This window comes from Cucurbita pepo, chromosome 3, assembly GCF_057944985.1.
Source record: "Cucurbita pepo subsp. pepo isolate OVF chromosome 3, ASM5794498v1, whole genome shotgun sequence".
Taxonomy (NCBI): Eukaryota; Viridiplantae; Streptophyta; class Magnoliopsida; order Cucurbitales; family Cucurbitaceae; genus Cucurbita; species Cucurbita pepo.
The window spans coordinates 13840028-13970020 of NC_141800.1; the positions used below are offsets into that span (position 1 = coordinate 13840028).

The 129993-nt window shown below is 35.6% G+C and overlaps 18 protein-coding genes across 35 annotated transcripts; 9 read left to right on the top strand and 9 right to left on the bottom strand.

The window, feature by feature from the left end:
- Window positions 1-7049: 7049 nt before the first annotated feature.
- On the bottom strand, window positions 7050-11608 carry LOC111789879 (Ribonuclease III family protein). Its single transcript, XM_023670597.2, has 7 exons — window positions 11346-11608; window positions 10240-10373; window positions 9961-10050; window positions 8136-8188; window positions 7841-7946; window positions 7643-7748; window positions 7050-7471 (listed from the first exon to the last, which is right to left on the bottom strand). Exons 1-7 carry the CDS (start codon window positions 11572-11574, stop codon window positions 7431-7433), a joined length of 759 nt encoding a protein of 252 aa, XP_023526365.1. The 5' UTR covers window positions 11575-11608; the 3' UTR covers window positions 7050-7430.
- Window positions 11609-12406: 798 nt separating this feature from the next.
- Window positions 12407-19908, top strand: LOC111791150 (DEAD-box ATP-dependent RNA helicase 20). Its single transcript, XM_023672383.2, has 10 exons — window positions 12407-12609; window positions 15175-15440; window positions 15650-15829; window positions 15923-16084; window positions 16321-16475; window positions 17169-17261; window positions 17539-17624; window positions 17741-17967; window positions 19077-19310; window positions 19504-19908. The coding sequence occupies exons 1-10, from the start codon at window positions 12554-12556 to the stop codon at window positions 19551-19553; spliced, it is 1509 nt and encodes a 502-aa protein (XP_023528151.1). The 5' UTR covers window positions 12407-12553; the 3' UTR covers window positions 19554-19908.
- A 4312-nt stretch (window positions 19909-24220) lies between these two features.
- LOC111790258 (3-epi-6-deoxocathasterone 23-monooxygenase CYP90D1) lies at window positions 24221-29502 on the top strand. Its single transcript, XM_023671122.2, has 8 exons — window positions 24221-24452; window positions 24640-24970; window positions 25779-25928; window positions 26058-26318; window positions 26807-26896; window positions 26984-27169; window positions 27273-27394; window positions 29134-29502. The coding sequence occupies exons 1-8, from the start codon at window positions 24244-24246 to the stop codon at window positions 29231-29233; spliced, it is 1449 nt and encodes a 482-aa protein (XP_023526890.2). The 5' UTR covers window positions 24221-24243; the 3' UTR covers window positions 29234-29502.
- A 1678-nt stretch (window positions 29503-31180) lies between these two features.
- LOC111791116 (PRA1 family protein F3) lies at window positions 31181-32048 on the top strand. Its single transcript, XM_023672329.2, has one exon. The coding sequence runs from the start codon at window positions 31296-31298 to the stop codon at window positions 31854-31856; it is 561 nt and encodes a 186-aa protein (XP_023528097.1). The 5' UTR covers window positions 31181-31295; the 3' UTR covers window positions 31857-32048.
- Window positions 32049-32925: 877 nt separating this feature from the next.
- On the bottom strand, window positions 32926-38257 carry LOC111791002 (inactive protein kinase SELMODRAFT_444075). Of its 2 annotated transcripts, none has more exons than XM_023672169.2 (11): window positions 37790-38257; window positions 37438-37661; window positions 37028-37284; window positions 36406-36560; window positions 36232-36326; window positions 35140-36161; window positions 34882-35042; window positions 33963-34039; window positions 33729-33876; window positions 33496-33645; window positions 32926-33408 (listed from the first exon to the last, which is right to left on the bottom strand). In XM_023672169.2, exons 3-11 carry the CDS (start codon window positions 37206-37208, stop codon window positions 33166-33168), a joined length of 2232 nt encoding a protein of 743 aa, XP_023527937.2. In that variant the 5' UTR covers window positions 37209-37284; window positions 37438-37661; window positions 37790-38257; the 3' UTR covers window positions 32926-33165. The 2 variants fall into 2 exon arrangements, with proteins under 2 accessions (XP_023527937.2, XP_023527936.2); XM_023672168.2 differs by having other exon boundaries at window positions 37028-37338.
- Window positions 38258-46548: 8291 nt separating this feature from the next.
- LOC111791053 (serine/threonine protein phosphatase 2A 55 kDa regulatory subunit B beta isoform) lies at window positions 46549-53657 on the top strand. 2 transcript variants are annotated; one of them, XR_002814610.2, is made up of 15 exons: window positions 46549-47070; window positions 47822-47925; window positions 48023-48121; window positions 48222-48341; window positions 49065-49256; window positions 49946-50037; window positions 50242-50360; window positions 51192-51315; window positions 51461-51584; window positions 52184-52252; window positions 52349-52440; window positions 52561-52638; window positions 52734-52804; window positions 52926-53263; window positions 53397-53657. XR_002814610.2 is itself a non-coding variant. In XM_023672238.2 (14 exons), the coding sequence occupies exons 1-14, from the start codon at window positions 46959-46961 to the stop codon at window positions 53063-53065; spliced, it is 1536 nt and encodes a 511-aa protein (XP_023528006.2). In that variant the 5' UTR covers window positions 46549-46958; the 3' UTR covers window positions 53066-53657. The 2 variants fall into 2 exon arrangements, 1 of the variants encoding a protein (XP_023528006.2); XM_023672238.2 differs by having other exon boundaries at window positions 52926-53657.
- A 3298-nt stretch (window positions 53658-56955) lies between these two features.
- On the top strand, window positions 56956-58273 carry LOC111791398 (dof zinc finger protein DOF4.7-like). 2 transcript variants are annotated; one of them, XM_087122101.1, is made up of 2 exons: window positions 56956-57142; window positions 57572-58273. In XM_087122101.1, exons 1-2 carry the CDS (start codon window positions 56972-56974, stop codon window positions 58058-58060), a joined length of 660 nt encoding a protein of 219 aa, XP_086978227.1. In that variant the 5' UTR covers window positions 56956-56971; the 3' UTR covers window positions 58061-58273. The 2 variants fall into 2 exon arrangements, with proteins under 2 accessions (XP_086978227.1, XP_023528487.2); XM_023672719.2 differs by lacking the exon at window positions 56956-57142 and having other exon boundaries at window positions 57272-58273.
- A 3590-nt stretch (window positions 58274-61863) lies between these two features.
- LOC111791016 (uncharacterized) lies at window positions 61864-73417 on the top strand. Of its 2 annotated transcripts, none has more exons than XM_023672187.2 (12): window positions 61864-62366; window positions 64392-64618; window positions 67714-67781; window positions 67997-68068; window positions 68267-68616; window positions 68840-68908; window positions 69220-69308; window positions 69973-71928; window positions 72013-72090; window positions 72416-72527; window positions 72816-72866; window positions 72971-73417. In XM_023672187.2, exons 1-12 carry the CDS (start codon window positions 62001-62003, stop codon window positions 73019-73021), a joined length of 3489 nt encoding a protein of 1162 aa, XP_023527955.2. In that variant the 5' UTR covers window positions 61864-62000; the 3' UTR covers window positions 73022-73417. The 2 variants fall into 2 exon arrangements, with proteins under 2 accessions (XP_023527955.2, XP_023527956.2); XM_023672188.2 differs by having other exon boundaries at window positions 62222-62361.
- Window positions 73418-73978: 561 nt separating this feature from the next.
- LOC111791835 (large ribosomal subunit protein eL28y) lies at window positions 73979-75924 on the bottom strand. The gene is made up of 4 exons (XM_023673330.2): window positions 75786-75924; window positions 75485-75644; window positions 74480-74643; window positions 73979-74355 (listed from the first exon to the last, which is right to left on the bottom strand). The coding sequence occupies exons 2-4, from the start codon at window positions 75630-75632 to the stop codon at window positions 74215-74217; spliced, it is 453 nt and encodes a 150-aa protein (XP_023529098.1). The 5' UTR covers window positions 75633-75644; window positions 75786-75924; the 3' UTR covers window positions 73979-74214.
- A 413-nt stretch (window positions 75925-76337) lies between these two features.
- On the bottom strand, window positions 76338-80733 carry LOC111791356 (uncharacterized protein At1g51745). 2 transcript variants are annotated; one of them, XM_087121901.1, is made up of 4 exons: window positions 80448-80733; window positions 80048-80312; window positions 77689-78701; window positions 76338-77443 (listed from the first exon to the last, which is right to left on the bottom strand). In XM_087121901.1, the coding sequence occupies exons 2-4, from the start codon at window positions 80239-80241 to the stop codon at window positions 76530-76532; spliced, it is 2121 nt and encodes a 706-aa protein (XP_086978027.1). In that variant the 5' UTR covers window positions 80242-80312; window positions 80448-80733; the 3' UTR covers window positions 76338-76529. The 2 variants fall into 2 exon arrangements, with proteins under 2 accessions (XP_086978027.1, XP_023528418.2); XM_023672650.2 differs by having other exon boundaries at window positions 80411-80732.
- Window positions 80734-81575: 842 nt separating this feature from the next.
- On the bottom strand, window positions 81576-89858 carry LOC111791357 (uncharacterized). Of its 4 annotated transcripts, XM_087122412.1 has the most exons (17): window positions 89455-89858; window positions 89165-89281; window positions 88461-89063; window positions 88058-88187; window positions 87772-87973; window positions 86548-86634; window positions 86411-86470; window positions 86221-86307; window positions 85786-85857; window positions 85568-85623; window positions 85273-85358; window positions 84336-84426; window positions 84084-84241; window positions 83888-83979; window positions 82887-82967; window positions 82310-82383; window positions 81576-82025 (listed from the first exon to the last, which is right to left on the bottom strand). In XM_087122412.1, exons 3-17 carry the CDS (start codon window positions 89020-89022, stop codon window positions 81950-81952), a joined length of 1914 nt encoding a protein of 637 aa, XP_086978538.1. In that variant the 5' UTR covers window positions 89023-89063; window positions 89165-89281; window positions 89455-89858; the 3' UTR covers window positions 81576-81949. The 4 variants fall into 4 exon arrangements, 3 of the variants coding, with proteins under 3 accessions (XP_086978538.1, XP_086978540.1, XP_086978539.1); XM_087122414.1 differs by lacking the exon at window positions 89165-89281 and having other exon boundaries at window positions 88461-89064; XM_087122413.1 differs by lacking the exon at window positions 89165-89281 and having other exon boundaries at window positions 88461-89067.
- A 1272-nt stretch (window positions 89859-91130) lies between these two features.
- Window positions 91131-93751, bottom strand: LOC111791359 (uncharacterized). The gene is given in 4 exon segments (XM_023672656.2): window positions 91131-91299; window positions 91301-91531; window positions 92152-92325; window positions 92426-93751. Coding segments are annotated over 4 exon segments (1743 nt in total). The 5' UTR covers window positions 93725-93751; the 3' UTR covers window positions 91131-91260.
- A 3262-nt stretch (window positions 93752-97013) lies between these two features.
- On the top strand, window positions 97014-100509 carry LOC111791360 (IAA-amino acid hydrolase ILR1-like 4). Of its 2 annotated transcripts, XM_087121850.1 has the most exons (6): window positions 97014-97147; window positions 97266-97493; window positions 97716-97841; window positions 97943-98257; window positions 99096-99224; window positions 99860-100509. In XM_087121850.1, exons 2-6 carry the CDS (start codon window positions 97287-97289, stop codon window positions 100265-100267), a joined length of 1185 nt encoding a protein of 394 aa, XP_086977976.1. In that variant the 5' UTR covers window positions 97014-97147; window positions 97266-97286; the 3' UTR covers window positions 100268-100509. The 2 variants fall into 2 exon arrangements, with proteins under 2 accessions (XP_086977976.1, XP_023528427.2); XM_023672659.2 differs by having other exon boundaries at window positions 97027-97493.
- Window positions 100510-104385: 3876 nt separating this feature from the next.
- Window positions 104386-106791, bottom strand: LOC111791361 (glycosyltransferase BC10). Its single transcript, XM_023672660.2, has 3 exons — window positions 106559-106791; window positions 105760-106409; window positions 104386-105116 (listed from the first exon to the last, which is right to left on the bottom strand). Exons 2-3 carry the CDS (start codon window positions 106261-106263, stop codon window positions 104481-104483), a joined length of 1140 nt encoding a protein of 379 aa, XP_023528428.1. The 5' UTR covers window positions 106264-106409; window positions 106559-106791; the 3' UTR covers window positions 104386-104480.
- Window positions 106792-107674: 883 nt separating this feature from the next.
- LOC111790259 (putative F-box/LRR-repeat protein At3g18150) lies at window positions 107675-111491 on the bottom strand. Of its 2 annotated transcripts, none has more exons than XM_087122007.1 (3): window positions 110346-111488; window positions 110059-110250; window positions 107675-108305 (listed from the first exon to the last, which is right to left on the bottom strand). In XM_087122007.1, exons 1-3 carry the CDS (start codon window positions 111486-111488, stop codon window positions 108279-108281), a joined length of 1362 nt encoding a protein of 453 aa, XP_086978133.1. In that variant the 3' UTR covers window positions 107675-108278. The 2 variants fall into 2 exon arrangements, with proteins under 2 accessions (XP_086978133.1, XP_023526891.1); XM_023671123.2 differs by lacking the exon at window positions 107675-108305 and adding an exon at window positions 108326-108713 and having other exon boundaries at window positions 110346-111491.
- A 4064-nt stretch (window positions 111492-115555) lies between these two features.
- LOC111791468 (uncharacterized) lies at window positions 115556-116484 on the top strand. Its single transcript, XM_023672826.2, has 2 exons — window positions 115556-115854; window positions 115945-116484. The coding sequence occupies exons 1-2, from the start codon at window positions 115656-115658 to the stop codon at window positions 116430-116432; spliced, it is 687 nt and encodes a 228-aa protein (XP_023528594.2). The 5' UTR covers window positions 115556-115655; the 3' UTR covers window positions 116433-116484.
- Window positions 116485-117283: 799 nt separating this feature from the next.
- On the top strand, window positions 117284-123094 carry LOC111790696 (PWWP domain-containing protein 5). Of its 7 annotated transcripts, XR_002814538.2 has the most exons (5): window positions 117284-117441; window positions 117786-117857; window positions 118430-120617; window positions 120869-120943; window positions 122955-123094. XR_002814538.2 is itself a non-coding variant. In XM_023671711.2 (4 exons), the coding sequence occupies exon 3, from the start codon at window positions 118776-118778 to the stop codon at window positions 120600-120602; it is 1827 nt and encodes a 608-aa protein (XP_023527479.2). In that variant the 5' UTR covers window positions 117284-117441; window positions 117786-117857; window positions 118430-118775; the 3' UTR covers window positions 120603-120617; window positions 120869-121183. The 7 variants fall into 7 exon arrangements, 6 of the variants coding, with proteins under 6 accessions (XP_023527479.2, XP_023527480.2, XP_086978132.1 ...); XM_023671711.2 differs by lacking the exon at window positions 122955-123094 and having other exon boundaries at window positions 120869-121183; XM_087122006.1 differs by lacking the exons at window positions 120869-120943; window positions 122955-123094 and adding an exon at window positions 117515-117586 and having other exon boundaries at window positions 117301-117441; window positions 118416-120787.
- On the bottom strand, window positions 121256-126779 carry LOC111790260 (putative leucine-rich repeat receptor-like protein kinase At2g19210). 2 transcript variants are annotated; one of them, XM_023671124.2, is made up of 13 exons: window positions 126626-126778; window positions 126013-126553; window positions 124693-125174; window positions 124480-124618; window positions 123486-123557; window positions 123339-123410; window positions 123176-123256; window positions 122937-123100; window positions 122655-122863; window positions 122413-122539; window positions 122271-122333; window positions 122001-122196; window positions 121256-121864 (listed from the first exon to the last, which is right to left on the bottom strand). In XM_023671124.2, exons 1-13 carry the CDS (start codon window positions 126714-126716, stop codon window positions 121462-121464), a joined length of 2640 nt encoding a protein of 879 aa, XP_023526892.2. In that variant the 5' UTR covers window positions 126717-126778; the 3' UTR covers window positions 121256-121461. The 2 variants fall into 2 exon arrangements, with proteins under 2 accessions (XP_023526892.2, XP_086978131.1); XM_087122005.1 differs by lacking the exon at window positions 123486-123557 and having other exon boundaries at window positions 126626-126779.
- Between the last annotated feature and the right edge of the window lie 3214 nt (window positions 126780-129993).

Below are 129993 nucleotides of genomic sequence, written 5' to 3' on the forward strand. Positions count from 1 at the left end.
AAATCAAAAGAAAACTTTTTAAAAGGAAGGGAGTTACTTGCCGTTTGGCACAAGAGATAACACTAAATTTCCATTGCTTTATTAAAGTTCATAATTTATTAATATAATAACAACCTTAATTATAACTAATCTAATTAAATAAATTGTTTTTTTTATTTATCCATTACTCGTGCGTGAAATGGAACTATGTCTTATATCCTCAGACTCAGAATTGACCCGAAACATAAAAATATCAAAATTATAAGAAAATAATAAAATTTTAAAATAAAATAATAAAGTGAAATTATATAATTTAAAGTGTTAGTTGGTATTAACACGAAAAGAAAAAAAAAAAAAAGAAGGCATATCTTTGAAGGAAGATATTTGGTGGTGTCTAGTTTCTTTTCTCAGCTCCAATCATTATGGACAACTCTTCGAATAAGCTAAGCAGTGTCTTTCCCGTTTAGTGAACCCTAATCCCTTTTTTTCTCATAATTTCCTATTTTAATTTTTGTTTATGGGTGAGTATGAGATTTTTTGATCGGGCGGGAGTGGGAGTGGGAGTGGGTCCCAAAGACGAGCTTTCCAAACATACGGTTAAATTTTTTCAATATCAATTTATCGATTAATGATCGGACCAAAATGAGCATAAATAAAATAATTCTATAATTTTTTTGAAGATAAAATTTCAAAAAAAAGAAGACAAAAATCGAAATTGAAAAAATGAGCATAAATAGATAGAAGGACAAAAATGGAATATAAGGTGAAAAACGTGGGGGTATTATAGGAATTTCAGTGGGGGCTTGACAGCTCAGATAATTGATGGCTATTCCCATGTGCAAGTTGCCTGATTTGACTGGGAAGTGGAAAAATGTAGCAGCCCGGCGGTGATTTTTATATTTTTATTATTATTAATTTCAAATTAATTCAATAATTATAATTAATTACCGAAGTTAAACCCTAATCAAACACAAATCCCTGTCTGTTCTTTATAGAATTTCGAACCTATTCAATATATTATTATATTTTAAAATATTTTAAAATCAAAACTATTTTTTTTAAAGGAAAAAAATAATTAATTTTGATTTTGATAATGTAGCTGTTGGAGTGATGTCTTTGTTGGTTGGTGTTTGAGAATGGCAATAGCCATGTGTGCGTGGTCCATTTAAAAGGCTCTAATAGCCCACTAGTACCGAGAAAAAATGAAAATACTCTCCAGGGTCGAACTTATTATCCAATTTCAGTAGCCAGTAGTCTAGACCGATGGATACTTCTGCATTGAGTCTTCTAAACTTCATTATACTTCTCCCGAGACAAACAAACATGCTAGTAGTGAGATGTTCGTTAAGAATTATAATGACAAAACTATGCTAGTAGTGAGATGTAATAATGACACGGTTTGAAAGTGATTAGGGATTGGAATTAACATTCCAAACAAATTTAGAATCATAATTAATTTGATGGGGTCCAACTTTAACTTGGTGTGGAAAAAGTCAATGCCCTTTGATGGAAGTTAGATCTAACTGTCATTCCTACACATTAATTAATTTTTTTACTGCAAATTTTATTCATGAATTACATTATCTAATCTCCCAATCACAATATTTAATTACCATCACTTTCGACATATAACTTCAGTTACCCCGGTGATTTAAACAACTCAAATAGAGTTCACAATCCAACTTAATCCTCTATAGTTGGAATGAGGTGGATTGTTCGGTTATTTTTTTTAATTATTTTAAAAAAATATTACTTATCTACCATACATTAGCCAGAATAATAATAATAATAATAAACTGTCAACCCAAGAACGAAATTTAATTTTGTAACAAATTCAACTAATTCAAACGGAGAAAAAAAAAATCTAACCCAACTCAATACTTTATTTTTTACTCACTTGTATTTTTTTATTGTAATATATATATATTTCTATTTTCCAATTCGATTCGATTCATTCGTTCGTTGAGCTATTTATTCGATCTCAGACGTTTCTGGAACACCTCTAACATAAGGACAAATAGTCAATTTTGAAAAAACTTATTGTCAACTTCTTTTCAGATATAAATCTATGTGATTTAGAGGGGAAGAACTTGCATCAGTATCTCAATTTCAATTCAAACATGGGCATGATCTAACTCAACTGCCCAATCAAAATATATATATATATATATGTATGTATGTATGTATGGATGGATATCATAAATTTTAATATTTTACAAAATTATTCGTATTTTTTTTCATATTTATAGATTAATCATAAATAGGGAGGCAGGGAGTGAATTACAATGGTTTAGGTGGGAGCACGCCCATACGTCAATCCCATCATTATCAAACACCTAATTTTATTTAATATATTTCCAAGCCAGCTCATTTTTTAAATAATTATAAAGAAAGAATTAAAAATAAATGTACTTTATGTGGTCCCCACAAGCCCATGGGCCGTGAAAATTCCTCCATCTTCGTGTCTTGGACTTTTATAGCCTCAATCCATTTCCAAATTGCTCCGTCATCCTCAATTCAATTTATAAATTAATTTCCTTTATTATTTATAGATTATATAAAATTTAAAGTTTAGAAATCAAAATAAAAAATATTACAAAAATAAATTAAGGGATCAAAATGAAATAAATTTAAATTTTAAAAGCTTATGCTAAAAATAATTGTAACAATAATTTTGATACCTAACTTGATTATTAGGCTAGTTCAAAATACCACATCAGCATGGAAAAAGTGGATGGGTGTCACACATCAGCAACAAAAGTGGGGTCCAAAGTGCAATAATGTAAACAGATCAGCATGACACATCAGCAAAAAAAGGCTGATTTAGTGGTGAATCAAGAGAAGAAAGGGCTTATCTTGTTCCTGTTTGGCTATGGATGAGTTTGCCACACACCCAAACTTAAGAGTAGCCATTGCAGTCCCCATCTCATAAATTTACCACTAGGATTGAGTGGGCCCTAGTGGGCCCTCTTTTATGTGGGCTCAGATCTAAGCCCATCTTAGGTATTTCTTAAAGAATAATAATATTATTTAAATATCTACTTATCGTCGACTAAATGTCTTTGTGTCTTGAAATTTTGATAAAGGGACGGTTGAATTATACTTCTAATCATGAGATGACTTATTGTACCGAAATACCGACACGAATACGTAAGAAAGAGAAAGAGCTGATCAGTGAAATATCGATTGTGTACGTAAGCGAGTTTTGGACGATTATGGTAAAGCTATAATAAATTGGTATCTTAACGTTACTTTATTTTTAAAATATTTGTTCTATTCATTATATATAATAATGATGGTTGGATTGTCATAATCAAATTTTATTTTATTTTTGTAAAAAAACAAGAGGGGAGATTTGATTCCAATATCATCTCTAATACAAAATTATGTATATTTCACAAAGGACACAAGTACTTATAATATTAAAAATAAAGGTTATTAATATTTTTATTAAATATAAAATTAAATTTTGTATATAATAAGAAAAACTTTCAATTATTTTTATCTATTATATTTGTAAATATTTAATAGATTAATTACCTAATAAAAACTTTTTAAAAAGTGTACAAATACGAGTGTTATGGTGACCTAATAATTCGAATAATTTGAACAATTCGAACTACTCAACCCGAATCATAAAAATTGGAATGCGTTAAAAAGCCAATATAAGACTGACAACTCAATCCAACACAACTCTATTTTAAAGTTTGTTGTAAAAATTAAGACCATATGAATGATAAGCTGTGACTTGAGAATGTTTTTTTGAATTTTATGAAATTTTAGTTATTAATATGACTGGTATGGTAGATAAGTAAAATTTTGAAACAACTCTTAAAAATGAACAATTTGACGAGTCGAACCTAAACCTAACGAACCCAAAAATAGAGGGTTGAGTTGGGCTGTTTAGGGTTCACCCTATTCGATTTATCGGATAGCCGATTTGACCAACCTAAAATTTTTTATTAGTCTAAAAAATTTTATAACCCAACCTAACTCGTGTACACTCCTTACCCAACTAATGACCAAATCACTATCTCGTGTATTATTTTTTATTTTACTACAAATCACTAACTTTGATAATCTCAACCAACTTCATTGATTAGCCAAAAGAATATAAAAACAAACCAATTAGGAATAGAGGATGAGAAGAAAAAAAAGTTGGTTTAGATGTCAATTAGGAAGGGTCATAATCATAAGTCGTTTTATTTTAAAAAAATTAATGATGAATTAAGAGTGTTTTAATTAAGTTATCCATAACCACAAGTAATCAATGGGTACACGTAAGTTGACTCCTACGTATCCATTTTGAAAATAATCAAATCAATCACTTTAATGATTTTGATGAAATTTAAATAAATAAATAAAGTTTTTTTTTTCTATTTTATTTTTGTTGAATTGACATTTGGTTCTGATAGCAATGTGTAATTGCTGTGAAAGAATCTTATCCAAATTGCTAGAAAGAGATTGGTATTGAAGTTTTTTTATCGAACTTATATGTAATGATTAAAAGTGAAGTAGTTTCGGGTACGTAATGAAAACGAGTTACGTAGTAAGTTCATTGATGTTGATTAGTTAAAATTACTTAATACAGCTCTAGAGCATTCTCGAACATGCCCTTAGTTCATCAGAAAATGAAACTTGATAGATAAAATTCACGAATAATTCTTCAAATCTGAGAGAACTGTAGGGTAGAAAGTCGATATGAATTTGAAGTGCATTTGTTAACTTCGACTAAGTAACTCGATAGATTAAAAGGTAATGCAATCGATCTCAACCAAACCCTACGTTCTTCGAGGGGCCCAAAGCTTTAGCCACTTACAACTATGGCAGACATGGAGTTTGCACTTGCGGCTTCATATTTTTTTGTGTCAAAAAGTGGATTGAAAGTAAGATAAGAGAAGGGTTCACTATTGTAGGGGATGAGGATGACACATAATGCTTATCCATGTTCGAACATAACATGAGTGGCCTCTTTTCAAGCATGCTTAGAGTCCTATAAACGAGACAATGAATTCTGATCTATTTTGTCGTATTAGACAATTTTATTAATCTTGTTCAATGTTTTTGTACTGAAACAAAACAACAAAGCAATCTGGTTATGGATAAAAAGAAGAAATTGTTCTTTTCTTTTTTAAACATGAAACAGAGAATTTACCAAATGAAACACACGGACACATAGCTTGAGGGAGTACGTGCAAGTTAAAGTTGAAAAAGAAACTATCTCCTAATAACCCTGATGTATCAAGAGCCCAAAGGAGCATGAAAAAGGTTTGCACTCAAGTTGTGAGATCCCATATTGATTGCAGAAGGGAACGAAGCATCATTCCTTATAAGGATGTGGAAACCTCTCCTTAGTAGAGATATTTTATAACTGTGAGGCTGATGGTAATACATAACGGACCAAAGCAGACAATATCTGCTAGCGGTGGGTTTCAAATGGTATCAGAGCTAGACACTGGACGGTGTGTCAGCAAGGACATTGGGCCTCAAGGGGTGTGGATTGTGAGATCCCACATTGGTTGGAGAGGGAAACAAAACATTTCTTTTAAGGGTATAGAAACCTCTCCCTATAGACGCATTTTAAAACCGTGAGACTGATGGTGATACGTAACAGACTAAAGTAGACACCGGGTGGTGTGCTAGCGAGGACGTTAGGGTCTCCAAGAGAGGTGGATTGTGAGATCCCACGTGAGCAGGGGAGGGAACAAATCATTTCTTATGAGGGTGTGGAAACCTTTTCCTAATAGATATGTTTTAAAATCGTGAGGCTGAGTATGTAACGGGCCAAAATGAACCATAGAATTGTTACAGAAGTCTAATTGAATTTTGCTATCTCTTTCGTGAGGAAGAGAAACGTATGAATTGGAGGGCTAGGTAAGAGTGTTATCCATGAAACTGGGATGGGAATGCCACACACTCAAGAGAGGAGGCGTTCATCTTTGAATGAAGAAGGCCATATCCATAACTCTTGGTTAGTGTTGGGCCTACTTGACTCATCAGATCAGAGCCACCAGACAAACCGACCTTTTTCCATATCAGTTTCAGTCATCATCTTCCCTTTTATCACTAAAAAGTGTCATCTTCTTTATGATATTGACTTCAGAAACTTCAAGAACTATATCAGATTCCTGAAGAGCTCATCCAAAAGATTTCATGCGGTGGGTTTCTCCCGATTTCATTTGTCGTCTGTTCAGACCAGCTTGGGCTTCTCACTCCTAATACGGCCACTTGGATGGCCTCAATACATTCCAGCCCGAGCCCACCACTAACAGATATAATCTTTTTTAGACTTTTCCTTTCAAACTTCCCGGAAGGTTTTAAAAGGCTTATGTTAGGAAGAGATTTTCACAACCTTATAAAGAATATTTCGCTCCCCTCTCCAATCGATGTGGGATCTCACAATCCACTCATTTCGAGGCCCAACATCATCGCGGGCACACCACCCCGTATCCACCCCCTCGAGGGCTCAGTGTCCTCTCTAGCACACCGCCCATTGTTTGACGTTGATACCAATTGAAACAGCCCAAGCCCACCACATAGATATTGTACTCTTTGGGCTTTCTCTTTTGGGCTTTCCCTCAAGGTTTTAAACGCATCTACTAGGGAGAGGTTTCCACACCCTTATAAAGAATAAAGAAAGCTTCATTCCCCTCTCCAATCGATGTGGGATCTACCATGTATTACTTGAATAAGAATAATAGGAACACCAAAGTTAAAAGGGGAAAAAGGGCTATGAAAAGGAGACTCTGTTTAGTTTAGTATGTGAGTTTTCGAATTCCAAGCTAAAAATTCGTTAATTGTACGAGTAACATGAGCCCAGTCTCACAAACTCACGTCTTATACGACACTAAGTTTTACAAATCATAAATCCACGCTGTAAGATCCCACATCGGTTGGGGAGTAGAACGAAACATCTTTTATAAAGGTATGAAAATCTCTCCCTAGTAGACGTGTTTTAAAAACCTTGAGGGTACGCCCAAAAGGGAAAGCCCAAAGAGGACAATATCTACTAGTGATAGGCTTGGGCCGTTACACATGCGGACCAAACCGAGGGCATCGTGGCCTAAATATACAATCCAAACACAAACAGACCATCTCCCATTGAGCTAAAGATCCTCCTATAAGGTATCTCTATTACAATGCAATGTTACCACAGAGAGCATCATCAGAATACAACATGGTAAGTGGGAAGTGGTAACAGAGTTTCACAGAATAATGTACATAACTCCCACAAAGTACAAGGAAGAGATAACTAAGAACCAAAAATGTCAACTAAACATGCTTATTTGTACAAAACTTTATGTATGGGAAAGAAGGACGTACGATGTACAGAGAGCATGCAGAGCGAGTAGCCACAGAATCCGATTTCTGATCAATTGTGAAGACATCAATTGACTAACCCATTTTGAAGTATCAGCGCGGTAGCAGCACGGTGGCTTACTCAACGATGATCAGGTTTCGTCTTCATCACCTGATTTGCTTGGTTGGTCACCTAGTGGAAAAGATGATGGGAGTTCATATTGGAAAGGATCAAAATGAATGCAAATGAGAACGAATAATGTCTAGAACAAATGATCTCGGATAGCACACGAACATTTTTTATAAGAAACCACGCTTTCGTTGAAAAAAGGAAAGGGATTGCAATTCTTATAACTAAACTTACTATTTGATTCCTCTGGAATCAATTGCAAGGACGAATCAGTCGAGAAGCCGAGCTTTTTCATGATTTCATCCAACCGTTTCACGTTGTTCAGGTAAAGGTAACCGATCTACAGAAAATATAAACAATAAGTTTCGGTCATTTGGTTCGATGAAATGGCGATATCGATTCAAACGTGCAAGAAGTTAAAAGGAAACTGACTAAGGTTTCTAGTGAAGATGCTCTGTTATAAACTGCAGCACCAGCACGTTTTTTTGTACGCGTTTTAGAGGACGAACCAACGTTTTTTCCCCATCGAAGGATGTCCCTACATTAACGTATATCAGATTCAACAAATCAGGATTCGGGGGGGAAACGTTCATGGTTACCACAAACACACGAATGAGGATTAAAGGGGCAATTAAAATCTTCGCTTCTCATCGACAGAGTTCTATGCATATGCATTAAAGTAGGAAATGAAGAAAACATATGAAATGATTAAATACTTATAACTGACCTCTCTGCCTCTGTTAAGAAATTATCATTTAGAAGCTTCTGGAGAAGAACATCCTGAAATATAACAAAATCAACCTGAGTATAAAAGTCTTCTACCTTGTATTAATAAGAGGAAATTGACCGTTTGTGTTCGATTTCACGTCGGTTGGAGAGAGGAATGAAACATTGTTTATAAGGGTGTGAAAACCTCTCCCTAGTGGACGCGTTTTAAAACCTTGAGAGGAAGCCTGAAAGGGAAAGTCCAAAGAGGACAATATCTGCTAGCGGTGGGCTTGGGTTGTTACAAATGGTATCAGAGCCAAACACCGGACGATGTGCCAGCGAGGACGCTAGCCCCCAAGGGGGTTGGATTGTGAGATCCCACATCGGTTGGAGAAGAGAACGAAACATTACTTATAAGGGTGTGGAAACCTCTCCCTAGTGGACACGTTTTAAAACTTTAAGGGGAAAGCTCAAAGAGGACAATATCTGCTAGCGGTGGGTTAGGGTTGTTACAAATGGTATCAGAGTCAGACATAAAAGATGTGTTAGCGAGGACGCTGGAGAGGGAACAAAACATTACTTATAAGGGTGTGGAAACCTCTCCTTAGTGGACGCGTTTTAAAACCTTGAGAGAAAGCCTGAAAGGGAAAGCCCAAAGAGGACAATATCTGCTAGCGGTGGGCTTGGGTTGTTACAAATGGTATCAAAGCCAAACACCGGACGATGTGCCAGCGAGGACGCTGGCCCCCAAGGAGGTTGGATTGTGAGATCCCACATCGGTTGGAGAAGAGAACGAAACATTACTTATAAGGGTGTGGAAACCTCTCCCTAGTGGACACGTTTTAAAACTTTAAGGGGAAAGCTCAAAGAGGACAATATCTGCTAGCGGTGGGTTAGGGTTGTTACAAATGGTATCAGAGTCAGCACCAGATGATGTGCCAGCGAGGACACTGGCCCTCAAGGGGGTTGGATTGTGAGATCCCACATCGGTTGAAGAAGGGAACGAAACATTACTTATAAGAGTGTGAAAACCTCTCCCTAGTGGACACGTTTTAAAACTTTAAGGGGAAAGCTCAAAGAGGACAATATCTGCTAGCGGTGAGTTAGGGTTGTTACAAATGGTATCAGAGTCAGCACCAGACGATGTGCCAGCGAGGACACTGGCCCTCAAGGGGGTTGGATTGTGAGATCCCACATCGGTTGGAGAAGAGAACAAAACATTACTTATAAGGGTGTGGAAACCTCTCCCTAGTGGACGTGTTTTAAAACTTTGAGGGGAAGCCTGAAAGGGAAAGCCCAATGAGGACAATATCTGCTAGCAGTGGGCTTGGGCTGTTACAAATGGTATCAAAGCCAGACACCAGACGATGTGCGAGCGAGGACGCTGGGCCCCCAAGGGGGTGGATTGTGAGACCCACATTGGTTAGAGTGGGGAACGAAACATTCCTTATAAGGGTGTGGAAACCTCTCCGAAGTGGACGCGTTTTAAAACTTTGAGGGGAAGCCCGAAAGGGAAAGCCCAAAGAGGACAATATCCGCTAGCAGTGGGCTTGGGCTATTACAAATGGTATCAAAGCAGACACCAGACGATGTGCCAGCAAGGCCGCTGGGCCCCCAAGGGGGTGGATTGTGAGATCCCACCTCGGTTAGAAAGGGGAACAAAACATTCCTTATAAGGGTGTGGAAACCTCTCCCTAGTGGACGCGTTATAAAATCTTGAGGGGAGGCCCAAAAGGGAAAGCTCAAAGAGGACAATATCTGCTAGAGTGGGCTTGGGCTATTACAGTTTGTTAGGAAACAATTTATTCAATTAAAGCATTAAATTGAGCAAGACTTTGACATACTTGTGCTTCACAACGTACAACAGCCATAACACGGTCATTGTATTCTTCGATACTCAACGTCGGGAATAGAAAGTGCCTGCGAGCATATAGCTGCATATTTCAGAAACAGTCACGGTAAGCCATAAAGGAAAACCAAACTTCACAGTTTCATAAACTAAATCATTATAGGCATGAAAATTGCAACCCATTTGATATCGCGGTTCAAAACTCTGGACATTAGAAACAAATATCACATTCGAAAACAACATCAATACTAAGAAGTTCGAGTCGGAAATGCACCTCATAGATGCAATCACCCATGTATGCTAGTGAAGCTGCATTGAACACGGATCGGGGTTTCTGCACCTTCGGCGGATTTGGCAACCACTGCTCATATCCCAAATAGAGACCATCTGGTTCCACTGATTTGCTGCCTAAAAGTAAAAACAATCGAAAATGATTAACAAATCTCACATTACGTGAAAACATCTCAAAGTTGAAAACAATGAGAGTCCTTTGACTAAAATCTTCTAAGCTCGTTTCCATTGTGCCTTATCTTCCACCAATACTCTTACCAATGTTGATTAGCTTAAGAACGTCTTGAATGTGTTATAAAACATAACACGCCCTCATTAGAAAAATGAAAAGAAATCAAGCGAAGCTCCAACAAATTGAACTTTTCTAATCTCAAACCTGTTAGGAATCACGAACCTTCATACTGGTATGATATTGTCCACTTTGAGCATAAGCACTCATGGCTTTGGGTGTTCCTTACTTATAAACCCATGACCAACCCCTTAATTAGCCACTATGGGACTCCTCTCCTGACAATCCTCAACAATCCTTCCCTCGAATAAAGTACACCATAGAGCCTCCCTTGAGGCCTATGTAGCCCTCGAACAGCCTCCCCTTCATCGAGGCTCGACTCTTTTCTTCGAAGCCCTTGAACAAACTACACCTTTTGTTTGACATTTGAGTCACTTTTGACTACATCTTCTAGGCTCACAATTTCTTTGTTCGACATTTGAGGATTCTATTGACATGGCTAAATTAAAGACATGGCTCCGATACCATGTTAGGAATCACGAACCTCCATAATGGTATCATATTGTCCAATTTGAGCTTGCTCAAATGGCTTTCCTTTTGATTTCTCTATAAACTCATAACCAACCAACGGGCCCTTTTCAATTTTCATCTTTCTCGGTTGCATTACATCCATTTTTCTACAACACCACCAAACAATTCCGCCACCGGACAGACAACGAGTTCAATTACTATTTCACAACGAAACCCAACCTGACTAACAAATTCAAACACTCCCATCAACCAGACAGAAGAAACCTCAAGTTTCCCGACAGAAAATCGAAAAACCACTAAAGAAATCAGAAACCTATGCATGAATTTACCTTCATTTGAGCCGGGACTGCGACGCTTGAGAAGGTCGGAGACAATTTGGTTCGTTCGAATGTTCGTTGCGGTTAAGGTAGCATTTCCAGTGGATTGGGAGGTCGGCGAGACAGATAGAGATTTGGGTTTCTTGTTGGGGTTTCTTGGGGCATTAGGATTGTACGTAAGCCTCTGTTGAGTGTCCCATGAAGCAACAATGCTCGTCGAAGTCGCCGATAAAGTTAGCATTTTTTTATCTCCTTGAGAATCGGAGTGTAGGTTTCAGAGAGGTTTAAGCACCGCTGCTGTTAAAGGGCTTAATGGGTTCAATTACTTGCAAAGTGGGCCTATAGTTAAAGGCCCATATAGATTTATAACTGGGCCTCGGTTAAAGGCCCACATAATTATCTTTTTAAATAAAAAATTCAAATATATTAATTTTTACAAACACAAATATTTTATTCTCGAGCTATTTTAAAATTTCGTGAGAAAATTTACCTTAATGGATCTAAGGCTGTATGTGCATACCAATATTTAAATTATTAAAATAATTAATTTTGTAATGGTCCGATCGCATCGGCTAATTTAGGGAATGATCATGAATTTATAATAAAAAAAATACTCTCTCAAGGTAGGAGGTCAAGCCCAAAACAAAGTCATGAGAGGTTATGCTCAAAGTGGACAATATCATACCATTGTAGAGAGTCGTATTCATCATGGTATCAGAGCCATGCCCTAAACTTAACCCATATTAATAGAATCCTTAAATGTCGAACAAATGACTCCAAAAGAAAACGAGCTGAGTCGGGGACTCCCTCTCTACTTCTTCGTTTAAACCGGGAATCTTTTCTCCATTTGAAACTGATTCCTATGAACATGTCTAATGTACTTCCACGAGGTGTTATGTTTTGAAATTAAAAAATATATAAATTTAAAAGTTTTTTGAGTAAATAGAACTATATGTTACCGTTGATGGATTGTTTTTGGTTTTTTTATTTAATATTAAAACTGAAAATAAAATCTGATTAATACGAGAGACACCGCCATAGTACGTGTCGCCCTTTAATAGGTGCTGTGAGCCGAAAAAGAAAAGTGTAGCCGTACGATTAGCAAGCCTCGATCGAGCGAAGGGCAGATAGAGTCCTCCCCGTTGTTCGTTTTCTCGCCTTTACCGAACAGAGGCAGCTTCTAAAACCCTTCCCACTTCTTTCCGGCGAGTTCCGGCGCCATGAGTCGCTACGACAGCCGCTCCTCCGATCCCACTTCTTACCGCGACCGTAGAAGGTAACTCTAACTTACTCCCTTTACTGTCTACGCATTCGAATGTCGGTTTTGGTTTCTGTTGCTATGGATTTTAAGCTTTTTAATGCACCTAGGTTTTGCGAGCTTGCTTAATTTTGACGACGATGAGGGCTTTCTCATTTTGAGTAATGGTAGCTGGTTGAATAGTATACCGATTTTGGATGCAGTTATTTTTGTTTAGGTTTTTTTTTGTTCCCTAGTGGAAAGAAAAATTGGGTAATCCAGAAACATCCACTGGAATTAATTACAGAAGATGTTTTGTTATTATAAAGGATTCTGGTGATGTACTCCTAGCTGTTGCCAAAAGTTTAGCTAGTGAGTGTAGTGCCAATATTTCTTGCAAATGTTATGTGTCCAAAACAGATTCTACTGTTTCGCTCTACCCAGAACTTCTAAAGGACGGATTAAACCATATTTCAACAAGTCTTTGATTTCGTTCTAAGCCTGTGACTGCCTAATACTCAGTAGTTGAGTTTAAGAGCTGCTTTTGGTTTATAAAACGGAGTTTTCCGCCTCCAGATCTTATTTGGAGTTTGAATGTATTTGGGTAATTATTTATAAATCTTGTTTTCTCTTGTTTTATGTTCATTGATCAGTTGCGTTTCTATTTGTTATTTTTCTAAATTAATAATCTTAGTCATATATTTTCCAAATGTATGGTTTAGTGAATAGGAAGTTTAAGTAATACGAAGGAACTTGATTAATCTTTAGAAGTACGTTTGTAAAAGGATTAAAGAAAAACCGTCATGCCGAAAGCACACTTGGATAAGGTCACGAGAGGTTTTTAATGGGAGGAGGTGGAGGAGAGAAGTGGGACTCATTTAGTGAGTTGGAGCTGTAAAAATTTGTATTGTGGAAGGTGGTTTAAGCACAAGCATTTTGTGCAAAAAAAAAAAAAAAAAAAAATGTAGCATTTCTCTTAAAATAGCTGTGATGATCTCGGTTTAGTTTCTAAGAACACCTTTAGGAGCCCATGGAAAGCAATCTCTTCCTACCTTTAGAGTTTTGTTCTTTTATTACCTTTTATGTAGGAGATCACGGTAGTGTCATGTTCTGAGAGGATCTTTAAACCTGTTTCTTTAACTTTCTTCTTTGTACTCCAACTTTCTCAAGAACTTTCTGGTCTCGTTGGTCTTTTGTTCACAGCGAGGGAGGGTCAAACCTTTTGATATATTGTTTATGGCCTTCCTTAATAGGAGCTAGCTTCTATTTTGTCTTAACTTCAGCCAATTGTTCTGTTCCCCTAGATTTAGAGACCAACGTTAATGACCCTTGAAATCAAAGATATCTCTTGTAACTTGTAAGTCATTGTATCTTTACTTGGTTTTGTCTTCAGCCCCTTCACATTTTTCATTATCTTTTCTTCTCCTTATGTTTTTTTTTTTTTTTTTTTTTTTTTTTTTTTTTGGATCAATAACAAATTTCATTGATGCATAAAAATTTACAAAATTAAGGCATCGGCCCAAACCTTAAGGAGTTACAAAAGAGTCCTTATGAAAATCCAAATTTCGAAGATTTTTTTTTTCTTTGATAGTTGCCTTAGGATATATCAATAGAACTGAATTGGTATTATGTAAAAAACCTTCTCTCATGTTTAGTCTTGAAGTGAAGTGTTTATGTTGGGGGAAACTTTTTTTAATCAAATATTGTGGTTGTGCCTTTTCATTACCTCTTCCCTCCAATCATTCGCTTGCTCATTTAATATTTGTTATTCTTTTCTCACAAACCAAAGATTTGAGTTCGCAACACATGCCCAAAGCTTCTTTGCTTTCCTCTCGAACAGATGACCACAAAGCATATGAAGCACATTATCTTCCAACACATATTGAAGGTTCCTAGATAGACCAAAGATTTGGAAAAGAGAGCGCCATAATTCCTTTTTGTGAGGAAGTGAAGAAGTACGTACCCAAAAATTCACCAACTCCCAAGTTGAGATAACAGATTTTAAGCCATTATTGGACATCTCCTTTGAAGTCTATTTGATGTATTTAGAACTTCAAAAAAGCTGTAGAAACAAATACTTCAATTTTTCTAGAATATTTCCCGTTCCAAAATTTCCTTTGAAAAATTTGGAACAAAGAGACTTCAACCCAAGTTTTATACAGAAACAGGGATTTGACTGTAAAGAAGCTTGAAAAACTAAGATTCCTAGTCTTCTCACCATTTCTTCCCCACCTTGAATATTTTCCAGCAGCTTCAAAAGATCAGTAGACATCTTAACGTCAATCTTCTCCATATTTCTCCTAGCCAGAAAAGGCCACCTCTTTACAAAATCACCTATCTGTTTTGGTTCAACAATTGATAGAGACAGTATGGCCTTTCAACATACAAATCTATGAAGTTATTAAAATATGATTAATCATACTGATCTTTTAAGTTAGCCTTTTTATATGTTTTCTTTTTGTGATTGCAGCTTTGTATTCTTTTGGGAAAAATGATGTTATTGTCTTCCCGATACTTCTTAGGATAAACTGCATTGGTGGTTCTTTATTTGTTTTCTTAAATAATGGGGCTTCCTCTCTCAACATGTTTTTTGGGCTGCTGCAGTGATTCAGGTTTTGGTGGCTCTACAGGCTATAGCAGTTCAGTTCAATCCTCCTCTAGCAAGAGTGACCATTATGCTTCTGAGGCCCCCAGAAAGGTGGATTTGGATGGATTGCCTCATTTTGAGAAGAACTTCTACATTGAGGCACCATCAGTGGCTGCAATGACAGAGAGAGAGGTTGAGGAGTATCGGCAAAGGAGGGAGATTACTGTAGAAGGTCGTGATGTTCCAAAACCAGTCAAGTCTTTCCGTGATGTTGGGTTTCCTGGTACTTTTCTTGAGAACTTTTATCTTTACAAACTAAACTTTGACTTCTCATATTATCGTTCAACAGTTCTGTCACATTCTGCACATTATTGATCATATTTTAAAGTTTAAGCATTATTCTTTTATGAATGGAGTTAGTTAATGCCTAGTTGTTCAATTTTCTTTATAATTAATGCCTAGGAAAAATTTGAACATTTTAATGTGTATCAGATTATGTCATGCAAGAAATTTCCAAAGCTGGCTTCACTGAACCTACTCCTATTCAATCACAAGGATGGCCAATGGCACTCAAAGGTCGAGATCTCATTGGTATTGCTGAAACTGGGTCCGGGAAGACACTTGCATACCTTTTGCCTGCAATTGTACATGTCAATGCACAGCCAATCCTTTGTAAGGAGATAGTGTGCAAAGTATAAAATGTCTAATAGTAGTCATATGTTCAAAGCGACTGATTTCTTATCTTCATTTTATAACATTTCTCAGCTCCTGGAGATGGTCCCATTGTGTTAGTTCTAGCTCCTACTCGTGAACTTGCCGTTCAAATACAACAAGAAGCTACAAAATTTGGTGCATCATCAAAGATTAAGAACACATGCATATATGGTGGCGTTCCCAAGGGGCCCCAAGTGCGTGATCTTCAGAAAGGTAAATGGTAAATTGAGTTCAAGATGTCCATACTCTTATCCTAACCAAGGTTTGAGGTGTCAATTAACAGTTTCTTCTTACGTCCATTGTTGACAAACTGAATATCCTTTCGCACCTTGATTTTTATGATTACTACCTACCTAGTGTGATTATTTCTTCTGTTTTTTTTCCTTCTCTTCAATATTGTTGTTTATGATAGAAAGGCTGACGACACCTCTTAAAATAAAAAAATTCAGGAGTTGAAATTGTAATTGCTACACCAGGAAGGTTGATTGATATGATGGAGTCACATCATACAAACTTGCGAAGGGTTACATACCTTGTACTGGATGAGGCTGATCGGATGCTAGATATGGGATTTGACCCTCAAATTCGAAAAATTGTTTCACAGGTTTAAGTTCTTGTACTCTACATTGTAATTGCATTACTGTCATTATTTTATGTATTTATTATTTTCATAGGTATGGTAGATCTAAAGTTAAAGTTTCAGTTAATATTAAGTAAAAATGGTATCTTTCTGGTAGTGTGGTATCTCTGGTTCCAAAACCTCAGTTTTGAGCTTTTTTTCAACTTGATTTTCTTTTAGTCCTCTGTGTTCTCTTTCAACTTTTTTTTTTTTTTTTGGCTTTTATAGTTCACTGCAATTGTCTGTTGCTTGTTGTTCAATATACATTCTAATGATTTCATCCAGACTGTTGTTTTTTCGTCTTCTTTTCGTTTTGTTTGTTCTAAGAGACGAGGAGATTCATTCAAAAGTGGTAAAGCAAAGATTGGCACTGTTGATATTCATTAAAAAAAATTATTAGTAGTAACGTTTTTCACTTAGCGACATAAGTTGAATGATTTCCTGGAATTAAATTCTGTATGATAAATTTGCTGACTCTAAATCAATCGGCTGTTCAGAAAATTTGTTAAAACTAAATTGTATTTTCTTGGCTTCTGGTGCAGTCTTGGTTGATGGCCAGCTTTTGAGCCAGGCATTTATGTGTTTTTGGTGGCTTTACTTGTGCTCATTTTTTATGAATTTGATTGTCTTGTGCTTAATTGTTAAAATTTCTTAAATGCTATCTTATTTTCAAAACAGATTCGGCCCGATAGACAAACTTTGTACTGGAGTGCTACCTGGCCTAAAGAAGTTGAACAATTGGCCAGGAAGTTTCTCTACAATCCATACAAGGTAAAGACACTTTAACTCATGCATCCTTTTTAAGAGACATAAATGTGGTGTTTGTTGCAAGACTTGCCTTGTACTTTTCTATGAAAGAAATGAGGTTCATTTATTTTTACATCTTTATTACATAAAGAATTCCACCAAGTGGATGTTAATTGCAAGATTTTTTTTCCCGAAATATAGATCTATTAGTTTTTTTTTTCTCTTGTGGGGAGTGTAGGATGTTGTCTTTAGCATTCGTTATTCTGTTATTGACCTTTTTTTTTATAATAAATTTCCACAGGTCATCATCGGTTCTCCAGATCTAAAAGCTAATCATGCCATACGCCAACATGTTGATATTGTCCCTGAAAATCAGAAATATAACAAGTGAGAGTAGTGTGTGTGATCGTTTTTCTTTCACTTTTTCCTCCTTGAGAGTATCATAATTCCCCAGAAGCCCGTCAGGGTATGATGAGAGTAACTGGTACTGACTAGTTTTCCAGATTGGTGAAATTGCTAGAGGATATCATGGATGGGAGTCGAATCCTGATCTTTATGGATACGAAGAAAGGATGTGATCAAATTACCCGACAGCTTCGCATGGATGGTTGGCCTGCACTTTCAATTCATGGTGATAAGAGTCAAGCAGAAAGGGATTGGGTTCTCTCAGAATTTAGGTCTGGCAAGAGTCCTATAATGACGGCTACAGATGTTGCTGCTCGTGGTTTAGGTATGTCTTGTATATGAAAATTGTTAGGTATGACATTTTACAGTAGTCATTGAAGATCTGCTCGTGCATTTATTTTGAGAAGAAACAGAAATTTCATTCGGAACAATAAGAGCTAAAGACAAGGGACTGAACAAAACTACCCTAAATTTACGACAATGATTCCAATTATCTGCAATCAGAAGCTTGTTATATCTCAAAATAACGAAGAAGTTGAAAACCTGAATGGAAGTGTTGAACTACCTAACACTCTGGAATGTGTGCCTTTACCGATCGGACCAAATATCTTGCTGAATATCCATTACGCCCAAATCCCACTATAACGTGGTTTTATGGGTGACTTCGAGAAGATAGAAAATGGTCCAAAAGGAGAGGGGACAGTACAATATTTTAATAATTGGCTATGGCCCTCAACCACATGGATATTAAGTATGAATCATTATGGACTCATCAAGGAAGAGGGCAAATGAAACAAACCTATGGATGAAGCCGATGTGTATTGATTTCCCTAGGAGCTGCTTAGTTAGTACATTTTCTTCACCACCTTCATTTTCACAATCTCGAATAGAAAAAGGAAAAAAAAAAAAAAAAGGCATTTAGATGTAGAAAAAAAAGCAAGAAGAAGGGAGAAGAAAAAGAAGAGCAGGAGAATATCCCAAAAGGGTGTAAAACAAATAGCCAGATGCCAGGACAAGATAGCAGTAGCACGGGAATCTATAAGCCAGATGAAAGTAAGGGTAAGAGAATGAAAAAAAGGAATTTACCCAATCCAATAAATCATCTCAAAAGGTGAAAACACATAAGCAATTCATACCCAACAATGAACTTGATAAAATACGAGAACTTGGGTAGTGGGTAACCTACCAGATGCATCATCTCCCTTCTTGTTTTGTATACATTGTTCATTAAGTTTGCTCTGTATGAATGGAAAAGAATATACTTGCTTATTAGTAAAGGGCTAAAAGCTTCCAACCCTATAGAATTGCATGGACCAGAATGCATTTGAAATAGTATCAGGCACTGGGTTTTGTGTCTCATAAATTTGTAGCTTCAGCCTTTGATGAACTTCTACTGCTTTCTATAGTATTTCTTATAATCTCATTTGATTGCAGATGTGAAGGACGTGAAATATGTTATAAACTATGATTTTCCTGGATCTCTCGAGGATTACGTTCATCGAATTGGTAGAACAGGAAGAGCTGGAGCCAAAGGAACTGCATACACTTTCTTCACCGCTGCTAATGCCAGATTTGCAAAAGAACTTATAGCGATTCTTGAAGAAGCTGGACAGAAGGTAAGTCCTGAACTGGCAGCAATGGGGCGTGGTGCACCTCCTCCTCCCTCAGGTTAGTTTTCTCCAAGGAAGTGAAGTCGTGTTCTAGTTCCTAGTACTGTCAATACTTCCAGAAATCAATACCAAGGATAAAAGAAAAATAATCTAGAAGCTTGGTCCATACTTGTATTCCTCTGGTGCATGCTCGTTGGAGTTCACAATGAATGTTCTTGAGTTTATCAACATTTCATCTATATGTTGATCAGGTCATGGGGGATTCCGAGATCGTGGAAGGGGCTATGGTGGAGGACGATGATGGAGTTGATTTCCTAAACCTGATGACTTCAGACAATTATTACTCTGCAAGCATGTTTGATATCGGCTACATGCACTGTGTTGCCACTGGAAAAGTAGGTATGCTCAATATTACCAGTTAACCCTTTGAACAGATCCATCTACTGCCGCTCTACTAACACATGACAGGAAGAAGGTGAAAGTTCACTGGGATTTTGATGTACAAGAAAGAGTTTCATTTTTTTTTCTCAAAAGAAAAATATTCAAGTCGATGTGTATTAAGTAGACAAAATTTAGACAAAATTTCAAATATGCTGCAGTACTGTACTTACGATATTTCTAGTGTGTTAGAAAGTAAATTTCCTAAGAATTTCTGACCTCTCTATGTGACATTGTCAAAGATCTAACAGGGGATAGTATCTTTTATCATTAAGAAAAAGGCAAGAGCTGCCAAAACTGAGGAAACAGCTTAGCTGTAACCCAACATAATCAGTCTCTTATTTACTCTCAAACACACTTTGAAAGAGAGAAATTATGATAAACGTGAAGAAAGATAAGAGATAGACATGAGAGCAGGGCCTGTCTGATGCGTGAGCTTCTGGTTTCAATGAACTAAAGCTCTGTATTTGGTTGACAAAACATGAATTTGGTCTCCTAAATTCATCATTTTTGTCCGCTTGGAACGGCTGAGGTGAGGTAACATCTCTGTTCACGCCAGTTTCTCCTTGCATATTGTTTTAAATTTTAGTCAGTTCATAAGTTCTCTGCTAGTTACATCGAGGCGTATACCTTTATTACGTATCATGGGATATGATGAATAAAATATAGAAGATTTGACTTGAAAAAGTAGCAGCATCGTGTTTATTGAAGAGAAACCAAAAGCAAAGGAGATATTATGTTTAGGAGGAAACTTAGTCTGCAAGTGTTGCTTTAACTTCCTTGCTTTGCTCCTGTTGCAGATTTAGTTTCAAGTTAAAGGCTCATTGGAAATTGAAATGTTGATAAACCTTTTACAAAGTTATCATTTAATAACCAGCCGATCACTTATGAAAGTTGCTTTGAATGCTTTAGATTCATTTCTCAGACAGTGTGGACAGGACATGTCTTGTTTTTTGTTTGGCTAAGATTGCCTAACACCAAAGAGTAAGACTTGTCTAAATTAATAGGTTTTGTTGGGTGTATTTTGGATGATAATTTTTTAAAAGATCTATCGGGTAAAATGAAGCTTAGTGAGATTTTGCATATGACACCAAAAAGGTCTAGGCTTAAGAACGGTAATGATAGTTCAGTTGTCATAGAAAATGTCCCGATAAACTTTTATTCGCACTTTATGTCGCTAACCCGTGGGAGACAGAGCTAATAGGTGACGGTAAAGGTATCTCCACATTTCTTGTCGTCCTTTAGCATGACTTGTAAACTCTCATTGCCGTCCTTTCTTTTTAGCTTATTCTTTGGATACTTTCTTGAATCAGGAATCCGATGGATGAAGGAAATAGATCTCCATAGTGTTTTTAAGCAAAAGCATGACAACTTTCACTAATAGACAGTCAAATCATAGGGTCTATATCTTTACATATAGACCATACAAAGTTCATCCCAAAGCTCCAGACTCATATTGGAGGGCAATAAAGAACTATTTCCTCTAGCATTCTATGAGATTCTCAAAGATATATAAAGAAACTTTTCAAAAGGAAACAAACAAATAAGAGAGAAAAGAGGAGATTGGGCCCAAGGAGTTTGATGACATAATGATGATATGTGCCAAACACAACATACCATTACATTTGGAGAGTTGCATAAACTAACATATCAGCAAGTTAGGCAGTAGCTAAAGGTGTTGAGATGTAGACACTTATTAAACAAATTGGCAATGAATGAATGTTGGGTCATGAAAGTGAACATAAGTTAAGAAAAGGGTCAAAGGAAAATCTTTGAAAATGTGGAAGAAATGGGTTGGATTCAAAAAGATTTCATGGGCAATGATGAACTCCAAAATTTAAAAATTACCCATTTTTTTAATGTCTCATAGGGTGGCACATGCAGCCTCTTTGTGGAGTGATGATCAATGGAAGTTCATATTTAATATTCTAACATGAAGGCACGAGAAGCCGCCCAAGCTGCCACTACAATGGAGTACTTAACACCAAATGTAACTTTTTTAAGTTTATTTACTCTCTATATCCCTCTTTGGTCCCCCTTTTCAAATGGGTATATGTTAGTTTTTATGTACATAATAATTACGGATTCATTAACGATAATAAAAGACTTGAGCCGATCATTTTGACCATGTTTTATAAAATGAGTGGGGTTTCTCTTTCAGTGGTCTGAGGAGAAGAAAAGTGAACCTAGAGCTATCAGTGACATCAACCTTAGAAAATTGATAAACGAGTCTTGCTTTACTGACTTCGCACCAAGTTTAACCTTTGTATGGCGGTTTATCTCTTAAACTAACCAATTGTAAAAGGTTTTGACCAGTGTCGCTTGAGATTAGTCCAGATATATGCAAGCTGCCTTAAACACACTTGTAAATTAGGGTTTCATTATCAACTAATAAGGATTTTTCTCGAGAGCTCGAGAGAGGGGTTTTTTTGCTTCAAATTATATATGAAGTTGTAAGATTATTGTGTAAGCAACACTAATTAATCAATAATGATAAGATTATCAAAGTTAGATGGTCAAAGATTAATGGAGGGTTAATCAGGTTTTACTTGTTAAACTCATTTTTCTATTGAAACATAAATGCTTAGAGATGTAGGGTTTAATAAATAGTCCTTTATCTTTTATTTGAGCATTGTTATATAAAATAATAATATATTCAAAGAAGTTTTTCATCCATTAAACATGTTCTTCATCAAATATTGATCAATGGCTTACATCATTCCAACTTTGAAATAAGTACATTACTTTATTGGTAGTTAAATTTTGAAAAATATTTAAAATGTGGGAAATTTTTAATTTCGAATTTAATAGATTCATTGGATTTTTTCAACATTTTTTAAAGTTATTAAATAGGTTCTTTTTTTTGTTCGATATGTTATTAAATTTTTTATTTTAAATCTAATTAGGTTGGTTAATTTATGTTTGTTTCCTCGCGTGACACTCAAGTAAAAGAATGGTATGTGAATGAATTAAGACTATATTCGAATGAGAGTGATCTTGATGATAGGATAACTAAGAACGACTTAAAAGAATTGAAGGTCACTACCTATACCGACAAGATACGTACTTTTTGATGGCTCAATCATAAAAATTTCAGAGTTAAAAGCGTGTTTTACTTTGAACATTTAATTATTTAATTTATTTTATTTTATTTCTAAATCCCTTACCAAAACTTTTAATTTATTAAAAAAATTAATCTTTGTTTTATTCGCTTATAATAGGAATGTTTATCACTAAATCCCTCAATTTTCCACTAAATTCCTCGGGGAGATTACATGAGAACATTTAATTATTTATTTTATTTTGATTTTATTCCTATATCCCATCTAAAACTAAAAAAAAATATATTCTTGGTTTTATTAGCATTTTAAGGTTTTAGGATAAAGAAACGAGTAGAAATAGGAATGTTTCTATGAGGCAATAAATGTCTTGCAATATATCCCTCAATTTTCGGGAAGATTACTAAAGAACATTTAATTATTTATTTTATTTTATTCCTAAATTCCTTACTAAAACTTTTAATTTATTAAAAAAAATTATTCTCGATTTTATTCGCATTATAATAGGAATGTTTCTATTAGACAATAAATGTCTGACAGTAAATCCTCGATCTTCGGGAGATTACATAACATTTAATTATTTATTTTATTCTTAAATCCCTTGCTAAAACTTTTAATTTATTAAAAAAAAATATTCTTCGTTTTATTCCATTGGTAAGGTTTTAGGATAAAGAAACGAAATAAGAATGTTTCTATAAGGCATGTCTCGCACTAAATCCCTCGATTTTGTGGGAGATTACATGAGAACATTTAATTATTTATTTTATTTTTATTTGATTTTATTTTATTCATCCCTTCCTAAAACTTTTAATTTATTAAAAAAATTATCCTCGTTTTATTCACATTATAATAGGAATGTTTATACTAGGCAATAAATGACTCTCACTAAATCCCTTGATTTTCGGGAAGATTACATGAAAACATTTAATTATTTATTTTATTCCTAAATCCCTCACTAAAACTTTTAATTTATTAAAAAAATTATTCTTTGTTTTATTCGAAAACAAAAGTTTTTAAAGCTTTGGTTTCAAAACTTAACTTCTAAATATTTTAAGAGAGAGTGGACGATAAAATAAAGAAAATGGTTATAAAAAAAAAATTAATTTGTTAAATACAAAAATAAAAATTTAGAAATTTATTACAAACGTTTTTTAAACCATAATTTATATTTAAACAATTTAATAACAAAAACTTAAAACATAAATGTGTTATTATCTACTCACTCCTCAAATTCCAATTATTGGACGAGGCTATCACAATATAGCTGTCTCTTATTTTACACCGATACAAATAAAGCGTGTATCCCCGCCTCGCTCGGCGTGCTCGAAACCCATGCAAATTCATATTGCAATAACCAAGAAAAAAAAAAGGCAACCAAAAAAAGTTGAAAGAGTGGTAATCATATGAGTCTTCATATTTACATTATAAAAGGTTGAGTATCACTGCAAATCTCAAACAATATACACAGATCAGCAAAAAATTCATAAAAAAAACATGGATTCTTTGTGGATTTTTGTGCAGCTCATCACAGCTGCAGCCTTCATATGTTCCACAATCATAGTAATCTTCAAAGCCTCATCCTCTTCAAAGCCTTCACTTCCTTCTGGCTCGCTTGGCCTCCTCTTCGTCGGTGAAACGCTCCATTTCGTCTCCTCCGCTTACTCTCACCGCCCCGACAGCTTTATGGACACGCGTCGCCGACGGTGAGTTTTATTGAGATATAATTCAAATATTCAAACTACCAAGATTTGATGAGATTGTTAGTATATTTGAATTTATCTTGATTTCCATGATTTACTATTTCGGGCCGGGGCCGATAAAGAACATGAGAACATGAAATCATAGGATGTTTTTTTAATGGGGTTTTGTGTTTTTTTTTTTTTGTTGTAGATATGGGAAGGTTTTCAAATCCCATTTATTTGGAAGTCCAACAATTGTGTCAACTGATGCTGAAGTTAACAGATTTGTTCTACAAAGTGATGCGAAGGCTTTTGTGACATCTTATCCAAAATCTGTGACGGATTTGATGGGAAAAGCTTCTATTTTGCTCATTAATGGCCCTTTGCATAGAAGAATTCATGGTCTTATTGGAGCATTCTTCAAGTCAGCTCATCTTAAAGCTCAATTAACCATTGATATGCAGAAATTTCTTCAAAAATCCATGTCTACTTGGAGTTCTTCTCAACACAATCCTATCCATATACAAGATGAAGCCAAAAATGTACCTCTTTTCTCTCTCGATCTCTACTCAGTTTCTTTGAATTTCTTGTAATCTATCTGTAACCGCCCTAGTCCACCGCTAGTAGATATTGTCCTCTTTCGGGTTTTCCCTTAAGGTTTTTAAAACGCGTCTACTAGAGAGAGGTTTCTATACTCTTATAAAAAATGCTTCGTTTTTTTCCCCAACCAACGTGGGATCTCAAACTATCTGTTTAAGCTTTACGGGCTAGCATTCCCCTCAAGGTTTTTAAAACATGTCTACTAGGAAGAGGTTTCCATGCCCTTGTAAAGAATGCTTCGTTTTCTTCCCCAACCGATGTGAGATCTTACACTATCTGCTTAAGCTTAACGAGCTAGTCGATACTATCCTCTTTGGACTTTCCCTTTCGAACTTTCCCTCAAGGTTTTTAAAACGCGTCTACTAGGGAGAGTTTCTACACCCTTATAAAGAATGCTTTGTTTTCCTCTCCAACCGATGTGGGATCTTACACTATCTGCTTAAGCTTAACGAGCTAGCATATATTGTCTTCCTTGGGCTTTCTCTTTAAGGCTTCCCTTCAAATTTTTTTGAAACGCACCTACTACGGAGAAGTTTACACACCCTTGTAAAGAATACTTCGTTTTCTTCCCCAATTGATGTAGGATCTTACACTATCTGCTTAAGCCTAACGAGCAAAGCAAAATATTAAGAATATGTTTAAGATGGGTGTTGGTAATAATTGTTGTTAGAATCATATTGTCCAAGAACTCACATTCAAAATCATCATGAATCAAATCTTTTTAATTTTTTGTATATTTGATTTCTTCAGATTGCATTTGAAGTACTAGTAAAGACATTGATGAGTTTAGAGGGCGGTGAAGAAATGGAATTTCTGAAGAAACAATTCAACCAATTCATTGCTGGGATTATGGCTTTCCCAATAAACATCCCAGGAACCACACTTTACAGATCATTACAGGCAAGTTTATGTTTTTTTCGACATTTTATGTCTTAAAAATTTGTGTTGTCATATGATGAAAACAACGACAAAAGAGAGAATCAAACAATTGGTGTTTTTGTGTTCTTGTTTTTGTGACAAAATTTTCAGGCCAAAAGGAAAATGGTTAAGTTAGTGGAAGAAATAATAGAAGGTAAAAGAAAGAAGATGAATGAGAATTTGAGTAATAATAGAGTCCCAAATGATGTTGTGGACATCTTGCTGAATGATGGAAGCCACCAAGTCACTGATGAACTGATAGCAGATAATATCATTGATATGATGATTCCCGGCCAAGATTCAGTCCCGATCCTTATCACTTTGGCCATAAAATACCTTTCCGATTGCCCGTTAGCTCTTCAACGATTAGTGGTACGTGTATCATATCCTCCCGTCCTTTATTTTCTTAGCATCTTTCTAGTTAAATATCATTTGGGTCTCTAAATTCTTAAATTTGTTTCATTTTGGTCCCTAGACTTTTAAAATAGATATCTTAAAAGTTTGGAGGTCAAAATAAAATAAAGACATGTTTTTTGTTTTTCTCGAGGTTAACGAGCTTTGAGATGGTAATATCGGTCTTAATAGACGTGTCGTCCTGTCTCTCTTTCACTCTCCAATAATTATAATGATACCCTTTTATTTATTTTTCAAAATATTCTTATTTTCACAAAATATTTTAAAAAAATAATAATAAACATGAGAAAATAATTAAAAGATCATGAAAAACAGAGATATATTCATGAACGTAGAATGTGCCCGACAATTATTTTCTTGTCTTATAAGGATATTTCAATAATAATAATAAAAAAATCCAATAAATTTAAAATATTGGAATATTCTCTAAAACTTTTCATGGGCAGGAAGAAAACATGGAATTGAAAAGACTGAAAACCCAGCTTGGAGAGCCATTGAAGTGGACTGATTACTTGTCATTACCATTTACACAAAATGTAAGGGTACCCGTTAAGCTCGTTTCGTTCAAATTACACATTATCGTATCGAATAAATCGTCATGTTTTAATCTTTGCACTATTTAGGTCATAACGGAGACGTTGAGGATGGGGAATATAATAACCGGAGTGATGAGAAAGGCGGTGAAGGACGTCGAGATAAAAGGGTATCTAATACCTGAAGGATGGTGTGTTCTTGTATATTTTAGGTCAGTTCATGTTGATGAAGAACACTTTGAAAGTCCTTACCATTTTAATCCATGGAGATGGCAAGTAAGTATTGAGAGCCCTAATTATTTGGGTCTTGTTTTTTTTTTTTTTTTTTTTTTTGTGTTTTTCAATGGTTAATGGCAAAATTGAAATTGTGGGTTGTTAGGATAAGGACTCAAACAGCTTGAATTTCACTCCTTTTGGTGGAGGACAAAGATTGTGCCCTGGACTTGAGTTGGCCAGACTAGAGACTTCCATTTTCTTGCATCACTTTGTCACTGAATTCAGGTAACATATTCGTATGCATTTTCAGTCGTTCTATCATCAAAAAATCGTTGTTTGGGTTTTGATTTGAATCATATATATCTTTTTGTGAGGATGTTTGTGAGATCCTACGTTGGTTGGAGAGGAGAACGAAACATTCTTTATAATGGTGTGGAAAACTCTTCATAATATATATGTCTTAAAACTATTTGTTAGTGGTGAGCTTGGGGTATTACAAATGGTATCAGAGCTAGACACTGGGCAGTGTGCCAACGAGGAGGTTGGGCCCTCAAGGAAGGTGGATTATGAGATCTCATGTTGGTTAGAGTGGGAAACGAAGCATTTTTTATAAGGGTGTGGAAACCTCTCCCTAACAAACGTGTTTTAAAACCGTGAGGTTGACGGCGATACGTAATGGGCCAAAGCGGACAATATTTGTTAGCGGTGGGCTTGGGATATTACAAATGGTATCAGAGCCAGACACCAGACAATGTGCTAGCGAGGAGGCTGGGTCCCAAGGAGGGTGGATTGTGAGATCCCACGTTGGTTGGAGAGGGAACGAAACATTCTTTATAAGAGTGTTAGCGGTGGGCTTGAGATATTACAAATGGTATCAGAGCCAGACACCGGACAATGTGCTAGCAAGGAGGCTGGGTCCCAAGGAGGGTGGATTGTGAGATCCCACGTTGGTTGGAGAGGGAACAAAACATTCTTTATAAGAGTGTAGCAACCTCTCCCTAACAAATGTGTTTTGCTTAACGAGTCAAAGTAGTTACATTAGGGCTAAAACATCCCATGAAACAACTTTTCTCCCATACAAATGATATCCATTCATGCATGCTTTCAAATCAAATCAGGCATGTGTGTTCACTAAAATCAGGGCTTTAAGCAAAATCATTAGGGTTTTGAGCAAAATTTCCAAAGTGGGTCAGAAGAAATGAACAAGATGTCTGTAAGTAAGGTGCCAATTGACCAAAAAGACAATGATTCATGAGAGAAAGATAGAAACTTTTTGATGGGTTTTTTAAGGGGAGAATGATTGTGGGTCAGGATTGGGTGAATGAATTGAATGCAAAAATCCAAACAAACAAAATGAACCAAATTTGAGTGATTGATTGGAAAATCCAAAATGTACCAATTAAATTGGTCGGATGTGAATCTTTGATGAATCCTTCTCATCTCTGCTGTCCTTTTTTTCTGTCTCTCTACACACACACACGTGCAATGGGAGACACCTCCTTTTCTTCCATCTCTATTATGAGAGAGAGAGTGAAGACACGGTGGGGCTTGTAGCTTAGAAGACTAGAGCATGTGGCTACAAACCACGGTGCCGGGGTTTGGATCCCTCCTCGCCCACAACTGGCCAAAAAGGGAAGGACTTTTCCTTCTGGGAGAAGGAAAATCATGATCGGGATAGCGGACCCAAAGCTATGGAACTTGAGTGTGAGGGAAATGAAGCATTCTTGGATGTGGAAACCTCTAGCTAGCATACATGTTTTAAAAACCTTGCTCAAAAGCTCGAAGGAGAAAGCCTAGAGAGTACAACATCTGCTAGTGATGGACTTGAGCCATTACATAGGTCGATAATACATGCTAAGTTATGTTCATGTTCGAAAAATTTGACCTAAGATTTGAACACATTTAGCCTCTGAATCCTTGGATTCAACACATAAATCTAAAGTTTTTGAGCTAACACATAACATTCAAACAATATATAGTTATGAGTAATGGAAGATTAATGTTGATGTAATGTGATTAACTAGGTGGGTGGCTGAGGAAGACAACATTATAAACTTCCCAACAGTAAGAATGAAGAAGAGAATGGCAATTTGGGTAAAGAAGAGAGAGGACCAACGTTGTTGAGAGGCACAGAAGACAGCAACAAGTTTGCATAAAACTTGACCATTTTGATCCCTTTCCAACAGACAAATAATTGGGACACACAGACAAAAGAAACGACATAATTTTCTTGGTCAACATGCAAACGTGTGGGTATGCCCACTTTAATGTTCTTACTTGTCACCATGGAAAAAATGTCTCTCTATTGTCCTACAAATCCCATGCTCCATACGATGCTCTTCTTTTCCTTCCCTTTCATTTTTATGCCTTCTTTTTAATATTGTTTAGTAGGGACGTTATAATAACAAGAATAATGCATGAATGATTATAAAAATACTCAGTAAGCAGTCTTTCGAATACCCTATTTTCAGATCTTAGATTCTCAAAAAATTAACCCTAGACTCTACTAGTTCAATCGTACTCATTATAAGATTTTATCTCCTCGGAGTTCTCTAACTCCTGGGAGTTTATTGTCTTTTTGTAGGATAGTTCTAGTCGAGGCTTATAATCTAGCGACTAGAAGCTCCATTTGTTTTTTCTTAGTTTAGTCCCTTAGAGCTCAACATACTCCCTAACCTAGCTTCTTGGAGCCTAATACATTCATTGTTCTCGACCTTACAACTTCTTGGAGCTCATCTATCTTATTAGGGTTACTCGAGGTCTTTAGATAATTAGCTTTTTACTATTTCGATGCGACCATATATCTTAATCTAATCTCTTTGAGGTTCATTGTTTCTTTAGCTCATTGAAGTTCATCATTTCTCTAGCTTCTTAGAGCTCATCGTTAATCATGATCAAGCCCTTTGTGGCTCATCGATCAATTCATTGCCAGATAACAATGTGGACCACATGGTTCACAATTAAGAATAAGCTAACAAACCCTTAATCATCGAATAATTTCATGGACCGCCTTGCGGGTTGTTGGGCTGATTTGCTGGTGGTGGCTGCACGCATGGGCTGGTAACACTTGCTGGGGCTTGGGCTTGGGCTTAATTAATTGGATGACTGGGCTGGAGTTCTGGGTTGCTCCATGGGTTGCTTCCGACCCGGTAGCCCATAAATGTCTCCTCCTCACCCGAAAACGAATTTTTTTAAAAAAAATATATTTGCCGACATGTCGACATTTTTAGAAAACTGCCAACTAATTATTTCTGTACAAATGGCACTTTCGGTCAGCTCTCTTCCATCCACGTGGCTCCTTCTCATTTGTAGTCTAGTGGTTGACGTATTAATGGTCCCTATTAAATATAAAATTAAATTTTGTTTCTCATAACATTTATTTATTAAAGTAAAATTTAAAGTAAAATTCAAATAAAATAATAATAATAATAATTGTTGTTATTATTTACTTTTCCTAATTAATAATTTAATATCGTTTTGATATTAATTAAATAATAGCCACGTTGCCGAAGCCAATTCCCAAGAAATTAAAAATCAATATTTGTTATTAAATAAAATAACAATAATTATATTTGGAATTTCTGAAAAGAAAATTCCAATATTTTAGGGCGAAACATACGATAAGTTTCTTTGACATTTTTAAACCCATTCCTTATTGCTTAAGCCACGTCTCAATGCCACGTAAGTTGTTCACGCCAACTTTTTAAAGCCATTCGTTTTTAGATTATATTCCATAATATCATCAAATTACCTAATTTAATTAGGTACTTAAAATATAAATAAATATTGAGAATTGGTTCGACTCAACTCATTTATATTTTTTTCTGCCCGATACCCAAAATTTGAATTAGACTAGAAATTTGTATTTGATGCTTGTTTTTCCCTTACATGGTTACGTTACTTATTCTTCACTTCTAGACGGACGTGAGTTTTTTTAGTATATTTTGTCTTCACTCACATGCATCATAAAAAAAATTAGGAATTAATCGGAAGCATATTTAATTTCTGATCTTAGATTTTAGATATTTTTTATTTGGTATAATTTAATATTTATTTAAATTTTTTGGGGCAATTTATTGGCCGTCAATGTCTCATTGTTAGATCTCCCAAACATTTTCTTCATTCAATCCCCGATTCCCCCAAAAATCAGTCAAACCACCACCCAGCTCCGGCACCGACGACAAAAATGACCGACTACGGCACGATTCCAACCTCCTACGCCGCTGCCGCTGCCACCGCCGCTAACCTCGAGTACATCTCCCGCGCCAAACAGCGCTTCAAAGACGGGCTCGGGCACCGCCGTCCATGGCGTCTCATGGCCGATTACCGCTCCTTCACTCTCCCTTCCAACCTCCACGACACTCTCGCTCGCATCAAAATCAACCTCGCTTACTTCCGTATGAACTACGCCATCGTCATCCTAATCATCCTCTTCCTCGCCCTCCTCTGGCATCCGATTTCCCTCATCGTCTTCGTGCTCATGATGTCCCTCTGGCTCTTCCTCTACTTCCTCCGCGATCAGCCTCTCGTTATCGCCGGCCGTGTTCTCCAAGATTGGATCATTCTCCTCGTCCTCTCTGTTCTCACCATCGGATTCTTGTTCTTGACCAACGCCTCACTCAATATTCTCATCGCTCTGATCATCGGCGCCGTCGTCGTTTTGGCGCACGCCGCCGTGAGGAAGACCGAGAATCTCTACTTGGATGAAGAAGCTACTGGATTGATGGCGCCTGGATCGTCTTCTTAATTGTAGAGGTTATTGGATCTTCTTTTTGTTCTGATTCCTTATGGTGATCTCTGTTTTTGACGATTGAAAAATTGATGAAATTGTGCGATTCGATTTCTGCTTTCGAATTCTTAATTTATCATTCTTGTGATGCAACAAATTTGTGTTAACATTTGTTTTCATATTTTTAATAATTCAACTTTTTTTTTTTTTTTTTACACCAATTTTGTTTCAATCGATGTATCTTAATTCTTATGAGTTTCAATTGATTTCATTTTTTTTTTTCATTGTTTAACCAAATATTTTATCTCTCAACTTTACAAAAATATGCTTTTTGGGATTTTATTGAAATTTGATTATATGAAAAATAAATAAAATCCTAAATTAGGTGTGGTCGTTCCCATTTTCAATCGACTTGGGATCTCACAATTCACCCCTCCTTCGGAGTGTTCACTGGCACACCGTTCAATATCGACCCTTCGGGGCTCAACATCCTCGCTGGCATACTGCTTAATGTGGGATCTCGCAATCCACTCCCATTTTGGGGTCCATTCAGAGCCCTCGTTTGCACACCACCCAGTGTTCACCCCTTTGGGGCTCAGCGTCCACGAAGCTCAACATCCTCGTTGGCACACCGCTTGGTGTCTAACTATGATACCATTTGTAACAGCCCAAGTCCACCACTAGTCGATATTGTCCTCTTTGAGCTTTCCCTTTCGAGTTTCCCCTCAAGATTTCTTAAACACGTCTATACTAAGGGAGATTTACACACTCTTATAAAGAATGTTTTGTTCTCCTCCCCAACCGATGTGGTATCTCACAATCCACCTATTTTTAAGGGCCAGCATCCTCGCTAGCACTCATTCATCTCTCACATGGAATGTCTGCCTTGATATGTAATTTTTCATACAAATTTGACATTAACGACATTATTGTCCTGTATCGTATACACCAACTTAAGCAACATATACTCAAGGGTCTCATTATCTTCTCACAACTTCTCCGACTTCAACATTCAAAACTTACCAAGTAAAAACCCATCTCAAGTTTGAAAACGTACATTCAGTACAAAACCGACCACAACCGAACAAGCACGAGAATGCAATCTAATTGATTTAAAGTCGAGATCGAGCGAAAAGGGAGAGTTCTATGTCCAAAGAACAGCTTCCTTGATTTACAGGCTTAGCTGCTACACTATTTTCCTACAAAACTTACTACTACAACTACTACTATACACAAACAAAAACTTTCAATGAGCAAAAAGAATTGCCCAAAAAAATTCAGACAAAAAGGTGTATTGTAGTGTGTTCTAAGAATATGCTGAGCCACTTTACAAATTACTGCCACTTGAACTCCTCCTTGTCTTGTCCCTCTCCCAGTAACCACCTGATCTTAAGCTCTCAAGACACACCTTTTCATTGAACCTCTCGAGCGTCTCGTCCGATAACGAGCCACTGTAGTTTTGCTGCTGCTGCTCAGTCCACATCCGACCGCTACGATTACCCACGTCGTAACCGGGTGTCGACAAGTAATTAGCATCCATGATGAGGTCGCCCTCTAGAATCCGTAAAACCTTAACAGATCCAAATAGAAACGAATGGTGTCAAGTTTTGAAAAAGTCCATCATCAATGCTAGATGGTTTTAGACTTGATATCTAACCTGTGACATACGAGGCCTCGCATTCGGATCTCTTCGGATGCATAACGACGCAGCGTGCAGCATACAGTACACTTCGTTCTCGGCAAAGCTATTTCCCAACCTTGGATCAATCAGTTCATCAATGAGGAACTCATCCAACAGGGGGCGTGCCTGCTTTGGAAGAACAAAGTATGAGTAGTTGGTAATAGTATCCTTTCAAGCTTGCTAACTATATGTTCACTCAATCTCCATACCCATTCAGTGAGACACTGTTGACCTTTTGGTCGGTTAAGGTCAACGGCTTTTCTTCCGGTAATTAGCTCCACCAGTACCACGCCGAAGGAATAAACGTCAGCTTTTTCGGTGATTTGACCGCTTTGAGCGTACTCTGGAGCCAAATACCTAGACCAAAGAAAATAAGATACGATATGTGAACGAGGTGTGATCGAGAAAAGGTACAAGGTACAAGAATGTGGTTGGATGCCTACCCAAATGTTCCAATAACTCTCGTCTCGACACCGGTATCTCCGTCGGGCTGCCATCTTGCAAGACCAAAATCTCCAACCTTGTAGACAAAGAACGAAACTTAGACATTGTCCAAGCAAAAATGTTTAAGATTAAAATGCGTTTGCTAGGGAAAGGTTTCCACACCTTTTTACACAATGTTTTGTTCCCCTCTCCAACCGATATGAGATCTCACAATCTTCCCCCTTCAGGGCCCAACGTCCTCGTTGGCACAAATTCCCCTCTCCAATCAATGTGGGATCTCACAATCCACTCCCCCTTGGGGCCAGCGTCCTCGCTGGAACACTGCCTGATGTCCACCCCCCTTCGAGACTCAGCGTCCTCACTGGGACACCGCCTGGTGTCTGACTCTAATACCATTTGTAACAGCCCAAGCCCACCACTAGCAGATATTGTCCTCTTTGGGCTTTCCCTTCCGGGCTTCCCCTCACGGTTTTAAAACACATCTACTTGGGACAGATTTTCATACCCTTATAAAGAATACTCTGTTCCCGTCTCCAACCGATGTGGGATCTCACAATCCACCCCCATTCATGGCCCAGCGTCCTCGCTAGCACATCACACGGTATCTGGTCTGATACCATTTGTACCAGCCTAATCTCACTTCTAGCAAATATTGTCCTCTTCGAGCTTCCCCTCAAGATTTTAAAACGTGTCTACTAGTCAAAGATTTCCACACCCTTATAAAGAATGGTTCGTTCCCCTCTCCAACCGAGGTGGGATCTCACAAGAACCTTGATTAATTCTAGCACCCTAAGGACTATAAGCACACAAATTATCATAGAGTACTGTCTGTTCTGTAATTTGTGATGCAGTGTGTGATGGGAGTACAACTATGAGAAGTAATTCATAAATGCTTTCCAAGATGGAAGATTTTCTTACTAATGGTTCGAAATCATGGGTGATAAGAATGTTGTTCGGCCGCATATCCCGATGAACAATGCAACCGACTCGACATTCTTCATGGAGATAACGTAGCCCCCTTGCAGCTCCCACGGCAACTTTTTGTCGAGCAGACCATTCTAACGGCTCTTGTTGGCGTCCTGAAACAATAACAAACATGGCCACTCCAGTTTATTAGTATTAGATCACTGATTCAACTCTAAAATCATATATGAACTGTTAAAGCCAAAAGGTTACCATATAAATGAGAATCCAATGAGCCATTGCAGATGTATTCATAAACCAACAACCTTCTTTTCTCCTCTATACAAAAGCCGATCAACAAAACGACGTTTCGATGCTGTGCACAGCTAAGAACTTCGACTTCGGAACAAAATTCATGGTCTCCTTGAGAACTAGCCAGTTTGTGCTGCTTGACAGCAACCACCTGTCCGTCCGGGAGTACCCCTCTGTGAACAGATCCATATCCTCCTTCTGCCAAAAAGTTGGCTTGTGAAAATCCACCTGTAGCAAGCTCGAGCTCGGCATAGCTGAACCACCTCGGAGGCTTTCCGAAAACTGGTGCCTTGTGTTGGCATATTGAACATAAGGGAGGAGGGCCGGGCGGCGTGTTCCTGGATAATGAAACTGCATCTCGTACATCGCCATGGAAATCATTGTCGCTTATATGGCTCGACATTCCAATGCTAGATTCTCTGTCGAGTTTTGAAGATTTTCTTGTCGACATTTGATTCCTATCATCACATCTTTGTGGCCTTCCAATGTGTTGAGAGGATTGAAGATGAGAACTTAGAAGTTCTGACATCCATGGTTGGAACCTTAAACTCCTCGAAGAAACAGATAAATTCTCAATATCTGAGTCTGAACTAGCAGCATCAAGTTCTTTATTTTCCTTGATAACAAACAACTCCTCTTTCTTCGTGTCTCCGTTCATTTCCGAGACGAAAAATGGAGAAGTTCCAGGATCTGAGCTCGACACTGATGATGTTCCAGCTTCGGTAGCAGTAAAAGGCGTGTCTAACTCTGGACTGCTATTCGGAGTCACAACTGGTCCTCGAATGAAATCGAGAGGATCGTTTTCTTTTCGATTGCTTTCGGACCCGTCGTCTATATCATAAGGTAACGGAGAAGGCATGTCTGGTTCCTTCTTTGGAGAACCTACCAAGTTCAAACGAAGAACTTTCGGCTGCGATCGCTTCATTACGACAATGTTGCATTGTAACTCTTCCATGCAACATTTCTCCTCGTGTTTGAGATGTCTGAAACAATCAGAAATAATTATATAAACATCATAGGAAGAACTGAGAAGTGAGCAGAAGAGAGACTTACTTGTCTAATACAACCCAGCTAGCTTGAGCTCTCTTGGCCTCAGCGGCCACGGCCCCGTTAGGCGACGCCGAAACGATCTTAATTTTCACATTGATCTGCAAAAGACAAGGTTCCATTTCAAGAAACATGTCATCTAATAGGCGTTTTACTCTTCAAACAGCCAAGGCATTTAACCTTATTTGGATCGTAAACATCATGAAGCTGAAGGATCATCTGTGAACATGAATCAGTGATATCACATTTCAGCTCTGAGCTCGTTCCAGAGTGAGCTTTCTTGTGACCACTCGCACAATCCCCAGCGAATCTCGGAAAACCCCAGAATTTTCTACCTGAAGGATATGATGAACAAATGATTGGAAACTATGTGTAACGAATATTGTCCTCTTTGGGCTTTCTCTTTCGGGTTTTCCTCAAGATTTTTAAAATGCATCTACTAGGAAGACGTTTCCACACGCTTATAAAGGGTGTTTCGTTCTCCTCCCCAATCGACGTGGGATCTCACATTGTAATAATGTAACAGCTCAGACCCACCGCTAGCAGATATTGTCCTCTTTGGGCTTCTCCTCAAGGCTTTAAAACGCATCTGCTAGGGAAAGGTTTCCACGCCCTTATAAAGGGTGTTTCGTGCTCCTTTCCAACCGACGTGGGATCTCACACTATATGATAAAAAGCAGTCTAAGCTGTTATCGGTTCCGAAACATGTTTCCAGACAAGCAAACACTATGTGACAACATTTGGAAGATGAACAAATGATTAACCAATATCAAAATGAGGGAAAGGAAAGGGAGAAATATACCAGAGCTTTGAGAAGGAACAACAACCAGCAAAGTTATGCAATCACCAATTTGAACAACATGAGTCAACGCCCAAACAAGTGCAGTTTTAGGAATTTCTTTGGAAGCCTTCACTGCAACAATCACTTTCTGAGCATCATCAGAACCTTTGTCCTGCTTTCCCCGTTTCGATTCTCGACTCATTACCGCGTCGTTTCGTCGAAAATTTACACTCTTACAAAGTCAATTCTCACACTCCTAGAAGCAGATATTGCCACTGCTGCTCAAAGACATGAATGAGGACCAAACCCAGAAAAACATGTGCATTATCGAACTGTCATCCCACAATGTTGGATTCAAGTTACAATGACAAGACCCTTTTCATTTCATCTTAATCAGTATACAAAATTCACAAAAAGGAAAGCAAACCCACATGCAGAGATGATTTCTCAATTCATTTTGAACTAAGAACCTCCACTGAGCTTTCAAATCACCAAAAATGGCTGTCATTCAACATGGATTTGAGGGAATTCAGTAAAACAAAGATACTTCAGACAACAATATGTTTCACTTCAAATGTCCAACCAAAACAGGAACAAAGGCAGTGACACGACAGAAGCCAGCTAGCTCTTGTTAATCCCTTCACACAGAACCCAGCTGAAAAATAAACTCAATCAGCTCAAATAAAGCTTCATCAAATCTGATAAAAGGGAAAACAAAATCAAGCGAGAAACCAAATAGAGCATTGATTCATCAAAATACACACAGTAAAACTTAGAACTCACCGCCCAAATCCACCAAATCTTCAATCAAAACAGAGCAAAAAAGCTGCTCACAACAGTTAAAAAAACAAAACCCAGAAACAAGTTGTTATCCAAATCTTAGCGAGGGCTTGCTTTTTCACCCTCTTCCCTTTGATGGGTCTCCTTCTTCTTTCACGTCAAGCCAGAAGAGTCACAGAAACAAGCCAAAATGGGTCCGAAAAGAGAGGATAGATTGAACTTTGTAAAGGGAAAAGAAAAACAGAGTAATGAAAACCCAAAACATAAAATTGGGTTATCTTTTTCCCCTCTTCTTCTCTCTTGTTTTCTACAAAAGCTTTTTAGAGAGAGAGAGAGAAGAGAGAGAAACCCTCGAGTGAAAAGAACAATCAATCAGCTTTGTGGGGTGTGTGTGTGTCTGTCCAAGAGAGAGATTTCAAAACAACCTCTTGAAAATCAGTTTCACAATCATAACTTTTCACGAACTTTTATCACATTTGAGGCTAATCTTTCATATGATTCCAACTTTTTGTTCAATTTCCAGTAAGTTTCATAGGTAAAACTTACCTTAATGGCTTAAACAAATGGAATTATGCTTAAATTAGTCGAAAAAAATGAATTTTTGTTAATGGGTTAGGTTAAGAATCATGAATCTCCATCGTGATACCAATAGAGAAGTATTCCTTACTTATAAATCTATGATCATTCCCTAAATTAGCTCACATGATACTCTTTCCCAACCATCCTTAAGAAATTATTCCACTCCACCGTGTTAAAACAAAAGTCAGACCTTTTTAATTCAAAAAGTGAAACTTAGAGGGAAACAAAAGCCTGGGAATTGGTCGAATAGATACAAAGATTAGCTCGCACTGTACAAATGCAACCATGTCTCTGTTCTTCATCAGCCTGCAATTCAAATCAGTTTCCTCTGCAATTTTTGCCCAATGAACCTTTAGTTTGTCAATTTCTTATAAGGCCCTCCAATTTCATTATAATTACAAAACTAACACTCACAATTTCCTTTTGAGGGACCCATTAACTTTAATTTTTAAATTTTTTATTTGAATTGATAAAAAAAAAATGAATAGAATCATCTAATTTGAAAGGAAGCACTTTTTTTGTAGTGACCGTACAATATTTTAATATTATTACTTATATATATATATATATATATATAAGGGTTTTCCTAAATGTTTGAGCCAAAGTGCTTGGGAGTTTTAAAAGAAGAAAAGGTTAAAAGAAAACGGATGGATAATAATTTATATTTTTTATTTAAAAAAAAAAGGAAAAAATAATTTTAAAAAATTTGAAAACCCAAAATCGTAAATAAAGCCAAAACGAGTGGCACTTTCTCCAACACATCCAGCCTTCTCATTAATGCGAAAACGTGAACTCAACCACATTCCCAAGTCCATCATTTATAACAAATAAAAAAAAAAATTAATAAATCTCCACCTCCCGACACTCTCCTAGCCGCAGGTCCCCCACGTGGGGTCCACTCGCCGTTACCCATCACCGTCATTGTCCCCATCCATCTCCATTTCTTCACCTACGTTACCTGACACCGTTTCCTAACGCCGTCAGAAAACGATCACAGATTTCCCTCACGGCTGAGTGATTGTAGCAGCTGTCTCTGCCCCTGCCGCTGTTGTTGACCAGACGACGGCGTTTTGGCGGCTGACGTCCTCGGCTTTGGTGCCACGTATCCCGGATCGTGTCGCAGCTTTCGAACCTCCTAAAGTATTTAGCCTTTTTAACTAAATTTCTTTTTTCGATTTAATAAATTTAAATCAAAAGATTAAAAAATAAACTTCAGCTTTTTTAAATTTAATTTTAAATTACACCAACTTAATTTATATGATAATTATTAATAAAAAATACCTTGTTTATAAAGCTAATGCCCTATCATTTAATTAGGGTTTCCCACTTTCTAAAATTATTAATAATAATAATAATAATAATAATAATAGGGTCTCCCCAATGGGTGACAGAATCACATAATAAATTTTTTAAAAAAAACTAAATCATTTAATTTAAATAATTATGTTATTTAATTGGAAACTTTTTAAAACTTTTAGTTGGAATAATGTAATGTTTTTTTTTTTAATTTTATTCTCTTTTTTTTTTCTTTTAGTTAATATGTTTGTTCATTTTAGATATTTAATTTATAAATTTAAAACTCTTTTAATAATTAGTATTTAAAATTTAATGAAAAGTAATAATGATTTTTTTTTTACTGTTCAACGTGGAGAAGAACAGCGAATTGAAAAACTGTTTGGAAATAATATATTAAATTTAATAAATTGGAGTGGGTTAAAAAATCATAAAATTTAATTTGTCATTTACGTAATATTATATGTGTTAAATTTATTTTTTAATCAACGGTCCAATCAAGTGCTTGTTTTTATTAAATTAAATAATATAGTTTTTTTTTATTCCACGTGCATAAATAGTTTATTTAAATGTCAAAATTACTATGAGACAAAAATGTGGATAAATTAAACTATGTTAACTTGTTAAATATAACTTATTTAAGGATGAGTGGGAATATAATGACAAAGGAATTTGTTATGTTGTAACGATTCGAATAAATGATAAATATATGAATAAACAGAGACTATATCTCATCTTATGATGGAATGATTAAAAATACTTTTAGAAAATTGAAAGTTATTGCATTAACCAATAACGGTGCATTGTCATTTTCATTTTTAGTGTGGGATAATTTTCATTTTTAGAAGCAGTAAGTATAGTGTATAGTCATGTAAGAGGATGCAGGGAGATGTATATATATATTTATATATATTCATGGAAGGGCTCGGTATCCATCTACGTAGATATTTCTCGATCATGAGAAAGAATGTTATTGGGTATTTCTAGATAGATATTTCTCTATTTCTTGAAAGTGAGGGCCACACTCGCCCTCTTTCACACTTTGAATGTAGTTGTTGCATGACTAACATGTGAATTTCTCTAAGAAGTGCCTCAAGAGAGGGGATGGTGGTGCAAAATTTTTGCTAGTGCTGACTTCTTCGCCCGTGCCTCTTGAGCCGCCCCAATTGTTGATTGGGGTTTTGATAGGGGTTGGGCACCCCCAAAAACTAACATGATTCGCGAGCAAAGTTGAAAATTGTTGCAGACTTCTCCAGCGACTATCTTAACCGTAGGATCAAGCATTAGCGTATTTGTTTTCCAATAAAATGGAAGGAGACAAGCCAAAACAATATTATATAAAATAAAGAAAAAAGAAATAAATTATACCTTGAATTGGTCAATGAATGGGCAACAATTTTAAAATCAAATCTGTAAAGCTTGATTGAATGCTGATATCGTGTATCATAATATAACATGATATAACATCGCTAGTTTGCTGCCTGCAAAAGCGCGATTGTGTCACATGGCTCAGAAAACCGACAAACCGTCGGGTTTATATATTAATTGAATAAATAAATTTTAAAATTGACGACACAAAACACACCCATTCGTTGGAAAAGGCCCTCAAATTTTATACAATTATCTTCATTATAATTAAATTGTATGATTAAAATTGGAATAATTTAGATTTATTTTATTTTTAAATGGTTCCAACCGTTAGTTACAATATTTTATTTATGTTATTTTAAGTCATTTTAAATAATTATTTGAAATCAAGATCGATATGGATTAAATTATAAAAGTTGGTGCCTTAGATTTAACCGATCTTAGTGTTGTTGCTCTCACGAATTTTACTGGGATGGGACGTTTTTGTTGTGAAATTTAGATCTTACTTTAAAACTAAATGTTTTGATATTTTTAGAAATTTTCAATCAAGTAAGCGGTTTCACTGTCGACTTGGTTGGAATAATTGATTTATGTATGATAACACGTGTCCCGCGGTCCCTACACACATTATATGTGTGATATGTTGATATGCGATGTTATATCATGTTATATTATGATACACGATACATCAAGTTTATGTTATGGTATGCACCAATATGACAGATATGTCACGATATGGTATGTTATGCTAGTATATGTCATGTTAAGCTATACCAAGATGTTGTCATGCCGCAAAGTATGAAATTGTCATGAAATGGTAATCTTTGATGCACAACCTCCTTATGTCATGTCATGTCACTATGTTATGTACGAAATATATATATTAAATTATGTACGCATAATTTACCGGCTTAATCGATTAGAAAATAATGAAGATTTTTATTATGCCATAATGAAAAGTTATGAGAATTTCATGCATAATTGTGAGTTTACTTACATCGGTATACTTTCTCGTTATAATGAGTTCAGACACATATATTACGAGTATGATTATGACATTTATGTTTATCATGATGTTTAAAATGATAGATCCTTTCATATTGCACGTGTTTGCATTTCCAACCCGATAGTGAAGTCACTTACTGAGTATTTCTTAAAATAGTCAAACAATGTACTACTCTAACACTTCAGGTAAAGGCAATACACATATAACCTATGTTAGGATTGATGCATGTCATATTTCCGTAGTCTTAGGTTAGAATAAGACATTATTTTATTTTCCTGACGTCTATTTCTCATTTTCATTTTAAATGTTTTTATATTGTCTTAAAAGTTTTAGATTGGTGTAACTTAATATTTCTACAATTTAATCGGGTTTAAAATTATAATAAAAAGAAGTAATCGAAAATATTTAAAATAGACTTGAACCAACATCGAACTTAGATCAAATAATTCCAAATATTCAACCCAAATGATCCGTGAAACTATATATTAAAAAAAATATATACATTAAATAAGATAAAAAGAATTAAATAATAATAAAAAGGGGTGAAATTTTGGAATTTGTTGAGTAAGAGAGATATTGGGGGATGTGGAAATTTGTAATTTAGTATGAAATTTGGTATAGTTTAGCTAATAAGTACAAAGGGCATTGTTTGGAAAATTCATGATTTGGGGAATTGGGTTTGCTTCCAATTCTAGTGCCACCCATTGTAATCAAATCTCTGTGCTTTGCGCTCAATTTCTACAACGTTCTTCCACACTTTCCACATTCCCTATATGTTCGTCGTGCCCTACACACTTTTTCGAGTACTATCGCTACTCTGTGCATAGTTTACGTCGATAACGAGATATCACAAATTTGAATCTCCATTTTTTACTATTGTCTGACTAAAAAAAGTCGAGTTTATTTCATTTGATAAGATATTCCTATTTCTGTAAATAGTTTAGGTTTAAATATTCACTCTCGCCTGCGTGTGTGTTTGTGAGGTTAATACTTTAGGCTCTCGAACTAACAGTTTCTACAACAGTATGGTATTGCTTACTTCATATACGAGTTTTTATGGTTTTAGTTTTGGTTTTACCTATTATGTTGGTAATATTTCCGTAATATCAAACAAATTTTTTTGATACAAAACTTGCAGAATGTAACGATTCCCTTCCGGGCTTCCCCTCAAGGCTTTAAAACGCGTCTGTTAGGGAAAGGTTTCCACACCCTTTATAAATGGTGGTTTGTTCTTCTCCCCAATCACAATCCACCCCCTTCGGGGTCCAGTATCCTCGTAGGCACTCTTTCCTTCCTCCAATCGATGTGGGACCGCCCCCAAATCCACCCCCCTTTGGGGCCAGCATCCTTTACTGGCACACCACCTCATGTCTACCCCCTTCGGGGAACAGCGAGAAGGCTGGCACATCGTCCGGTGTCTATCTCTAATACCATTTGTAACGACCCAGATACACCGCTAGCAGATATTGTCCTATTTGAGTTTTCCCTTTCGAGCTTCCCCTCAAGGCTTTAAAACGCGTCTGCTAAGGAAAGGTTTCCACACCCTTATAAATGGTCATTTGTTCTCCTCCCCAACTAATGTGGGACATCACACAGAGTCATAGGTTACTCACAACACAAAGAAACTCACACACTAGTAATTCCAAGAAATTGTTTTTAATATGGAAGATCAAACAGAACTGCAACCACAAACCATATTAAAATTCTAAGAGATTAGACCGTTTACACCAACCTCGCTCTAATATTAAATTGATTAACACAACTCTTTGTGGGACACTCTTTATTCGCAAGACGCCAAGTAGAAACTACTGTATTCTACTGTGCTTGAGACAACTTAAGATTTCTTGAGATGAAAACCTAATAGAGTCTCTGTCTCGTCTTTCTTGCTCTCGGCCTAGCCCCTTTTCCCCTTAGAATGATCATTTATTCGATATTGAATACCTTTTTGACTTTGAGACAGACTACTACTAGCAACTAAGTAGATAATTTATTCCTAAAATATCTAATAATTTTTTCCCAAAATATCTAAATCACTTCTCAAAATATATCTAATAATTTTTGGAAATTCAATATTCATAAAAAAAAAAAAAAAACTAAAAAACTAAAAAAAAATAGGAATCAAACCGACATTTTAACAATATTCATATTATCACGTATTTAAATTCATTCCCCTAAAAAAATGGATTAGTTTTTGTTTGAATCTATTGATTTAATTATTATTTTTTTATTATAAAAAAAAAAAAAAAAAAAAAAAAAAAAAAAAAAAAAAGCCGATTAGATTCCTATGACTGTGCACTACTACACCGAGTACATCAATGCTCATCAACATGTGGTGTTTTCGAGGTGAAATATTTTTAATTATTTCAATAAATATAATATTTGCAAATTAACTTATTTATTTATTTATTGGTTTTTGTTTAAAATACAAAAAGGGGACTGAGATAATTCACCCTATATATTTCTTACTTATTGATATTAAATATTTTATTAAAATATAAAAACAAAATAATAATAATAATAATAATAATAATTAAAATGATAAGGAATTAAAAGAGGGCAATGGCAGCTCACCATACTGAATCATCAAGTGGTTGTGTACCTCTTCAAACAGTTGTCATTTGTCATTGAAGGATTGGTAGATTCCTTCTTTGTGGTCCTTTTTTAGTTTGGCCACCCCCACAATATACTCAACCATAGGGGCATTAATTTAAATTTTACAAAAATGGAGCTCCATTTTCTAATTAATTACGTCACATTCCACCTCATACACACGTTTTAAAACCTTAAACCTAAATAGGACAATATCTGCTAGCTATCGACATCAAGTGTTACAAATTAAATCCTAAAATTGAAAAAAATATAAGGCTTTTCCTCACATCTAATTTGCATGTGAAACCATTCCAGCGTCATTTTCCATACCTACATTGTCAACATGTAGCGTTGTCATTGTCCCTACTCTTCAAATATCTTCAATATTACGTTATCGAGTGGTTCGGTGGACATTCTCAAAAGTTGGAATTTTTCAAAACTTTCAAAAATCATGTGGATGTTTATTTGTGGAGGTATACGGACTTAAATATTTTTTTTATATAATAAATGGATGTAAAATTAAAATTAGTATGAATTTTATATACCGTTTATGTTAGTTAATTAACTAATAAAATATAAATAAATATTTTTACAATAAATAATAAAAAGTAATATTGATAGTTAAACCATTTAATTTAAAATAAGTAATTAATTAAACTGTTAAGATAATATAAAAGATTAATTATAAATGCATTATAGGAAGGGTGTTATATTAAATACTTGTTTGAAAAATCTTCACAAAATTCACAATGTAATTCGCAACAAAATACTTTTTTTTGTATAGCGGTAAAAAAAAAAAAAACATGTGTGTTTAACTGATGTTTCCATTTTTCTATTCGATTCGATCCATTCGTTCGGGAGTACGAGCGGAAGATCGAAAGAGGAAGAAGCTCACAGAGGAGACAGAAGCCAAGCTCCATTGATGTAGGGCATTGACTTAATTGGAATCAGCCCCCAGCTACTCTCTATTCATGTTCGGCAAATAATGCAGCAATAATGGACTTAAATGGGGCCTATACACACTTGTATATAATTTGTTTCAATCAAAAGCGGTATCTAACTTTAGAGAGAAAATCAACCTCGGGATTCATTTACGTGAAATTATTAGAAAGAATCGCTACAGCGTGATCATATTTTTAAACCGTTAAATGTACTGAAAAAAACTAAAATTTTAAACTATTAGAGGTATGAATGATAGCTGATTTGAAGCAATATTAAACTGTCTTAATTTCTGTCTCATACATTTAACGATTTAATGCAATTCTATGACTTAATTTTTTTCGGTTAATTTATTTATTTTTTATATTTTAATTTTAAAAAATGACAAATTATGCATACTATTACAAATTATTGGGGATTTAGGGTTGATTATTATATTTCATAATAAATAATTTAGATATTGTAGATTTGTTATAAAATTAAATTCAAAGCTCAAAAATAAAAATTTAGTGATTAAATAAAAATTAAATTATTAATGGGCTGCAGTCCTAATGCACTCAGCCCATGTAGAAAAACTGATTGAAGGCCCAAAAGGCCCAACAAAACTGGAAAAAGGCCCATGAAGTTTCTACTATAATTCAGACCACTTTCAGCTGTTTTTCTTAAATAATAAAAATAAAAAATGTACTTTAAAATATATATAGGTAAAAAAAGGAAAAAAATTTACTTATATAGTTTTTACTGTTATAAATTATTTTATAAAGAGATAATTTTCTAAACAAAGATTTAATTAAAAAAATGTAAATTATATAAAATTTATATTAAAAAATTAAAAAATAGAGAGATTAAAGTAAATATTTAGAAAATAGTATTGTCCTAAAAAACGAAAAGAATAATTAAAGGAAATATAAAAGAAAATCCGTTCGAAGGCAGGCAGCCGCTTCACACGTGCAAGTCACTTTATCATGACCCTCGAAAATTGTACAGAACAAAAGTTTATTGAAAAGGAAAAACCCGGCATTGAAGAGCTACACACAGGGGAGTGTCTTTCTTCTTTGGTTCTTCAAGCCCAACGAACGGTTTGCCCAGACTCTGTTTCAATCCCATTAATTTTTCATATAACTGCATGTTCTAGATTCTCATCTTCAACGGAGAAGAAATTCAGGAACCGAGTGTTTCAAGTTTCTCACAGGGAGTTTGCGCATTCCCTTGCTCGAATATGGCTTAATCGGGATTCTACCGGATTCTTTTTTCGCCTTTTTTGTTTTCTGGATGAGTGTTTGAGCTGTGGTTATGTGAACTCAGAGCGATCGGTTGATGCTGTGATTGGATTTGGTGAATTCTTTTTTTTTTTTTCCCCTTTTATATCTGGGTTAGTTGGATTAGTATCCTGGAGATATGAAAGGTGGTGATGAAGCTATGGCAGCTCCGGTGGCCTCCTCACAGCCTCTGGAGTGGAAATTCTCGCAGGTGTTTGGCGAACGTACCGCTGGCGAGGAAGTACAGGAAGGTATTTTTCGCATTGTACTGTTGTGGAGCATGCCATTACGGTTTATTTGTTGGATCCAATCGGTATACTGTGCATCAGTTGCAATTAGGGCTTGTTATCTCATCTTCGATCTGTTAATGATTGTTTCCGAGTAATTCATTTTTCATCCGGTGGGTTGTCGAGTTAGTGTAATTTGTTGTGGATTATTTTGGTTCGAAATGGGAGATGAGCGGATTTCAGTTGCAGAATAGTTTAGAGTTATATAGGAGTTTGTACACTTCCATGGTGATACGCAGTATTAGTTCTTTGTCGATCGAGTTAAGTAATATGAAATTCTATACGAAGGTAAGTGACCTTTGCAGCTGCGTTCAAAGTTCGTGTTTATATTGCATGCATTGAAGTATCGGTGTCAGCTCTTCTATTATAAACATAAGTTTATTCACGGGGTGATGGATGGAAGTAATCTTTGTATGTCCCTGCCATCAAGAAAACTAGGATTGGGCCATTTAAAAGAATTTGATTGACATTGCTTGACGAATGGTGCTTGTGAACTCAATACAGATTGCTGAGTTTATGCCTTGTAAATTGTTATAAACAGTCATAAATGATTGAACGAGATTTGGTAAATTTATAATTACACATGATCTTTGATTTAGAGTCTGTTTGAGAGGATAATCATACAGATGCAGCATTGACATAATTCTTGTAGCGTTTTAAGAGCCACCTGGGTCTTAATCTTCTCTACATGGTTGCTTTGCTTGCTTCTATGCAGTTGATATTATTTCAGCAATTGAATTTGATAAGACGGGCGACCATCTGGCTACTGGCGATCGAGGTGGTCGAGTGGTTCTTTTTGAGAGGACGGATAGAAAAGATGTTAGTTATGTTTGTCCTCTGTGGATTTATTTGTGTTCAGTTTAGAGAATTAGTTCTGCTTTGTTGGTTCTGGAATTTACTAATATTGTCTTTGTAGAACGGAGGATCGAGAAAGGACTTGGAGAAAATGGACCATTCAGTTAGTAGGCATCCTGAGTTCCGTTATAAAACAGAGTTCCAGAGCCATGAACCAGAGGTAATCTTTTTTCTTTGCCTATATCTGCACAATTACTTCTCTACTTTTCAGATTAGTTGATATTATTCTGGTACTCACTCTGTGCCTGCACTTTTTTTAGTTTGACTATCTCAAGAGCTTGGAGATAGAGGAGAAAATTAACAAAATCAGATGGTGTCAAACAGCCAATGGAGCTCTCTTTCTATTGTCTACTAATGACAAAACCATCAAGTTTTGGAAGGTAGGAAAGTGATATTATATGGTGTTTCCAATTTTTCACTTCAGATGCTGATTTGCCAATAGGTTCTAAATAAATTGCTAGAAGTTGTGACTTACAAAAAAAAGGGTTCTAAATAAATTGCATGATAAGCTGGTTTAATTTTCCTTTTAATAACTACGATGATGAAATATGTTTGATTTACTACGAAAATTTGTTTGTGTGCCTATGTGGCTGTTATTTTATTAATTAATCAATTTATTTTTCAGGAAGATCTAATTGATGTGCATATTTATGATTTTGAATTACTTCCTCACAAATGTCAGTTGGTGGTCAGACTTATTCTAATGTTTTGGCTTTTGAGCAAGCACTATGTCGGATTGTGGACTTCCAAACAGGAAATAGTTTCTAACCAAGTTGAATAATGCGTAACTCAGTAACTAAGAGAAAAGCTAAAAATAGAAACACTACATATATATTTGTTTTCTAGTGTTTTTATTGTTGTTGTTCTCTTTTTTCTCTTTTTTTTCTCTTGTAGTAGGAATCTATTCTCTCATACTAGTCCCATCAGAAGAGGTAAAAGGGTGTAGAGTGCAGTAATTTTTTTTTGTTTAGCCCCATCATAAAGTCATTGTAGTAGTAGAAAAGTTCGGTAGGTCATTTTATATTTCTCGATGACTGGTAGCAGACTGGTAGAAACTGTATCTTCGTAATTCAATCTGGTTTCTTTCTTTGAGGTTTGGCCAGGTGCAAGAAAAGAAGATCAAGAAAATATCCAGCATGAACGTGAATGCGTCCAAAGCTGTTGGCAGTGAATGTATAGCTAGTTCAAGTATTTCAAGTAATTCTACACATCTTCTAAATGGAGGCTCCTGTGATGGAGTTTATAATCATCCAAGCAATGACTTATTGGGGGCCATTTCATCACTACGTCTACAGGTGGTAGTTGCTTATGTTCTGTTGCTTTTGGACCGAGCAATTCCATATATTGAGTTGTGACTCCATTTTAATCTCTTGTATAACTTTCCTAGTGGAAAGATAGCTAAAAGGACGAAGAAAAAATTGTTCATTTTACCACTTTCCATTTTTCAATCAATTTTATGGTTCCTTCTAGATATTTCACCGAGAAATAATAGTTGAAAACTGGATATGACACCACATGCACCTGCCTTGATCATGGGAGGAAATCTTTTTTCAAGAGGTGGACAGGAGGGTGGGGGTATGAGAATTTTTTCTCCCAAAATTTCTGGGACAGGGATAAGGCATTCGCTACCTCAACCTCACCCCATTCACAAAAATGATTTGAAATCTGGAATTGCTTCTGGTTCAATAAATTTGTTGTCTACTCTTTATTCCAATTGGACGTTTAGTTTATGAAGCTACTTCTCCCAAATTGTGCTATGCAATATAATCCTTGAGATTGATTTTCCTTTTGAGAACTATTTATTAGTCTACTTTTTCTGAAGTGTTAAAGCTGAGAGTTTTATTTATTTTGTGTCAGTTCACATTTCATTTTCCATTTTCCTTCTTGTGATAGAATTACATTATTCTGACACTTGTGATTCTTATTCATTTTCCTTCTACTTGGAAAATATATGTACTAATATCTTTGTTCTTGATGGAATTAGGTAACTAGCCATGAGTCGAGCCTTCTCGCTAGATGTCGTAGAGTATACGCCCATGCTCATGATTATCATATCAACTCTATCTCAAATAACAGGTACTGCCTAAAGCTTGGATGCAGGTTTAAATGTTGTCCAAGAACTAAGCTGTTCCTCCTTTTCTTCCTTTGATTATCATAGGATTTTAAGGTTTTAAAGTACGGTAGAAAACAGATTCTGAACCTGCTATTTTTTATGGTATTTGACGTGTTAATAATTATGTGTATATCTATTGTATATACAATATCCTGTTTATTATATAGTGATGGTGAAACTTTTATATCGGCTGATGACCTGCGGATAAATCTATGGAACTTGGAAATTTGCAATCAAAGTTTCAACATTGTTGACGTGAAGCCTACTAACATGGAGGATTTAACTGGTAAGCTCATTATTGTTTTCCTTGTGGCGTGTTTCCATTTGATGATATTATGATATTTTGTACTGGATTTATCATTTAGAATTCATAGTGCTAGTTTTCTTTTACTGACGGGGGGTGTGATGATACAAGTTGGACATACCGTACAAGAATTGTTAGAGGAAATGCCTTGTAGAAGCTCTTATGTCTTATGCCAGTTTTCTAATGCCACTGTATATCGTGCTGTTCTTTTAGGGCACTGGACAAAAAGAACAGTCCACACTGGGGAGCAATCTAAACAAGGGGGGGAAAAAACTTTAACACAAAATTACAAGAGACTGCTCTGAATGTTAAAACTTATAAAAAGCGGATAATTCAAAAACACTCAAGACCTGAACACCTAGAAGAAAGAATCCCAGTGCAGCACTCTACGAATTTCCTTCCAAGATTTCTGTGTCCTTAAATGTTTCTTATACTTCTCTCAAGCCGTTATCATGTCCAAAACTTGGCTCCCAAGTTTCTCACAAATGGCAACTCCAAAGCACATCATCTCGACTCTTAAAAATGTCCTCATTAGACCTCTTGCACATCATCACTCCCCAGTTCAGTGGGAACCTAAAACCATGGATGTAGATCTTTGGATGGAGTCCATGGTTTCAGTACATAGTGTGCTGAAGAACCAGTGAAAAGTTATCTTCTATGATGATATCCATTTTTATTTGCTTTGCTCCTTATGGAATAGAAATTTTAATGAATAATATGCATGCATAAAAGTTCTTCGGAGTTAGCTTTTCTTCAACTCATTTATTTTCTTAACCTTTCTTTTACATTTTTTGTAAATGCATCTTTTTGCAGAGGTGATTACATCTGCTGAGTTTCATCCTACGCATTGTAACACACTAGCATATAGCAGTTCAAAAGGCTCAATCCGCCTAGTTGATTTGCGGCAGTCAGCATTATGTGATTCCCATGCCAAATTGTAGGTGTTTTTGAGAATCTTACAACCGCCCCCCCTCACACACACGCACAACAAACTACAAACGAAATTTTCTTTCCTTCCTGTGGTGTGTGATTATTGCACTTACATGAGCTTGTAATGATTAAAAATTATCTTTTTCTTACAGATTTGAGGAACCTGAGACACCTGGTTCTAGATCATTTTTCACTGAGATAATTGCTTCAATATCAGACATTAAATTTGGGACAAATGGAAGATATATATTAAGTCGTGATTACATGACTCTTAAGGTTTGTGTTTATATATATGTAACTATCGTCTGATTCTTTTAGTTACGAGGCCATGAACTATTTGGTAGTTTCATACTAAAATTTGCATGTGAAGGCCATAGCAATGGTTCTTGTAATCTGTGTGTATAAACAATAATATGTTAGTACCCATGGATAAGATGTCCTTTGACCAGTTGGTAAACATAGCTGCAATTGGGAATAGAAAAGATATGCTCCTAAATGACATATAAAAGATATTCTCCATGAAAATTCACTTTGTTATGAGGCATGACTCCTAGCAATGTGCTTCGGTTATAGTTCCGCAAATTTGACTTTCTTTTGTCATGTGCACCTGGCAACCCAAGCCTCCTGGTTTTCTGTTACTTTGTTGTTACTGGGACATGAACATGGATTCTTCGTCTTGATATCTTTAGAATAGTTGAAGGCTCATTATGCAAGTCTTTACATTCTAATGAATTACTATACTAACAGTTTTTTTGGCTTCAGCTCTTCGAAATCTCTCATTTTTGTTGCTTTTTCTTCCAAAAATTTATTTTGTTGATTGCTTTCCTTATGACATGTTCCTTGCAACTCCAGCCCGTTCTTTTTCTCATTTTCAGTTATGGGACATCAACATGGATTCTGGTCCCTTCGCATCCTTTCAAGTTCACGAACATTTAAGACCCAAGGTAAGATGAGATCTCTTTGTTCAGACAAAACTTGTGGCTGAAATTTATTTAACATATTGGACTTAACTAAATGCACTTTCTGGTGATCATATGCAGCTTTGTGATTTATATGAAAATGATTCAATCTTTGACAAGTTTGAGTGTTGTCTGAGTGGTGATGGATCACGTGTAACTACGGGATCCTACAGGTCCGTATGATTTCCAAAGTTATCTATATGCAAGTTATCTATATGCGTACTACATTCAGACTTTTTTTTCCCTCTCAAAAAATCTTGCCCTGAATTTGTATATTACTGATGTGATCCCAGCAATTTATTCCGAGTTTTTGGTTGTTCTCCGGGAAGCACTGAGGCAACGACTTTGGAAGCTAGCAAGAATCCCACTAGGTATTTCAATCGAGTGCCATATTCACAAACTTTGAGCTCCATGGTACTTTTGTAATGCCTATATTAAGTATAAAATTACCGGTATTGGCTTGTAGGAGACAAGTGCAGACCCCTTCAAGACCTTCGAGATCACTTAGTAGTAGCTTTACAAGAGTTGTCAGACGCGGTTGGTGCTCCACAATTTGATTTCCTTTTCTTTTTCTGATCACTAAATTATTCAGCTAGAGGCTGGCCTCTCCTTTTGTTATATGTTCTTATGTTCCTTCGTTGGGAAACTCTGTTATCAGGAGGATCCGAGAGCCCAGGGGCTGATGCAAATGGCAACCCTTTTGATTTCACAACTAAGCTGCTGCACCTAGCATGGCATCCGGCTGAAAATTCAATTGCCTGCGCTGCCGCAAACAGCTTGTATATGTACTATGCATAAGAAGAGGGGCTGAGAATCAAATGACATCACCTGCTTGACCGTTCTGACTTTTGTCGATAAAATTTCTACCCTTTCCCGCCACCCATAACCACAGAAGCTACTTCGATCGAGTTCCATACGCCTACGATATCAGTGCATACTTCTATTACTGCAGCGGCCAAAATTTTCACAAGAAAACATGTTGTTTATGTTCCTCAGGTGTGCAACATTCCTTTCAACCCTATAATTCTCTTTTCATTTCCATCGTAATCCTTTCTTTTCTCCCAAAAGAGAAGAGATTTATTCTGTTCCATATTTTGTTGTGTTGAACTTGGGGAAATTCTGATTGTAGCTCCCCTGCAACAAAACTGAAGCTGTTGCTCTCTTCTTCCGCTAGGTTCGAGATTAACAAATGTAGTTTTTTTAGTTAACTTCTAATAGTTTCGGTGAGAAGAAGCTGTTAAATCTTGCATTTCATCAAATTATTTTTTCAATTGATTCATTGTCACTCTCAGAAATTACTTTCAGGATGTTTTTCATAACTTATTACTGTAGTTTTCTGTAAAGAACAGTTATATTGAATGTAGCCTACATAGCTGCTATTTCTAACGTTCTGGTTGGTTTTGTTTTGGTCTATCTTCATCTGAAAATTAGTCACTTACTGTCTGTTGCATCTTTCAATTCTGAGAAAAAGTTCCTTCACTCAATTCTAGTGTGTAGTAAGGTGCGAATCCTGTCGTTTTTCCTGTCATCATCGGTTGACGAATCCTTTACATTTATTAGATTTTGTCGATTGAGATGACCGAGTTATGTTGAAGATAAGTGACAGTATGTCCTTCGATTTCGATTTTGTGTAGGTTGTCGATTGGACTTCGGTACGTGTTAATTGTTACATTTGATATTTTCAATCAATTTCTCATAAATTATATATATATATATATATTGAAGTGTGATGTTGTTAGCATAATATCATTAGTCATGTCACCTTGAAAGAAGCCTTCAAAATCAATCATAGATTGATAACTTTGGTAGATGTCTTAAATGTTATCTAATTTCAATTCTTACTCCGAGAACTAAACTTATAATTTAAACTTTTGACGAAGAATAATTTCAATATTTTTTTAAATATGGATATTTTATGGGATCATTTTAATTTTTTATATTTAGATTAGATTAAATAGTTATAAAGTTGATGGAATAATTCAGTTTAATATAAAAAAAAATGAAAAAATATATATAAATAGGGTGAGAAAGGGAAAAAATAAACAAATCCGAGTAATTAGTGTTTATGCAGAAAGATCATGATCGTCCACGTGGAGGGGAGCGATGAAAATGAGATGGGATTCAGTGCGGTGGGCCACAGCAATCGTAAAAGAAAAGGACAAAGGCAATTGGCTGTGTCTGGTGTGTGCCTTGATTGACGGTTCGGATTAATTTGGGGATAATGCGTTCCAACTTCCTCATAACTCCCACGTTATAAATAAAATGGTGGGCCCTACCTCAAACCCTTCTCCCTTCATTTTCATCATTAACCATAGTTCACTCACGCCTCTATGCATTCCCCCACATTTTGCATCACAGTGATTCCTCTTCTGCGGCTAAATGTTCATATGACCCTATAACTCGATCAATTTGAGTTACTGTTGCCTTATGAAAATATATTAAGAAATGATATAATTAAGAAATAGTAGAATATTTCATAAGTATAAATGCACGCAAATATACACTATTACAAGTAGTAAGTAAAAGTAAATTATCGATTCTACAGGGAGTTTACTGAATTCTTTACTCAATAAATTGGGAATTACAAGCCAAGTATATTCTAAACATTACGATTCTACCTGTCGTGATGTTGTGCATACTCATAAATGATATTCTAAACATTACGAGACCTTTTATATGAAAGGAAACTTAAGATAATTAACCATTTGTGTTCGTGGGATTGAACTAGTTTGTTGTTATTTTTACTTGTGGCAACTACTTATCTCTGTGCATGGAAATTGTCTATTTCCCTAGATTCTGTATGCACATCATCTCTTTAAAATATTTGACTTTCTATATAGTATTTATCTTCATAAAATTGGTAATTTTAAACGAATAAAGTAAAAATAGCTAAAAATCTCATTGATTTATAAAAAATTAATATTTAAATGGATGGTTATTAATTAAAAAATTTAATGGATATAATTACGAAATTTGATATTTGTAATGAACATAAAGATTAATAATAAAACAACCAATTTTATGTTTTAAATAAAATGCCACGTGGTAGAATGATATCCATGTTGGAAGGCTGAGCTGTTCATGCACTAGTCTATGCCCCGTCATGATGTCGGGTTCAGACACGTGGGAACGCTCTCATTCGCGGGTGACAGTGTCTTAACGCCACGATTCTCATGTCTTGCTTTGTTTGACACTTCAACGGTCCAGATCTTCCCACTCAAAAACATTGGACGGTATTGATTCTGACAGTGATATCTGAATGATGCCTCCACGGGTGGCACTTGCGTTCTCTTCACGCAAATGTTCCCGGCTTTGCGGCTCTCTATTCTCAGTCGACCATTTCCGGCTTATCCGACGTTGCCCGCTAAATTAATAAAAATATTATTAATTTTAAACATTATCCAAAAAAAAACTATTAAACCTTTACAATAAATTCAAAATTTTGATAAACTTTTAAAAATAGTTTTAAAAAAATTATTTTTAACCATCCCATTTAAAAAATATTTAAAAATAATATTAAAAAGTTTTGAGATATTCTACGAAGTGTCGACAAACGATTTTTTACTTTTTCATCCATATATTGACGGTAATAATTATTTAAAACTTTATTTTATAAAGATGAAAGTGTATATGCAAGAATTTCTTATGTTCTCTGACAGATGGTCAGAGCTTCATATGGGTTCGATTCCTATTGAGAGATTCACTATAGATTAGAAGTAGTTGAAGAAAGAATAAAATATTTTTTTGTCGCTTCGAAAAATAAAGAAATAGTTAATATATTCAAAACATTACGTCTCAATTCAATTTATTTCATTAGATTTGAGACATAGTACTAACTATAAAGGTAATTTTGAAAATTTTAAAATATTAAAAAATATTAATAAAAAAGTTTAAAATTTAAGAGTATTTTTTAAACATTATTAAAAGTTTTTATCAAAAATCAATGATAAAGGTATTTTTTAGATTTCTTTTAAAACATTCACGACATTAATAGATTTTTTAAAAAAAGTTTAGGAATATTTTTTAAATAAAAATACAAATTTTAGATTGAAAATAAGTCAACCAATGATTTTATTTTACTGATAAAATAATAGAAAAAAAATCTCATTGTCTTCTCATTAATTAATGATCTATAATCTTATCTCTTATTTTATTAACAATTTGAAAGCTAAAAGGTCAACCTATGAAGATATTTGTTCCCCTAAGAATTTAAATTTTATGGACCATTGTCTTAATTAATTATTTTTTAAACCTTTTTTTTCATTTATTTAACTATAGTTGTTATTATTTTATAATGTTAAATCAGTGAAAAATCTTTTAATTCTTTTAACATAATTTTTCAACAAGAATTCAAATTCTTTTTAAATAATTATTCACATTATCAATTATGTACCCATCCACCATATTTTTAGTACTGAATAAATTTTCAAGCTTATATATTAAAATTAATTTAAGTAAAAAAAAGTTATTTAAATAAAGAAATTAAGCTGAATTTAAATAAATAGTAGCTATTTTTAATAATTATAATTAATTACAATACTAAAGTCAAATTATTATTATTTTTTTAGTTACTTTTTAATAAACAATTATGGGTATCAGTTGGACTGTGTAGAACAAACAAGCTTAGAGAGAGAATAATAATAATAATAATAATAATAAAAGAAAAAAAAAATTAAGATCTTTAAATTCTTCATCTCTTTATATATGTCGACTGGTCGTCTCTTTCACGCGGATAACTCAACAAATCTGCTACTCGCCGTGAAAGTTCCCGTCGCCGTCGCCGGCAACTGTCCCTTTTCCGACATTCCGACAAAACTCCACCAAAAAAAAAAAAAAAAAAAAAGAACCAGTTCAGATTTTTGTGCTTTTTCTTCTGTAAAACTGCATGTTTTTTTGATTGATTTGCTTTTTAGAAGCCATGAAAGCTACGGCTTGAAGCTTTTATCCAACTTTTGTGGGTTTTTTTTTTGCTCTGTTTTGGTCTCTGTTTTTTCTTACAACTAAAAACACTTTTTGTCTTCAAAATCTCGAAACCCTTTTTTCTGTTCATCATCTTAGATCATCGAAGCTTCTTATTGGTAATCGAATCTGATTTTCTCAGAAGAATTTTCTCGGAAGAATTTTCTTCGGGAAAGTTTTGAGTTTCTGCTCTGTTTTTCTTCTCTGGGTATTCGAACAATGCAAGACCTGTCAATGTTTCAGCCGATTAAACCCCAATTTCCCGAACAAGAGCAGCTTAAATGCCCTCGTTGTGATTCTACCAACACCAAATTTTGCTATTACAATAACTACAATCTTTCTCAGCCTCGTCATTTCTGTAAGAATTGCCGTCGGTACTGGACTAAAGGCGGCGCTCTTCGGAACATCCCTGTCGGCGGCGGAACCCGGAAGAACTCCAAGCGTCCGGCGGTAGCTACTGTTAAACGGCCGCCGTCTTCCTCATCTTCGTCTTCTTCGACCTTGACGAATTCGAACCCGATCCGGGGTTACGGCGGCGGGTTGGATATTCCGGGGAGCTTGAGTTCATTACTGGTGTCGAATGGGCAATTTGAGAATCTTTTGGAGGGTGTCGATCCTAATCAATCGGAGATGAAAGTGGTGGAATCGGGTGAATTTTCAGAGAATTTGGATTCTGGGGGTGGCCGGAAATCTGCAGCGGAGGAACAGAACACCGGCATGCCGGGAAATTATTTGGGTGTTCTGCAGAACAGCGATTCTAGTTGTTGGACCGGCGGCGGGAGTAATGGGTGGCCTGATCTTGCCATTTTCACACCAGGGTCAAGTTATCAGTAAACAGAGATGAAAACAGAGAAGAAAAATCCGCCATTGTTGATGGAATTAAGCTTCTGTCTGGTGCTGATTATGGAAAATTAGAATCATGTGGTTAGATGAAGAAGAAGGTGTTCTTGTCCTTTTTTTTTTTTTTAATTTTGTTACATTTTCTTATTTTTGAATTTTGCTACTTCAATTAATTAATATATATAATCCTAAATATTTTAATTTTAATGGAATAATTTTTTTTAATTAAAAATGATGAAAATATGGTATGTATTTTCATTATCCTAAAAATTTATTGCTGGCTCTTGTCTATGCTTTTGGGTAGTTGGTTTAGATTGTAGTTTACCAAAATAGGATTAGTATTTAAAATTTTATGATATTTTTGCTATCTAACTTTATTGATCTTGTAAATATTTAATATTTAAAATTTTATGATATTTTTGCTATTAATATAAATTGTGTCGCAAATAAATATAATTTTTAAATAATTAAAAAAAGAATAAATTGACGATCCGAGGATTTAGAGGAGTTGGATTGTGAGTTTTATTCGGGTTACTCGAGTTATCAATCTAAGAAATTTCAGATTGGTCAAAAAGATTTTTATAATCTAAACCCGTGTATATTTCTTCTAATACTTATTTAATTTTTAAATGTTTGGATTATTACTAATTACGATGAATTAGATTAGGTTAATTTTAGTTGAGTTTTGAATTCTTTGTTAATGGTCCCAAAAATAATGTTTTTTAATGAGAAGTTTGGATAAATTGTTGTTACCAAATGAGGTGGCAATGGGTGACCAATCAGAGTGGGACAGATAAGGTTGTTTGCTTTTCTTTTTGCTTGCATTATCCATTTTGTCCTTACCATCTTCTTGCATTTAATTTCCATTTTTATTATTTTCCTAAATTTTCAAATTTGCTCAATTTTTTGTTTAATAAATTATCCTTTTATATATATATATATATATATATATATATATATATATATATATATATATATATATATTTTTAAAATACCAACCTACGGGTGAGTGGAAAGGAAAAAACGCTCTTAAATGTTTCTAACCCAGTAATTATAAGATTAAATTGAATGTTTTAAAATTATATGTAGGTAAATTTTTCGATTGTTCAAAAATGTTTTTGAATGTTTCTAATTGATTTGAAATTCAATCGAATTGTTTAGAACTTTGATGTGATATTCTTGAGCCAAAAGAGTTGAATCGCAACCCTGTTCATAATTCCCATCTTCTTGATGTGCTTCCTCTTTGTTTCGTGGTCCACAAGAACATCATTTTCAAAATTTTGAATTCTTCTTCGATTTTCATTCAAAATATCTCGTATTGTCACACGTGTCTTAGTTTTAATACACGGAAGAATCTCTTATAACCTAATTAGAATCTCGATTCTTATTTAAGTTCGTTATTTACTTTTTTCCAATATACACATGTTTAAAGATTATGATTCGTTAAAAGTTTGTATTTTTTTTAAAGAACATAATTTTTATAAACATTGGAAATATTCCTCGTTATGCGTATAATTTTGACCGAGACTTGTTTTGAGTTCACTCAGCCATATCAAATTCTCTTAACGCTCGAGTTGGAGTTTTTTGCTACCCGTATTAAATAAAACACGTTGAGCTAACTCTTTTTCATGTAAAAACATACTTTATTTAGTTTGGAAAAATCATACGAAAAGAAGTAAGATCCAATTCCATATGGTTCAAAAATATATTCTCCTAACGTTTTAATTTTTTTTTTAAACTTATATTAATATAATTAAATATACCAAGTTGAAGTTTGACTTTGGGTTTAGTATTTCAACCTTTGTCCCAAATTTGGCTTACAAGTTGATAAGTTTGAGCTAGAAAGCTACCATTTGTAGGCGTAGACTTTTGTTTTGTGGTGTTTGTGCCTTTTTTATTTTGAATTTTTGGTCCCAATTAATGTCATATTTGACTTTAATTATTTAAATTAAATTTCACGTTTAAAAGATTAGATCTTCTCGAACTCTCTTGTATCATAAATTTATTAATATATTGAATACTAAATTTAATTTTTAAAAATTTTGTTAGAACCGTAGACATGTCAATTTGTAACATGATTATTAAAGTATGAAATAATTAATTATTAAGAATATCGAAATAAAGGAGTAATTTATGTTGTTGACCGACAATAGCAATGTTCATATGACTATATATCACACAATAATAAAATTTTAATTATTTATCATTAATCTTTTTTATATATCGGGAGTGTCTAGACTAGCAGAGTTTAACTATTTGCACGAGACAACCGTCTAATTCATCAAATCTCTTGACAATAACTAATAAATTACTTGCTTGGTGATAGTCGAGAAATACACTATGATCTCGAAATAAATATTTCACCCACCCATGAAATCATTAAAGAATAAGCATTTCGAATCTAGCTAGATTGAATCCTTTCCCCGAGGTTCTATTTAATAAGGATCGAAATAATTTTTTTTTTTCTAAATTTGAAACAATATATTTTAATATGTTTTATTTAAATCATATTTAAATATTTTAAATTATCGAACTAATTTAAACATTTAAATTTTAAATACTTTATTATATAATAAATATTTTTTCTTTTATGTACTTAGTATAATAAATATTAATTTCAACCTTTTAAATTAAAATATTTTTTCCTTTTATATTTAATTTATAATATATATCAAATTTGAATTTGATTTATTTTTAATTATTAATTTAGTACTTGTATATATCAAATATTAAATAAATTCATGAAAACAAGACAATATATAAATTTATTTCCATAATTTATAGAGAAATGCTAATATCTTTTTTTTTTTTGGAAAATCAACCATAAATTAAAAAATAAAACTATTTTTTTTTAAATACAAGAACTAAAATTCAACATTTAAAAATACAAAAACTAATGAATTAAAATGTTACTTTAAATAATTTTGAGGGATTTTAAAAATGTAATTTAAGTTAAATTACAAGATTAACCTTTTTTTTTAAATTGTCTAGGTATTTAAAATTTAAAAAATACTTCATAAATTTTCAAAGTTTTTAATCCAAGTGTAATAAATATCTAAAGAAAAAACTAAAATATATATATAAAAAATGAGGAGTATTAATAAATACAATAAAGGTTGTTCTCCTCTTTTCAAATTTTAAATTACATTATGACCCTCAATTTTCAACATCATCAATGCCTAAATATAGACTACTACTAGCTTTATGTTATAGTTTGTAATGAAAGGAATGTGACATTTTTATAAATAATACTAAAAAAAAAATAAAGATTTAACAAAATAAATATTGCTATAACTCGAGCAACCTTGCACACAAGTTCATATTTTAGGACACGATTCATATCACATATATACTCGGCTAATCTTGCACGCTGACACATATCGTTAGGGCACGACCTTAGTAGAATCAGATACATACAAGGAGTGACTCCATATGTGTGCACACATCAGGTAGGACACGATCTTCGTAGAATCTCATGATATACGTGCAATGAGTGACCTTACAATTATTAGGACACAACTCTATTGTAATTATATCATATATATGCAACGAGCGATTGAACAGTCGTTAGAATGTAAAGCTACAATAATCACGTCATATACATGTAAGGAGTGACCTTGCAACCATTAGGGCAGGATCCTAACCATAATACATCATATATCGTGTCTCCATGGGCCGTATGGGCTTCATAGACAGGCCCATGGATCCGAAATACGGGCTAAGAGCTACTGTAATTGCAGAAAAGACCCCAGAATTTGTTGTAATTAAAGAGAAGACCCCAGAATTTGTTGAAATTAAAGAGAAGACCCAAACAGAATACGCAAATGTGTGCCAAATTGGTCAACAGAGGCACTTGAAAGTGTACCTGCGTTGCTTCTGGGTCCCGGAAGCTGGTTCGACCATCTTCCGTCGTCTTCATCTCTCTTCCATTACAATGTATGGTGGCCCGTCAAAGCTCGGCCGAGCCGGCGCCGGCGCCGGCCGGGGAACGGTCGGAAAGCGGCCACACTCCTCTTTTCCCCTGCCACCTTCTCACCGGCCTTCCGGCCGTGTCTCTCTTGGTGGCAGTGGCGCCGGTTCTGTCACCAATCCTCGGAATCGAACCACCACCGCAACGAAAGCGTTAGCGCCTCAGTCCGTCGAGGAGACTTTCAGTCTTGTTCCTGGAAACAACCCGTTGACTTTTTCCATGACAATTTGGTTGGCTCCGGACTTAATTGATGAGATCAAGCGGGTTGAGGCGCAAGGCGGGACTCCGAGGATTAAGTTTGATGCGAATGGCAAGAATTCTAGTGGTAATGTAAGTTCTTTTTCTTTTTCTTTTATAGTACTTGTTCTTTACTCTAGTCATCCACATCATCCGAAAATGAAGATTTTTATGCTGGAGTATGTTAATTTTGTAATTCTCGAGTGTGGTATTTTTAGATTATCTGAACTTGTGTTGAGTACTTAAAACTACGCTGTCCGGTATGCGCACAAGTAGAATACTGCAAGGTCTTGTTTGAGTAGCAACATGGATAACTGTGTAAGTAAGTACTTGGTTGAAAAATATCAGTAGGAATACTTCCTCAGATTATATCATCTGTGTTTCTATGTGTTCTTGATGCATATATAGTTTTTAGAAGGGCATACTGGCGTTCGTGTTCCACCTGACAATTGGAGCATGGCTATCAAAACTTTTCCAAGCTGATGATCTACACTTGATAATACTTGCTCCACTTGTAGTCTAAAATTTGTGCTTATTTTTCTCTCTCATTTTGGTAGACATGATAATTTAATGAATAAAGGAAGTGCTACCACCACTGATGAAGCCTTGGTTTTAGTCTTACAATTTGCACAGCATTCTTATAAAGAAAATGCAATTTATGATGGATGTGGGGAGAATTTTATAGGAAGTAGAGTGAGAGAGACAAGTTGAAGGGGGTAACTCTTGTTCTCTTCCTGCTTATTTGGGAGGCCTTATCTTCATAAAATTGCTATCTCAAGGAACTGTTGAAATTCCCTATCAACCAGGAGTTATTTATTTATTTCATTATTTTTTTTAAAATATTACTTTAGGTTGATAAATTCTTGGTATAGTTTGAAAAGACTTCCAATAGGTTGGTTAATATCCTTGATATATTTAAGCGTGATACCAATAGGAGGAAGAGTAAATGTCCTATTGTGATTCTTGTGGGAAAACATAGGGAGGGGTGGTCAGTGGTTCTTTCAATCCAGTACCCCAAAATTTGTGGCAACCTGAATACTAAATGTATGAACAAGTTAAAAGTAGTGGGGTTTAGGAAAAAGCTGTTCTCTTCTATTTTCTTCCAAAATCTCTCTTTCTTAATTATTAAATACCAAGAAAGAGAGATGTTAATTTTTGCTGATGGTCTGGATGGGATAGCATAGAGAAGGGAAGGCCTTCTGATGAAGAGGAGGTTCTAAGGATTACAAAAGATCAGCGGAAGAAATAGTTGTTGGGTCCAAATGGCTTTGCCATTTGAATTCTTAAAAAGTTGTTGGAACACCGTCAGAAGTGAACTCATGGTAGCGTTCCAAGATTCTTGTGAGAATCAGGTGTCCATTTATGGTTTCAATTGAATTGCTTGTAGAATCTTGAACACTAGAGTTTTGAGTATTAAGAGAGAAACATCTTTCCAATCATTATGGAAATCTCATATTCCAATCCTTCCTAAATTTGAGAATATGAGGCTGCTTCATCAAGATTTCATTTTGTCACTAGAACAGAATAGATGGGCGTAACCTATTAGGATGGCTAGGGCCTAGGCCAAGGGTTGAAAATGAAATAGAAAAGATGTAAGGCCTTGTTTGGATTGTATATTCTTGGTTTCTTTATTTTATTAAACCCTCTATGATCTACCCTTTTTTCTTGAATATCCCGGTTCTTCTTTTTGTTCCTATGTTTATGTGAAAATGGGAAGAAATAGATCATGCACCTTACTTGCGAAGTGCTAAGCTGTTTTCATTTTGTCAATTAATTTGTACTGTACAAAAATATCTCTTTTTAGAGCACTTACTAGGATTCTCATTTTGCATTTCAGGAAAATGATTTTTTTTTAAATTCATTATTGGAAATAGTCTACATCTCTATAGGAAACTCTTCAAGGAGGAGATCTGATCCCATTCAAAAAATGAGGAAATCATTTTAAGGCTTTCCAAGCCTTGTACAGTTAAAGAAAGGAATATATATAAAATTGCAAGTTTCTGTCAGTCGATTGCTACAATCATACATGCACCTTATGATCTATTTTCTACTTCTCTGTTTGAAGCTATTTTATGAGGTCTTTGGCAATTTAAGATTGTTGTCGAACTCAAACAACAGGTGATTGATGTTGGTGGGAAAGAGTTTAGGTTCACATGGTCACGTGAAGTTGGCGATCTGTGTGACATATATGAAGAACGTAAAAGTGGTGAAGATGGAAGTGGTTTGCTTATTGAATCAGGCAATGCTTGGAGAAAAGTAAATGTGCAGCGTATCTTGGACGAATCAACTACAAACCATGTTAAGAAGTTGTCTGAAGAAGCTGACCGTAAAGCTAAGGCCCGTAGGTATGCAATCCTGTATTGAGAGTGTTTATTGCTTCTCCAGCTTTTGGCAATTAGCACATCTGACCTTACTGCATTCTGGCCTTTTCAATTTATAGATTACCTAAAAACTTCATGCATTTTTATAAAACTAAATGGGGTTAGTTTATGTGCTTACCTTCATTCTCACACACTTAATAGTTTTGGCACCATTACATGAACTATAATTTACGACTGCAAAGAAAATCACTAACATATATGCAATTACCTAGTAAGTTTATCAGACTTCTGTTGCATATAATTAGATGAGTTAGGAGGTTCGTGGATGAGATTTTTCAGTGTATCTTGGGAGATACCAAACCTCTCAAAGAGCTTTTATTTATTTTGTCAATTTTGATACAAATCAAATTATATTTTTCAACTTCTTATCAAATTGGTGTCAATTTTAAAATTTACAAAAGGAATACAAGCTTCCAACCTTTTTGAGAGGCCTGGTTCTACCCAAATTCCCCCAAAGATTTCCTCCCCGAACTTCCTAATTCTCTCTATTAATACAATAGCTTAACTCTAAGAAATTACCATATAATTACAAACATGCCACTGCTAATAACATATCCTTATTAACATTCATAACAAAATGATTATTAGATTAATTTTGAAGTTACTTTTTATGATATTAGGTTTAATTGAGACTTCTTTTTTAGAATAAGAAACAAAATTTCAAGAAGGTAAAAGGCAAATAAAATTCAAAGAGTTTGAGAAAAACTCGTCAATTAGCTATCATCATAGAATTAGGAATATTACAAAAAGACTAGAATGAAAGCCCAGTTTCCCTTCTTGGTTTGCAAGGTTTAAGGCTTAGGGCTGTCACTTTTTTTGTCTAATTAATATACCTTTTGTTTCTTATCAAAACAAAGAAAAAAAAAAAAAAAAAGTCCAAGGCTGGGTGTGGAAAATATTTGCTTTTGGGAAGATACTTGGATGATCAGGATCCTCTGAAGCTTTGATTTCTTGATATTTTTGTTGTCTTGTGCAAAGAGTGCCACGATCTCTGATTGTTGGGTTAATAGTAGTCAAGCTGAGACTTGGGATCTAGAAGAGGTGTTTTTGATAGAGAGCTTCACAACTGGGTTCCCCTTGTAGAGAAGATCAGCTCATTTCATCTTGGGGAGGGAGTGGATCGAATTCTGTAGTCTATGGACGGTTTGAAGAGGTATTCTAGTAACTTGGCTTTCTAAACCTCTCTGCAAAACCCACCCAGTTTAACATTGGCCTAACTAGTATGATTTGGAAGCACAAATTCCTTGAGGAAGTCGAGATCTTCCAAGGTTTTTGGCCTTTAGGAGCCTTAATGTGGATGATAGACTTCAAAGGAAGTTCAGGAATCGGTCTCTTTCTCATTCAAGTGCAGGCTTTTTTGATGGTGGGGAGGACTTTGAACACCTCTTCATCCATTGTAATTTTTCTTATAAATCATGGAGTTACTTGTTTGGCATTTTGTCATCTCTACTTTCTGCCTAGGAGTGTAGATGATTGGAAGCCCTAAATGCTTGAAATTTTATGGGAAAAGCCAAACTGTTGGGAGTTGTGCTTCTCGGTCTCGTTTGTGGTTACGTTTGGGTATCTTTTGCGATCTTGTCCGAAAGATGGTGTCGTGGTGGATATCTTTACATACAAAATTCTTTCGTATTACGGCCTCTTGATAATTATTAACGACTGGAAGTCTCTGTAGAGTTTGGGAGGGGTTCCCCCTGCCCTCTGCCCTGAGGTTGATCTTGTTCTTTTTTTATATAAAATATATTCTCTCTCTTTTTTTTTTTTTTTTTTTTTTTTTTTTTTTTTAAGGCCCACCCAAGAAGAGGCCACAAAGACCACAGAACCTCAAACTTATCCCCACATGAACCTAATGCCTTCGAAAATCATTTTGTTTCTCTCCAAGAAAATCCTTCTGACTAGAAATGGAGTACTGCAAGATGTAATCCATTTGGTAGGTGTAGCTTCCTCTCTGTATAACTTCATTGGCGTCAACAACTTGAAGACCTTAAACTTTTTAGGGAGTCTAGATTTCCATTCTTTTCGCTCAACTCTTGTGAAATGAAAGTCTCGGTAGCAGCTAGCAGGAAGAGAGAACTAACAGAGGAGGAACTGCAGGACTTGTTCTCAAAATTCTTTAAGGTTTTGAGAAGGTTTGCAGTCAAATGATGCCCACTCTCAATTTCTCTGTCCATAATTTAACTTATGAACCAAATATCCCAACAAAGTGAACCTTCATTCTACACTAGCTATCTTTCCAAACATCTCGGGTCCGTGAAGTTACCTAAAGGTGATGTATTGCTTGAAAATAGGGACTAACGTTGCAATATGGCTCCAAAGTTTTTTTTCCTGAGGAGTAGGGGCAAGAAGTTTTAGTGCATTATCTAAATAATACCTACCTTACTTACTAACAATGAAATTCTTCCAAAGGGAGTACAGTGCTCTAGGAATCTCCACTACATCCCACGAAAAGCCCTGTTTTTCTGTTTTACATCTGCCATGTCAAGCCTCCTCAAGACAAACAAATAAAATCAATGGAGTAATTGGCACACAGAATCTGACATGAGTACGGACAATATAAATGAATTTATAATCATACACATGATTTTTTTTTTAAAATTTTGTTCAGAATGGAACTGCTTCATGCTTTTGTTTCTGATATAACATAGCTACAGATGACTTTCATGCTATTTTTCTAAACTAAATTTGGACATGAAACTATAGCGTAATCTTTTGTTTGGCATACTGGAATGCTCTTGAATTAAAATTTTATTTGGCCTGTGGATGTTTCACCGTTCTTCTAAGCCATGATTTAGTTATATTTGATAGTTTAATGATAATATTAGGATCAGCTTCTTTTATAATATTCGTCCTCCCACTCAAACAAAAATACAGAAAGAAAAAAAAAAAGGCTTTTGATGATTGAGATGTAGCACTGAAAGTTTGTGAAACCTTTAACTTTTGTGTAAACGACTTCTAAACTGTAGAGAGGTTCTGTTTGTTGTTATAGAGCTATCCGTGATGATGTTTAGTATTATCTTCAGCTCTTACACATTCATGCACATATCTTGTGTTTCTGGCTGCAGATCTATTGTCTTAGAACCTGGGAATCCATCTATGAAGAATCAAATAAAGCAATTGGCTGCTGCCGAAGGTATGCATTTTTTGAAGATTTGTTTAGTGGGTAAATTCTATTATTTTATTCTTGACATGAACAGGAGGTTAATTCATTCTTATACCTGGTAAAGTGGTCTTGTCAACCTGCCTTAATATTATTTATTTATTTATTTTGTTATCTAATTGAATTCTGCAAAAACTGAACCTTCTATGTTGAGGTCAAATCTCTACTAACACCTTGCTTGCTTGCAGCTAATCCATGGAGGCATTATAAGAATAAGAAAGAGCCTCCCTTTAAAAAGCAAAAAAATGAACTGTCTCAAGGTGACTGTCTGTGTACACATGAAGTTTTTTCTTCATTTTCTTTTTGCTTGTCTAGATGCTTTATTCTTCCTCTTTTGACATAAGTTTTTTCTCCCTTTTCAAGTGCTTTCTTTCTCTTTGACATATACCATGTCTCCTGATGGACATTAATGTCAATCAACCCTAGTAGTGCAGTACTAACGTAAGATGTCATTGCAGTCGGGCCTACAAAATCTACATATAAACCTGGCATGTCATCGATACCTGCTTCGAAGGATAGGCTATCACATTCACCTATTCCATCTCCGCCTGAGCAAACTGGTGCTCCAGTATCTCAATTTGGATCTGCAATTACCACTAAGACTCGTATTATTGCAGAAGATATTAGACCTCGACTACCTGCCAAGATTAATGCTGCTGCTGGCAGCGAGAAGGAAATCCCGACCAGAGCTGCAAAAAGAGTACATGAAACATCAGGACAGGAAGGGAATAGTGGAATTAGACCAACAGACTTGCAAGGAATGTTGTATACTTTACTCTTGGAGAATCCCAAGGGGATGAGTTTGAAGGTACACAAAAATAAATAGGTGACTACCATAGGTAGGAACTTAGGATGTTATTTTTCATCTACCTTAATTGAAGTATTGATTCCTAATAGGAAAATAGTGTTGGATGTTTCCTGTTCATGGTTTGTTTGTTCCCTAAAACAAGTTTATCCGTTATATTCTAAACGTAAGGCTTTTACTGTTTTCTACTTCTCTCTCAAATGGTAATTCTTGTCACCCCTCGTAGGCCTTGGAGAGAGCTGTTGGCGATAAAATCCCAAATGCTGTAAAAAAGATCGAGCCAATCATCAAAAGAGTAAGTGATGTAGATGTTGAATTAATAGAAATAATGCATAATCTACTAGATTAATGTTTATTCAGTTATTTCAATATTTCTCTCAACAGTCCTGCATATGCTGTCTTGAATAGTACTTCAATTAAAAGGATTCAACAACTGAACTATCAATTTAAACGGGAAAAAATGAATTAACCTTTTCCTTTTGAACTTATAATAGATTGATTGTGCTTCTGAAATCTTCCGATATTCTAGTAGTTGTTCTGAATTCTGATTTGTTCATACATACTGAAGTAATTGTTCTTATATTCTTGTTTAATCTTGACTGTTAGATTGCAACCTACGAAGCTCCGGGGAAATATTGTTTGAAATCAGGAGTTGAGTTGGAAGGCTCCAAAAGACTTTCATCCGAAGCTGAAAGGTACTTCAACATTTGAGGGTGATTTTATCTGGTTGACTTGAACAGTTATTTTCAAAATCTTATGTCGGGTTATTCGTTCTTGTTACCATTTTGCAAAATCTTATGTCGGGTCATCTTTTGAGAATATTACATTACATGTTGAATTCAAACCACAATTTTTATAGAGGGAGTAGAAATGTTTCACAACAACCTCAAATGCCTCATTTTTTAGAATATTACATGACATGCTGAATTCAAATTTGTCACCTCTCAGAGGAAGTAGAAATGCCTCAACTATTTCATCACTATAGTTTAGTTTTTTTAATTATCAATTAACTAAGCTCTATGAGGAAAGAAAGCGTTAGCAAATTGTTAGGTAGAATGCTTTACTGCAAGGTTTTATAATAATATTCAATGGTTAAGACATCCTTATCTCCTCTAAGAGATTGTAGGTTCAAATCTCTACGTGTTGGAATATTCTCTATACGAAAAAGAAAAGGAAAACAAAATAACTTCATGAAAAGAGTAATTACATTGGAGATTGGATAGCAGATCAAACCATAAGAAAGCTCCACCCAGTAATTTACTAGCCAGTGTTTTTGTTATACATGGATTCCTGTTTTTGATATACATGGATTGCTCGATGTTCATCTAGGAGTCTAATTCTCGTCTTGTACTTTCACAGCTCTCCTTTGGTCAGCCATCATCAAACCCCTGTACACGAAAACCTCCATGATCAAATGACTGCTCCAGAACCGCAGTTAGGAGCAAGATGTGGCATTGAATTGGAGGAAAAGGTAGAAACCTCTCAAGCTAACAAAGAATCAAATTTCTTGGAGAAAAATGGCATCCAACAGCATTCACCCCATGTTTTTGCTGAGAAAAAACTCCCTGAAAATAGTGAAGGCCAGGCAGCTAGTTCTTCTGACAATGAAAGTGACAGTGATTCTGAAAGTGATAGCAGTGATAGTGAAACTGATAGCGGGAATCGTAGTAGGAGTAGAAGCCGAAGCCCCATGGGTAGTGTGAGTAGCAGTGATAGTGAAAGTGACGCACCTTCCAATAGCAAGGAAGGTTCTGATGAGGACGTGGATATCATGACCAGTGATGATGACAAAGAATCCAAGTATAAATTGCAAGCTTCCGTACAGGGTTTCTCTACATCTCCTGGTGGGGCTGTGCAGAATATGGATGATGATGAAAAGGAAAATGGACAAGAATCTGATGCAACAATTGACATTGAGAACGATTCTTCTGATGATGAGCCAGAAGCTAAAATTGATGATCGCAGTTTACTTCCTATTGATGGTGGAAGACCTGTGGAAGGGTCAAGATCCTTTTCACCATACACTGATGAATTCCAAGAGCGCCAAGATTTTATTGGGAGTTTGTTTGAGGATAGGGAAAATACTGTTGTGGACAGTGCCAGGCACGAACAATCTGACAGCACAGATAGGATATCTAAAGGCAAGTTTAAAAGGAATTCTGATTTGGAGTGCTTTAAAGGAAATTCTGATTTTAGGCCAAAAAAAGGAAACAAAGAAACATTTTCAGAAAAAAATCGATCAGATGTTTCACAAGCAGGTTGGAGGCCCCATGATCAAAATGGAGTGAGGGCTGTAGATACAGCAGTCAGACCTGACAAGCATGGTGATATTGGACGTGGCACTAAGCACACCGAAAGGGGTGGTCATGCTGATAAAAACTTTCATGTGTTTGAAGATACATTTTATGGAAATGCTGAAAATGAAGGGACAAAGGAGAAAAAGAATTCTAGATCAGGTGGTCCAGGGGACAAACAGATGCAACCCTTTGACTCCCATCACAGTAAACCTGGTGAAATAGTTGGAAAGCTCAAAAATGGCAAAATATTTTCAAGCTCGCAGATGGGGTATCCACCAAGGGATAATAATAATAATAGAATTAGTGCAGACAGGTCTCCTGTTAATGGAAAAGGTCGAATTCTCCGAAGAGAGCTTTCAGACCTGGAGTTGGGTGAACTTCGTGAGCCTGTCGCTGAGGAAAAACCAGGTAGAAATAAATTTGAAAGAATCAATTCGTTGAAACAGTTGGGGAATAAAGAAAACACTACAGATATCTGGAGTTCAGATTTAAATAAAGAAGAATCTAATTTGAAGGCTAGTTTAGAATATGGAAAGCAGTCCTCACCCCATGTAAGTACCAAGTTTCCCAGTAATCCGGAAGTCTCAAATAAACAGAAAAATTCAGAACATATAGTTGAAGATTCGACGAGGCTTAACCACCGGTTTCTGCATTCTCATCCACAATATGATTCAAGGGTCGATCGTGTTGAAGTTGATAAGTCAGTTGACGCAAATGTAAAACCTAATCAAGGGATTGGTCCAGAAGGCTGTGGGGAAAGCAACAGAAAAACATCTGTTGGCATTTCCCAGCTGCATGATATGAAAAGAGAACAGCTTCCCTCAAAAAAAGCAGGTAAAAGACTAGCACCTTATCCATTAGCTGAAGTTACCGATGAACTAAAGAACCCAGCATCAGCTGAGCGTGAATATAGTGATCCGAAGAGGAGAGATTCTTCTTCAGACGAAAACAGTTGTTCATATTCCAAGTATGAAAAGGATGAGCCAGAGTTGAAGGGAGCCATCAAGGATTTCTCTCAGTAAGTTTCATCTATAACTCATTCATTTTCTTTTACTTTGCCATTAATGTTTGATAACTGATGAAAAAATATACTTCTTATTAGGTACAAGGATTATGTACAGGAGTATCATGATAAATATGAATCATACCTATCCTTGAACAAAATCCTAGAAAGCTACAGGTAATACAACTTCTTTTCATTCATATCCGATTCTTACCCATTACTACACGTGTCGCAGTCTGCCTGCTTTAATGTAACGACCCAAGTCCACCGTTAGCAGATATTGTTCTCTTTGGGATTTCCCTTTTGGGCTTCCCCTCAAAGTTTTTAAAACACGTCTGCTAGGGAGAGGTTTCCACACCCTTATAAAGAATGCTTCGTTATCCTCCCCGAGATGTGGGATCTCACACTTAATGTCCGGTTATTATGTTTCAAAAGTGTTCTGGTATGCTGTTACTGTAAATAAAAAATCATTATGTTTCTAAACATCGGTGGACATATGTAGGGCTGAGTTCTGCAAACTCGGAAAGGAGCTCGATTCTGCTAGAGGACAAGATTCGGAGAAATACTTTAACATCTTAGGACAGCTGAAAGAAACCTATCGGCTGTGTTCAACGGTATGGCTGCCTATCCTAGTATCTTTTCTGTAAGTTTTTTAAGTTGATAGGATTAGAAGTTTTTCACGTTCACATGTATACTTCTCCATCTTTGGGGCTTTGCAGCTTAATTCAACATTAGTAATTATTCTTGCACAAAATCTCAAGGCTCACGTGGGTTGTACTTCATGTAGGCATGGATATTTTTGTTTGCCTTCATCTGAATGCACATCAAAAAAAAAAATTTCCTCGTTATTTATATTCTTTCTTATATAATAAAGTTGACTCAAATTATGAGGTAATTTGCAGAGGCACAAGAGGTTGAAAAAGATATTCATTGTTCTCCATGAAGAGCTGAAGGTGATTAACATCAACTTACTAATCCACTTTACCATCTTACTTTTTGTAGTTCTAATTTTAATCTCTAGTTCGTTAGTTTCTTAATATGCATTATATTGTTGCAGCATCTGAAGGAAAGGCTTACAGATTTTGCACAAACTTACGCAAAAGATTAAGACTGGACGTGCCTCTATTCGAGCAATCGAACGTCAACTCAGGGTACGTCATTAAATGGTCGAGGTGAACGCAAGAACTGTATCAATGAATCCTGTGTATAAAAAGTCAGTAAATTTGTTACTTGCTACCTACTCCCCAACCCCAATATTAGGAACATGTAAATTTTTTTGCTCTCCTCTCTCCTGAAATGCATTTTATTTTGTTTAGCTAAGTAGAGAGGTTGGACTTTTGTTTTTAGTATAGCTTGGCCTCTTCCTGTTAGTCTTGCGAGGCTTCTTCTGGGTTTGGATATAATGTATTTTATAGGTTGTACAAATTTTGAATGTGTAAAAGTGTTCCAATAGCTGTGAACATTAGAGAATGTATTTTATGCTAATGTTTGGGTTTGGATATAATGGTCTTGAACATTAGAGAGGATTATGGCTATAACTTAAACGAATTAAAAAATTAATTACTAATTATTTTCAATTAAAGGAATTTAAATATTATGTAGACTTATTAAATTTTAACTAATACATTTATATTTTATATTATCTTGACAATTTCATAATTACTTTTAATTAATGTTGAGTGCAAAAGTATTTATTTATTTTTATTTGAATTGACTCATTTATTAATTTAACTATATAATAAATAATACTAAATTTAACTTATGATTACAACAAAATTATTTAACTATAATTTTTACTAACAAAAATTGTATAGACATACAATTATATTAAAATTATTAAATAACTACTAGTACTATTTTAATATTCTATATGAATGGTTTGTATTTATTAATTATCCTGCCATGTCTAAATGCATCCATTAATTATCACATAAATCTAAATCATAGACATAAATCTCATATACTAATTGAAATCAACTAATTAAAAAAAAAAAAAAAACATAACACCAACACAAGATTTGGGGTTTTTCCAAGTGCTTGATTATCCCTACCGGACCATGAGATATCCTAGAAATTTTCAACTGCAATTAAAACAACATATAACCAAAACAAAGTCACAAGGTTACCTGACAAGTTCACCACAGCATGAAAATAAGCATATAATAATAATGCAAAACATAGCAAAACATCTGTCTCCAGACTACTCTTCAGATTCAAAACTGTGCACTAAGTTGGCATTCCAACAGAAAACACAATGGCAAACGCAACATCTCATTTTTTCATTCTCTTAATTCTCACTTCCTACTTCCTTCCACCTGATTTCAACGCTTGTCTGTTCCTCTTCTTGACCCCGGACTTAGCAACCTTTAGGCTCCTGTTCACAGCGCTCAATCTTGCTAGGGCAGCCTTCTTCAGATCTGGCCTGTAGTAGTTATCTGCAACCTGCATACCATTGGGGGGTGGAAGGGTTGTTAATGCAACTGTTCCAACTGCATAAACTACGTTTGATAGGAAAAAGTACTTGAGATAATTAAGTTCGCTACTAAAATGCCTGAACTTAAAGTACCTGGTTTGTTACAGCTTTGGCCATCTTACTGAACTCTTTCTTCAACAGAGATTTATGAAGCAATGAAGAAGGTTTGTTCTGTTTCTTGCTCTTGGTTGTTGCAAGCAAAACGGACTGATCTTTGCCTCCAGGTTGAATTGTAACAGTTTTCTTGTTGGCCAAGCCTAAAACAGAAGAATCATAATGAACCTCTATGCATAAACTGAACTCACTATTTGTAATGTTATCATCAATCTAACAAAAAAGAAAAGAAAGGAAATTGAAACTTCTCTCACCACTACTACTAAACTAATAGCTCTAAAACAAATTCAAATGTTACTCAACATCAAATATATAAGATAAATAAACTTTACTGTTCAAAGAAAGAACAAAACCAAGCATTCAAATACTCGAACATATTTTTACAAGTGCTCACAAATTAGCAATGGGAGGATTTAGTCAAGGAAACTGTAGAATCAAATGTCAAGCATGTAATCCCAAGAACTGAATAATGTCTCGAACACATAAACAAAAGAACAAATGAAATAACCAAACCATTAGTTGAACAGGCACAATGACCATTCACTCATTTCTATTTAAATGCACGGCGGATGCTGTAGTAACCGGGATGATAATTGAAACAATTTCACATTGCTTACATAGCATGAATCAAGTATGCTGGCCCCTATCCATCCAAATCCAGAATACATGAAGCGCATACACACATTTATCCAGATAACCGCCAACTGGCCAGAGGATCCAGATTCCAAACAATAAACCAAGCATCTTTCCGGTCATTTGTAGTACTTCAGGGAATCAAAGGAGACAACACTCAATTTATTTAAATTTCCACAACTAAATAGTACCAAACAATCATAAACAAACCTCCAAATGACAACATAATATACTCGTGATCCTACCTCTAAATCGACTCGACAATCAAGCAAAATTCTTCAAACTTAGTCCTCTAGATTTCCTTTAAAATGGAAAAAAATGGCTCATTAATCAGAGAATTAGACGACATACCAGAATGCTTGTAGGAGTTCAGATTGTATAAATTGTTGGACTCTTTGCTGAACTGAACGCCAGCTGTTCCCCTTCCAAACTCCTTCACCAAAAACGAGTTGTTCCTCTTCACAATCTCCCAAACCAGTTGTCCTGAAACCGCCGCCATCTCCTTCTCTGCCTGCAACGCGATAGAAACATATCAAAGAAAAACCTTCGAAGTGAGTCTAGCTTGAGTAAAACATACATATGCGCCAGAACACAAAAAAAAAAAAAAAAAAAAAAAAACATTGAAACTAAATCGTTGAGAGAAATACAAGACCTGATCTGTTTTAGGGTTTTGTCTCACAGACGCTCCGATGGGCAACAAATGGGGCGTAATGCGTAAGGAGTTTCGTACCTTTTATACTAAACCCTAATTACCCGGAACTTCAATGGGCTTAGGTTTAGGGCATCCATCATATTTCCATTTCTTATTTCTATAAAATTAAAATATTAAAAATTTAATTAATATAAATCTAAAGTTTATTTTTCATTTTTCATTTTTTTTTATTTTTTATTTTTTAGATTATAGTTAAAGGACCAAATAGATTCAATATTATTCAAATATTTACCTTTTTGTAAAAGAAAAAAAAATCAAAATTGAATAACTTGAAAAATACAATTATTTATATATTAAATAATTATTTATATATTGAATAAAAATCACCAAAATAAAAATGTTAAAATCACAAAAAATAGGTACATTATAATCATAGGTATGTTATAATAATATATGTCTGTTATAATAATATATGTCGAGTATCAGAACGCCGTTGTTTTTATCAAACATAGAAACAACATAAGATGATACTACAAGAAATCAAAAACAAAATTGTTATCAAACGGATCCTAAATTATTGAGACGTTCTCCACATTAGGCATTACCATCTTCATTCCTCAGGTGATAATACATATATACAAAACCAAAAGCATTCATTCATTCTCCTACCCACATTTCTTACTATAGAAGGAGAAACATGCAAATTCAGCAAACACAAAACTATTTATTCACTCACACTCACTCTTAAACCCCGATTCTTGGTCGTGCCAAACCGTCCACTGCGTCGTTTAAACGACCGAATACTACCTTAAGGGGGATACATGCTATAAAAGCACCCTTGGACTTGCTCTCATCTACAAACTGCTTCTTCACAGTCAGTGAAGATAGTTTCCTGGTCTTTTTTGATAGTTGTCCAGAATTCTTCGTCTTCGACGCTTTGCCTGTTGAAGGGCGTGGCTGAAACACACGGGCATGGCGCTTGCCCGACGTTTTTCCTTTCAAAGAACTTGATTGCACTGAACGAGAACTTTCCACGCTCCGAGGATCAAGTTCAGATCTGCTCGAAAGTTCGTCACAGTGACCATCTTCCAGGACCTCAATAGTGAGCGGATGACCGATAATTGCCTTACAATTTAACTCGCTCATTAACGAAACCAATGGAACGTGCTGTGGCCTATAGTTGGCTTTTACCATAACCTCAACATCATATAGCGAAGCATTACAGCCAAGTTTTGTAAACGAAAATTCTGACCTTTCATATTTTGAGTGAACCGTAAGGCGGGATCGGCGAAAAGGGAGCAACCTTGGAGTAGAATCCAACTCATTTGATCCATCTTCAGCAAGTTTCTGATCAGATCCGACGTCGAATCCATCCAGATGCTCCTCCTTAGCTGCTCCGGACGTGTTTTGCTTGTCGTCCGTCTCATTTGTAGGAGTTTTCTTTGTATGTCTTGAATTCCTCTTCCCCTTATGCTGCCATTTTGAACTGCCCTTCTCTATGGTTTTACTGATATTGCTCTCTGGATCAGCAACAGCAGAACTAGTAGACCCAGATTCATTATTTAGTTCATTGCTTACACATAGGAGTTCAGCTTGGCTACTTCGGCTGGATCGTCTTCCCGACGCACCAATGGCACACCTAGGGGAAAATGTTGGGTCTGGCAGAAGTAGAAAATACCCAGTAAGGGGAAAATGCACGATTGTCGCATCAACACATCGAGAAAAAGCATAACAAAGCGTAAGATGGGAGACATACAGCTGAAGAAAACAATCAAGCTCGATTAGAATAAAGTTCGAACCTATCGAGCCATACACCATATGTAATCTTAAAGCAAGAATAGTCCTAATATTTACAAGTGAAGGAACCGGTCAATATCAATAAAGCAAGACGTATGATACATACCTGCGGGATTTTTTCCGTCCCCACTGGATGACACGTGACATAATTGATCAGAAATATCATTCTCAGCTCGATCAGAAATGCTTGAAACTTCATTATCCTTCACCTCGATATTAAAATGAGAAGTATCAAGAGCAATTGTAGGGGTCATATTCTCACAAGACATTACCGTACTGTCCGAGTTATTGTTCGTTGCTGCAGAGGAACTCTTCTTTGACTCGTTAGATTCTAGTTCAGAAAGCTTTCCATCTGACGATCCCCCGATCGGTGAACCACATGAATTGGGAAGTTCATTGCGAACAACAGAAACAGATAACATTGATGTACTTTCTAAAACTCGTGTTAATGGTCTACGTCGATTTTTCCTTTTCGAGTGTTCATTAACGTTGGACACTTCAGACCTCTTTCTTTTAAATAGGGGTGAATTGATTTTGCTGTCATCTGGAGGATGTTCATAAGCCAAGCAATTGGGAGTATTTAAATTACGGTTTACATCACTATCTTCTCGAACCAGCTCAACCACGCCTCCAGTGTGAACTTCTCTTTTTGACACTACACCTACACCAAAATCCTCGAGCCCTCTCATTCGCTTTACACCCTCCGTTCCATCATCCTCAGAGTCATTTGGAGCTCTCCTCGTACTCTGACCAGATCGGACCATTGAGGAACTCAAATTTTCTTCGAAAGAAATTCCTGACTGAGATAATTCTGGCATTGAATCACTCATATCATCAGTCAAGTCTGCTTCACTAGAATTGGCCATGAGTGCGGTGTTTCTGGTAGAAATACCACGCTCGCCAGAGGTATCCATTCTACAACTAAAGGCCAGCGGATCCTTGCCAAAGCAAGCACTCTCAAGCTCGAGTGCTTGAAGAATAGCATCTTCCCTTCGAGCATATTTTACTGCTTTTTTACTTGCAATGGCCACAGAAGCCTTGGCTTTCTCAATAAACTCATCATATTCCCCGCATCGAAATGCCTTCACTCTTTTAGACTTTTCAAGATTATACCAGTCACTATATCAATAAAAAGAAATTTGTCAACATAGTTGAAATTAGTACATAAATATAAGCCAGTATCATGATCATAACAAAAGAATTTAGTATCGTTGTCATGAACTCGGAAAGAGGAAACAAGGAAAGGAAGAGATGGTTGAGGCTGCATTCTTAATATTAGCCCCATCATCGAAATGCCTACTACTCCTAGTCTCATCATAATATTAGCCCCAATCGCATGTTTAGAAGCTGAATTCTTAATTCCAAGAGATGGTTGAGGTTTAAAGTTTTGTTTGTTGACCGTTTTAGCTTTTAATTAGCCGAGTTGGTCTGATCCCCCTCTCCATTCTTTCACTGAAAAAACCGACCTTTCAATTTGACTTAATGAAACGACTTCGACTTTAGAACAACTAATCAAACGGGTAAGGCTAAGATAAGGGCCTGTTCATAATCCCTATTCAAATTGCTTGCTTGACTGATTAAGAGAGCTTGGACGGGAGAAGAGGCTTTGACGACGAAACGAAGAGATTTATATAATTGAGAACTAAAGCCTCCCGCGAAAAGAAATCTAGAGTAAAAGAACGAACTAAATTGACTAGGAGGCGGACGGGGAATGAAGGGGAAGGGATGGATGGGGAAAAAATCTAGATCTTTCCTTATCATCAATTTCCCGCTTAACTCTCAAGAGTCGGTATTGACATATCCTATGCAATAGAAGGCAAAATAACTTAAGCTAAGCATAATGCATAAAGTTCTCGAAATTTAGAACGGACAAGATCTCCCTCCATCACTAATCCTTCCCAAATGCAATTTCTCCCCATTACCAACATTTTCACTCAGCTACTGAGCTCTAACTTAAGTGTTCAAAATATTTTTTTCTTCTTTTTAATAATTTCCGCTCTTTCGTGTTGCCCTTGAGAGCCTTTGTGATGTTCGTTTGCCACCGTATACTTTTTATTATACTCCATTCTGTTAACAAAATATGGTTTCATACAAAAGTAAATAAATAATCAAGGATCCAAGGAAAACAGGGACCCTTGCTCGCCCCTTCGGAGTTCTATGCATTCATGTAACCGTATATTACAAACGATGATGACAAACCAAAGAGTATCAACTGATTAGAGACCAATCCAAATCAAAAGGTGTACAAGGAGTTCATTTTTTTTGTTCAGGGCATGATGTGTTTCAAGCACAACACCACCTGATCAACTAAGGCTAACAAGGTTGAACACACACAAGTCATTAACACCAAAACTGAGCCAGCCTAAGCCACAAACATAGATATTCAGTACAAAGAAACTGAAAGTTCATATAAAGTGACCTAAAAATGCTCAACAATTCAAAAGAACTCAGAAAGAAGCACTCACATGCTTGCATCCTCACGACCAAGAAGCTTCACCGGAGTACCTGATTTTGGGCACACCAAGCAGGTCTCAGACAGCTCTTCAAGACCCAAAATCCGGCCAGGCCACCACGACCCATTACGGCGGCGGACCCAAACTAAACTACCAACCGATGCATCAATGGCCTTAGTGGTATTAGACCCATCAAAGCTGCCCATCTCAACAGCCCCCGGAAAACCAGGGTTCCCAATACCTCGTTTTCAGAAACAAATGCATATATAATCCAAACCTAAAACCAAGGAAAAGAAAAGTAAACAACAAATGATGTACATGCAATCAATTAAAAACCCAGAAAAAGCAATTCAATCAAAGTAAATAGAAAGAAACCTGGATTGAAGGGTAGGTGACAGGGAAGAAGATCTACCAGTATTTAAAGGAAAACGATGAACTAATCAAACATTGAAAACTATGGTTGTTGATTTTGTTATGTTGAAGTGATTAGCAATCGCGGAGAATCTTTATTGTTTGTCGATCCTTGATTATCAACTCTCCTGAAGAGATATGGGAGACTGAGACAGAGTGGTGTGGGTTTTGGATCAAAACAGAGTGTCTGCACTTGCTATCTTGGGAAAGAAACTCACGTAGTGTGGGATTATGGATACTCCGAATTAAGTACCAAAATAGAACAGTTCGAAAGAAAAAGTGGCAAGATCAATGCTCGTGCTTTTGCAAGTTATGGGCGCTAATTTCAGAATACCATTTGCAGGCCCAGATTGGAGCACCACACGCTCCAATTGAACATGCTTGCTTAGTTCAAATCGTGTAGCAAGTAATTAAACTCTTAATTTTGTATTCAATAGATTATTAGTCTATTTTGTTGGATGATGAAAGTCCACATCCGTTAATTTAGGGAGGGAATTTAGGGAATGTCCATAAGTTTATAATCAGATCGTAAGTTTATAATCAAATTAATTTAGGGAATGATTTGAGAATGATCTTTATAATCAAGGAATACTACCTCAATTGGTATGTGAGAACATGCTCAAAGTGGATAATATTATACCATAGTAGAGAATCGTGTGTATAAAATCTCACATCAGCGGTAGGGGAACGAGTGGAAAAACTTCTCCTTAACCGTTTTAAAATCTTTGATGGCAAACCTTTGAAAGAAAAGTTTGCTAGCGGTTGAGTCGAGCTATTATAGTGGGTGAGTTGTGACATCTTGCACCGATAGTATCTTGCTGCAGCAATAATCATGCCTTTTTTTTTCTTTTGTAACATTATTAAAATATTCTTCAAATTAATATTAATTAGAAAGTACCAATATCCTTTAATTATATTCTTCAACCATTCTCTTCCCCTTTTTATTTTTGGAATTATTCTTTAATTATTTCTCATGCATAAATGAAAAATAAATACTAAGGTAGTTTTGGCTTCAAAAGTTGTAGTGATGTTGTTAATCCGATCATAAACATAACAACCCAGAAGACATAAAGATTGAACCATGTAAAAATTTCAAACAGCAACAGAGGCAGAGCCTTCAAGGAAGAGCTTGATGAAGATGAATAAATTTTTATTTCCCATCTCTATGTATTACAAGAGAGTAACAACCACATATATATATATATATATATATATATATATATATATATATAGGCAGTTCAGAAATCTTGAGGCCTTTCCCTACTCTACGCTGCAATGGTACTTTACAACAAGTTGGAATCTTAATTTCAACAATTTGAGCCCTCTGGAATCCCAGGGGTATGGCATGGTGTGTATATGATCCAGAAAATGGTGTCGTATATTTTAGTACCTGATCTTGTAATCCGTGGTGGTACGATACATGGCTCGCCATCGAGGGCACTTCTGAGGGACATCTTTGTATTAGGCACAGGAGAAGAAAGCATCTTTTGGGCTCAATGTCTATCATACACAACCTTGATCAGTCATGGCTTGAGCAACAGTCAGAAAAGCAGAAATGACTGCTCCGTGTACAAGAGCCCTATTATTATCAAGCAGATGAAAAGCACATAAGGTTTCAGAAAAACAAACCTCATCAATATATAGATACACATATTTAATCAAGCACAAGATACTCGACTTGTGTGCTTAGATAAACAGCGGGAAAAGTAAGAAATCAAGCGAAAAATGGTGAACGAGGTTGTTGGGTCCTATTCTTTACTTCTCATTGTTTTTAACTACTTCCCCTCTCGATCAAACCAACAGTTCAAAGCGGATAATCATTTTAGCAATCACATTATGGAGCTGAATTGGAGTAGAACTCACTCAGGACTCTCTTTTTGGTAACCAAAATCAGCTGCTGCCTTGAGGGCTCTCTGGTAAGTCTGTTTCATAGCTTCCTGCAAGTTAAAGTGATGGGAAAACCATAAACAAGATTTCAACAACCGGAGAATAAAATGAATATGAAATTTAATTGCAAGCTCGAGCATATGATGGGTATGATAACCTTCACATGGTTGGTTACGAAATTAATTTTCAAATCCGCAGACAACCAACATTGTGAACGTAATCTCCTTTTTTTTATCTTTAGAATTAATAAATTCAAGTTCTAGATGAATGAGCATAGAACAGTATATTTCATGCAGAGTCCATCCAGCAGAAAATATCAGATCAATAGATTTTACATTTTTAAATGTACCGGCATCATGTTAGATTGATCATATCGAGTACATCGATTCAGTTATGGTTCTCATCACTGATAAGAAATTCAGGAAGGAAAGTACTTTGAAGGTTTGACAACATGCACAATGTTGATTAATTGAATCTGGCAAAGAAGAAATCCAGAAGTATTTCCCTTAATTGAATAATCTCACTAGAAGACAGGCTAAAAGATGATCCTCACCTGCAATTTAGATTCAAAGTCCTCCGGAGACCAATGCATCAGATTACATGCATGGTTTAATTCAAGTTCTCCAGCAACAACCTGCAACAAGGAAGCAAAAATAACCAGATGAGCTTAAACTGCTTATCCCGGCTACAATCAATATTGAGTTTTCTGGGTAATATGCTATGTAGATTACACAGAAATTGGAAATATTCTTCTCTCTCGCGGGAAGCCTCGCGATTGGATTTTTAATAAGCAAGAAAAATTCAAAGATCCAGAACCACCTGACAGATTAATTCTCCTTAAGCTTATGAATCAATTGTCTGACGCATTGCAACTAAATTTGAAACTAGAATATTTGGAAGGCCAAAGTTATGCGAAGAGTTTGATCATGAATGCTAATTCTAGTTCTTCATATTATTGAACCATAGATTCTTTCAGTGCATCAAATTTTAATTCTAAACATGATATTCAAGACAACAACGACATTACTGAAACAGATCTGTTTACAACCGTGTCCTTGTGTTCTAAAGATATTCACTTCAACATGGTGACAATATTTGGAAACCAGTGACGCTTAAAACAGTAGGGTAAATTGTGAAACTTCATAACTAGTGCTTAAGATCAAAATCTTCTCAAGAACCATAGAGAAATTAGTTGCCTGACAATGTTTTAAGAGAATTTTGTAATTTTAACCATGTAACATAAGGTATGAGAGCTTATCATCCAGTGCCCCCAAAATCTGATCATAGTTTATTTTTTTTTAGGCATCAATGGCTTTCTTATTTGAAGCTCCCAGAAGAGACCATTCTCCTATTTCAAAGTGAGTCGACAATCAAACCCACATCAATCAAAACAATTTTTCCTTAACCAAAAATTTCTCTTAAAAAAATTATCTCAACTTTGAGCTGCTCAAATAATGCACAGAAATCTATATTTATTATTTGTGAGAAAAACTAGTTCCTATCAGATATTTGTAGCACAATGATCATATACAGAGTGGATGAAGTGAATCGCACCCCTCCAGCACCTGCAGCCATTGCAGGAGCAATGAGAATATTAGCTTTTCTCAGCACATCAACAGCCTCAGGAGTACAGGGCATATTTGAACCTAGGGGAAAAGGCACCAGCAAGTGGCCATCAGTAAGCACTAAAATAAAATTTGAAAAAAAGATGGGGAGACATGGAAATAAAAACTAAAATAGTGTTTACTACCTTCTATTAGAATACGACAGCCAGAATTAATCAGGTTTATGGCATCGGCTTGATCAATTTCATTATGGTAAGCACAAGGAAACGCAACATCACACCTTTCATTCCAAGGTTTAGCTTCATCATAATACTTTGATCGAGCATAAGTCTTCGAATAGTCCCTGAGCATACCACATTGCACAGTATAGAAATATGAGCTACTAAAATGATAGCAAAAAAATGTTGAAACAAAATGGCGTAAATGTAAGAACACACCTTAAACTTCTCTGCTGAGCCTTGAGGTCTCTCAAAAAGGATATCTTCATGTAGTCAAATCCATCTTCGTCCACTAAATATCCCTTTGAATCTGAGAAATATTTGATTGTAACATGTTAAAAGAACAAGCTATATGTTCTCTTCATAGCAGTTGCAAATACCAAGAAACAGCAAGACCTTTATTTTCGAAACTGATTCTATTTTAAGTTGTAGCTAATATAAGACGAGAAAGAAACTTCTCTTTTCATCTAATTATCAATCTATTAGAATATTCAAACAAATCTAACTCAGATAGAACCATGGATGTTGCTATGTTGCTGGGAATCCAACTCTAAGAAATTATGTTTAGAGATCATTAAAAAAAAAAAAAAGTAAATATCCCTGTGAAACTTTAAATCACAGCATAATTAAGAACATAATCATAATGACTAATCCACTGGAAGGCTAAGTATCGATGTAGAAACTTACATCTCCTGCATAGTTTAACAACAAAATCAAGTCAATGTTGTGGATTTTAAAACATGTTTAGCAGAAAGTCCAATGTCTCCATTATGTGACGCTTTCTGTAAATATTTTGGCTGAATGCAATGCACACAGTTAGATGACGCTTTAAAATGAAAGAAAGACATAATTAAAACAAATAACAAATAATAATTAGAGACCTCCACACAACTCATTCTAACTAGCAGTACATACTAGTCTTCAAATAAAAAATACAAGAGCCTTCTCCATCATGCAAGAGCCAAAAGTTAATGCGTAAAGCCTCTTAAATTTCTTCTAGCCAAAAAAGAACTTAAGAAGGATGAACAATTCCTTCACCTAGTTGTGAAAACTTGGAAATGAAAATGAAGAAGACCTACAAAGCTAGAAGAAAGGTACTACAGTGCTTTTTACCCCATTATGTAGGTCATGGTTCAAAGAAAGTTTTGAGAATCACCTGAGACAGTAATGGGGAGGGCACCATAAGCAATAAGCTTTTCAAGAACATGCATCGCAATCTTCCCAGAACCGCTTACAACGCATCTGGAGTAAAAATTCGTAAGAGGATTTTACATCAAAGATAAAGCTTTGAGGCACCGCTTAATTTATGAAGATAGAACTCTAAAAAGCCAAAATGCATGACAAATACATTTAACACCGGCATAAATGAGCCACTAAATGAAGTACTTCTATACTAAGTGGTAAAATAACTCCTAGATTCTAATGAGAGAATCCAGTGATGGGTATTAAACCTTAATCCCTTGAGTTCTTTATTCATGTCTGCTAGTATAAGCTGTGCAAAGAAAACCTGCATGTGCATGAGAAAATTGTCAAAAACAATACATATACAAACTTTAAGTGTTCAGAGATACTTCAACCCATCTAAGAAGCCAAGATCAGGCTATATCTGAACCTATTGAAACCTGGCCACCATATAGATAGAGTATCCAAAAGATATAATGTTAATTACCAGACCATATCCAGTAGCTTCTGTTCGGAGGCTAGACCCAGACCAAAATATCCTTGGCCCTGTAAAACTTCCCTGCATGAGTAAGAATCCATAACAAATATCTTAGGTTTCTTTTCAAGGACAGCTATATACCTTAAAATGAAATTCATTCACAGTGTAATCTGCAATATATGATGGGTTGTTGAGCAGGTTATGTTCATGGGTATTAAGTCCATAACAGGTCATAAAATGATTTTATAAGCCCATCATCAAACTACACTTTTCTGACTGATTAATCTTTCTGAAATTTTATCCCAATACACCACTTCCTTTAAATTTCAGAATAATAAAGTGTAAAGCAGGGAACAAGATAATCACGCTGTTTTTGCCTTCTATATTCCATTATTGACATCAGATGAAAAAATGTTTTTTTGGTACATAAGAGTTTTAAAGTACCTCGAAATGACCTGCTAACCGTCTATATTGTCCAAAAAGATATCCCATTTCTCGAGTACCAACTCCCATCTCCTCAGAAGGAAGGTCCTGATAAGAATTACAACTTAGCACATCACATTATATGCTGAACCTTGAACCTGAAAATTTACATAGATATTCAAAGAATAAAAAGCCAATTTTCTCCATTTACCTTATCAGGGCCCAAGTACCGATATATCTCGTTTATGAAACTTTGACAAAAGCGCATAATCTGCTGAGTTATAGAGGCTTTTACAATTTGTAGAAATGTTAGAAATAGAGGACATCATATAACAGTATACAGTTTACCTCATTATCACTTTTTCCCTTCGGGTCAAAATCACTTCCACCTGCTGCCCCTCCTAATTTGTACGGTGATAATGCATTTTTTAAAGTCTGTCGAGGGACCAAAGATTTTGTAAGAAACAAAATTCGTTAAAGATCTTTTAGAAAAATTAGGGAGGTCCCACTGTGTCAAGTCATAAAAAGAATTCCAATTAACATATAAAGAAATGACGTTGTAGCTACAAAATATATATAGATATCGTAGAGCTTGCACCAAGGAAAGAAAGGAAACTGCATTATCCCCAAAAGGCCTCTCCTCTCCGAAATAAATTCTTCTTTTTCTCTTGAGCCGAAGGGTCCAATGAAAAAGTTATCGTCAGAATTAGCCAAAAAGATTAAATTCTTTCTTGACAGAATAACTAGAATGATTTGACACGTTTAAGAATGGTTTCTTTCCACAAGAGAGAATTTAGCAAAGATTTCCAAAACCATGCTGCATAGGATTAAGCATAGAAACGGTTTTACTAAGTCTCCTCAGTCCTGCACAAATAACACCAGGCTGGGGAAAGATAGTTGGGATGCCTGCCTCTGTAGGATGAACATGTATGATAAATCTGTTAGGATTTCAATTGTCATTCTTTCTTAGGATGGTGAGCTGTTGTTTTACTTCATATTGAATAAAAGATCAAGATGATAGAAGACAAGAACGAGAATGTAGTACGTTCCAGTGGAGAGCATCACCCTATGTGAGGAGAGTTTTTACCCAATTGGTTGATTTTTGTCCAAAAGAGGATTTATTGTTAGCTTTATGGCAGTATTTGTTTTTTAACACAAGTATTTCTTTTTACCCCCACCCCCCAACACACACACAAGGGAGCTGACAACCTTAAATCCATATAAAATTTACAAGAAGGTAATCAACTAGGATATGATTATGTTACATTTCCTCATGCCTTTTAGAAACGACCAGCAGCCGGTGTTCTAAAATTTCCTTCAACAAAAGGAAACTTTATTGACTAATTTGCAATACACCATAAAAAACCACTACTCCCTAAAACCTGGCCACAGGCGCATCAAGACATCAAGTCAAATTTTACTTCAAAGAAATTGCAGTAACCCCAAGTGAATATAATCAGCCTTTACCCATTTATAAGAAAATTAGACCAGATCTATACTGACAATGTGACATTTAACAACAGAAAACCCCTTTTTCAAATAGGAAAAGAATAACTGTATCCAGTTCGCTACCTGTTCAAAACCAAGAAACTTGGTGATACTTAAGTTCATCGATGGATGAAAACGAAGACCACCCCTACAAGGTCCCAAAGCCTGGTTAAATTGAACTCGAAAGCCTCGATTGACTTGTGTCTCACCTCTGTCATCCACCCATGGAACTCGGAAAAGAACCATGCGCTCAGGTTCTAACAAGCGCTCCATAATGTTCACATAGCTGAAATAATAAGACTTATAATTCCCCGCTCTTTAATTGTAAATAATGGAGCATCACAAAATTATATATTCAAGGTAAACTTACTGAGAATTTTTGGCAATAACCCGTTCTAAGGCATGAACTGTTTCTTGTACTGCCTGTATGAACTCAACTTCGTGAGGATCCCTTTTTAGTGCAGCTTCAATGATCGATCCAGCAGATTTTGACATGATAGCTTCATTAGCAGATAATGACCATAAAAAGACAAATGTAAGAAAATATTACAAAAAAGCTTCATATTTATTTAATGCAAGTACGAGAATGGTAAAAAGCACACACAAAATCTTCAAAACGTTAATTTTATCATTAGTACAATGGGTCAACAAGAAGTCTCAAGAATGTTATCTTTTTTCTCTATAGAACAGTGGTCTCCAAAGTTGAAAACCTAATTTCACCGAAAGATTGGAGAGAAATGACATAAAGAACATCAAAATGTGAAAAACCCTACCTTTTACATATATTGGTTTATCAACAATAATCTTGTCCTTGGAGGCCATCTGAAGTCGAAGAGCCTCTTTATGAAGTAGACTGTTATTGTGTTCTTCAAGTGCACTCATCTGCATATTTCGGCTGCCTTCATTTCCATAAGGATTTCTCCTGTGCTTCCTGCCATACTCCTTACAAACAGAGCAAAAAATCCTGGCAGTTCCATCCTTCACATCAACATAAGCCCACTTATAGGTATCAGCCCATTCCTCTCTCCACCTTTTCACAACCTTCTTCTTCCTTTTGGATGGTTGGGTCTTTGACATATCTTGGTCATCATTGGAAAGTTGAGAAACCAATACCACATGCTTACTCTCGTCGTGATCTTCAGAAGATGGTTCTCGTGCAGGTCCACCAATTATAGGAGTGCTAGCATATGATGGATCATCATCTCCAGGTCCAATTTCCAAATCAATCTCTTCGCCAATCTCTCGAACTACCAAGTGATGCCTCTGTGCCTGCTGAATCAAGTTCATATCATCCATAGAGGTATTCATACCTAATCCACCAACCGGAAGCAACATCCAGCATGTCAATTTCGCCTGTTCCTAGAAATATTTTGTTTTCTGCTGGAATAGAAGGAAACCATATCACTCTAAATTCCGAAAGAACTTTTAGATTCTAGACACTAATCTACGGGGCTGTAGAAAATATCATGGTACGTACGCTTCCAGAAAATATAGAAGTACAAGTCGTCAAAGTCGACTGAGTTTTACAATTCTCCACATAATCTAGGGCATGATTTCAACCATTCTTTTTTTCCAAACTTGGGCTGCCTTTAATCTAAGCAAAAATGTCACAAAATCTTGAATTACCAGCAATTCATAAAGACATAAATTAGAATCAGTAACCAAAAAGCTAAAGGAAGCTGTTTCCCGATCTCTAAACATTCAATATATCAAGATTCAGGAAATGAACTGCAAAGTTCGGCCATAATTTCAGTATTGAAGACTTACAGTATCTTAGTGGACACCCAAGCAGAAATTCCTTGGCCCAAGCTTCCTATTCCTTGCTCCAGCTACAAGAATCCCAGTAGACAAAAACCGAAGAGTGAGATCGAACACCTGTGAGTAGGTTCTCTAATCAGCCACTGCCGACGAAACTTCTGGCAGGGCAGGGCAGGGCAGGGCAGGGGATAAGAGAGATAAGCTCATTCCAGTGGCGCGTGGAATCGAATTCTCATGAAAACAAAGAGCAATAGAGAAATTGGGAATGGATTCTGAGCAGAATTTGAGGGAGAAAATGAAGTTGATCCCTGTGACGCGTGCTTGAAGAACAACAATGTGCAAATACAATCTTTCCCTTCTTCCAGTTTTTACTTTCTTTCTTCGTCCCTGAAATTACACACTTTTTTTTTTCTTTTTTTTTTTGTAGATTTATTATCTTTCTTTCACCTCCTCCTCTTTTTTTATCCTTCCGAACAGTCTGTTGGAAATAAATTTTGGAAAAAGGATTTTAAAATAAAAAGTACATTAAAAATATGTTAATTTAAAATTCTTTTACAAAATATAGATCCACTTTAAAGTGATTGAATAAAAATATTTTAATATATAATTAATAAAATCACTTCATATATATATATATATATTATAATTTCTTCCTCAACAATATACTAAAATTTTAAAAATGGAATGTATTTTAAATAGATATTCATTAAAATAATCCTGCTTACACTTAACTTTTAGCGTTAAACTTTAAAAAAAAAATTAAATACATTATAACTTTTTAAGTGTTTGAAAATATACACATAAATAAAATTAATACCCTTAAATTAAAAAAAAAAAAAAAATTGAAGATGATCAGAGATAAAATTAAAAAAAAAAAAAATTGAAGATGATCAGAGATATAAATAGACGGTTTTGTCTGTATATTAATATAAAAACTTTTTAAACTTTTGTTAGAAAGGTTAACTAGTATTAATGCTACTGGGTATTTTTTAGATATTATACTAATGTTAACCGTATTTTTTAACTTTTTTAAAAAAATTAGGGAATATTAATGAAATTTTTTAAAATTATTAGTTTTTTTTTTTTTTTTTTTTTTTTGACAAAATACAAAATTTATGAACTATTTTACACATTTGACCTTAAATTTTCAATATTTTATTGATAAAGGTCAGGTCTGTCATCAATTAAAAGTATAATAAATACAGTGTAGAAACAAACAAACAAAAAAAAAAAAAAAAAAAAAAACGTGAGTGATCATTGCTTTCTCTATCCTCCTATTTTTAGGGTATAAAGAGAAAAGTCAGTGTGTCGATTGGTACCCAGTTTCATTCGTTGTGTTATTGTTTCAATAATCAATGTCTATTCTTCGACTGGTCTCAAGAGACCACCGAAGGAGATCTTTCCTCTTTTGTGTTTGTTACAACAAATAATGACTTACCATATGCAACAATTATGCGGAGATATGGTTTGAATAAGATCACAACTTGTTAAGGGGTACAACCAGCAACGCCAAAGTTGCCTAAATGGTCAATTTAACACACAGATCATTTACAATTCATTTCTCAAACTTCTCAAACTTTAGGACTAAAATGTGTGTTTTGAACCAAAAAAGTGAACCCATTTTTTCTTTCTTTCTAGTACTGAAATTTAAGTTTGAATTCAACGGTAATATACCAAAAACCATGTTGAAGTTATGCTACTTACTTATTATATTATATAAAGGAAAAGAAATTTGAACTCATAGTACATAATACATACAGATTACCAAGCAAGCAGCAAATATAACTCTAAAGTTAATTAGTATGAAACATTTCTTCATAGCCCTTCATCACTGTCTTTTGTTTGGTGATGAATCAGACCCTATGCTTTTACCAAAATGCACAGAAGGCTCCCAAAGTAGCCGCATACAAGTTATTTGGTCTACCCTATTCTGCAATTTCAGGCCATAAAACTGACCTGATAGACCTTCAGTTTCTGCAATGTTCACAATCTTGGCGTCCTCCAAGAAATGGCACCAGCATTTTCTGTTTGAACTGTTGCAGCCGCAGCAGCTTGGGTCCGCTACTCCTTTTATTTTGTGCAACGCCTGCATATTAAGAGTAGCTTGTCAATGTTTAATGTAGAAAATGTAGGGTAAGGTTTTGTGAGATCCCACATCTGTTGGGGAGGAGAACGAAGCATTATTTATAAGGATGTGGAAACTGAAACCTATCCCTAACAGACGTGTTTTAAAAAACCTTGAGAGGAAGTCCGAAAGGGAAAGCCCAAAGAGGAAAATATTTGCTAGCAGTGGGTTTGAGCTGTTACAAATGGTATCAGAGCCAGACACGAGGTGATATGCCAGCGAGGAGGCTAAGCTCCAAAGGGGAGTGGACACAAGGTGGTGTGCCAACAAGGACGTTGGGCTCCAAAGAGGGGTGGATTGAGGGGTCCCATATCGATTGAAGAAGGGAACGAGTGCCAGCGAGGATGCTGGGCACCCAATCAGGGCAGATTGTGAGATCCCATATCTGTTGGTGAGGAGAACGAAGCATAGTTTATAAGGGTGTGGAAACTTCTCCCAAACCGACGCGTTTTAAAAAACCTTGAAAGAAAAGCCCGAAAGGGAAAGCCCAACAAGGACCATATCTGCTAGCAGTGGGCTTGAGCTGTTAGAGGTTTGTACAAAGCTGATTAACGTGTACTCGGCTAAGATGAAAGATTTACCTTTGGAACATCGCTGCTAGGAGATGACACTACGATTATCCTCTCCGGGTGCCATGTCGTCAACAAACCGTCTAATAAATCTTTGGGATCTGTAGATGACTTGATTACATGAAGCTTGAGATGGGGGAGAGGAGGAAGGAGGATGTCTTTGCTCTCGTCATGAATTATAATATTCTTGATTCACCATCACATGCAAGAAAGAGGAAACATATGATGCGTTAAGCTTGTTGTTAGCAGGAACAAGTATGCAAAAACAGGAACAGCTCATTGTTACCTTATGAAACCAGACGATGATCGTAAAACCTTCACAATAATATCGAAGAAAAGAATGGATGACTAAATTTCGACACGGAATATCAGCTGCACCGTCTCTCTCATTCAAACCGAAAGAAAAATTTGCCTCCTTTAGGCACAACTGACCGAGCATAAAAACCATATTGTGGCCTTTATAGTCTAATGAACAAGGATTTACAGTACCAATATCAACAATTTTCAGATTGTTGCAACTTCTCAAGCCTAGACTCCGGAGCTTGACATTTGATATCTCAATATGCTTTAACTTGTTGCATCTGCTGAGTATCAATTTCTCGAGGACTGGAAAGTTGAAAAGTAGCTTATTAAGGAAAGTATCTGTCATAGATGGGTTCTCTAATGTCAACCTCTTCAAGGATGTGCAGGACTCTAAGTTAAGTTTACAACGTGATGAATTCTTTGCACAAAACCAAAATGTGTTCAGACTAGTAACTTGGAGCTCAACCCTTCTTAGACCATGACATTGATACATGTCAACCCTTTCAAGCTTTCGAAAACCCGAAATCTGCAAATTTTTTAATCCTCGACATTCTACAATTCTCAAATCCATAATTAAAGGACTGGTAGACGCCAATTTCTCGATCATCTGCTGATCTACGTATAGTCTTCGGAGATACAGCTTTCGCAAATTATTGAACTCTAAAGCTGCAAAACTTGACCATTTAAGACCATGCAATCTCAATCCAGTTAGAGTCTTGATAGAGTTCATAAATGGTGGCACAATGTAATGTCTGGGTGACTTCTCAACACGGATATCTAGCTCACCTAAACCATTTGACCCCGCAATGCCAACCCACCGATTCAAATACAGGATGAGCTTTGGCGTTACACGGAACACTAGCTTGTAAATGCCAAAGTTTCGTGTAAGGTGGCTTAGCAAGGAGTTATCAATGGAGTTAATAAACATCTGCCTTCGCTGATCACTACCAAGATTGACTTCTGTCTTGAGAAAGCTTTGTTCATCAAATGTTAATATGGAGAAAGACTTCCATGCATCTCTCCACTTTTTCGACAGGATACTCATTCGAGCAGCCTCTTTTGCACTTCGAATGAATGACAAGATATGATGAATAACAGATTCAGGCAACTCCGAGATCATATCAACTGACTCAATCTCTTGCTCAACTGTTTTCACACCCTTATTCTGCTTCTTTCTAATCCCATCTATATTTTCGATGTCGTTTCTCTTTCTCTTCCTTCTTGAAAAAGGTACTCGTGAGAACAATGTCAAACCATCATGTTTGGTTTGCTCATCATCCATATCACCTGAGGTTTGTATTTATTTGTGAACAAATGTAACAGCTCTAGTCACCGCTTTAACTAGGAAGAGGTTTCCACACCCTTACAAGGAATGTTTCATTCTCCTCTCCAACTAATGTGGGACAACAAATCTCTTCTCCATCAATATTGGTCGAAGAAAATCATGAATAGCATCCCCTGTTTATCGATGTCAAATGAACACGGAAGCTAAAAGCAGACAAATAAAAAAGTGAAGGAACGAAACATCAGAACATCTAGAACTTAAAGAGCAACCCAGAATGAGAAGCAAGAAGCAAGAAGAAAGAAAAATTATGCAGTTCATCACAAAAGTATCCCTAAGAGATCAAAATCCAAATGCAGCAGCATACAGAATATAATTCAATTGCACCTAAACTAACTATAGGAAGGATTATCAGTGATCATTACTGTTAAAAAAACATTTGTTCAAATTCAAGCCGGCAAGACCAATCAGTCGCTACAAGAATTCCATAATTCAAAGATCATAAACAGCAACCGGCACACGATCCCCATTAAGAACTCCATCAGAGAATTCAAAAATTCTCTCAGAAAACAAATGCATTGACCCGATATCCACCCAACTTGGCATTTAGAGAGAAACAATAAATAACGTTGTGTTGAATGGCGTTGAATTTGAGATGAACTGTGAAAAGAAGAAGAACAATTCACCTCGTCAATTGTTTAGAAGGAGATTCTTCAAAGTTTCAACAAAGCAGAGAATCAACGGAGCAGAAAGCGAATTAAATTAGGTCGTTCCTTGTTAATCAAGCATCGCAAGAAAGGGCTTATACATTTGGGAAGAATTTCAATAATTTCGAAAGATAAAATAAAATCTTTTAAATCAATTTTTACCCTTTTTTAGTTTGCCCAACAAACAGGGACGTGCATTTTAACCTCAACTCAACGTCCAACTTAAAATAATAATAATAATAATAATAATAATAATAATAATAAATTGAGTTATTAATGGTTACTTTAAAACATTTATTTTAAATTTAAATTAAATTAATGTAAACATTGTTTTATTAATTTATAAAATAAGAATTTATGTTTAAGTTGATATTTTTAGAATTTTTTTTATTAAAATAAGATAAAAATTCACTGACAATCATGTACCCATAATATCATTTACAATACCACGTATATAAATTGGTATGAAAAAATCAACGTGAAAATAAGTTGATTATTAAAATTATTTTAACGACCATTTTAATTTAGTAATGTTTTATAATTTTCATCGATTTTTTATAATTTATTTGAACGAAGATTATATTTATTAAACAAAATTTTAAATTTAAAAGTAAAATTTCCCCTTTTGGTGCATATCTTCCTCGATTTTAATGTTTATTGTTCTTTTTTGGGATCGTACGTTGTGTCTTATCTTTCAGCTTTTTATTATTATTATTATTATTATTATTTATTTTCTTTATTTTTTTTTGTTTGGAGTTTTCGCTTTTAAATATTCTCCGTCCTTTTTATTTTTTAAAAAGGATTGTAATTTCCCATAAAATGAAGAGAAAAAGGTAAATATATTATTAAAAATACTGCTTTTTTAGAGTCTCACATACTAATATTGAGTGGTATTTAATTAATTAAAATGTCTCAACTTTTCTTCAAATATAAATAATTTACAAAATTTACAAAATTATTAAAAATACTGTTTAATTTTATTAGATTTTATTTGGGGTTTGATTTTAAATAATAATATATTTCAAACCATTTTTTCTTCAAAAATTGGAAGTATGTATTATTTAAAATTTTATTTCTATTAAAAATATATGTAGGATTTAGAGTTTAAGGATAATCGATTAGATTATATTTTACTATCGTGGAACTTTATTTTTTAAATTAAGATTAAAATAAATATTAGTAGAACAATAATTTTTAATTTCATTTCCATTAAACATTCACACACAAAAAAAATAGGTGTTTAATTAAAAATTTTAAAATTTATTTTCAAAGTAATTAAATTTAAACCATATATAGGACAGTTTAAAATCATTTTGCAAATTTTAGGGACTGATCGACTTAGAGCTCCACTTTCATGGAAGAATCGGCGGCGACGAGGAAAAGAGGACATTGGGCAAGATCTATCAACGACGAATTCCCCATACATCTCAAGACGCCTATAGAAAAGATATTATGTGTTAGACGAACACGACTCTTCACAATAATATGATATTGTCCACTTTGAGCACAATCTCTTATGACTTTGCTTTGAGCTTCCCCAAAATGCCTCATACCAATGGAGAGAGTCAATGATATGATATTGTCAGCTTCCCCAAAAGGCCTCATACCAATGGAAAGAGTGAGGAGGCTTGACTCATTTGTTCGACATTTGAGGATTTACCAATCTATTGGCACAATTAAGTTTAGGGCATGGCTCTAATACCATGTTAGACGAACACGACTTTCCACAATGGTATGATATTGTCCACTTTGAGCACAAGCTCTTATTGCTTTGATTTGGGCTTCCCCAATGCCTCCTACCAATGGAGAGAGTATTATTTATTTATACTCATGATCATTCTCTAAATTAGCCGTGTGACTTTCATCATCCAACACTCTGAAAGCTTCTGGATCGAGATATCATTAGTTGAAGAAGACCCTAGGTAATCCACATGGCCTACTTCTAGGAAAAAGTTTCCACACCCTTATAAACGGTGTTTCGTTCTCCTCCCCAACCAACGTGGGATATCACATAATTTCATTAATCATATTTATTCTTGAAATGGTACGAGTGTAAAAAAGACATAATTTATATTATTATTTCTTTTGTACTTTTATTATGAAAGTTGGCTATTTTGTTTCATTATATATTTTTGTCTTATATCACTCGAATTCTTCACGTATTTAATAGAAATAAACTTTGATTAAACAAGTACTTTGTTACGCTTAGGTGGCATTTTAAATTCTTCACGTATTTAATAGAAAGAAACTTTGATTAAATAAGTAAGTTGTTACGTCTAGGTGTAATTTTGTGGAACTTTATTTTAATTTAATATTAGTACTTTTAATCCAAAAATGAATATTATACTATAAATAATTTTTTAAAAATAGTTTTAATGTTCCCTTGAAATTAATTTGTATTTAATTAAACCATTTCATTAAATTTTTTTATTATAAAGAATAGAATTATGAGTGAATTTTTTAAAGTAAAATATTAAAAATTTTAACCAAAATTTTATTATTTTAAATCATTGAAATCCAACACGTTGGAAATGCAAATGATTACGTGGAAGAAGAGGTGCGGACGCCACTCTGTAAGTAAATGTTCTTATTAATTCTGACAGAGTAGCGCTCTTCAGCTTCTTCACTTCACCGTTTCTTTTATTCTTCAACTCTTAATTTCACTCTTTCAATCTCTTGTTTCTGCAGCGAAGCCAATAATCATGGCTTCACTCAGGTGGGTTTCTTGGATTTTGATTGCTCATTTGTTTGTTTTAACGTTTGTGTATCCAGATTCTTCATCCGACTCAAATAAGCTCAAAGAAATTCCTAAAAAGTTCCTCCAATTTGCTAAGGAACCCGAGCTGTTTGATTGGATGGTGGGAATCCGTAGGAGAATTCACGAGAACCCAGAACTTGGTTATGAGGAATTCGAGACCAGTAAGTTGATTAGAACAGAGTTAGATAAATTGGGCATTTCTTATAAATACCCAGTTGCAAAGACTGGCGTCATCGGCTATATTGGTTCTGGTCAGCCCCCTTTTGTGGCCATTCGAGCGGACATGGATGCTCTTGCCATGCAGGTTTGAATCGATTGGCTGACATAAAGAACTCTTTTCTGATTGCTTATAGTTGATATTTCAATGTAGAGTGAAATTTGCACGCCAGGTGTTTGATTAAATGCAAAACATCGATGATCGTACTCTTGTTCTGTTCGTTATATTTTGATGCTTTGACAGTGAATTGAGCAGCAATTTTCCAGGATTTGTTTGAATTTTTTAGTGAGTGAAACTTGGTTCTTACAGGAATTGGTGGAGTGGGAGCATAAGAGTAAGGTTCCTGGGAAGATGCACGCCTGTGGTCACGATGCTCATGTTGCGATGGTATTAGGTGCTGCAAAGATCCTTCAAAAGCATAGTGAGGAGTTGAAAGTAAGTATGCATCTCGTGGATTAATTTCCCTACAAATGTGTTAGGTGCAAACAAAATCCCTATAGAAAAGTAAGTATGCTTTGATTTTATTCACTCAACAGGGAACAGTTGTACTAGTTTTCCAACCAGCTGAAGAAGGAGGTGGAGGCGCTAAGAAAATAATAGAAGCTGGAGTTTTGGATAATGTCAATGCTATCTTTGGCTTGCATGTTGCTCATTATATACCTCTCGGTGAAGTGGCTGGACGGCCAGGACCCATGTTAGCTGGTAGCGGCGCCTTTGAAGCTGTTATCAGCGGAAAAGGAGGCCATGCTGCAATTCCCCAGCATTCTATAGACCCAATTGTGGCTGCATCTAACGTGGTTGTTAGCTTACAACATCTTGTTTCAAGAGAAGCTGATCCACTAGATTCCCCGGTAAGCTATCTTTTCCTATTTCGTTTGGATGAATTATGCAGTCAAGGCATCAGATTGTTAAACATTTCATGAAAACCTTACCAACAATGCAAGCATTCCCTTAACATGACGGGGGGGGGGGGGGGGGGGCGGGGTGCTTATGGATTCCTGTAAATGAGGCACACGAGATCTATTAGAGTTAGCTCTATTCCCAAGTATCAAGAATGTCATTATTTTATTTTATTTTTTTTCTAAGAAGCATGTATAAATATTGTCCGAAGAGTTAGGTCAGGTGTGAGATCCTACATCGATTGGAGAGGGGAACGAAGCATTCCTTATAAGAGTGTGGAAACGTCTCCCTAGTAGACACGTTTTAAAGCTGTGAGGTTGACGGCGATACCTAACAGACCAAAGCGGACAATATTTGTTAGAAGTGGGCTTAGGCCGTTACAAATGGTTTTAGAGCTAGACACCAGGCGGTGTGCCAGCTAGGACGTTGGCCTCCAAGGGGGGTGGATTGTTAGATTCCACATTAGTTGTAAACCTCTCCCTAGCAGATGCATTTTAAAACCGTGAGGCTGACAGCGATACGTAACGGACCAAAGCGGACAATATTTGCTAGCTAGCGGTGGACTTAGGCTGTTACATCAGGGAATGCATTGTCCTCTCCATGTTCCTATTTTCTTAAAATAGTTACACGTATATGGTGTTAATGTATTTATTTGTTGGGCTGTTGCTGCATTACCCTTGTGCTCAATCCTCTGCTTCTAAATATATTTGCGAGGAAGGTTGCACTGACAATCAAATAGCTTGCTTTTATTGCAAATAAGAAATCCTATTCACACAGTGGAACGTGCAGGTAGTAACAGTTGCTAAGTTTCAAGGAGGTGGTGCATTCAATGTAATTCCAGATTCTGTCGCAATAGGTGGCACTTTCCGAGCTTTCTTGAAGAGTAGCTTGATTCAACTTAAGCAACGTATTAAAGAGGTATACAAATTTGAGTCGCAAAGTGAACACTTTCACTGAGTTCTTCAGCTTTTTTTTTTCCTTAAAAGGCTGTTTGGCATTTGACACTCGATTTCTGAGAACAGAATGGTCTTTAGGATTACCATTAACATAATAATGTACTCAAGTTAGATGAAAAGTGATATTTGCTAGAGTAATTGTGAGATCCCATCTTGGTTGGTGGAGGGGAGAGAATGAAACATTCCTTATAAGAGTGTGGAAATCTCTCCCTAACAGACGCGTTTTAAAGCCGTGAGGCTAATGGTTATACGTAACGAGTCAAAGTAGACAATATTTGCTAGCGGTGGACTTGGGCTGTTACAAATGATATCAGAGCCAGACATCGGGCGGTTGGCCAGCGAGGACGCTAGGTCCCTAAGGGAGGTGGATTGTGAGATCCCACATCGGTTGGAGAGGGGAACAAAACATTCCTTGTAAGGTTGTGAAAATCTTTCCCTAGTATACACGTTTTAAAACCGTGAGGCTGACGGCGATACGTAACGGGCCGAAGCAGACAATATATATTAACGGTGGGCTTGGGTTGTGACACTCATTATCATTATTACATCTTAATATGTTAATCTTTGACATGATAGTCTCATTTGCTCCTTTTATAGGTTATCATCGGACAAGCTGCCGTGCACAGGTGCAATGGGACAGTCGATTTTTTCGAGAATGAGATACCTCTTTTCCCTCCAACCGTGAATGATAACGAGTTGCACGAACACTTCCAAAATGTTGCAGGAGATATGCTTGGCACTGACAAGGTCAAGGACATGAAACCAGTTATGGGATCTGAAGATTTTTCGTTTTACCAAGAGATGATCCCGGGGTACTTCTTCTTTCTTGGAATGAACAATGAAACGTTGGGTCAGCTCGATTCCGCGCATTCCTCTTACTTTCGTATCAATGAAGATGCACTCCCTTATGGCGCAGCTCTTCATGCATCATTGGCTACAAGATATCTCCTTCAACTCCCCTCACAAGTTACTTTACCAGACGAAAAACGACACGATGAATTGTAAGTTGCCTATCGACCCGCTTGATTATATGATCTCATTGAGCTGGTACTAATGTCAATCCCCTACCACAGCATCTGTATTCTGTTCTTTCCATTTAAGCTTCATCTGTTGTTGTACCTACCCGAAATCAATCAGCCCAAATGTTCCAAGAAGGTGAAACGCTGCACAACGTTTCCTTTTCTTGTGATGGATTTCTCTTACATTTATGGAATAGTCATGATCATGTGCACAAAAACTTCTTTTTTTTTTCTCCCATCTTATTAGTAATAACCTGACTTTCTAGAACCTAAGACCCTTAGTAATGATGCAATATCTACCACTCAAAAGTGTGAGTAGATATGAAAATATTATTAGTCAACCAAAGAATACAGATTTAAGAATACGAAAAAGAATTGAGATCGAATATTCAATCTTCATTGATATTCACAACCTTGAAATAGGATACAAGATACTAAATAATATCTACGTGTATATTTCATAACTAATATATTTTTCAAGATTAGGATTATCATATATTCTATAACTAATTCAAACTAAAATAAGTTGCACTAAGTTTTGACAAGTTATCTACGCTGTTTTGAAGTCATAAACTTATGGGATAACTAAGTTTTGTTCGGGTATTTTTTAGAAGCAAATAAAAAAAAAATGCATTCAAATAAATTTACAAGTAGAAATTCCATAAACGATATCTGGAGTTTGTAAAACAAATAAAAAAAATGTGTAGGACCATTCTAAAGTATATAATTGAAATGAGGTTTACAATAAAAATTATGTGCAAGTAAAGTAACCTCCGGTTGGATTTAGATATGCATATATATATATATATATATATAACAAATATGGTAAAGTCGAGAAAGTCGAGGGACTTAAAATCGTTCAAAATTGGTCAACTTATATTCACACATATGAGTAGTTACCTCAAGTCAAAATCATAAAATAACGGTAAAATTTGTAAAATCCTATATCCACCGCTAGCAGATATTGTCTTCTTTGGACTTTTCCAGGCTTTATTGTCTTCGGTGGGCTTTCCCCTCAAGGCTTTGAAAGGAGGTTTCCACACACTTATACTCCCATTGACGTGGGATCCCCTCCAAATCCAACCCCCCTTTAGGGCCCAACTTCCTTACTGGCACACCGCCTCGTGTCTATCCCCTTTCGGGGAAGAGCGAGAAGACTGACACATCGTCCGGTGTCTAGCTCTAATACCATTTGTAACGCCCCAAATCCACCACTAGCAGATATTGTCCTCTTTGGGCTTTCCCTGGGCTTCCCCTCAAGGCTTTAAAAGCCATCTGCCCGGGGAGGTTTCCACACAGTTAGTAAGGGTGTTCTGTTCTCCTCCCCAACCAATGTGGGACATCACATTTACACACTTAAAAGTAATTGTTTCGGAGATAATATCACAAAATGTAATGTAATTCTCATGTTCACATAGGTAATTATCTTGCATTCTAATATAATTCTTATGCATGTAAATAAGTATTTATCTTATGTTTTCGTGCATACAAAAGGTCCCATGTTGGTTCAAAATATCATTTTTATGTATGCACAACCGTCACGTCCATTTAGCTAACAACAACATAATCCGAATCGAATCCATTTTCACCAACAACCTTCTATGTATAAGAGAATCAGTTTATGGCTAATCTATGGTGCTAGGAAAGCTAAAATAACCCTTGAACCTACTCATATCAAAATGTGCCTAAATCAACGAGAACTCTGGTTGGAAACTATGTCATAAAAACTCGTAATTAATAATTTAATTTTTAATAATAGTTTTGATTATTTTTATTTTTTAATTTAATATTATATATTGTATGAAAAATCAAAGTTATTAATGTAATCTTGAACGGTACGTGGTTGACATATAGAAGAATTATGTTTAAATAATAATCTAAAGAGTTTATAGTATATGTATAAGGTTGGGTGACTTGTCCCAGTAAATGCCTTAATATGACTCACTTTATAATTGTTATAAATGGTTTTATCTAAATGATTTATATGAAGATATTTGAGTGAGTATATAACCAAATGATCTGTGAAGGTTTAGGCTATCTCCTCGTGCAAGTAATGCCTCCAAATCTTTTTAGGACAAACTCTACCGCTACTAGCTCTAAATCATGCGTTAGCTAATTACGCACATAATATTTCAATTATCACGGTGGGTAAGCAGCAACCTTATCATGTTGCATCATAATGCAACTAAATCCTTTCTTTGAGGCATTGCTATATACTACGAAACCAGCACTGTAAGCATTAGAGACAAAACGAGTCTTTGCTTGAGCTCTTAAAAACAATCATTAATCTTCGCTCAAAGTGAACAAAATCTCATTCTTAGTCATCTAAGTAAGGGGTAGCTATCTTGGAGAAGTCCTTAACATCCTAGACCGACCTAGGTTCTAGAACCTAGACCAATTCAAGTTAATTACCAAATGCATATTGACGTTATATTTAAAGCGGACAACGAAAACATGCAAATTGCAAACTCATACTAAAATTTGGGTGCATTTGAGGGCAGTCTCACATGAAAGCTAACAACCCTAGCACGTCGTTTTCCTTACCTAAAATACCTTTAGAAATTTCGAGTATTTAAAAATATTCACTACATAACTCCTATATTGGGCTTAGATATGCATACATACGCCACAAAATATAGCAAAGTCAAAATACCTAAAAATCGTTTAAAACTATTTAACTCTCACAGATGAACAATTCTGTACGTCAAAATCACAACCGAGTGTTTCAATTTCCATGCACATAAATAGGTAATTGTTTGGTATAATATAGTGCATGCAAATAGGTAGATTACCTTCAATGTCATGTCACGTTGTCCAATGTACACATATAGGTAATTGTTTTACGTTCTAATGTAATTTTTATGCATATAGATAGATAATTATTAAATTTTTGCATGCAAATATGTAACTATTTTAAATTTCCATCCATACAAACGGTCTCATATTGATTCAAAATATCATTTTCAAGTATGCACGAGTATCAAAACAATTCATAAAACAACGGTATGTGCACACATATATAACAATATGATACCAGTAAAGACCTAGTCATCCGTATATTCTCGACGTGATCTAACAACTTTATTGAACAATAAAACCATCAAATCTAAATAATGGAAGAACCCAAAAAACGTTAAAAATCAATTCAAAATAAAGTTTTGGAATAAATTGCTTTGATAACCAAGATCAAGAGTAGAGAAAACTCGTTTCTAAGTTCGTGATTTGAATCACTCGACAAGATAAATTGATTAAGATTACTTGAATGACTTTATCATGCAAATTTAAACGCAAGAAATGTTAAGGAACACATTCATGGCTTAAAAAGCATCAGATGCAACTTTCATTTTAATATCCAAAATTTTGACTAGATGAACAACATGAATGACTATTTATAGGCTTAAAAATAAACACAAGAATAACATGTGGTCAATTGAAAAGGCTCAACTCTCATGACTATCAATATCATAATGATCACTGACTAATTGTAACTTAAACCTTGAAAATAATACTCTAAAATTGAAAATACAATAAAGCCTCACTAAATTCAAACATGTATGGTACAATCTTGTCATCCACCCTGAAGTGTTTGTGTCATGATTAAGACATTTTATTCTGTGTCAAGCAATAAATTGAGTTTGAACAAGACCAAAAGTTTGAGAAAACCAATACTCATGCACCAACTAGGTTGAACTACACTGACCATTGACCAAACCATTGATTAGATTGTTGACCGTTGACTAAACTAGATTGAACCACGTAACCCTGACTAGACCATTGACTAGCTAACTGATTCTTCTTCTTCTTCATGCAAGGTCTCTTGGTGATGATGGTTGAACATAATGGTGAGAACGATGAGAGCTCTCCAAACCTGTCCAACAAGGGCACGGTGAAAATGAGAGAGAGTGCGGGGAGAGAAAAATGGGAAACTTCTCGAGACTTGCTGAAGATTGTGCGAGTTCTACCGACAAGTCGAAGAACGAGTCGACCTCAACTTTTTGATGGTGAGGAGAGTGCATAATCAGATGATTTCTAAATTGTATAAAATGTTAGGGTGTTTATGTCAGCTTTGTATAACTAAAAGAAGAGAAGAGAAGAGAAGAGAAGAGAAGAGAAACTATAATTCTCTAAACTAGGATTAATGAGAAGTCCCATTAGAACCTCTTCTAAAAATGAAACAATTCTCTGAAGCCTAGGTTTCGTCAAAACCCCATAACGTTGTGAGCTACGTCTAACAACCGATCTAAGGCACTTGGAGCAAATTTTCTAGCAAAAAGAAAACAGAAAGAAGGTTGACCATTGTTAAGGCATCTCTTGTTTTCAAAAAGATTTTTAATAAACTGTTCTGTGATATCATACTTTCCAAATGTAGCAGGATGAGCACCACCCCTGGACCAGTCCACAAAGGTAAGGCTTCTGTTTGCCAGAAGATTTGGCGATTCCATGCTCAACATTGTTTGGAAGTAGTGTTCGTCGACATAACAAGTTGGTTTGCAATACTTTTTAAACAAAGAGTAGTACGTTTTATCTTTAACTATCTTCACCGCGAGTTCGCGAGTGACTTCGAACCATTGATAACCCTTGCGCCAGTTAGTGAGGTTAATCTTAGGTGCCATGTTCTTGTTGTAGCGTCCTCTTCCATAGGGTCCTGGATCATCGAACGAGTGTACAAAGCTGTGGCGAGATCTCGCAAGATAGTCATACACTGTGGTAAAGCTGTGGAGAGGGACACAAGCCTCGGACAGGAGAATAAACCATTCGTTGGAGATATCAAGCAATGCATTAGCTAGCAGTCTCCTCTCAGCATCACACAAATTCATTTCGCCCCACTCTGTAACCTACCCAGAGAAAAACCACTGTGTGAATGTTCTAGCTCTCAATTAGACAACAGAACGAGAATAGAAGGTGAAAAGTTCAATCTTAGGCAAGTAAACACTGTTAAATGGTTCTTAAGATAATTTGAAAAGAAATTTTCAATCAAAAGATTCAATTTAATATTCTCCGACAGCGAAAGGATCAGCAATGAGTGTGAAATGAATCTTAAACAGACCCGGGACACTTTCGACCAAGAAAAAGCTACGAAAAACAATATTATCATCCTACAAGCTCAAGAAAAAGTCTCTTCTTCTTAAAGAAAATTCTATGGTTTCCTTCTAACGAAACAGTCCAATGAAAATTAAGCCAAAACATAGCTATGAAAGTATGCCCTCCAAAAGAAATAAGACTCTTAATGTTGTTAGGCAAAAGCAATGGATCAATTCAAGCAAGCATACAATTCTGAGAGGTCAAATGGGAACTACTCCATTAGCTTTATTACAAAACACCATCCAAATTCTAACAAAGGATCAAAGAATATCCACAAAAATATTCGGTTTTCAAACATTTCTTGCTTTTTCATGAAATAAATCAAAAAAGGCCTTAAAAGAGGAACACTAAAGGAATTTATTCTTTCATCCGAAAAGTACAAAAAGAAGCTAGTACCTGACTTGGGATCTGTCTTCTATAAAACACTGATGAGGGCAGGAAGTCAGCAATGTATGATGGAGTAGCATGAATATAAATGGAATAAAGCCCCTCATGACCCTTGAAGAACCGTTCCCAAAGAGGGGCCATCGGCAAAGGCCCTTTTGTCAAGAACATAAAAGCAATCTTGCGAACTCTGTTGAAGGGATACTCTTTTCCTTGAGGAACCAAGGAAGCCCGCCATAGTAGCTCTTGATCGCTCATACTGTGAAGGAGATTTGAAGAAGGACTAATCCAACTATCTATATCACTTGGCCCTTCCACGCCAGGCTGAACAATATTGAAGGACGATACAACAGGGGCAGCACTTCCAACTCCAAAATATTTAATGGTATTCATACTAATAATCGAAACCAAAAGACCGAGTACTATGAAAATTAAGAAGAACTGAAGAGACCTCACTGTAGGATATCTCGTTTGATTAATTCGAATTACAGTGCCAAAATCCTTTCCGTCCTCCATTACCACTAATCTTCAACGCATTAATAACCTCAAATCCAACAAAAATTGTTCAACATCACACTCTCACACCTAAAACGAAACGGAAAACACCAAACCTCCAAGCTACGCATCATATGCCATAAAGAAATCAGTCCTATCGACAATGCCTACGAAGTTAAACCACAAGAAAACATTTCAAAATTAAACACCACAAACTTCACTACTGCGCAAAATCAAATGGAATAAGTTCGTAACCTCAGAACATCATATACGTCATGGCAGTATGAAAAAATCGGAGTACAGAGTAAATTATTACCTTGTTCATCGGCTGTACAATGGCAATGGCGACTGAAACTTTGAGGATCGATTCCTCTGGTTGAAATTCAGTGGTCAGTGAAGAAGAAGAAGAAGAAGAAGAAGAAGAAGAAGAAGAAGAAGAAGAGAAGAATGGAAGGAGGGAAATCTGGTGAGAAAACCTAGAAAACCGGACAGTCAATATTCGTCATCGGTGGAGAAGGGAGTATTGTTTTCAAATTTAATATAATTTGGAGGGCATGCATTAAATTAATTTAATATTATTACTTCTAAATTTATAATAATTATTAATATATTATACAACGTAAAATGTGCATTCAATTACTATATAAAACAAAATAAAAAAATTATTCCCATATCTGTCTTGGATTTTCTAATTTATAATATATATTAATTGTTGAAATTACCATTTTAGTCATATAATTATTACATTTTCCAAATTCAGTATATTTTTTTGAAGTATAAAACTGAGTTTTGTATATTTTAAAAACATAAATAATGAGTTGTTTTTAATTTGGTTTTTTTTTTTAATTTGACTTTATCTTATTAGAGAAAATAACAAATTTGTTTTGAAACGTTATAGAAAGAAATGCTTATAAGTGAGCTGTATAATACCAAAAATGTCACTTTTGTCCTCCAACACGCATCGCCATCATTTCATACGTTATAATAATAATAATAATAATAATAATAAATTCAGATTTGACAGCTCATTTTATTATAACGTTAAATAAAAGAAGGCTGTTTCAAAAAAAAAAAAAAAAAAAAAACATTACAATGAGCGCAATCTTATTTTAAAATGAGATAGCATGCCATCTCCAACCAATCATAAGGATTAATGCTCGGTTCCATTATCAGGTTTAGGATTTTTTCTGTCGACTACATGTTACAATCATGTTTGTCTAAGTCATGTTGTTTATAGCTGCATGTTGGATGTCTCAGTCATTTTTGTCCAAAACATGTTGTTTATGGTGGCATGTCGGATGTTCTGATCCAAACCCAATTTACATGTTTTTTCATCTTAGATATGTATTTACCATTTCATGTTGTGTCAATACAAAAGCGTATGACCGTTCATCAAAATCATGTCTACACCTTACACGACTAAAATGCTCTGTATTAGAGGGAAATGCGATTAGTCATCAATTTTTCATATCCTGAGTTATATGTTATTAGTCATGGTGTGTATTTCTTTGCTTCCAGTATATAACATTGTTTTCTTCAATTCTTTCAAATTGTTTTCAAATGTATTTCATCATTCACGTTTTTTAAAATATTTCTCGCAAATGTGATTTGAGGCTCAAGCATACGTCGACGTTGTTTGCGAAGTCCGAATTTCTCATGGTTGACTTTTTCGTTGGGTTAGAACAAGTGTCGCACAATTGTTATCCCGCTGCCACAAGAGTACAGTTGTGACACTACACCTCCACATCACATGGTGTCTCTGACCCTCACGCTGCCACAAGAGTGCAGTTGTGACACTACACCTCCACATCACCGGTTGTCTCTGACCCTCACGCCGCCACAAGAGTGCAGTTATGACACTACACCTCCACATCACATGTTGTCTCTGACTCTCACGCTGCAACAAGAGTGTAGTTGTGACACTACACTTCCACATCACATGTTGTCTCTGACCCTCATGTTGCATTGCCCTCAGGCATCACATTGCACACCCACACACGTCGCACATCCCCTTGCAACTTCATTCTAGCACGCGGCTAACTTGCCAATGATTGTATATGTGTCTAAAATGAATATTTAAATTTTAAAAATTTGAACACCCAACTTGTTAGGAGTCTTAAATTAGTCGGGGTGGAATCACTCCCAACAATCCTCCTAAATCGGTAATCATTGTATATATATATATATAACATTAATAAATAAATTACAATATATGTGAAGTATGATGGATGAAATGGTTGGAGTTGGAAAATAATTATTAAAATTGGAAGAAAATGCTAATGATGATGAAAGATATTGAAATGCAAGATGCGTGCATTTTGATGGAAAAAGTTGTGTAAATCATATTTTTCTTCATCCTCTCTAATATTCTCAAATTTCAACTCTTTTAAGCAATGTCTCCAACATGTTATGGGAAGAGAGGCACAGCAGCAATGACGAACTGCCTCATCTCTTAGCTTTTCATACCCAAACTGAGGCACGAACATGTAGAGAGCCAACACAACCAAAGTCATTGAATGAATACCAAACCAAATTCAAAGGAAGAAATAGGAGAGTGAAGTTCAGAAATCTAATAAATATTAGATTTATAATTTAATTATGTAACAATTCAAGTTCCGAGCCAGTAGATGGTCTGCTTTGGCACGTTACGTATCACTTTCAGTCTCACGGTTTTAAAACGCGTCTACTAGGGAAAGGTTTCCACACCAACCGATGTGGAATCTCACCATCTACTCCCTCGGGGGCCAACATCCTCGAATGACACACCGCCCAGTGTTTGGCTCTGATACAATTTGTAACCATCCAAGCCCACTGCCACTAGATTTGTGTTCCTCTCTCCAATCGATGTGGGATCTCACAATCCACCCCCCTTGGGGGTCAGTGTTCTCGCTGGCACACCGCCCGATGTTTGGCTCTGATACAATTTGTAACAGCCCTTCCGCTTTGGCCCATTACGTATTGAAGCTTCACGGTTTTGAAACGCGTCTACTAGGAAAAGGTTTCCACACCCTTGTAAGGAATGATTCGTTCCCCTCTCCAATTGATGTGATATCTCACAATCCACCCCTCTTGGGGGCCAACGTCTTCGCTAGCACACCACTCGGTGTTTGGCTTTGATACCATTTGTAACAGCTCAAACTCACAGCTAGTAGATATTGTCCGCTTTGGCCAGTTACGTATCACCATCAGCCTCACGGTTTTAAAATGCATCTACTAAGGAAAGATTTCCACACCCTAATAAGAAATCATTCGTTCCCCTCTCCAACCAATGTGGGATCTTACAATCCACCCTTTGAGGGCCCAGCATCCTTGCTAGCACATTACTCGGTGTTTGGCTCTGATACCATTTGTAACAACCCAAGCCCACTACAAGTAGATATTATCCGCTTTGGCCCGTTACATATTGCCGTCGGCCTCATGGTTTTAAACTGCGTCTACTAAGGAAAGATTTCTACACTCTTATAAAGGATGTTTTGTTCCCCTCTCTAACGAACGTGGGATCTCACATTCCACCCCTTGGGGAACCAGCATCCTCGCTAGCACACCGCCCAGTTTTTTGCTCTGATACCCTTAGTAACAGCCCAAAGTCCACCACTAGTAGATATTGTTCGCTTTGGTCCATTACGAATCACCATCAAACCTCACAGTTTTAAAACACGTCTACTAGGGAAAAATTTCTACACCCTTATAAAGAATGCTTCGTTTCCCTCTCCAATTAATGTAAAAACTCACAAGCTCGGTTTAGTTTAATCAATTTTTGCGAGTCTAGAACCAAGTTTAAAGGATCAAAGAATGATATGAAAAAGGGATGCATACCTTTAAGATCTTCTTACCAAAACCAGACTCAATTGAGATGGTCTCTGGTTGAGGAGCAATCCAAAGCATAGCCCTCACAAGATCTTGAATAGAAGGACTAAACAAAGGCTTTATTATCTTAAGTTTCAAATGCTTCACACCATACAAAGGGGAAGCAAATGTCTCCCTCACCTCCTCTGGAATAACCACAGTCTACACCAAAAAAAACAACAAACAATATTAGAAAACTCGAGTTTCATTAATCTCGTATGATAATCATTTGGTTTTTTTTAACGTCAAGAGCCAACCTTTCCAGTTCTACTTCGCAACGTCAAGACTTCGAGATGATTGAAATGTGCTAGAAATTCAATCTGTTTAACAAACCACGGATTATCAAAAATCCGTGGGGAGAGATGGACATCAGCTTGCAAGAGAGTAGGAGCGTTCAAAGAGAAAGATATCAAATCTCCGGAATACTCGAGCTCCAATAAACAAGGAGCGTTGATCTCGAGTCTCGTCACGGATTCACATCCACACAAGATGAATTTCTTCAAATGAGGGCTTGAGATTCTCAAGCTCTCCAACATGTGGCAATAAGACAAGGCCAAAATCTCAAGCATGGGAAATTCAGTGATACCATCATGGAACCAATCATCTGTTATGGCCACCATGGTGAGTATCAAAGTTTTTAGATTCTTGCAAGAGCTGATATCAATGCCACAAGGCTGAAATTGCCCTCTAAACTCAAAAGCTTGAAGATTCATGGCTTTGATCCCAAGCTCACACAGCCCACTATTGTTATGAACCTTCATAGTTAGAAGTTCATGAGTTTCACATAGCCAAACACTTCTCAATCCGAGGCAAGAATCGAGCTCGATATGCTCGACGAAACGACAATTCGATACTAATCTTTTTACAATCTCATCTTCAACAAAAACTCCCAAAAGGGTTACCCTTTTCATACCCAATAGCCTGAAGCCATCCAAAGGAGGACACAATTTGCAATCACCAACAGTCAAAACTGTCAATGACTGGCTTGCAAGAACACTCTGAGGCAAGTTGTACCTTTTTCCATTTTCCACAGTGACAACAATCTCGAGCTCCCGGACACCGTTCTCGAGCACATAGTCAACCCACCGGTCGACGACGGTTGCCGAGCTCGGCCATGGGAAATCAACATGAAGCTTAAACTTCCTCAGCGATTTCAGCTGCCTGAGAGTTTGTTCCACGAAGTCGATGAGCCGAAGTCTCTTTTTCTCAGCTGATTGTTCGGTTTTGGATAAGTCGAGTTCGAGCCGAAAGAAGTTCGTGTCGAATTCTAACGACGGGAAAGTGAGCCAAAGATGGCTCCATCTTTTGGATAAGATAATTGTTTGAACTATTTGCTTGATGGGAAGAAATGAAAGAATGTGCTGCAAAATGGGGTCTGGTAATTCAGATATCAGATCCATTGGGATTAACCTTAAAACCTAAAACATGTAATTAACGAGTAATTTATATCCTAAACAAAAATATTTAATTTATTAAAGTATATATTTTTTTAATAAGTTAAAATAATGTATAGATAAGATATTCGACCATTCTAATAATTTGAATTAATATAATAATAGTAATAATAATGACTCATATCATTATTGCTATTATTATAATTATTTAAGCATAATGATTTGGATGCCTTTGAGAAAATAAATATATTTCAAAAAATAAATAAATGTGTGGTGGTTTGATGGTAGTGTAAGGAGTGGCATTAAGTCCAATTTTAATTATAACAATTATATGATTGATTATTTATCTTATTATATAATATGAAATGTTCCACTATGTTACAAATTAATATCATTAATGGATTTTTATTATGAATTAAAAACATTGATTATTTATCTTATAATATGCTTTCTTATTGATTATTGAGTCGTGGTTGAAAAATTAATGATTGTGTTTATTAATTATCTAATTTATATTTATTCTATATGCTTCGTCATCTACTCTAATTCTTCTCGTCCCTAACGTCTTTCAAAGTTTTAGAATGACATTTTTTTAAAACTAATTTAACTTCATTTAATTCTAGTATACCTTGTTAAATAAGATATCAACTATCATTTTTAAATATGATTGTTCAGTTCATTGCTTTATAATTGTCGAACTTCTATTTTTCTATTAAAGATGTTAAAAACAACTCGGTGATTTGAAAAATCTAGTTTGGGTTGTGTTGTGAACTTGGATTAGGTTGGGTTCAAATAAATGAAAATTTTATCAAGTTGGTTCATGAGTTCTCCGATTGCGTTAATTAAATCAACTGAAATTTATTGTTAATTTTAAAATATATGTTCTTGTATATGATATACTTGTATATACCTATATTTATTTTATTTTTATAATTAATTTTTTTAAACCCTCGTAAAAATATATATTGAAATTGAGTTGTTATAAGTTCATTGTTTAATACGCATTGTTTATATTGAAAAATTTACTACGGAACAATTAGGTTGGGCCTAAAAAAATATTCCAACCCAACCCAAATAATCCTATTTTCTATTACTTTTAGTTTATTAATTTAGAACTCATTTGAGGTTATTTTTAAATTGTTTGAAGCGTTTTTACTATATACATTAATCTTTAAATTTTTTTTTTTTTTTTTTTTTATGATTTATATTATAGCCTTTAATTGGTTTAGTTTCTGACTTTTGGGAGTTCAGATATAGTTCCATTAGTTTTTACTAAACGAGAAATAAAGAACATAATGAGTACATAGAGCAAAGAAATATCATATCTGTGTCATGTCAATCTCACTCGAATTATATATATATATAATAATAATAATTTTCGAAATAACGTAAAAATAAAAAAAGTTAAAATTACCAAATTATATCTCAATTTTTAAAATGAGTACTTATCTAGTTAAATAATAATAATAATAATAATAATTTTACATAAAAATGTATATTATAGAATATATTTTCAAAATTCATAAAGAGAATTATAATACAGACCATTTAAAAAATAATAAACTAACGATAAATATTATTATTAAGGTTTATTTAAATTACACGAATTAAAATTATATAAACAATAATTAAAAAAAGAAAAAAAAAAGAAAAAAAAAACCAATTGTCGTACGAATGTTTATAACTTTTAGCATGACAGTAATTTGAATTTAATAAATTTAGGATTCATTTTATTCATTTTTTTTTATAAAAAAAAATAATAATAATACCAATACTCTTTTAATATATTCTAGAAAATTCTCATTCTAAAAATAATAATACTAAAAAAGTTAAATCTTTATAGTTTAAAGAGGAATATTTTTATTAATTTAGTATAACATTAATAAAGAATATAAAAAAGGAATTATTATTATTATGATGAAGTAAAGCCGTGGGACTCATTTCGGGTGTATTGGGTGGAGTTGGGCCTTGGGCCCAGAATACGACCCGAGTTGTAGATGATTCAATGTATGATCTTAAAGAGGGGCAAATTTTTGTTTGTCGTGTAGTGGGAACGTTCAATCCGACCGTCGAAAGTCAGACCTTAACCCACGTGGGCCACTCCGGCCCAATAAAGTTATTGACTCGGTGAATTGGGCCTGTTTTATTTAATTCCTGATGTGACGAATGTTGTCTTTGACCTAAAATATTTAATAAATGTTTTTTTTTCGTCGCATACGAATTTGAATGTTGTCTTTGACCTATTATATATTCTCAGTCAAAATATAAATTCTTGGATCAAATGGATAACTAAAATACTCGTAATAAAATAAATAAATAAAGAATCCCATTTTCCTGCGTGGATCCCACGTGGCTAAATGTCATTCCATCAAGGTTCCAACCAGCCATATGATGCCACGTTGGATTACCAACGCCACAAACGTGGTATTCACGTGCATGGCAGCACAAGGATTACGTTGGACAATTTCCTTCTACAAAAATACTATTTTTAATTAAATTAAATAAATAATCTGAAAATATATAATTTTCCCAATGATATCGAATTCATCTTTCAAGGCTATGTTTGGTATTTTGTTTTGGTACCACTCATTATTATTATTTTATTAAATATTTTCATTTTTTTTAACAAAATACAATGGAATCATGAGATAAATTTGACAAAATAAATAAATAAATAAATATATATATATATATATTTAATTTTTTTAATTTAGTTTTTATTTTTTAAAACATTTTTTAAGGCAAGTAATAAAGGAAGAAAACTATGTTAGTATTTATACTTAGTTTTAGAAAATAAAGAAATTAAACTCGTCAATTCTAAGCTTCATTAAAAATCTTTCTAAATGCACGTTTTTAATCTATTTCTTTTATATAAATAAATTATAGAATTAGAAAATCAAATAAATATATTTTTTTAACGGACTGACTGTTATTTACAATGCCATAAGATTTACAGAGTTTAGTTAATAAAATATATTTTTTAAATTATAGAATTAGAAAATCAAATAAATATATATATTTTTAACGGTTATTTAGAATGTGTAAATCAATGCGATAAGATTTACAGAACGGACAGTAATATCAGATTATCTAAAAGAATTCTCTAGAATATCCAAAAATAGATTAAAAAAAAAAAAAAAAAAAAAAAAAAAAAAAAACCCTTTGGAAAAGAAAAGGGCAATCGAAAGGGCAACGTTGAATTGTTTAGGTTTGTTTGTTTGAATAGAATAGATTCATTGTATTTGCCCTACCTTACCTCATCCTCAACGTCTTAGAATACACTTAAATGGGCCTTCTTTTGTCTTATAGTGGTCCCTTTTTGTCTCCTAATGGGCCTCCTTCAAATGGAGGGTTTCTTCGGATTTTTTACCTGCCTTTTTTTTTTTAAATATTAAATAAATTAAAATTTACTTAAATAAAGTTATTATTATTTCAAAGCACACTAAAATAGCAACAAAATATTTACATTATTGTTAAATAAGAAGAAAAATTAGAAATATATATCTTTAATAATATATTAATTATTCTATTTATACAATTACTTTCATATAATTATTAAATTTGAGGGTATAAATTTTATTTTAATTATTATTTTCAAAAAAATAGATATGACGCACCACCGACTCAGTCAGTCTATGTGATGTCTTAGTCTATTATAGTTGTTTTTTAATGATTGGAAAAAATTATCCAAAGTCAGCCCAATCTAGTGAAATACCACCAAAATAAATAAAAAATTTAACGATAATGAAGATTGAAATGGGAGGCAGTTATAGGGATTGATAAGGCTTCTTGATTTCCACCTAGTCTCGACGACCCTAAACATGAGTATAACACGAACAATATAATTAATTATCTTCTCTATCAAGAAAATTAGAAATTCGAATCATTTGAACTAAAAAAAATCGTTCTCGTATTTATTTTCATCTTTATTTCATTTAAATGCAATCGTGACAAACGAGACGATATGTACATTGAATACTTTGGTTGGAAAAAAAAAAAAAAAAGCAAATAGAGACAATTCAACATACTTTATGAGGACATCTCATTGCACCAAATCTTCATAAATATGAACACTTCCACTCCTCCCACCAAATCGAAAAGGCCCAAAAACGAAGAACCCTTCTCCCTTTTGTCTTCTCCTCAAACTCCAAAACCCTTCCATAGCCTGTAATCATGGATGATTTGCTTTGGAATGGCTCGTGGAGCAACGAAGAAGACAACCGTTGTAACGAAAGCTTATTCGTCTCCGGTGACCCGAGGCATTGTTCGATTCTTCCATTACAAGAGCTTCAGATAGTTGCAAGAACGTCGAGATTACGAGAGGTGGCAAAGGATGAGGGAGCTTCGATGGAAGAGCTTGAAAATGACAAAGGTTTAATATTTAACGTTATAATTAGAAATTGTAACATGCAATATTAGCTTTAGATTTCCATGCAATAACCCACCAGATTTTGTTACGTAGGAATTGCACCAAAGGGTGGAGTTTTGGACATTTTTGAGAACCAAAAGCCAAAACAACAAAACTCGACAACTTCATCTTCGAACAACGACCAAGTCAAGCCTTTTAATCGAGATCGAGCCATGTCACAAATGAAGGAATTGGTATACTATGCAGCGGTGTTTAGGCCGGTGAGCTCGGGATCGGAGACGGTGGAGAAGAAGAGGAGGAGGAACGTCAAGACGTCGAAGGAGCCACAGACGGTGGCAGCGAGGAAACGAAGGGAGAAGATAAGCGAAAAAATTAGGGCTTTGCAGAGGTTAGTTCCTGGTGGGAGCAAAATGGACACTGCCTCCATGCTTGATGAGGCAGCAAGCTATCTGAAGTTCCTTAGAGCACAAATCAAAGCACTAGAAGGGTTAAGCTACAAACTTGGATCCATTGATTGTCTCTCAACTTCCACCTCTTTCAACCCTCCTTTTCCCACAATTAATGCTTATTTTCCTCTCTAATATCATAATCTATCATCTTTATCAATAAAATATCAATCTATGATCTTCCCAAGTCCCGTTTAAAGAATTCTCTTTATGGGGTTGTGTGCTTCAACTCCAACGAGTATAACTCACGTACATGACGAAAGGTTGAACTAATCAAACAAGATCTTCTTGGTATAACTTGAGCGCATGACCGTAAAAAATACATCACATTAAAGAGTATTTGAAATTTTAATGACATTCAAATGGGTTAAATATCAATTGGATTTCAATAAAATATAATATTCCCTATTCGAAAAATATTTGTCCTAAATCCGTATAAATTTTATTCTTGTAAGGTATCTAAAAATCATCTCACACTTTCGGAATTTAGAATTCTTTAGAATTATTCCTCTCGAATGCTTTAAGGAATTTTTTTTTCAAAAGGCTCCTATCAGCCTTGGTCCTATGTCCGAATCATAGCCAAAGGGGGAGGTTGGTTTTCAGACTAAAATTGAAATTGAGGAGAAAAGTATAGATGAGTTGTTTGATAGGTCATTTTCAGACAAAAATGTTCGATGCTAACCACGCAAAAGGTTAGGATCTAGATGTCTAAAATTGTTTTATTATGATCCGATGTTAAGGATTATTGGAAGAATATTCTCATATTGGTTAATTAAGAGAAATATGAGTTTATAAGCAAGAAATATCGTTAATAGGCAGAGTGGACAATATAATATTATTGTGAAAGTTTGTAATTCCTAACATGGTATCACGAGCGAGGGCTCGCTTTATACAATAATTAAATTAAGTTAAAAATATTGAATTTATGAAAATTTGTGACAAAGATCTAAATAGTCTAGATTACCCTAATTCGATCACTAAGAATGAATATAAAAATATATTTAATAAAAATCGGAGCACAAGATTATCTCGAAAGTTAAACTGATTCTTGAATCTCACGAACCCTAGGCTGGATTTCATCTTCTTTAACCTTTTCTTTCTCTGTGTTTATCTGCATCAGTGATTCAGATAGGCTTAAAGCATGGTAATCTTCTTCTTCATCATCTTCTCTATGGTTTTGGTTCTTGTTTCTTGGTTTTACGCACAACGATCCTTAGATTTCTGCTGAAACGCGATTACGGAGGTCGATTTTGGTGTCTTAATGATTGATATATGTACGTAGCTCTAGAGTGAGTTTCATCTTCGTTAATCGCTTCTCCTTCTCTCTGTCTAAGCTTCATGTATGCAGGATTAACTTCTTTTTTATCTTTTCCTCGTTTTTGGTTTTGTTGGTTCACCGACTGATGATCCTCTGTTTCTATGTGGCGTTGGCCAAACGTTTGCATTCAATCATTTGCTTCTTACTTTTCTATTTCCATTAATCGTCAGGATTCTGCTAAAGCAAGATTTCGGAGGTTGATTTTGATTTGAACTGGACAACCGATCAGTCTATGCTATGAGGTAAGCTTTATGAGTTTCTTTATGGGCCTCGCCTGACATATATGATATAGTCTCTGTTCAACACATTGCTATAAGAGTACTCTTTGACCGACTGACAAAAGCTTTAAGTCAAACTTTTAATTACAACGATGGAAGGACAAATCATCATTGTCAACGACCAAATCATTCAGATGCTCCCGAAGCTTAAATTTCTTAAGAAGTATAATAAAATTCTGTTTTATGAACAATCAGACCATTCACAACATCTAGTGAATCAGGTTTAGAGTGGGATTGGATGAATACACCATAGCTTGATCAACCCTTACAGCGACTGCTTTAGCCATTCAGATGCTCCCAAAGCTTAAATATCTTGAACAGTTAGATAAATTTCAAATTTATCAATAATCAATTTATTCACAACACTTGGTGAATTATGTTCAGGGTCAAATTGGGTGAATACTACGTAGCCATAACTAAACCAACCCCCTATAGCGATTGCTTTAGCCATTTGCACATTTAAAACATAATGTGCAAATTGAGTCATAATTGCAATTGTTTTCCCTAATGACTGTATCAAAGGCTGCATTTTGTAGATTTCCACGGTAGGCAGGGGCAGGATCAACATTGATTTTAAAGAAACCCTATGCTGGAGGTATTCACCTAAGATAATTCCTCGAGGACTTTTAAAAGTTGAAGCTTGAAACTTGATCTAGCCACGCTCAGTATAATTCACAGCCCACTCGGAAAGGTGGCTTATAGTAAAAATGACTTCTGTTGGTCAATGTAACCCAAATGATATTGAGAACAATTAGAATCCTGAAGCATTTAGCCAAGTCAAGAAGCTACAATATTAAAGGGAGAGGATAAAATTGCAGTGAAAAGAGTGGTAAAATTGATGGTGGATAAACAATTGAAAATCTAGCCATTGACAGTCATATTATGAAGATGGGGGTCTTATCAGATCTGGATGAGGCAAATTTGTTTGATGTTGCTGTTGAAGTGAGCCCACATGTTATCATGGACGAAGAAGAAATTTCTGATGATGTCAGTGCTGATTCAGCTGATTCGGTTATGGAGTTCGATGTCTTTGATCTAGTATGGAGCAAGATACCGAGCCATCCCTGGTGGCCTGGGCAGATATGTGATCCAGCAGCTTCATCAATTAAAGCCATGAAATATTTTAGAACAGGCAAATATCTGATAGCATTTTTTGGGGATCATACATTTGCATGGAAAGAAGCAGCGATGATAAAACCATTTCAGGAATATTTTTTGGAGTTGCAGAATCAGAACAAATTGGAAAGTTTTCATCAGGCAATTGATTGTGCTTTGGAAGAGTTCTCTAGGCGAGTTGAGTATAGCCTTGCCTGCTCTTGTTTATCAGAAGAAGTGTATTCCAAGCTCCAAACTCAAACACTTACTAATGCAGGAACCCCCAAGATGTTGAGTAAAAGAGTGGGCGGGGACAGCTTTCTTACTGCAGCATCTTTTGATCCAATGAAGCTTATTTACATTGTTAAGGAATTAGCCATGTCACCTTTTGGTGAAGCTGATAAGTTAGAACTAGTTCGTGCACGTGCTCAGTTGTTGGCATTCAATCGGTGGAAGGGCTATGGTGAACTGCCCAAGTTTGATAAACACAATGTAGTGTTCAACGATATTGATCACATTTTAGATGTGAAAAACGATTATCAAAGTGAATCAATGGAGGATATAGGTATAGACATCAAACATGATGAAGCGGCCTTGAGTGGAGAATTTAAAACTCAAGACAACCCCGTTGGCAAGTGCAAAGATAATTCTGAGTATTTAAAAGACTCTAGTACAAAGGGAACTTTTTTTCTGAATTCTATGGCCAAGGAGCCTGGTCGCAGCTGGAAGAAAAAACATAGATCTGAAGAGAATGATGGCTATGAAGTGAACTTGCATGCTTCAAGTACAAAAGATGAGGTAAGTACTGGTATCAACATTCCAATAGCTCTTGTTGATTTTAGGAAGACTGGCCAAACTTTTAAAGTTGGAGATTCCATTCAAAAGGTTGCTGAATTGAATGAGTTGAATCCAATATTGAAGCACGAGGATGGAATATCTCTAAAAGTTGTTTCCAAGACGAGACGAGGCCGAAAGCGCAGACAGGAGACTTCAGAACTAGTTTCTGGTGGGAACACTGGAAATAAGTCGACTAAGACAGAGAAAAGAATAAACATTTCAGCCTCAGTAGAAACATCTGAGTCTGAATTTATTAAGGACACTTATTGGACTGATAGATTAATCCAGGGCATAGCTGAAGATCGAGTATATTTTGAAAATCAAAATGAAAATATGGAGTCCCACGTTCAGACTCCAAGTGAAAGGGTTATCCATACTGGTGTGAATTCAACCAATCAAGATGAGCCTCGTGAACGTATGGAACCAGCCTCGGTGAATAGTGTGGAGGATCCCTATCCCACAGCTCTGATTTTAACCTTTACAGACTTCGATTCCATTCCTTCAGAACCAAACTTGAATGATATATTTAGAAAATATGGCCCTCTGTACGAGTCGAAGACTGAAGTAATGAAAAAAAGTAGACGAGCCAAAGTAGTTTTCAAGCGAACTGCTGATGCTGAAACAGCTTTCAGCAGTACTGGGAAATATAGCATTTTTGGAACTGCACTTATAGGTTACCGCCTTAAGTTCTTGCCTCCAGCCAAAGTTTCTTTGCGTCGGAGGGGGAGACCCAGAAAAGAGGCGAATCTAAAGAAAGAACTGCTACTTGATGCGTGAGATTCAGATTTTGAGGTGTGGCTTCTAACTAACTTATAAAGAAACTGGTATTATACTACTTTTGCTTTAAGTGACGTCTGTTTTCACTTCATATTGATAGTTTAACTTGTAAATAAGTATGAAAGGGCTGATACTTATTTAATAGGCATGTTATAAATAAGTTTGTACATGCTATTTTCTGTCAATGGGCATATTGGAGAGAAGTTATGCCCCCATGGTCCGGTCCTTTGGATATTTAGATGTCACTTGTTTGTTTTGATACACAGATTTCTGCTCAAACGTTAGCTTGGAGGCTGATTTAGCTTTGAACAAAGCAACCGATCGGTCTGCACGCTATGGAGGTAAGGATTATGACTTTTGTTCTCGAATCTCGCCTGAAATGAATTGTATAGTCAGTCACTGTTCTTGAGTTATGGTGGCTTGCTTCAAGGCAAGCCACTCAAGCGACCCCCCCTATAGCTTTATTCTTTACAAATTTATAAACAAAAGGGTAAAAGAGACAGCATAGATTGTTGGTGGCTCCAAAACTCTTTTGTTTTAATATATACTTTAAAAGAAAACGCCTGTTGTTTCATATCCAATCACGTTGCAACATAAATCATAAATTTAAGATATGAATTTTAACAACTATTACGTATGCATTAGAATATGAATGACAAAAACAGACAATTACATTGGCACATCCTGCAATTTTTCTTGGCAAATATTTACCATAGAGATTAAAACAAAATAGTCTAATAGATGATGTGTGAGAAAATCTCCAAGCTAACACATCATTTACGTTGCTACCCATTAATGCATATGTTCTCGATTAAAAGGTTGAATTTTACCACTCCACTTGTTGAACTAAAAATGACATCTACCTAGCTGAGGGACCAAACAGAGTACTTGATTCTGCAACACCTGTCTCAGCTTGACGAGGGGGCTTATTGCGAGCTGATTCCATGGCCAAACATTCCTTCAAATCGACCACAACTTGGCTCATACTTGGCCTGTCTTTAGATTTGGTAGATACACAAGACATTGCCACATCTACAGCTTTCCAAGCAGAGTTTATGTTGAAATCTTTCATTTTTGGGTCGATAATGGATCGAATATCCCCTCGAGAAAGCAGCATATTGACCCAATTATAGATATGAATTACATTGCCTTCACCTCCTTCGCCTCTTATCAAAGCTGGCTTACCCGTAATGATCTCTAGAATAACCACTCCAAATCCAAAAACGTCACTTTTCTCGTTTAATTGGGACGTAGTGTAGTATCTACAACCAAGAGTAAATAAAACACAAATATAAGAAGCTTTATCCTTCTCATTTAAGAAGCCTTTCTCATGGAAATCATGACATGGAATACGTATAACAATGATGACAGGAAATGATGTGACAGTAAATGACTTACTCTGGATCAATGTAACCAAAAGTTCCGACCACATTTGTGGCTGTGACATGAGAGACACCATTTTCTGTTACGAAAGCTCTTGTCAGCCCAAAATCCGACACTTTTGCCCGAAAATCGTTGTCCAATAATATGTTTGAAGATTTTACATCTCGATGAATCATTGCTGGTTTGATACCATAGTGAAGGTACTCCAATCCTACAAGTTTTATAAATGTCAAAACTTGAATCCATACGAAATGGGGAATTTCAAAACCATTTGATATTACAAACCTTGTGCTGAATCCAGCGCTATACGAAGTCTATCTTCCCACTTCAAAACCATTGATTTCCTACCTAGATATGCATAATAGAAGCATTTTCTTAAGAACAAGAAAGAACAAAAATGTTATCAAATCATTGATAGATGCCATACTTGAAATAAGAGATCCCAAGTTCCCTTTTCCCATGTATTCATAGATGAGTCCTTTCTTGGTTGATTCATCACAATATCCAACAAGTCCAGTCAAGTTTCTGTGATGAACTCTCAGGAGAAGGTCAACCTGCCAGCATTTGACCCGTTTTCATTTCATGTTTTTTATTTCTAACTTTTTGTATTTCGAACAAGAAACCCGAAACATAAACGCTTTCGAACGTGTGATCTAAAAATGTGCATACCTCTGCTTCAAACTGATCATACCCTTGAACTGATTGAGGCGAAAGCATCTTAACAGCTACTTCAGTGGCATCGATTTTACCATAGTAGACTTTTCCAAAGCCACCTACTCCAAGCGTTCGTTCAAAATTGTTTGTAATTCTCAAGATATCCTCATAAGAATATGATCTTTTTGTTGTGCCCCATTGTTTTGCTTCTCCCAACACAGCACCTGCGGGAATGATTTCAATATAAAGAACACAGATTTTCGATTGTAAAATCATGCATTTTAAGTTTAATCTTACCTTGCTTTCTCTGTTTAGTCTTGATCCAGAAAATGGCACCTGAAATTAAGAACAAAAGAAGAACAAACCCACCAACTGATGCTACTACAGCTACAACTGGGTTGCTTTTCCCCTTCTTTTCACTTGGAGATGTGCTGATGAACAGGTTTGGATTTTCGCCATAGCTGTCAAAAGAAAAACTAAGTTGAAATACTAAATCTTAGAGACTAAATTGTTATTTCGATGAATGATTTGGGTACCTAAAGGATAAAGAACCATCATTGGAGCTTTGAAGGAGTTGGGAAGGAATAACTCCAGAAAGGTTGTTTCTTTCTAAATTTCTGCAAATAGAGATCCAAACTGAGAACAATCATTCAAAAGGGTCTTAGAAAAATAACTTGTTATTGCACAAAATTCACTTACAGGACCCTCAATGATGGTAATTGAGTGAGAAAATCAGGCACGCTTCCATTCAAACTATTATTTGATAGATCCCTAAAACCAAAAAATGAAAACATATGATCATCTGTTTTGGTCAATTGCTAATAAATTATATGTCCACATACTTACAAAGTCTCCAGCGTTTTAAGACTTGCTATAATTTCTGATATTTCCCCTGTGAGTCCACTGGAGGATAAGTCCCTGATTTGCAGGTTCAGTCATTTTCAGTGAGAAAACTATACAAATGTCAAGAAACAACCATGTCGACCATCTACTTAGGATTCAGAATCTTAATCTTAATTCAGTTGTTGTCTTATGACCTGCCTATCTATGGTATAGAGTCCCACGAGTGGTTGTTTTATGGGTTTAGTGAGTACTAGTAATTTTTAGGAGACTATGGTGACTGGCCACAATACTTTGTGAGATCCCATGTCGGTGGAGAAGGAGAATGATACATTCTTTATAAGGGTGTTGAAATCTTTCCCTAGCAAACGCGCTTTAAAAGCCTTGAGGGAAAGCCCAAAAGGATAATATATGTGAGCGGTGGGCTTGGACCGTTACAAACGGTATAAGAGTTGGACACCAAGCGTGTGCTAGCAAGGAGGCTGAGTCCTGAAGGGGGTAGACACGAGGCGGTGGGCTAGCATGGATACTGGGTCCCGAAGGGGGTGGATTGGGTGGGGGGTCCCACATCGATTGAAGAAGTAAATGAGTGCTAGGAGGTTGAGCTCCGAAAGGGGGTGGACGGGAGACGGTGCACCAGCAAGGACGGTGGGTCCCAAAGGGGGTGGATTGGGTGAGGAACCCCACGTCCATTGGGGAAGGGAATGAGTGTCAACAAGGACGTTGGGCCCTGAAGGGGGTGGATTGTGAGATCATCGGTTAGGGAGGAAAACAAAACATTCTTTATAAAGGTGGGGAAACATATCCCTACCTAGTAAACGTGTTTTAAAAACCTTTAGGAGAAGCTTGAAAAGGAATGTCTAACGAGGACAATATCTACTAGCGGTAGGTTTGAACCGATACATGACTCTATAATCGTCTATAATCGTGAGGTTTTTACGAACAAATGTAGCTAGTTTAGTAGTGGGTAAACAGAGCAGGAAGAAGTTGAGAAACTTACAAGGATGTGATTCTGGGAGGCTGGGAATCCACAAAGCTACAATTCAGACCTTGCCAAATAAGCTCTCTAGGCGCACAAGGATCCCCTTGCCAGTTTCTTCCAACACCATAAAACGCCTTGATATCCAAAATGCCCTCAACTGAAACATTTCAAAACCCTTGTTTATACAACCTAAGTAAACATGAAAAACAACAAGGTTGGGGGGCGGCTCACCATCTTGCTGTTCAGTGGGAGATTGAGGGAAATCGATGACCCTGTAAATCTCAATGGCGTTGAGGAGAGGGGGATGAGTGGAATTAGGGGTTCTAACGAGGGCGAAATCGTAAATCCCGCCTGTGATGGGTTTGGTACTGTAGTAGACGAGTCCTTGTAAGTAAGGTAAGGAAAGTTGCCCATCGGTCCAGGGGTTCCCATTCAGCAATATGTTGAACACTCTGGACTCGTTGGGTTGAAGCTTCTGAATCTCGGTGAAATACATGTAGACGTAGAACTTGGTGGTATCATCCGGCGGAATCCAGTTGAATTCCATCGGAGCGGTGGCGTTTTTGGGCGTCGCGGCGGAGGTCATCACCGGCTGAGGAGGTAAGAAGGAGGCGGGGTCGTTGGTGTCTATGGTCTCGGTTGTGGTTAGCTTAGTCCATGCTGCGAGTGGAACCGTGGCGTACCATATTCGATCATAAACATCGTCTTTGTACCTTCACAAATTAAACATTTTCATCAAAATTTCCATATGATTTAATTTTATTTATATATGATTGAAAAATGTCGAGAAACAAATAGGGGTCTACATAGGTGGAGCTGGGTTGGGTGGAGGAATTTTCTTTTGTACAAAGAAATTTTAGGTTGGTTGAGTTAGTGAACCGAGCAACTTAATAAATTCTACTACTCAAACTAACCAACTATCTATTTTTTAATTATTTAAAAAAATCTTATACATATTAACTTATGACTAAAATTTCATAAATTTTAAATGTCAACCCCTCGTCAGTCCCGAACATTACTAATATTAGTTACAAATATCAAATGTTTTTAATTTTCACAGTAATTAAAAGTAAGTTACTGTAGAGTTGGGTTGTAATGATCAAAATCTAACGAGAAATTGTGCAAAATGCTCCAAAATTGGTCTATTTTTCCAATTGAAGTTTTTTGAAAAATGAAGTTTAGAGTCAATGCTTTCTTAGTTCGTGGCCAGATGAATAAAACTGAAAAGAAAGAATAGTCTTTTATAGACCATAGTAATAGTATAACTTAACCCGATTTTTTTTAGAATGCTTAAAATTGCTCAGATTAAATGCCAACTGTCAAACCAATACAATTTTTTTTTATTTCAAAATTTTAATTCAACCAAAATTCCGAGTAAATCTAATCCAACCCGATTTTTATGGTTTGGGGTGAGTAATGCAAATTGATCTAATTCGAGTCATATGAACACATGAGGCAAAAAAAAAAAAAAAAAAAAATAATAATAATAATAATAATAATAAATAAATAAATAATTGCAAGATGAGAAGAAGAAATGGTAATGCGGCGGACCTGTAAGAAAGGTTTGCCGCAGAGCCGGCGTCAAGGCGGAGAAAAGTGGCAAGCGATTCCGATCTCGTTTCATAAATGGAGTTTACCAAAGGCCTCAACTCCAACGCCGAGATGAACGGCGTTCCAGTCCCCGTATCAACCAAACAAACCTCCACCCAATCCCGCGATACCACGTGTATAATCTCATAATGCGCCGACGTGTTCATGCCTTCTAATTTCACAGAACTCCAAAAGTTTGGTCCAAAGTAGAGATCGAACTCAGGAACCTTTCCCTGCCCGTCGTAGTCCCCGTACAGAAAGCTTGCCCGAATCAAATACTTCGCCCCCGATTTCACTCTCACTCTGTAGCAATTCCTCGCCCCCTCCGGAAAGCTTCTTAAGCTCCGTAGCTGTTCATACCGCGTGCTGCCTACGTACACCGACGATATGTTGTGGATTGTTCCGGTGCTTATGAATGCCGCGTCCGACTCGTAGTTTATGCTACTAATCGGCTCTATATACCGAGTGTTCGGCGAAGTTCCACAGTCTAAACTGATAAAACCTGATCATGAATTTATAAGTAAGAACTACATTTACAAAACTGCTTATGTTCAAAGTGGACAATATCACTTACCTGATGGACTCTGGCCGGAAATCAAAGGAAAGAACACTGACGCGGAGAGAAGAGCTAAGAGGAACTTGGCGGCGGCAGCGGCGGCGGCCATGGTTTGCTTTAACGAAGCAAAGCCACTGAATGTTTATTTGGGATTTAAAATTATGTGATTGTTAATAAATAATGAAAATTAAATATTAACGGATTAAAAAAATAAATAAATAATCCGTACGGTGAATGCGCCTCATAGTCCAAATGTGGATTCAACACGCAAAAAATCGGCGATTTTCTACGTTCACTCTGCTTGTCGATGTCGGGGGTCGTCGCCCAGAATTATTTCTAGAATTTATTAATTTACTTTTTTATTAAAAAAAAAAAAAATACTGGAGTCAACGTTTGTCAGAATATTTAATTATATATAATTTTTTTAGCTTTGAAAAAGTTCATAAGAATTAAAAATAATGTTACAAAACCTAATAATATTAATTTCAACAATTAAATTTTAAGAAAAAGAAAGAAAAAAATTATTAATTTCACTACTTATTCAAATTTAAAAGTCGAACTCAATAAAATATTATTATTTTCGTAAATAAAGTATATTTTTTAAAATAAAAAATATAAGATTTTGAGTGTAATTGAAAAAAAAAAAAAAAAAAAAAGAGGCAAGTGGGCAAGTAGGAGAGCCGCAATGTATGACATTGGGCACCAAATGCCATAACAAGTTTTTCATTTATAGAACATACAAACATCCAAAGTCAAAGTCAACTCTCTCCAATTAGAATTTAGAACTATGTGCATTCTTTGATTTTGAATCCAATAATTTGTCACATTAGGAATCTAATAATTCCTCCGCCTTAGGTTAGAACGACACGACACGCAACTTATAAAATTATATATGGTTTAAATTTAGAGACCAAATAATAAGATTTGTGTTCGTAATTTTAGTTTTTGAGACACCAAAAATCTGATTTTAAATATTATGGTTTTTGGTCTTTTAGTTGATTTGATTTGTTTTATTTTTAATAAGGTTGGCGGTTAGGACATATAAAAAACGATATAAGAGGTCTACTATAGTGTTTTTTTGTTTCGGAAAATACTCCCTAAGATTTAGGGTACAAGACATGAAGTTGACAAACTATGTCCAAGGATTCATGCGTTCCAAGCAACACAGTCAGTTTGGAGGTTTTTTTGTGTTTCCTACACTACAAGTAAAACTTCTTATGTTCTAAATGGTGTGGTCCAAAACTTGTGTCCAAGACTTCTTATGTTCCAGGAGACGTTGTCAGAAAACCTATGCTCAAAGCTTCATATGTACCAAGTAACATTGTCTGAATACTTACGTTCAAGGTTTCATATGTTCCAAGCAGTGTACTCTAAAACTTGGATCCAAGACTTCTCACACTTGAAGCGATGCAGTCTAAAACATAAATATCCTTATAGATAGGCCTTGCTTCAAATCTTAAGTCGTTTTGTGAGAAGTGTATGAGCGTGGACTGAGGATGAATTAATGAGATATTAAATAGGAAAAATAAATAGTGAGCGACATTAATTGGAGCTCTGCCAAGACTTTGAAGTCTACAAAGTGGGTCGTGGATGGGTTGAGTTTGTTGGATGATGGAAGTCCCACATCGACTAATTTAGGGAATGATCATGTGTTTATAAGTGAGGAATACTAACTCTATTGGTACGAGGCCTTTTGGGGAAGCCCAAAGCAAAGCCATGAGAACTTATGCTCAAAGTGGACAATATCATACCATTGTGGAGAGTCGTGTTCAACTAACAGAGTTGACCAGGTCGTGGCGACCAAATTAGGGGGAAAAAAGCCTTCAAATTGCTTCCATTTTTTATATCCAAATCAGCATTACTAGCCGGAAAAAGATGAAAGACGACGTGGTAGTACCAGTTTTAGCATCGGCGGTTGGGTTGTTGGGGGCTCTTTTCTGGGTTATCAAAGCCTGCCGGAAAGTAATTGCCCAGAAATATGAGAACCCCAATCATGATTCAAGACTCCATTTTCACTCAAACACTATGCTTTAACCTTTGCTGGGCTTTCCATTTGATAGGTATTGTGTTATCGGGTAAGTTAACAAAAGGGAGCGATGTGTGAGGGTTTGGAGTTGTTTTGATGGAAATAGTTACTGGAAAACAAGCAGGCCCAATTGGTGTTGATGGAGAATATGTGGGCTTCACTCAATGGGTTAGCTCCATGTTTGGTAAAGCCCAAGTTGGAAGCGTGGTTGATCCAAGGTTAGAAGGAAATTATGATGTGTGCTCGGTGGAGGAAGCACTCAAGATTGCAATGGCTTGTTCGTCCGAGAACACCCATGATCGACCGACCATGGGTGAGGTGGTAATCAAACTCAAACATTGCATAAAATTTGTACCAATTATGTATAACTACTTTAGTGTGTTCTTATTTAAAATTTTTACATAAAATTTGTACCAATTATGTATAACTACTTCAATAAGAAAGCTTTATAATTCCGCAACAAATATGCATAATTTTGTTGGGTTTTCTAATTACTTTGAACCTATTTATTCTAAAGTGCTTACAATTTCAGTGAAGACTTCAGAGTCATCGCCAGCCAAAGTATCATCGCTAATATGAATAGAAACATGATCGATTTTGAGCGGATGATTGATAGCCAAAGCCCTTCCAATATCAATGGAAGCTTGAGAGTCGCGGTCGTCAAGATCATGATCGCCGTCAACCAAAATCGTGAGATCCAAAGCACTCGTATCAATGGCAATTGAGAGCCTACGTTTCCATTTTGAAACAACGGGTAGATCGAAACGGTTATATAAAATATATTTCACAACTAACTTTATATCTTAAATTAAATTTCATTATCGGGTGAAAATGGAAAGGACCTTGATGATTCTTGGTCGAGTCTCCTCCTGCGGGTGCGATGACAATGAGAAGGAGATTTGAGGATTTCATGGCTGCCGGTTCTGTGTTTTCCGGCGAGTTATACCGGAGAAACTAAAACCTTTTGAACGAGGACTTGACCCTCTCTCTCTCTCTTTTTTTTTTTTTTTTTTTTTTTGGGAGAGAGAGTGACAAGAAAAACACAATAAAGGAGATCTTTTTCTCGTGGTCCCAACCAACTCCCCCTTAGTAGACTTTGTCTAACCGCGAGTTAAGTATTATTGAGAGTAAGTCTGTTAATTTAGTGGAAGATTACTAGTTTTTGAGTGAGGAATACTATTTTATTGGTAGAAGCCTTTTGTAAATCTGAAACTAAAGTCAGAAGAGCTTATGTTCAAAGAGGATAATATCCTATCAGTGTAGAAATTCGTGATTTTTGACTCTCCAAAATCTTTAAATGGCATTTCAGACTTGATAGTTAATGTTTATAGCATCCAATAGGCTAATGTTTTTTTTTTTT

What these genes read in the sequence shown, in the direction of transcription:
- LOC111789879 (XM_023670597.2), bottom strand. Translation starts at nt 11,574, where the DNA reads ATGCTAACTTTATCGGCGACTTCGACGAGCATTGTTGCTTCATGGGAC. An exon ending in CAGTCCCGGCTCAAATGAAG is followed by an intron (nt 10,374 to 11,345) that starts GTAAATTCATGC and finishes TTTTACTTTTAG; the next exon opens with GCAGCAAATCAGTGGAACCA. An exon ending in TTCTTAACAGAGGCAGAGAG is followed by an intron (nt 7,947 to 8,135) that starts GTCAGTTATAAG and finishes ACGTTAATGTAG; the next exon opens with GGACATCCTTCGATGGGGAA.
- LOC111791150 (XM_023672383.2), top strand. Translation starts at nt 12,554, where the DNA reads ATGAGTCGCTACGACAGCCGCTCCTCCGATCCCACTTCTTACCGCGAC. An exon ending in CCGTGATGTTGGGTTTCCTG is followed by an intron (nt 15,441 to 15,649) that starts GTACTTTTCTTG and finishes AATGTGTATCAG; the next exon opens with ATTATGTCATGCAAGAAATT. An exon ending in TTCTCTACAATCCATACAAG is followed by an intron (nt 17,262 to 17,538) that starts GTAAAGACACTT and finishes AAATTTCCACAG; the next exon opens with GTCATCATCGGTTCTCCAGA.
- LOC111790258 (XM_023671122.2), top strand. Translation starts at nt 24,244, where the DNA reads ATGGATTCTTTGTGGATTTTTGTGCAGCTCATCACAGCTGCAGCCTTC. An exon ending in TACAAGATGAAGCCAAAAAT is followed by an intron (nt 24,971 to 25,778) that starts GTACCTCTTTTC and finishes TGATTTCTTCAG; the next exon opens with ATTGCATTTGAAGTACTAGT. An exon ending in CACTTTACAGATCATTACAG is followed by an intron (nt 25,929 to 26,057) that starts GCAAGTTTATGT and finishes CAAAATTTTCAG; the next exon opens with GCCAAAAGGAAAATGGTTAA.
- LOC111791116 (XM_023672329.2), top strand. Translation starts at nt 31,296, where the DNA reads ATGACCGACTACGGCACGATTCCAACCTCCTACGCCGCTGCCGCTGCC.
- LOC111791002 (XM_023672169.2), bottom strand. Translation starts at nt 37,208, where the DNA reads ATGAGTCGAGAATCGAAACGGGGAAAGCAGGACAAAGGTTCTGATGAT. An exon ending in AGCTGGGTTGTATTAGACAA is followed by an intron (nt 36,162 to 36,231) that starts GTAAGTCTCTCT and finishes TGATTGTTTCAG; the next exon opens with ACATCTCAAACACGAGGAGA. An exon ending in AACAGTGTCTCACTGAATGG is followed by an intron (nt 33,646 to 33,728) that starts GTATGGAGATTG and finishes CTTCCAAAGCAG; the next exon opens with GCACGCCCCCTGTTGGATGA.
- LOC111791053 (XM_023672238.2), top strand. Translation starts at nt 46,959, where the DNA reads ATGAAAGGTGGTGATGAAGCTATGGCAGCTCCGGTGGCCTCCTCACAG. An exon ending in TTTCATCACTACGTCTACAG is followed by an intron (nt 49,257 to 49,945) that starts GTGGTAGTTGCT and finishes TGATGGAATTAG; the next exon opens with GTAACTAGCCATGAGTCGAG. An exon ending in ACGAACATTTAAGACCCAAG is followed by an intron (nt 52,253 to 52,348) that starts GTAAGATGAGAT and finishes GATCATATGCAG; the next exon opens with CTTTGTGATTTATATGAAAA.
- LOC111791398 (XM_087122101.1), top strand. Translation starts at nt 56,972, where the DNA reads ATGTCGACTGGTCGTCTCTTTCACGCGGATAACTCAACAAATCTGCTA. An exon ending in ATTTTTGTGCTTTTTCTTCT is followed by an intron (nt 57,143 to 57,571) that starts GTAAAACTGCAT and finishes AATCTTTCTCAG; the next exon opens with CCTCGTCATTTCTGTAAGAA.
- LOC111791016 (XM_023672187.2), top strand. Translation starts at nt 62,001, where the DNA reads ATGTATGGTGGCCCGTCAAAGCTCGGCCGAGCCGGCGCCGGCGCCGGC. An exon ending in GCCATCAAGGATTTCTCTCA is followed by an intron (nt 71,929 to 72,012) that starts GTAAGTTTCATC and finishes ACTTCTTATTAG; the next exon opens with GTACAAGGATTATGTACAGG. An exon ending in CCTATCGGCTGTGTTCAACG is followed by an intron (nt 72,528 to 72,815) that starts GTATGGCTGCCT and finishes GGTAATTTGCAG; the next exon opens with AGGCACAAGAGGTTGAAAAA.
- LOC111791835 (XM_023673330.2), bottom strand. Translation starts at nt 75,632, where the DNA reads ATGGCGGCGGTTTCAGGACAACTGGTTTGGGAGATTGTGAAGAGGAAC. An exon ending in GAACTCCTACAAGCATTCTG is followed by an intron (nt 74,644 to 75,484) that starts GTATGTCGTCTA and finishes CTTCTGTTTTAG; the next exon opens with GCTTGGCCAACAAGAAAACT. An exon ending in CCAAAGCTGTAACAAACCAG is followed by an intron (nt 74,356 to 74,479) that starts GTACTTTAAGTT and finishes AATGGTATGCAG; the next exon opens with GTTGCAGATAACTACTACAG.
- LOC111791356 (XM_087121901.1), bottom strand. Translation starts at nt 80,241, where the DNA reads ATGGGCAGCTTTGATGGGTCTAATACCACTAAGGCCATTGATGCATCG. An exon ending in GGTCGTGAGGATGCAAGCAT is followed by an intron (nt 78,702 to 80,047) that starts GTGAGTGCTTCT and finishes TTATTGATATAG; the next exon opens with TGACTGGTATAATCTTGAAA. An exon ending in GGACGGAAAAAATCCCGCAG is followed by an intron (nt 77,444 to 77,688) that starts GTATGTATCATA and finishes TACTTCTGCCAG; the next exon opens with ACCCAACATTTTCCCCTAGG.
- LOC111791357 (XM_087122414.1), bottom strand. Translation starts at nt 89,022, where the DNA reads ATGTTGCTTCCGGTTGGTGGATTAGGTATGAATACCTCTATGGATGAT. An exon ending in AGTTTCTTGGTTTTGAACAG is followed by an intron (nt 86,635 to 87,771) that starts GTAGCGAACTGG and finishes GTCCCTCGACAG; the next exon opens with ACTTTAAAAAATGCATTATC. An exon ending in TACCAAAAAGAGAGTCCTGA is followed by an intron (nt 82,026 to 82,309) that starts GTGAGTTCTACT and finishes TGATAATAATAG; the next exon opens with GGCTCTTGTACACGGAGCAG.
- LOC111791360 (XM_023672659.2), top strand. Translation starts at nt 97,134, where the DNA reads ATGGCTTCACTCAGGTGGGTTTCTTGGATTTTGATTGCTCATTTGTTT. An exon ending in AGCATAGTGAGGAGTTGAAA is followed by an intron (nt 97,842 to 97,942) that starts GTAAGTATGCAT and finishes TTCACTCAACAG; the next exon opens with GGAACAGTTGTACTAGTTTT. An exon ending in TTAAGCAACGTATTAAAGAG is followed by an intron (nt 99,225 to 99,859) that starts GTATACAAATTT and finishes CTCCTTTTATAG; the next exon opens with GTTATCATCGGACAAGCTGC.
- LOC111791361 (XM_023672660.2), bottom strand. Translation starts at nt 106,263, where the DNA reads ATGGAGGACGGAAAGGATTTTGGCACTGTAATTCGAATTAATCAAACG. An exon ending in GAAGACAGATCCCAAGTCAG is followed by an intron (nt 105,117 to 105,759) that starts GTACTAGCTTCT and finishes TTCTCTGGGTAG; the next exon opens with GTTACAGAGTGGGGCGAAAT.
- LOC111790259 (XM_023671123.2), bottom strand. Translation starts at nt 111,488, where the DNA reads ATGGATCTGATATCTGAATTACCAGACCCCATTTTGCAGCACATTCTT. An exon ending in TGCGAAGTAGAACTGGAAAG is followed by an intron (nt 110,251 to 110,345) that starts GTTGGCTCTTGA and finishes TTTTTGGTGTAG; the next exon opens with ACTGTGGTTATTCCAGAGGA. An exon ending in TTGGTAAGAAGATCTTAAAG is followed by an intron (nt 108,714 to 110,058) that starts GTATGCATCCCT and finishes TTCGTGCCTCAG; the next exon opens with TTTGGGTATGAAAAGCTAAG.
- LOC111791468 (XM_023672826.2), top strand. Translation starts at nt 115,656, where the DNA reads ATGGATGATTTGCTTTGGAATGGCTCGTGGAGCAACGAAGAAGACAAC. An exon ending in AGAGCTTGAAAATGACAAAG is followed by an intron (nt 115,855 to 115,944) that starts GTTTAATATTTA and finishes TTTGTTACGTAG; the next exon opens with GAATTGCACCAAAGGGTGGA.
- LOC111790696 (XM_023671711.2), top strand. Translation starts at nt 118,776, where the DNA reads ATGAAGATGGGGGTCTTATCAGATCTGGATGAGGCAAATTTGTTTGAT.
- LOC111790260 (XM_023671124.2), bottom strand. Translation starts at nt 126,716, where the DNA reads ATGGCCGCCGCCGCTGCCGCCGCCAAGTTCCTCTTAGCTCTTCTCTCC. An exon ending in CCTCCCAGAATCACATCCTT is followed by an intron (nt 123,558 to 124,479) that starts GTAAGTTTCTCA and finishes CCTGCAAATCAG; the next exon opens with GGACTTATCCTCCAGTGGAC. An exon ending in CTTAAAACGCTGGAGACTTT is followed by an intron (nt 123,411 to 123,485) that starts GTAAGTATGTGG and finishes TTTTGGTTTTAG; the next exon opens with GGATCTATCAAATAATAGTT.